Source organism: Anthonomus grandis, chromosome 16 (genome assembly GCF_022605725.1).
Source record: "Anthonomus grandis grandis chromosome 16, icAntGran1.3, whole genome shotgun sequence".
In the NCBI taxonomy this organism is placed as follows: domain Eukaryota; kingdom Metazoa; phylum Arthropoda; class Insecta; order Coleoptera; family Curculionidae; genus Anthonomus; species Anthonomus grandis.
In genome coordinates, this window is record NC_065561.1 from 18678373 (window position 1) to 18800268 (window position 121896).

The 121896-nt window shown below is 30.8% G+C and overlaps 3 protein-coding genes and 1 long non-coding RNA gene across 11 annotated transcripts; 2 read left to right on the plus strand and 2 right to left on the minus strand.

The window, feature by feature from the left end:
* Window positions 1-13239: 13239 nt before the first annotated feature.
* LOC126745900 (uncharacterized) lies at window positions 13240-13771 on the minus strand. The gene is made up of 2 exons (XR_007663746.1): window positions 13468-13771; window positions 13240-13407 (listed from the first exon to the last, which is right to left on the minus strand). It is a non-coding gene; the product is annotated as an uncharacterized LOC126745900 (long non-coding RNA).
* An 11734-nt stretch (window positions 13772-25505) lies between these two features.
* LOC126745560 (zinc finger protein chinmo) lies at window positions 25506-82621 on the plus strand. 5 transcript variants are annotated; one of them, XM_050453444.1, is made up of 7 exons: window positions 25506-25901; window positions 58632-58781; window positions 64227-64564; window positions 64627-64784; window positions 67247-67509; window positions 67862-68119; window positions 70274-82621. In XM_050453444.1, exons 1-7 carry the CDS (start codon window positions 25889-25891, stop codon window positions 70483-70485), a joined length of 1392 nt encoding a protein of 463 aa, XP_050309401.1. In that variant the 5' UTR covers window positions 25506-25888; the 3' UTR covers window positions 70486-82621. The 5 variants fall into 5 exon arrangements, with proteins under 5 accessions (XP_050309401.1, XP_050309402.1, XP_050309400.1 ...); XM_050453445.1 differs by lacking the exon at window positions 25506-25901 and adding an exon at window positions 47407-47796; XM_050453443.1 differs by lacking the exon at window positions 25506-25901 and adding an exon at window positions 58361-58499.
* Window positions 82622-94498: 11877 nt separating this feature from the next.
* LOC126745715 (ATP-binding cassette sub-family C member 4-like) lies at window positions 94499-116116 on the plus strand. 4 transcript variants are annotated; one of them, XM_050453697.1, is made up of 19 exons: window positions 94505-94868; window positions 99113-99358; window positions 99418-99622; window positions 99680-99905; window positions 104277-104609; window positions 104665-104933; window positions 104983-105181; window positions 105245-105501; window positions 105565-105717; window positions 107983-108182; window positions 108237-108744; window positions 109362-109512; window positions 113937-114043; window positions 114368-114491; window positions 114543-114722; window positions 114983-115110; window positions 115170-115415; window positions 115473-115633; window positions 115687-116116. In XM_050453697.1, exons 1-19 carry the CDS (start codon window positions 94795-94797, stop codon window positions 115997-115999), a joined length of 4080 nt encoding a protein of 1359 aa, XP_050309654.1. In that variant the 5' UTR covers window positions 94505-94794; the 3' UTR covers window positions 116000-116116. The 4 variants fall into 4 exon arrangements, with proteins under 4 accessions (XP_050309649.1, XP_050309653.1, XP_050309650.1 ...); XM_050453696.1 differs by having other exon boundaries at window positions 94502-94868; window positions 114368-114722; XM_050453693.1 differs by having other exon boundaries at window positions 94502-94868; window positions 115170-115633.
* Window positions 116117-118008: 1892 nt separating this feature from the next.
* On the minus strand, window positions 118009-121509 carry LOC126745697 (popeye domain-containing protein 3-like). The gene is made up of 7 exons (XM_050453665.1): window positions 121295-121509; window positions 120659-120799; window positions 120403-120584; window positions 120219-120350; window positions 119117-119224; window positions 118777-119041; window positions 118009-118391 (listed from the first exon to the last, which is right to left on the minus strand). The coding sequence occupies exons 1-7, from the start codon at window positions 121419-121421 to the stop codon at window positions 118162-118164; spliced, it is 1185 nt and encodes a 394-aa protein (XP_050309622.1). The 5' UTR covers window positions 121422-121509; the 3' UTR covers window positions 118009-118161.
* Window positions 121510-121896: the final 387 nt, after the last annotated feature.

The window sequence follows — 121896 nt, forward strand, 5'->3', positions numbered from 1 at the left end:
CCACCTGGACGAATATTTTTATTATTTTAAGTCAATTGAATTAATTCATTCATCTCATAGTAAATAAAGAGGGTAGTTGACTCAATTGCCTGGACAAATACTTTGTTTACTTCCAGGCAGTTGAACGAAGAAACACTGTTTAAAAAAAATCAAGCGGTGTTATGTCAGGTGGTCTCGTGGGCCATATTACTGCCTAGGCGAATATTTTGATGACTTCCAGGCAGTTGAATAAATTCAATTATCTTACAGTGAATATAAGGAATAATTGTCTCAACTAGCTGGACGAACATTCTCATAATTTTAAGTCAATTGAATTAATTCATTCATCTCATAGTAAATAAAGAGGATAGTTGACTCAATTGCCTGGACAAATACTTTGTTTACTTCCAGGCAGTTGAACGAAAAAAATCCTATTTAAAAAAAATCAAGCGGTGTTAAGTCAGGTGGTCTCGCGGGCCATATTACTACCTAGACGAATATTTTGATGACTTCCAGGCAGTTGAATAATTTCAATTATCTTACAGTGAATATAAGGAATAATTGTCTCAACTAGCTGGACGAACATTTTCATAATTTTAAGTCAATTGAATTAATTCATTCATTTCATAGTAAATAAAGAGGGTAGTTGACTCAATTGCCTGGACAAATACTTTGTTTACTTTCAGGCAGTTGAACGAAAAAACCCCAGTTAAAAAAAATCAAGCGGTGTAATGTCAGGTGGTCTCGCGGGCCATATTACTGCCTAGACGAATATTTTGATGACTTCCTGGCAGTTGAATAAATTCAGTTATCTTACAGTGAATATAAGGAATAATTGTCTCAACTAGCTGGACGAACATTTTCATAATTTTAAGTCAATTGAATTAATTCATTCATCTTATAATAAACAAAGAGGGTAGTTGACTCAATTGCCTGGACAAATACTTTGTTTACTTCCAGGCAGTTGAACGAAGAAACACTATTTAAAAAAAATCAAGCGGTGTAATGTCAGGTGGTCTCGCGGGCCATATTACTACCTAGACGAATATTTTGATGACTTCGAGGCAGTTGAATAAATTCAATTATCTTACAGTGAACATAAAGAGTAATTGTCGTAACTTATTAATCTCATAGTAAACAAAGAGGGTAGTTGACTCAATTGCCTGGACAAATACTTTGATTACTTCCGATTTAAAAAAGTTGATTCCTTACATAAACCATTGACCGTACAACTTACGCATATTCTCAAACGAAGATACTCAATGTTTCTTCTCAAAAAAAATATTCGAGCAATTAAAGAGGTAAAACTCCAGACACTGAAATTCTTGGAATAGACCCTCCAATAACACTTAAATGACTGGAACAGACTTAAGAGTACGGAAAAGGTTCTTGCAGGTGGTAAAAGAGATTTAACTTACTTGAATTGACTCTCAGGTTACCATTAAGTGCCTGAAAGAGCATTATACGTCCAGGTACTAAAATCCCTAGAGTAGATTCTCCAATAACATTTAAATGTCTGGAAGAAGCTTAAGAGTACTTAGAAGACACTTACAGGCATTAAAAAGTGACTCAAATTCCATGGGTTGACTTTCAGAATCCGCTTAAATGAGTCCAGTGGATAGATTTTCTTGAGAAGTTTTTATTTTTACAGATGAGATGTTATCCCGTTATATTACGAATTATATAGGAATTTTTTAATCCCGTGTCTTAAAATCTATATTTGCTCAAAAGTCGAACAAAGTATTGATTGAGTTAAGTTTAGTTAAGAGACGTTGACATCATCCCAGTTCCATGTAGTGTATTTCGCATATGAATAATTCACGTACTGTACCAAAGTAAATAGGTACAATCAATGTACTACTTTGTTTTACATATAAGCTGCCAAACATCGACAGGACTATGATTTACTGATTGCATCACAAACATAGATCAGATCTGGGTCCAACCCGGTTGTAGTATTTAGACGGAGGACTTGGACGGATCTGTTTAAATGTAGAAGTCAATGTACATCAAACTTATTCTTCAGTTTTATTATTGACGATATTAGGGATGGCACTGTAACAATCTTATGTACAAAATTTGCTAAATAAAAATAAATTAGGCCTATTTTATACTCGGCGAAGGGCATTGAATGCTGTTAACTTAACCGAGTACACATAAAATCACAATATTATCATAACTACTTTTAAAAAACAAAAATTTAGACTTAAAAAAAGAAAAAGAAATTTACCTAGCGCATGACCGACTTGACTTAACAATACAAATACTTTAAAAAAATAAATGATTTTCTACAATAATAGGAATATAAATAAATCAAAAGGAGAAGAACTATCCAAAAACAAATAAATTGATGAAGTAAAATAAAAATTGTTCCTAAGTTGAACACATTCATTAAGTACTCTATTTTTTTAATGACTTTCAACCAAGACTGTTTTTCATCAATTTTTGAAGCTTTGAAAAGACTTGTAAACATAGTCACTAATATTACCTATATGTATTTATTAGCTTTGATGCACAGAAAGAAAATGACCTTTGAAAAATTGCAGTGCTTAACTGGGTGTATCAAATTTAAAAACAGTGCGTGTTATTCGGATGCAAGAATTTTGTATTTTTTGCAGTTTGTACCTATTGGAAACATCAAGACATGGTCCATATACAAAATTAAAATAATTATAATGCGATAAGATGAGAGCTTTACAAAATTGCTTCTTTAGAGCAACACTTAAGAGAGCCTCACTTCTGTACAAGTTAAAGAGCCTTACTTCTGTTCTGCACAAGAACTACTTTAGATACCTGCGTTTTAAATCTTAAATTTGTGTCAAAAACAATACCTAAGTTTTTATGTTCTTTTAAATTCGAAATGTTTTCACCACCAATGAAGGTCTTTTATGTGATATATGAACATGCCTTTTAATACCATACGTTAATCTGCAACTCGATCTGCAACAAGAATTTTGCATTTTATGTATTTCCTTTTATTTTCAATTTATTAGAGACAAAACGTGTACATCATAGTAGAAATTTTTTAACAGCAAAGTCCAACAAATCAAAAAACCAAGCAATACAATGGACGTTCTCGAAATCCTGCCTGGAAATCAGATACAATATTAGTTTTTAATAGATATCTTATTACAACTTTCTCTATGATTTTTCAACAAACTAAAAATAAATTAACAGGCCTTAAAAAATTTAAAATTTATGTGGCAATACTTAAGTTAAATTCATTAGACACCCATATCAGCGTCTTCTAAAAAATTTATAAAAATTGTTTTTTTTTTAATTCATACACTCAGTTCATAACTCAAAGATCAAAAATTGTAGGCAATTAAAATTTTATATGGAGATTCCTCAGTGAAATTCAATAGACATCTAGCTCAGCTTTTTTCAAAAAATATAGAAAATTTTGCAAAAAAAATAATTTGGAAAGAGTTTCTTGAATGGGAATTTTGCAAGTCAGCACCTAATATCCTTCCACTGTTCAGAAAAACAACCTTCGTATCTAAATAAAAATTTATTATATATCATACCTATGGACAAAGTAGTGGTAAAAAATAATTAAATATTCGTAGTATTTTGTCATCAGTACCCGGTGCCTTTGATTATCTACTATAAAATCACCTAACATCAACTAACAAAAAAAAAATTAGAACTATCATATTTAAATTTTGATACATCAAAGCCGTGTTTTGATATTCCGAATTTTTTTTATTAATCACTTCGGAGAAAAAATTATTTAAATCTAAAAATAAATTTAAAATAAGTTGGTGAATGAATGAATAACACAAAAATGAGGTAGTAAAATGTAAAAACAAAATTATGAGTGATAATAATTAATATGAAAGAAATACGCTCTATACTACTTAAAAAAAAGTCACCTAAATTAACCTTATCTAGACTAGAAGTAAAGTCATAAATCCATAGAACGAAGGGCAAAAGTATTACTCCTTGAGCGTGTTCCTTGTCAGCTACAAACGTTATTAAAAGGGTTGTTTATGAAGGTCATATGAAAATGCCTCCAAGAACACACCTGCATAAATTAGGTGTGGTTTTATTGGTGAATTATATGTATGCTTGGAAATAAAAGGAGTGTTTCCAAGAGTAAGAATCTGTACAAAACAAATAGAAATTATACAGTGTGGCCCAAATTGGGTGATTTTACCTTTTTCCGGTTTTGAAATATTTTTAAAAAATCAAATAGTTGCATTTTTCAAAAAGGCCTGACGTTTCGGTTCTGAGATTCCATCTTCAACTTTTTTTTTCTTACGGCAACCATTTTGTTTTTTTTTTGGTAAATTATAAAGATCTTTTTTTTCCCCTTTAAAATGATGTATAACACTTTATGAAAATATTGCATTCATATGTCAAAAAGTTTGGCCATGGCTACGGAGGCCATTTGCCGTATAAACAATTATTATTGTTTAATGATTTAGTGCCATTTACTGACAATTCTGCAAAATATTGTTTATTTGATTCACTTTTTATCTTGTTAGTTTTTTGTTCTTGTTCTTGTTAGTGTTAAATATTTTTTTCGTATCTAGTTGTTTTCGTTTGTATTGTTTAAATTTTTAAATTCTGAATTTGGGGATATGTGAAAAATGAAGTTTGCGAGTTCAAACCTCCTACAACTCTTGAACAACTAGAGGACAGGGTTAGGAATATCTTAAATAATATAAATAAAAACATCCTGCGCAGAAGTGTCTTAAAGAAATGTGAAAAATGTTTTAACAAAAATGGCCGTCATTTCGAATAGTTTCATTTAATATTATTGTTACAAGTAGTTCATTGTTTTATTTAGAAATTACGTAAAAGTATAAGTTAGCAAGTTAGTAAGTTAATAATAATTGTTTGTACGACATCATGGATAACTCAGCGAAAAATAAATTTTCATAAAGTGTTATACATCATTTTAAAGGAAAAAAAAGATCTTTTTAATTTAGCAAAAATACAAAATGGCCGCTATTAGAAAAAAAGAAGTTGAGGATGAAATCTCAGAACCGAAACGTCGAAAACAAAAACTGAATTCAGGTATGCGTTGTCCTTAACAAGTTGTCCAAATAATGTTTAAACAGATTTTAAAAATACGCTAAAATAAATGAAACTTTTTGATTTTGTCCAAATATTTCAAAATCGGAAAAAAATAAGATCGTTCTAAGAGCGGCACTAAACTAAACTGACTTTTCCTATTTAACCAATTTTCTATCTCTTATAGTTTCCAAGATGCCCATACATGTACACCCAATTTGGGCCGCACTATATTAAAAAAAAAAATAGTATAAATCATTGTAAGTATGTTCTTATTTTTCAAATATTCGCTCTGTATATAAAATCTATTTCTGTGTAATATAAACAGTTACGAACCGCAAACTGTAAATAACTTATAGTCAAAAAATTAAATATTCCCGGGTTGCGTGCATATTATACGTCGATTCTGACATTAAAACTTGATAAATAAAATTCGATGGCTCAGGTTTCCTCTCCCCATTTTTACGTTCTTAAGTATCGCTTTCGTTGCCCTATAACCTGCACATAATATATTAAATTGTTGGGTATAAAACGACCCATTTTCCCGCAAATTAAATAGAAAGGGGTTTGTTTCCCCATAGTAAAACAATAATGTGTGACATAAGAATTACGTACTCAAGCCAGTCCTGATAAAATAACTTAATGTGTTATTGTATAGCTAAAATTTACATCTTAAATATGATATGTTTCGCTAGGATATATCTAAATATTCACACAGCAATCACATATCGGGGCTTTGACCCAACATTAACGTTCATCGTCAAGATCGAGAACGATTTTCTGATGATAGACGACGTTTGTTAGCCTTATTTTTTGGAACTATTCATGTATTAAATATTACGTAATGTTTATTAATAAAAACTGCATCGCATTATCAATTAATATCGGTAAAACCTGTTATAAATAAATATTGAAACCGCTTAATATTCAAACGGGATACAAACTGTCTGTAAGGTTGATGTCGTCTTTTTTGGCAGTTATGCAATATTCGATATGCAAATTAAGTGCAAATAATGTTGTGCATTGGAGACTTCCTGGATGTATAAGCGATCGTTTGTCAGACAAAATAAAATAAATTTAAAATCTTTTGGTATTTTAATATTAATGAAAATGTGTATTGAAGCATTGAACAATGATCCAGTCGACTGAACTGTCATAATGAAAGTTCGTTTTTAAATTAAAGAATCATGAGCATAGATGTATGGCTATTACTATAGCATCTGAATAATTCAGGTTTTGTAGTAATAATTGATTAACTTACAAAAGCACACCTAAGGCATAAAAAACGATAGAGAAGAACGAAAATTGCAGAAATGCAACCTATCAGCGTCAAGTGAGGAATAGGGGAACTATTCATGCACTGTTGTTCTCTCTTTAACTTATGATTTGCTTATAAGTTTCCATTGCATTTGAATCAGGGTACCCAAGAAAAATCCTGGCCAGACGTGTATAGTAGAACTAGGCATATATATGCAAAATGTTCTTTTGATGTCAGTAAGTTTTATTATAATTAGGCATAAATTATATATCGTTTCGTTCGACAACTACGTCATCTTTATCACTTAAGGTCGATTTATAACAGGTTTTGTTTCTCGATATTTCTATCAATGGGTTAAATTAAGAAACATATGGTAAGTGTTTGGGTTGAAATTGATCATAAAAGAATCTATTTATGAAAAATTTCGGTAACAGTTCTCTCAGCTATTTGTCATTGTATATCATTAATCAGGATTTCTCCTTAGGACCTATACTTAAAATAAAAAAAATCTTTATGAAAAAAATTCCAGCAGGGCATGCAAAGGATATAAGTGAAATATACAAGTTACTTTCTCACATATTATAAATATTTGTATAATATTTTGTGCACTGATTCAAGCATGTATCAAGTTATTTATTTGACTCACGATAGTATGGTAAGACATTAGCTTTGACTTGGAGTAAGAAAGTAATAGTCACTGTCATCTGCAAATAGTCAAAATTATCATTCAATTCCAAGCATTACCATAGTACTTAGTATAGCCATAGGATAGTTACAAATTGAAGATCAGTCAATTCTAATAATAATCCCCAATTGCGTTCCATAATGCAGTTAATTACACTTGATTTTAAAGTGTGAGTATTTTGTATTCAAAGTATTATATATCTTAGTGTATATATAATACTAACATAACGTACAAGTCTATCAAAAGTATAAAATTCATATAGCGAAACAAGGTCAAGGTTAAACATTTGCCAAAAAAAAATATTTACGCAACCGGTCTGTACTTTGTCCGAGAATTGACAGTAACAATATTGCTATTATTAAAGCAGGAAATGTAATATTCAAAACGCAATATACTAGGCCGTGATGGTGAAATTACGTGAACGTTTGCTTGGATTCATTTAAATGCATCGTTTATATAATAACGGATATTAAGTAATATTGACCTCATATACTATTATGATTCATCGAAGAAGAAATATTAACGATACTGCAAGATTATTTTATTAATGGTAATAATATTTTACCATCGGCGATTGTATCTGAAGCCTTTTGAAAATCAACAAGTTCATATCTAAGACGAGACTCAATCAAAACAGACGATACTAACTGATCAACCTTAATCGAAATCCCATTCTTATAAAAAAACTATTCGTAAGTTTGGCATATCTGGACCGATTGAGTTCAAACAAAAAGCGCCTAGAAGAGAAATTATTCGTCCTATTAAGGGAATGAAAATCTTCTTTACAGGGAGTTTTAAATCATTAAAATCGGTTAAGAAACATGAGGATATAGTCATTTTTGTCTCCTGGACACATTAATCTTTGCATAGTCGACATTCTTATACAAAACTAGTTATAACTTTGGCACATCTGGACCAATTGAGTTCAAACAAAAAACGCCTGGAAGAGAAATTGTTCGTCCTTTCATGGGAATAAAAATATTCTTTCCAGGGAGTTTTAAATCATCAAAATCGGTTGAGAAACAAGAAAGATATACTAATTTTTGTCTCCTGTACACATTGGTCTTTGCACAGTCGACATTGTTATACAAAACTAGTTATAACTTTGGCATATCTGGACCGATTGAGTTCAAACAAAAAGCGCCTGAAAGAGAAATAATTCGTCCTTTTAAGGCAATAAAAATCTTTGGTTGAAAAACATGAAAATTACAGTAATTTTTCTCTCCTGGACACACTTTTTGCTTGGTTGGACATTCATGGGAATTTATGGACGGATAGAGCTCAAACAAAAAACGTCTGCTACAGATAACATTTGCCCTTAAAATAATTGATAAATAATTAAAATCAGTAGAAAAACACTTATATTAACACTAATTATATCCTGTAAAAAAAGCTAAATTTTCATATATTACCCAACTTGCATCACCTACTAATTTGTAATTCTGACAAAATTATTCCCATATCCACTTTGTTATTGTTGCATGTTGCAAAGTGCTATTTTTAAATGCCCTATACGCTTGAATTGAAACGACTTGCATAACCTTGTGGAAAACTGGTGTGTCTGTCAATATATTTATTTTTTTCAGTTTGGATGGCAAACACGTTGCGTTTAAAGTCTGGTATTTGTGCACAAGTGTCCTGATTAATTAAAATATTCCATATCCCGTCTGTATAACATTTCAAATATAATGAAATAAAATCCTTAAGATAAGAAAGGATAATGTTAAATCCTAGATCCGAACTACCCAGGCTTTACCGAATTCTGCATTTCCAACAAGCTTTACTTAAATTATGGCGACACCAGTGGCGCTGATATTTAAAGGGTGTTAAATTGGAACATTTTTATTGCAATTTTGTTAAATTATATTGTTATTTATTTATTTTCTAGGGCTGGTGACAATATTGCGGCAAACCAGTCTACAAGAAAAAGGTAAATAGCTATTTATTGATATTATAACGTCGAAACACAAAAAAATAGTCAATTGCTTTACTACGCGCCAATATTCAAACTGACATTTATATTAGTTAGCCAACTTTCTACGTGCATCACTAGAAGTCGCCCGGAGTGATCGTCGCTCGCTCACAATTAAGAAACTAAATGTGATACTACGTCTCTGTTTTCTAACATTAATATGCAAACAATGTAGCCATCAATTAATCCAGAGAACAAATTCTGTTATGCTCCTTTAACTATTCTATTTAATTTAACGGCATAAGGCGGAGTTTAAATATCACGTTCTTGCAGAGGGGCTACGTTAGTCCCATCTTACAGCAAGTAAAATTAATAATTTGTGCAAATTGGAGTATGCGTTGTTGCATATCTAGGCGATGTTGTCACATTAGTACTCTCAGAATGATTTAGTTTGAGAATGTTCAGAAACAATTCATCAATAACCATAAAGAATTTTTTTTTTAAAGACCTAATGTCCTAGATAATTGTCACAGAAGAATACAGCTTTACTGCAAAAGTAGGATCATAGCATGCATGCATATAAGCATGATACACTTGAAATTCATAACAGCTTTCCAACAAAAGATCTATGAGCGACTGATTTATGATCCTTCTCTTTTAACAAATAAAATGATATTTGGTAAACAATGACAGAAATAGTCCATGCCCTGGATTCTATCTAGTTGCTAGAATAAACTGAAAAGAGAGAGAAGTCGATCATGGCTTGAGATTGGAGTATATAAAACTGTAGAAGAGGCATTTGGACTTAAAGTTCTGTAGTCGACATTCTTATAGAAAACTAGTTGTAATTTTGGCATATCTGGACCGATTGAGTTTAAACAAAAAACGCCTGGAAGAGAAATTATTCGTCTTTTTAAGAGAATAAAAATCTTTTTTCCAAGGAGTTTTAAACCATCAAAATCGGTTGAGAAACAAGAAAGATATAGTCATTTTTGTCTCCTGGACACATTGGTCTTTGCATAGTCGACGTTCTTATACAAAACTAGTTGTAACTTTGGCATATGTGGACCGATTGAGTTCAAACAAAAAACGCCTGGAAGAGAAATTATTGGTTTTTTTAAGGGAATAAAAATCTTTTTTCCAAGGAGTTTTAAACCATCAAAATCGGTTGAGAAACAAGAAAGATATAGCAATTTTTGTCTCCTGGACATATTGGTCTTTGTATAGTCGACGTTCTTATACAAAACTAGTTGTAACTTTGGCATATGTGGACCGATTGAGTTCAAACAAAAAACGTCTGGAAGAGAAATTATTCGTCTTTTTAAGAGAATAAAAATCTTTTTTCCAAGGAGTTTTAAACCATCAAAATCGGTTGAGAAACAAGAAAGATATAGCAATTTTTGTCTCCTGGACAAACTGGTCTTTGTATAGTCGACGTTCTTATACAAAACTAGTTGTAACTTTGGCATATGTGGACCGATTGAGTTCAAACAAAAAACGCCTGGAAGAGAAATTATTGGTTTTTTAAGGGAATAAAAATCTTTTTTCCAAGGAGTTTTAAACCATCCAAATCGGTTGAGAAACAAGAAAGATATAGTCATTTTTGTCTCCTGGACACATTGGTCTTTGCATAGTCGACGTTCTTATACAAAACTAGTTGTAACTTTGGCATATGTGGACCGATTAAGTTCAAACAAAAAACGCCTGGAAGAGAAATTATTCGTTTTTTTAAGGGAATAAACATTTTTTTTTCCAAGGAGTTTTAAACCATCAAAATCGGTTGAGAAACAAGAAAGATATAGTCATTTTTGTCTCCTGGACACATTGGTCTTTGCATAGTCGACATTCTTATACAAAACTAGTTGTAACTTTGGCATATGTGGACCGATTGAGTTCAAACAAAAAACGCCTGGAAGAGAAATTATTGGTTTTTTTAAGGGAATAAAAATCTTTTTTCCAAGGTGTTTTAAACAATTAAAATCGGTTGAGAAACAAGAAAGATATAGTCATTTTTGTCTCCTGGACATATTGGTCTTTGCATAGTCGACATTCTTATACAAAACTATTTGTAACTTTGGCATATGTGGACCGATTGAGTTCAAACAAAAAACGTCTGGAAGAGAAATTATTCGTCTTTTTAAGAGAATAAAAATCTTTTTTCCAAGGAGTTTTAAACCATCAAAATCGGTTGAGAAACAAGAAAGATATAGCAATTTTTGTCTCCTGGACAAACTGGTCTTTGTATAGTCGACGTTCTTATACAAAACTAGTTGTAACTTTGGCATATGTGGACCGATTGAGTTCAAACAAAAAACGCCTGGAAGAGAAATTATTGGTTTTTTAAGGGAATAAAAATCTTTTTTCCAAGGAGTTTTAAACCATCAAAATCGGTTGAGAAATAAGAAAGATATAGTCATTTTTGTCTCCTGGACATATTGGTCTTTGCATAATCGACGTTCTTATACAAAACTAGTTGTAACTTTGGCATATCTGGACCGATTGAGTTCAAACAAAAAACGCCTGGAAGAGAAATTATTCGTCTTTTTAAGAGAATAAAAATCTTTTTTACAGGGAGTTTTAAATCATCAAAATCGGTTGAGAAACAAGAAAGATATAGCAATTTTTGTCTCCTGGACATATTGGTCTTTGCATAGTCGACATTCTTATACAAAACTAGTTGTAACTTTGGCATATGTGGACCGATTGAGTTTAAACAAAAAACGCCTGGAAGAGAAATTATTGGTTTTTTTAAGGGAATAAAAATCTTTTTTCCAAGGAGTTTTAAACCATCAAAATCGGTTGAGAAATAAGAAAGATATAGTCATTTTTGTCTCCTGGACATATTGGTCTTTGAATAGTCGACATTCTAATACAAAACTATTTGTAACTTTGGCTAATTTAAACTCCTTCTGTTTTAACAAATAAATTGATATTTGGTAAACAATGACAGAAATAGTCCATGCACTGGACTCTATCTAGTTGTTAGAATAAACTGAAAAGAGAGAAAAGTCGATCATGGCTTGAGATTGGAGTATATAAAACTGTAGAAGAGGCATTTGGACTTCAAAGTTCTATAGTCGACATTCTTATACAAAACTAGTTGTAACTTTGGCATATCTGGACCGATTGAGCTTAAACAAAAAACGCCTGGAAGAGAAATTATTCGTCTTTTTAAGGGAATAAAAATCTTTTTTCCAAGGAGTTTTAAACCATCAAAATCGGTTGAGAAACAAGAAAGATATAGTCATTTTTGTCTCCTGGACACATTGGTCTTTGCATAGTCGACATTCTTATACAAAACTAGTTGTAACTTTGGCATATGTGGACCGATTGAGTTCAAACAAAAAACGCCTGGAAGAGAAATTATTGGTTTTTTTAAGGGAATAAAAATCTTTTTTCCAAGGTGTTTTAAACAATCAAAATCGGTTGAGAAACAAGAAAGATATAGTCATTTTTGTCTCCTGGACATATTGGTCTTTGCATAGTCGACATTCTTATACAAAACTATTTGTAACTTTGGCATATCTGGACCAATCAATCTATGAGCGACTAATTTAAGCTCCTTCTGTTTTAACAAATAAATTGATATTTGGTAAACAATAACAGAAATAGTCCATGCACTGGACTCTATCTAGTTGCTAGAATAACCGGAAAAGAGAGAGAATTCGATCATTGCTTGAGATTGGATTATATAAAACTGTAGAAGAGACATTTGGACTTTAAAATTCTGTAGAGCTGATATGCTCTAATCACATTCTATGTTTATTGAAATTTGGGTCCCTCATGTATAATTTATTAATATGCTGGAAGTTTCTAATGACTAAATTATTAATTATCGTTAGTTATTAATTTATGTGTTACTATTGTGGACTTAGAGAAGAGTTTAATGTAATTGACGTCACTTTTACGAGAATAAATGCGATCTATGAATGGTCTGGTTATTGTGTCGTTTAATTTAAAGATTCTTCAAGTAACCACCAAAGTCTGAAATGCGAGAGATTTAGAAAAATTAGACTTTTTACCCACTTTTTTGGTTTCATTTTTTAAATAGAGTCTGGATATCTTGGAAATAGTATTTTTCTCTCGTAATGACTGGCGTAATTTCTAACAAGACCCGAAACAGATTTTATTCCTATTCCTTTCTAATTTTCAGATTAAGTTAAGGATATATAAATGAAAATCCGATTTTTCCACCTATTTCTAAATCGTCGTTTGTTTTGTATTCGAAATTGTACCCGAAAAACATTACTTTATTCCCATCCTCTTCTAATTTTCAGATTGAGATAGAGATGTATAAATGAGAATTCGATTTTTCCATCTATTTTCCCTATCATCGTTTCATTTTGTAAAAAGTGATAATAAAAAACTCAATAAAAGACGATGATGTGAAATAGAAAATTTAATTTTTACTTTATATTAAACATTTGTTAAGTAATGATGACTACCGTTTTATTTCTTAACAGCTGTCTGGACCTTTAGGAAATTCAGCTTTTCTATTCTAGCTTACTCAATCTTTTAATCAATTATATCCTTGTAACATAATTTTAGGGCCTAAAACATTCGATGAGTATATTACTTATACCAGTGGCTTTATTGCTATTTCAACTTCACTATGTCAGCTTCTTCTTCCAAACTGTGTTTTACTTATTTATGTTTCCTTTACATCCGTTTGACATTTCAAGACAACATGAGACAACAATGACAAATTACTCCCTTCTTTCTTCCTCTATTCTGCTTCCTAGTTGCACCACATACACAATACTATAATATCGAATGGTTGAGGACAAATACTATTATCACAATTTAAATATTTTTATTTAATATGACAACGTCTCTCTCTCTCACACTCACACACACACATGGAAATAACCTTGTAAAAGATTAAAATGCGATGGGCGAAGCGGTAGCGTGCACCGCAAGGGGCTTACGTAATAATGTGTGGATCTCTATACCCGAAAATTCAGGGGAGCCCCCCGGGCCCCTTGCCCCCCCTGAATTTGTCTAAATACCCGCGACCGCGTTAGATATAAAGCCGCGTTGCCGGATTTGTCCCAAAATCGGTAATAGAATAATTTTGTTTTTTAATATTGAGTGGGCGTCACGGCTCGTTTATTTTTATCGTGTTTGGCAAATAAGTTCTTACTGTAAGTGGAAACACGTGGAGGCAAGTACCATCCTTGATTTTTCTCCTTCCTGATCCCAATTAGGAGTAAAATTTTGTATAAAGACACCACAGTAAATAGAAATGAATTTTGAAGAAGTACAACAATCGGATCTGATCTGGGTGAAATCAATAGGATAATAAAAGACATAAAAAAATCATAGAAATACTGCTTAAAATTGGAATCAGGAATTAAAGTGGTCGAAAATAGTGCCTATTTTTATAAAGGACCAACAAGACCGAGTTGATAGACACCTTCAAATTTAACAAATATCAGTAGGAATTTAAATAAAAAAGCAACACTTTGGGAGTAACAGTAGATCTACTAAGTTACATTATCAGTGAGATAGATAAAAAACAAGTACATAGTAAATGTGTTTAATGACCTGCAAAAAACATTTGAAACAGAGTCTTGAAATAATCCTCTGATTTTATGTGCCAAAACTTTAAGAAATAAATAAGGTATTTTGTAGATTAATACTGTAGAGAGTTCTCTACTAGAGTGCATTCTTCTTGAATGTTATAGAAAGTTGTGCTGTCTTTATATGCAATTTAAATCCTTAAAAAAGATTAAAACTTGCAGCCACGTGTTTCTGCTTTTTTTTATTTAAGCTTAATTATTTCAGAAAGTTACAAATAGGTTTGTAGGAATTTGAGCTATGCAAAGACCAATGTGTCCAGGAGACAAAAATGACTATAACTTTCGAATTTCTCAACCGATTTTGGTCATGTCAAGTTTTATAGAAATAGAATTTTTCTGTATTTTTCTGTCCTTAAAAGGACAAATATTTTCTCTTCCAGGCATTTTTTGTTTAAGCTCAATCGGTCCAAGAGTGCCAAAGTTACAAGCAGTTTTGTGTTAAGTATGCCACCAATGTGTCCAAAAAATAAAACCGGCTATAACTTTCTTGTTTCCAAACCGATTTTAATTATTTAAAGTGTTTTAGAAAGAATATTCCTATTCTATAAAAGCATGTCAACTATGCAAAGACCAATGTATCCAGAATACAAAAACGACTATAATTTCCTTGTTTTCCAACCGATTTTAATTATTCAAAGTGTTTTAGAAAGAATATTCTTTTCCCTTTAAAATAACAAATATTTTCTTTTGCAGGGGTTTTTTATTTGAGCTCAATCGGTTCAAAAATGCCAAAGTTACAATTAGTTTTGTATAAGAGTGTCAACTATGCCACCAATGTGTCCAGAATACAAAAACGTCTATAACTTCCTTGTTACCCAACCGATTTTAATTGTTTAAAGTGCTTTGAAAAGAATATTCTTTTTCCTTTAAAATAAGAAATATTTTCTCTTACAGGCGTTTTTTGTTTGAGCTCAATCGGTTCAAAAAAGCCAAAACTACAAGTAGTTTTGTATAAGAGTGTCAAATATGCCACCAATATGTCCAGAAATAAAAATGACTATAACTTCATTGTTTCCCAACCGATTTTGATTATTTAAAGCGTTTTGAAAAGAATATTCTTTTCCCCTTAAAATAACAAATATTTTCTTTTATAGACGTTTTTTGTTTGAGCCTAATCGGTCTAGAAATGTCAAAATTACAAATAGTTTTGTGAAAAACGACTATAATTTCCTTGTTTCCCAATCGATTTTTATTATTTAAAGTGTTTTAAAGAGAATATTATTTTCTCCTTAAAATAAAAAATATTTTTTCCTACAGGGGTTTTTTGTTTGAGCTCAATTGGTCTAGAAAAGCCAAAGTTATAGATAGTTTTGTATAAGCATGTTAGCTATGCAAAGACCAATGTGTCCAAAATACAAATACTATTATAAATTTCTTGTTTCTCAACCAATTTTGATTATTGCCAGTTTTATGGAAGAGGTTTTTCTCCCCTAAGAGGGGCAAATATTGTCTCTTCCAGGCTTTTTTTGTTTAGGCTTAATCGGTCTGAAAATGCCAAATTTATAAATAGTTTTGTATAAGAATACGAAGCTTATGCAAATACGAAGGTATCCAGAAGACAAAAACGATTATAACTTACTTGTTTCCCAACCAATTTTGATTATTTATGGTTTTATGGAAGGAGGATCCTTCTACTCTTTAAAGGATAAATATTTTCTCTTTCAGTCATTTTCTGATTAAGCTCAATCGGTCCAGAAATGCCAAAGTTACAAATAGTTTTGTATAAGAATATCAACTATGCAAAGCCGAAGATGTCCAGGAGACATAAATGCCTATAACTTCCTTGCTTCTTAACCGATTTCGATTATTTAAAGTTTCATAGAAAGAGAATTTTTTTCCCGTTAAAACGATAAATATTTTCTCTCCAAGCCGTTTTTTGTTTATGCTTAATGGAAAAAATCCAGAAATGTCAAAGTGCAGAACAGTTGTCTTGACGAGGGTTTCAGAAAATGTATCATACCTTCTGAGCATACATTTCCATATGTTTGATAACATTGTCCAATTAAATCCAACTGAGTAAGATTTTCTTTCGTATGATTATATATTCTCTATGATTTTACAACACACTCGTTGGGCGCCAATTTTTTTCTCATTTCGTAATCTAAAATTGAGAAACAGGATAAAACATAAAATTTCCAATTTCCTTCTGCTCGGAATTTCAGACACTTTATTAGTGTTCTTACTCCCTTGAGCTCTTAAAATGATTTTTTAATATATTCTAGGAATTTGGAGAATGATTATTTTACTGCCTGTAATAAAGCACAATTATTAATTTTATTCAAGACACTTAAAGTAATATTAAGATTCTTCTGGTTATAAGTTTATGGAGCCATTTTAGAAACCGTTGTACCATAATACTAAAAACCACTTTTGACTTATTGCAAAGACCCACACGTTGGGCGCCAATTTTTCTCTTAATTCAAAATCTAAAAATTGTATATAATCTAAATTTTGTATATATTCAGAAATTAATTTTTTTTTAAATAATTTAATTATTCCAGGTATATGGGCCATGAAAAATGGTATTTTTTTTGGACTTATATAGATCAATTTTTAAAGAAAATATAGATGAATTTCTGAAATAGAATTGCAGGTAGTTATACCATTGAATTTTATCTCCAGATAGTTAAAATATTCGGGCATGTGTGACTGTATGATTCATGAGGATGTATTTTTTTGAATTTATGACACTAGAAAAATTTCCCACATGCATCGGGCGCCAATTTTTCCCTCTTATCAAAACATAGATTTTCCATTTTGTTTTAGATTGATCCTATTTCTTATTACCGGCAGTTAAGTAATAAAATTCCAGTGAATTTTCTCCATCCAGATTTTTTCTACAAGTTTATGACACCAAAAGAATTTCATTATTCCAGGCAGTTGAGCCTTAGACTAGTACAGATAAAGTTCTAATGATGGCTTTGAATTTATTTGAACGCATATGGAGAGCTGCTCGTGCAATAGTGTAATATTTGCTAAGCAAACAACTGGGATTATAGTTAATGCATCTGGGCAATAAATTTGAAATATTGTAATAACTTTTGTTGACTTAGGCCCACAATGTAATAAGGTGCATAATCACTTATCGTAATATTTAAACTTGCATACATTGTAACGAACATGGAATTATTCTATAAGCACAGTGAGTTGCAGGAGTGCAGCCAGTATATACTGGTCGTCTTTTTTCTTAAATAAATTATTTTTGATATTATTCATTTGCAGTCAAAAAGACATTTGTATGATTTGATGTCGTAGTAGAATGTTCAAAAGCTCTGTCCAGCTTCTTCCCTTAATCAGATTTTAAATATTTGATCATTAACGCTGAAACTGTTCTTGCTTAGTTTTTCTTTTTACACTTCCATCAAATGGAAAACTCACATCTTAATTGGGTAAATTTTTCTAGCATATGTGTTTCAATGAATATCCTATTATTTAATAATTTTTATTATGCAAAAACTAGGCTCAGAAATTATTTAATAAGAAAGTTCATTCACTTGACTTAAACTTGTTTTAATTCTCCTTAAAATGGCTCATTAATTATTGTAATAGTGCTAAAAATTAACGGAATTATCGTTTAAAAACCAGAGGCGTTTGAACGATCCTATTTTCCTCATTTCTACTCTGGATATTTATTCGGGGATCCGATCATTCCCCAACCATTATGTTTACAGGTGAAGTTCTACCAAATGAAATATCAAATTAAATTACCTAAAAAAAAACTTTTGTTGTAAAACACGGATTTTTTGTTCAAAATTATGGATCTTTAACTTCGTGCATTACAAAAAGAATTCGACAGTAAAAAGTAGTTGATAATAAAACCCTAATTTCACACTTGCATATTATTTTCGAAATACTGGCAAGGAATACACTAATACACAACAAGGAGATACTGAGACATAAAGTAAATGGATTGTAACATCCTAAAGAAGCTATAGATCTAGTACTCAGGTAAGCAGGGGAGAGTATTGAAACCTTAAGAAGTTTATGCATCAGAAATCAATGATTTGAAATTAATAATGAGAAAAAAGTGTAGAAGATTTTATGCAAAGAATTAGAGGATGATGTATGGGGACAGGCCTATCGGATTACTACAAGGAATATAAAGAGTGCAAAAAACAGGTTTTACACAATCATACTATAGAATCATTTCGATCCTAATCCTTGATTGAAACCTTTATGCTTGTATTGGTGAATTCATTTTGCTATTCTTCGAATTTTTTTATTGCTGTTTTCACAGTAAATGAATTACACTTTACGAATAGTGGCAATTAAACTTTCACCGTTTTGATAATCCGTATAATGCACAATGTTTACTAACTCCATAGAATAATACTTGTTCGATAGGAAACTCCCATAGGAGCCAATATTGAGTGTTGCGCCCTCTGAATGTCGAGCAGTAGTGATGAAATTGTGTTTGTGACGTTATATTACTGTGCCAAATTTGAATTTCGCTCTATTATACCGTGCGCTTAAAATTAAATGAATTAGTGGGAAGTATGTATCTCGTTCGGAAATTATAGCAAGCAAATTAAAATAGTGGTAAATTGGGACTTTTTTTGTCCACATATCAAATAAAGTGCTCGATTTGTCACTTTTTCTATTTTTATACCATAATTTTTATAAGACTCATTCATTTTCTACTAGATATATAGGTCTGGATTTCAGAAATTAAACAAGAAATATTTACAAATTATAGAATAAAAATAAACAGTTTTAGAAGCTTGTTAAAATATTAAATAAAATATTAAAATTCAAATAGTTAACCAAAGTTATGGCATCTGAATTAAGGCCCTATCTTTAATTTTGCGTGAATGAATGAGGATTAAGATCATTTTCATTTACATAGAATTTCAAATAAAATTATTTACTACTGATATCTTGGTTCCAAGGCTTAAGAATCTAAATCCAAGTATTAAACATATTTGTCCTGGTAAAATACAGGAAATATGGGTCTTTTGCTATCCTCGGATTTAAGACAACAGCTCCTTCTTCTCAAAATCCATTTCTCACTTTAGTTTCTTACATTAGCACTTACCATTTTCACAAAAAAAAAGTTTATTGCAATCACTACTTATGCAAATGCAATATCGCCAATGTCTATATTCGATTCAAAGTTTTTACTGTTTATCTCTCAGTTCTTTTACAATATAATATAATTAATTGCTTTATTTTAGTAATTTTTCTTTATCTCACGTATCGGTACACCTAAATGAAAACTAATCCTAAGACTATACGTCTCGAGGAGATAATTTCGCTCTCTTACCGCCATCTATATGTCGAGCAGTAGAAGCTTTTCCATAAATCAGTCAAGCATTCAAGGGCCTGACAAGCTCCCATCTGTCAACTTATGGCTGTTAAACATGGCGCGCAATTTAAATATTCGTGGTCTTATTGAAACACTTTAGAACTGGGTCTTCATGTACGAGCAGAAATTCTATTGGAGGCAATGATATATTCTAAGTGAAACTGGCTAATAATTCATAGACTTGACACTTGAAAGTAACTCTTATAGATTATTATTACGTATTTTTGGATACGTAGTTCGTACGTACAATAATTATGTCTGGCGGACATATATACGTGTACATACATATAAACACAAATATTTTAGCTTTTATGGATTACACAGGAATTAAAAAAAACATATACATTTTTGTTAATACAGAAAACTATATTCCAGGAAAGATTTTTTTTTCAAATATTTAAATACTTTTAAGCTTTATTTTGAATAATTCGAGTTTTGGTAGGGTAATCAGAAAAAACACCATTTGCATGCTTCTTTATTTTTATAGAAAAAGTCAACGAATTTGGTATAAATTAGACATTACCTGTCAAATCGAGAACCCTCTTTTCAAAGGACTATAACATACGTCGAAAAGTAATTAGGTATAGGATTTTTAAAAAATTTAAAAATTATTGATATTGGAGTATTTGTCATAATAATATGGCAACATTATAAAGATCGATCAAAAAAGCAATCCGGTATTTTTGTTGCCGCCACTGACTGTCAAATAATTGGCAACATTAGCGAGTTGACACTGTTGACAGTGTTTAACATAACTGACAGATGCGAGAACCAATTTAATGAAAAGTAAATGAGCACTACTAGGGGGCCGCCATTTTGCACGATGTTGGTCACTCTGACAAATTTCAGTTATGCCAATTGTAGGGAAATAAAACGAGTAAAGTTTTTGAGAGGTTGTGTTTACAAAAACAAAATTAGGAATTTAGGAGTTGCCTTAGATCTGTAATGTACTTCTTTAAGAAATAATTAATAGTTAAATTTTATGAACGAAAGTATTCCTCACTTAAAATGGGACAAAGTTTCAATGAACTTGAGATAGATGCATGCACTTTAAAATATTTGTTTTATTATGATATTCATTCAATTAAAAATTGACGTGATTAACAGGTACATTTAAAAATTAAAATTGCTCATTTGGTTTACTGTACTTTTATATAAGTATATGGCTACATATATTATTTATAATTTCATGCGTGTGTACGCTTTTTGTTTATAACGATAAAATGGTAAAATTTTTATTTCTTTTCGTTTTGTTTTTATAATTGTTTCTTTGGTAAAAATTTGTCTTAGGTATTAGACATGGGAATGAGAGCGACTCATTCATCATTCATCTGTGGTTCTTAACCTCTAACCATTTACTTTTTTTATGTTAAATAACTTTTATTTGTATATTATTTTTATATATAAATTTTTTATTTTTTATTAATTTTTCTCTTTTTGGTATAAAAAGGTATACTATAGTGTCTGTTATAGTGGGGTGTTATATATTTTATAGATAAATGAGAATTGCATATTTAAACGTAAGATCCTTGCATACAAGGTTCAATGAATTTAGATTCCTAGTAGAATATCAAAATGTAGACATTATCTTTTTATCTGAAACATGGCTCTCCAATACCGATGACTCATTGTTGTTTCAAATTCCGGGATACCAATTTTTTAAGAAGAATCGTCAGGGTAGAGGCGGGGGCGTGGCGGCTTATGTAAGAGACAAGTATAAAGTTAATATTGTTTCATTTGACTTTAATATTAATGCTCAATTGGAACTTCTTTTCTTAAAAATAAAAATCAAAAATAAAAATTATGCTTGTGGTGGTTTTTCTTAGTTCTGGAAGGAAGTTCTGATTTTGATAATATATTTTCTTTTATATACCCGTGTGTTGACGAAGTTTTCTGTTTAGGAGATTTTAATATTAATCTTTTAAATTTAAGTAATCCCCTTACATCATTATTTGAAAATTATAATCTCACTCAAATAATTGAAGACCCAACCAGAGTCTCGGCTACTTGCAGCACTCTTCTTGATGCAATATTTGTGTCTAATGTGTCTCTGATACATAATAAAGGGGTCATTTGCGCAGACAACATCTCAGATCACAACTTGGTTTTCTGTGAGCTAAATTTAAACAGGGTACCCATCGTTCCTAAATTTTTAAAGCTCCTGTAATTGAGTACAGGAGCTTTAAAAATTTTAATAACCAACTTTTTTTGCAGGATTTATATTTACTACCATGGGATAGCATTTTATATCAAAATAATATCGATAGTAAGCTAGTAATTTTTAATAATTTAATTCAAACACTTTTTAATAAACATGCTCCTTTTAAAAAAGCAAGAATTACTAAACCTAAAGCTACTTGGCTAACATCTGAGGTACTTCTTTTCCAAAAACAACGCAATGAGGCATTAAGGAAATTCAAGGCAACAAGGGATATACAAGATTGGGAGAATTATAAGTTTCTGAGAAATCATACTCTGGCTACAATTAGAAGAGAAAAAAAGAAGCACCTTAATCTGTTGTGTAACGAAAAAAATAAACGTCTGCTTTGGTCGTCATTAAAAAAGTTTAACATTTGTAGAGATAAAAATAATACCAATATTCCGGAACACCTGTCTGATCCTAATCAAATTAACATCTTTTTTTCTCAATTTCTTCAAAATTCTGCGAATTGTGATGAACAAATTCATTGTTATAATAATGGTGTATTTGATAATAGCCTGCATTTCACACTTAATCTTGCAATTGTTGAAGATGTAAGTAGAATTTTAAATAGTATTAAGTCTAATGCGACTGGTCTGGATCAGATTTCACCAAAAATGTTAAGGTATTGTAGCCCCTTTATTGATAAGTACATATGCCACATAATAAATTATTGTATAGAAGCTCACTATTTCCCCGATCAATGGAAAATTTCGATTGGTAAACCCATATCAAAAGTTGCTAGCCCAGAAAATTATAACGACTTGCGCGTTATAAGTATACTTCCAGTACTTAACTATTTGAAAAGGTACTTTACCATCAGATGGTTTGTTATTTTATTGATAATGACATTATTCCGGCTACGCAATGTGGCTTTAGGGAGAACTTTGGTACCTCTTTAGCTCTACTAAACGTACTGGTTGATATAATGGACGCTATTGATAAGCAACAGATTGCTGTTCTGGTGCTTTTAGATTTCTCTAAGGCGGTCGATACAATAAATCATGCCCCTTTACTAGCTAAGCTTAAATATTATGGCTTTTCAATGGAGTCTATACAGTTAATTGAGTCTTATTTGAATAATAGATTTCAAACAATATTTACAAATAATTCTTATTCTAATCAGGCTCACATTTTGTCTGGAGTGCCCCAGGTTTCTGTCCTGGGACCTCTGCTTTTCCTTGTATATACAGCAGACATTCTTAAGTCCTTAAAAGTTTGTAAGGTACAAGCGTTTGCTGATGATACGCTGATATATACAACTGTCAAACCTGATAATCTTAAAGAAGTGAAGATTGGTATAAACAATGACTTAAATATATTAAATCAATTATTTAAAAAACATAATTTAAAATTAAATTCCTCAAAGTCTTGTTTTATGGTTTTTGGAAATACAAATAAAATTACAAATATTAAAAGTGTAATAAATGTTCATGTGGAGGGCTCTAAGCTTTCGGTTGTTGAAACTGCCAAACATTTAGGCATTGAGATGGACAGTAAGTTGAGATTCAGAGAGCATGTTAAAAAAATTGTTCAAAAATCGTTTGCAGCTTTAAAACTCTTATATAGTAATAGAGATATTCTTAATCTCAGTCTTAAACGCAGCCTATGTGAGGCCATGGTGCTCTCTAATTTTAACTACTGTGATTATGTTTATGGTTTTTGCTTAGATAATGATTGTAAAATGCGCATAAAAAAATTCAAAATGCCTGTATCAGAATGGTTTATGGCTTACGTAAGTATGATCATATTTCGCAATATTTTAAAACAATTAACTGGCTTAAAATTGACAATCGTAGAATTCTTCATTTTTCCACTTTTTTGATAAAAATCATTAGCAGCCCAAAGGCACCTGCGACTATAAGGAATAGATTGTTGTTTAGAGCAAATGTACACGGGGTAAATGTTAGAGCTTGAAATAAGTTAACCATGCCGGTCCATAGGAGTGCTATGTTTTAGCGATCGTTTTCTTACAATGCTGTTCAGTGCTACAATAAAATACCTGCAGAATTTGTTGACCTTCGTGCAGATAGATAAATTTAGGAGGAAATATAAAATTTTGGTTCAGTGGAGTAGCTATATAAAGCTAGACTGCGCCAGGTTCAGGTACTTTATTTTTTTTTATATCAAGTTTGTAATGAATTTGAATAATAAAAGACTATTATTATTATTATTATATTATTATTATTATTATTATTATTCTGATAATCTTTAATCTTATAAATCCTAATACCGTGAAAATGATGATCTTCATTTGCTTGTATTGACTTAACATAACAATTCAGTTAAAAACACTTTTATTTTCTTTTCTACAGTGTTTCCACATTAATAGGTGCAACCATCTATAAAAATCAAAATATAGATGATTTTATGAGGTAACACAGACAGACAATTTACAATTATTCGGTTTTGAGAAACAGTGAACTAAATATGTTTCAATAAGGATGGTGATCCATTATCCACGTATTAAATAAAGAGGAAGATGTATCACCTGTTGCAGACGATTTACTCAAGCGTCGTTTACAAATCGCCAAAAACTAGGCAATCCGCTATACTCACACGTCAAACGTCAGCGTCGCCAACTTCATTACCGTTAGTTAATATATTTTTTTTGTTGGCAATACTGAAAATGTTCAGAGTGACCAACATCAAAAGGAATAACTGGCGGCCATGAGTCAATGGTTATTTTTGGGTATCGTGTCCAGGTCTATTTATTAAGTTCGTGGTCGGCTTGGAATATTGGCATCATGGCGTGGGTTGTCCTTCTGTAATAAAAGTTCATACCTATGAATTTAGGATTTATCAAAATTCAGCCTATAATAACATTTTCTTAATACATTTGAATTTAGTTTTACTGTTCACTCAGTGATAGGAGGGATCTGCCACGATCTAGTCCAATTCATGGTAAGAGCATAAATGTATTCATTTTTATTATTCATTTGATAATTTGGTTATTTTAAAATATAATTTTAAGGTTCAGCACTACAAGCAGAATCATTGGAAGCACAAAGAAAATTGAAGACTGTTTTCGACAATTGTTGCGAAGAACAAATGATATTTGTTTTATGTATTTTATTAATCGTTCATTTTTTGTTTTATAGTCAATATATTTTTAGTTTTTATAAATGAGTTATTTTTTCACCCAAATACGTTTTACCACACAAAAAGGGCATGCATCTTTTAGGGTATGTACAATACGTCTTTAGAACGTATCTGTGCTATTTGGGTGGATGATGATGAATAAGCTGTTGAATCTCCGTGATTGATTGGTCACTATTTTGGCAAAAAAATGATTTTTGCTTACGTTGCTCCTTTTTTTTAAACAGTCGGTTTCTTCACTTCTAGCGAAGTCAAATGATGCCCTAATACGCTTCCGAATACTATATATTTAAAATTTACCTAATGCACTTTAATAATTTTCAAAACGACTGTGACATTCTGTACGTTGTATGATTTCCTGCAAAATAACACCACTAGAGAAAAAAAAATCCTTGATTTTATCTCCTGCCGTTACTTAATAAATGAACGAAAAATATTTCGGCTTAAATTGTTGCAAGGCTAAATCCGCGAGCGTCGCGTCGGTTCCACGCTTGGTTTTCGCTCGTATTTACCTAACGTTGTTAATAACTAACCGGCTAGATTAAAAAAAAAAAAGACGAAAAATTCGACAAATAAATTTGGCAACGGTGGGTCCAAAACATTTGGCGATTCGGAACTTTTTTTCCTGGTTACATACAGAATTATAGACCGCTTTGAAAAATACACAAGTGCAATTTTTATGCGTGTTTTTTTTTATATATTATTTTTACCGGTTGCATTTTTTAAGACTATTAAGTTTGCACCGACTGTATATTGGTGTAGAAATTATGTTTATGTTGGTTTGACGACTTTTGGTGTTTTTTTTTTTGAGGTGCGATTTTTTGTTGCTCTATTTGGCAAGGAGACATGGAAATGCGAGGTGAGTACTTAATTGACAAATTGGTTTTTAGTTAGGCTTTTTTAATTATATAGGAAATTTACATGATTTTTGAGTTCAAATGTACAACCTTGTGGCAACATGAGATAACTGATAAGTCAGATAATTTTAGGTACATAGATTTGCTTGCTTGCAATTGTAATTCGAAATAATGCGTAAACGATTAATGTGATTATATCGTTAAAAGTAATAAAAAATATCGGTTGAAGTTTATTATGATTTAGTAAGTAAGATTTTAAATTAAATTGGGTGAGTAATAAGGGATATGAGTAGAAAGACGCTTTTTCCACGCATATTTAACAAAAAATGAAGGCGTTTGACGGATAAATTTAATATAATATTTAATTTTGGTACAATTAATAATATAAAAATGACAAAATATCACTGCCAATTTTTAATATGTAACTTAGACTAACAGTTTTACAAATTTCTAAAGCCTAAGTTGAATATGTAGGTAGTTCTAGTGGACATTTTGGTATATGAAATAGTAAGCCATTCGTCTTTGGACTATTTTAATCAAATAAGAATTAAAGAATGAATTATAATTTATTTAATAAAATAATTAAAAAAAAATCATGACACGGTGTTTCTCTGTACGATGGTTTTTGAAAATTTTCTGGAAGGACTTCATGGCTTAATGGTGATAAGAGTGAACTATAAGCCGGACGGTCTGGGTTCGAATTTTAACTATGTCAGCTTAATTGTTTTGTAATTTTAAAAATTATTTAATTTAATTGAAATTACTTATGAAAAAAAGACTAAAAAGGAGAAATTGTTTATATAATATTCAAAAAAATTGTAGTAAAATTAATTGCGGTATTTTCGTGTAAAAACATACTGAAGACACCAGCAATGTATTATTTAATGTTTTTGTAATTTTTAGATCGAATATGAAAAATAATATGAAATATGTGATAATTTGTTAAAGGTTAAGTTTAGAGTTAGAGAGAACAAAAACAAAATTTCCTTACATCTTCCTGTTATTATCTAAGCAACACATAACGATTTTTTAGTAAATTTTATCGTATATGGTCAAGGTATATTTATTAAACTGTAGAATATACGTATATCATATACGATTCTCCTTAAAAAAGGAAGAAAATTTCGGTAGTTAACAAAATTGACACGGGATTTTTATATCTAGGTTATAGACTCGATTACTACACCTTAAATATTTGATGAAATTCTTTTAAAAAATTACTGTTTTTCGCGTCTATATTATCCAATCTAATAACGCTGTTTTTATAGTAAATATTTATATATAAAATTATATGAACTTTTAATAAACAGTGCATTAAAATAAATATCGAATAAATATTTTCTGCAATAACATTGTTTTCCATTAACACAACCCTTACCCCCCTACCCACCCCAAATATTTGCCCAGTGAGAAATTCTCTTGAAAATTCACCATTTTTCGCTCATAATATCCAATATAATAATATTGTTTTTGTATTAAATATTTATAAATAAACGTATACATAATTATCTCAAATTTAAATAAACAAACTGTGTGTTATTAGATTAAAATGAACGACGAAACTCGCTGTTATTTATGCGTATTATTTTGAAAAATATTAATTTTTGAAGACAATTTCTTAATGGTAAGTTGTGCGGGGTGGGTGGGGGGTTAAGGGTAGGATAGTTAATGAAAAACGTTTTTTTCGCAGAAAATAACTGCCTGAGAAAAAAATGATTTTTTAAGAAAATTATAGACGTTAAAATAACTATAGTTTTTGTATCTATACTTATAAAATTATAAATATTATATAAATATTTGATGAAACTCTTCTGAAAAATCTTTTTTTTTTCGTCCATATTATCCAATCTAATAACGCTGTTTTTATACTAAATATTTATATATAAAATTATATCAAATCTAAATAAACAGTTCATTAAGTTAAATATCGAATTTATATTTTCTGCAATAATATTGTTTTTCATCAACAGAACCCTTAACCCCCCACCCACCCGAAACATTTGCCCAGGAAGAATTTCTTTTGAAAAATCACCGTTTTTGGACCATTATATCCAACCTAATAGCACTGTTGTATATATTACTAAAATATGCTAATTTAAACTAATTATTTTTAATAAGTGCTAACTGGTCTCCGTCCAATTTTGACAATTTTAACTTTCTACCATTGACTTGTATCATTCAGTGTTGTCTCTGCTTTTTTTTTCTTTTTTATTAGTGACTGCACAAGTGGATTATCTGATGATGCCTAGTACAGGCGAAACACGTGTAATCCTTTGATTTTTACTGTAATAAAATTGAAACCTGTGACTTAAAGTTTGTTTCATTACTATTTAATATAAGCCGGTCCATTTGAAGATGGACTATTTTTTGGAGTACATAGCTTTGACTGAAGCTGAAGATTCTAGCGTACCCAACATATCCAGGAGTCTTTCACAATTAATTTTTTTTTTGTTTTCAATACACGGAAATCATTAATATATCAATTGTTTTTGACAGTAAATATGAGTTTCTGTCTCGGGATTAGAAATCACATACAGGGGACACCGCTAAATCTAAGGCACTGCTTGGTAGATCCTAAGAATATTTAAAGAATGAGCTGCGTCAGTAATTCAAATATTTTATGACACATACATAATGTATATCATATAATGCCAGCGGCCCTTTATTTGAATAAATTCCTTCATAACTGTGAAGGATTTTCATGTCGATCTGCCATGAGGGTTGGAGGGTTAATTATTTCATCATTTCCTTTAATTCCTCGGGATCTTCGCAGATGAGAACAGTATCGTCCGCAAAGCATAAGTGACTTAGATCCTAAAATCTTAAATAAAACCTACGAAAAGGCAACACGATATCACCATCACACTCACTAGGTACTAAATATGAAATTAATTGAAAATTCGCTTTCTTGATCTATCCGTATAATATTTAATTTAATCGAGTTAATATTTAAAACATCTAAAAAAAGAATGATATATAAATTTAAGCAAATTAATTGTTACGCCCCATGATAATCTGATAATGAAAAAATGTGCTTAAAAGCCGTCGGCTTTTCAAAGTGCGTTTGCAAGGCTATATCGTGAAACAAAGCGCTACACACCTCACTCGTTATTCAGACCTTGATTTGCCTCGTTGACGTAGTTCTATTATTAACGCAATTATATTATTTATCTGTAATAGGAAAATTGCGTTTTATTGTCTAATTTTTAAACGTATTGCTTAATGAGAAAAAGTAGCAGCTTAAGAAGTTACCGTTAGGAATCAATTTTATTAGGGTAGGAAGGAAGTGATTTTTTTGTTAGGAAGGACTAGGCTGATTGATTTTAAATTACTTTGCCTCAATTACAATCAGAAAAATGTTAAAGTACGAAAACTGTATAAGGTTTAGTCCTTGGTGGTGGAAATGAAGTAATATGTTGACATTTTGAAGGGTTTTTTACCCTCTGTCGAGTTTAAAACCACCGACGCTTTTACAATTAATTATTAAATAATTAAATATATTAAAACCTTGAAAATTGTAGCAAGGGGTGTGACAACAGTAGAACAAAGCTAATCATTAAATTATCAACTTGTAAGGATTTTTATTTATTATATTAGAAAGGAGATTAAAAATGAATGAAATGAAAAGACATAAATATAAAAATAATAAATGTGAGTGGAAAACGTATAAAAAATAACCATTAAAAATAAATCGAGCAGCTTCTGAGATATAAATAGTTGAAAATCATTTAAAATTCAATTTTCAACTGTTCATACCTCAAAAAACTCTTGATGAAAGTATAGCGAGTGACTCGTCAAATTTTCGTAGAATCTAAAAATGTATAAATATATAGAGATTGAATTCTCATTTATATATTTCTATCTCAGTCTAAAAATTAGATAAAGATAAAGAATGTATAAGGTGATATTTTTCTCGTATAATTAAACCCGAAAAACACTATTTTCAGACAATCCAGACATTATCAATAAAATGAAACCATAATATAGAAAATAGAGGAAAAATCTAAATTCTTATTTATATATCTCTCTCAGTCTAAAAGTTAGAGAAGAATGGGGATAAAGTGATATTTTTCTGATATAATTAGGCCAAATAAACTCGAAAAACACTATTTCTGATGATCCAGAAACCACCAATAAAATGAAACCATGATATATTATTTCTAAAAAACCTGGAAGTGGGGAATAATTTCAAAGTATTGGATTTAATATATGCAACTACTTGAAAAAAATAATGAATTTCTTCTAGGCAGTTGAAAATGTCTTACTTCATTTACTGGAAAAACATGGAAAATTTGTTCCAGGCGGTCAATTTTTAACTACCAAAAATTGGATATAATCACTTTAGAACAGAAATTAGAGAGTTCCAGGCAAGTGAAATTCCGTACTAGTGTATGAATATAACTTGGTACAATAAAAAAAAAGAGTGCCAAGTTCTATGGCAGAATGGCAAATTAAGCAAAAAATTTAGAACCACATTTAATTCCCGAAAATAGGAAAAACCTATTTTAAATATCTAATAAAGTCATTCGATTTTCTTCAATATTTACCTTAATCGAATCGTTAATAAACATTACCGTATTCGATTATTTTGCGCACTGTCTCTCAATTAGGAAGGATTATCTATCTATTTACGACATATTTTTATATACGATAACAAATTATATAAATTGCACCAAATAAGTTCCTTGTTATTTTGCGGAAAAATTCCAATGACATTTCATTCATATATAGAACGTAATAAAAACACCTTTTAAGATACATAATATAAAAACAAACTGTTGGGACATATCGGATACATAATATTGTGACAAATTCTTATATTGCAAGTAAGATTCACAATCAAGAGAAACGTATACTGGAACTAGAATTTATTTAATGTCAAACCTTGTACTTTTGACTATTAAAATTAGGAATACAGACAAACCTACTTCTCCTTTTTTTTTGTTTAAATTAAACCTGCCTCAAAAAACTCCATTAGTAATAAAAGTGTAATCTATACACGTCTGGCAAGCATAGGTCTTCAGTGCGGTGCAAAGATATACCGGTAATGTGCAATCTGTAACTTATAGACCCTGTTATTATGTGCAAAGTGATCCTTCACCATTCTGTCATACAAATTGAGCTAAACCAATATATAATGCAGATTTTATTTTTTAAAGAAATCATATGCTGTTTAGGTTATAATATTAATAATTTAGTATCCAGAGGCACCCTCAAAAACTTCATTCTAAAGACTTTGCACACTTTAAAATTGGCTTTTATTGTAATATTTGTCTCATGTGATCATATGATCATGTTTATATTTTTTAATTCTCTATATTTAGATTATTATTTTAAATTATTTTATTTAGTTTTTGTGATTTTATATTGAATATTAATAGCAACAAAATTTTCTATATAGAAATAATATTAAGTAAGAAACACATTAAAATATCATTGTTAAGTATACAAAAGACAAAGCAAGCAAATTTTTAAACAAATAATTTATGATGAAAGTTTCACAGTTTTAATAGTATTTTAATTCATAAATTCCTCAATGCTAAAAGGTTTAATGTTAAGTAATATGTTAAATTATTTTTTTTTTATTTTATGATAACTTATTGAAATAAGAATTTGTTAATAATTTTTTAATTTTTCAAATTTTTGAAATTATTGTTGATTTTTTCCAAAAAAATAATACTCTCAAAAATATATAAAGTTAACAAATTGATTTCTTTGAATTCTATAATTCTACTATGATGTTCCTGTCGTCTGCAAAATTTGCTGTATCTTCATTTTCTCCTTCCAAATCAAGGTCACGTATTTAATGCTTTCTATTAATTTTCGTACCAATCTTACTTTGTCAACTAATTTTTTTCAATTTCTGACTAATAAATCTTTCATCAATCATATACTATCTAGTCTCTTTTTTTAAACATCAAAGAAAGCTAGTATCCATGCGGTTTGACTGCAGCTACTTCTTCCAAGGGAGAATACTCGTCATCCATGCAGTTTGTCTGAGACAAACTTCGTATAAGAATAAAGGAATAAAGATCTGAGCAGAGTTCAGAGAGATTAAAAAGCTGTTTTGTACGATTATATTTATTACAAATTCTGGGTCAAAACTATACACGTCTGACAAGCTTAGGTCCTGCGTGCGATGTATTACGATATTTGCAAAAAGATCCCGTTAATGTGAACTATACCAAGAGTCTAATCTATTGTTTTTGATTTGTTTTTTAAGGTATGATTAACACATATAATTTCAGTGACAAATTTTTGCGATTATTTAATCAAGAAATGAAATTTTCCCAACAAACTATTTTTCCGTAACTCTAAAAATAACAACAACAAAAAAAATTGGCAAAATAAACGCATAAAAATACGTATTGCTGGGCTGCACACTCCATATAACATAACCCACGCACGCGGTCTATAATAAAAATAAATAAATTAAGCCTAACACTATTATTCGTATTTTTAGAAAATTCGCCCGACGTTTACCAAACGGAATTGCAGGTTCCTGTTACTTAATTCAAAAATAAACTTTTTTAAATCTCAAGGTAACCGAAAGCGTCTGTATGCTGTTTAAAAGAGTATCAGACAGTATCTCATTTGTATTATTTTTAACCAGTTAATTCCACTGGACTTAAAATGTAGAATATAAATAAGTAAGTAATTAATTTTTAAAATTTACTTTTGCACTAAAGAACCGTATTTTTTAAAAGTTGTCAAAAAAATAGAAAAACTGGTTAAAAAAGAAAATTAAAAAATTGGTAAAATATACACGTCAAGCCAACGAAGTTCTTGAGTACGGAAATTAATCAAAAAGAATCGCTAAGGCATTCTCGTTCCAAAACCTTCATCAATATTTGTCAACATATTTTTTCAAATGCCTGAAATAAAATTGAAAATTGTGTTTTATTCCAGGCTTTAAAATAATAATTTCCCAAATTCCTGAAATATATTGATAATTAATTTTAAGAGTCCAAGTGAATAAAAATGGGAAATTTTATATATAATTATTAATCTTATTCACAGTGTAGTTTCTGAACAGAAAGGACTTGGAAATTTCATGTTTTGGCTTCGGTTTCTCAATTTTAGATTTCGGAATTAGAACAAAATTGGCGCCCAACATGTGGGTATTTTTTCTATATACGTTTTTTAATGTTTGAAAGCTTTACAGAATAATTTAATATTGTATTATCTACAGACAAGTTAATTTTCCCTCTTGACTTTTTAGTGGAAAAACAGATACAGAGGTACAGGTCATGAGATTATAATTAATTTATTTATAAAGAGTCTCTGAAGTAAACTAAAAGTAGTTTTTATCCAAAAGGAATTTGACATTACTTCAAATGCCTGAAATAAAATTAAAAATTGGGGTTTATTCAAGGCTTTAAAATAATAATTCCCCAAATTCCTGGAATATATTATAAATTCACTTTAAAAGACCAAGTGAATAAGAAGAGAATATTTCAAATAAAGTTATTAATGTTATTGATAGTCTAATTTCTGACCAGAAAAAAACTGCGAAATTTCATGTTTTGACTTTGGTTTATCAATTTTAGATTTCGGAATTAGAACAAAATTGGCGCCCAACATTTTGGTATGTTTTCTGTATACGTTTTTTAATGTTTAAAAGCCTTACCGAATAATTTAATATTATGTCATCTGTAAACAAGTTAATTTTCCCTCTTGACTTTTTAATGGAAAAACAGATACAGAGGTACAGGTCATAGGATTCTCATTAATTTATTTATAAAAAGTCTCTGAAATAAACTAAAAGTAGTTTTTATCCAAAAGAAATTTGATATTACTTCAAATGCCTGAAATAAAATTAAAAATTGGGGTTTATTCAAGGCTTTAAAATAATAATTCCCCAAATTCCTGGAATATATTATAAATTCACTTTAAGAGACCAAGTGAATAAGAAAAAAATATTTCAAATAAAGTTATTAATGTTATTGATAGTCTAATTTCTGACCAGAAAAAAACTTCGAAATTTCATGTTTTGACTTCGGTTTATCAATTTTAGATTTCGGAATTAGAACAAAATTGGCGCCCAACATTTTGGTTGTTTTTTCTGTATACGTTTTTTAATGTTTAAAAGCCTTACAGAATAATTTAATATTGTGTCATCTGTAAACAAGTTAATTTTCCCTCTTGACTTTTTAATGGAAAAACAGATACAGAGGTACAGGTCATAGGATTCTCATTAATTTATTTATAAAGAGTCTCTGAAGTAAACTAAAAGTAGTTTTTATCCAAAAGAAATTTGACATTACTTCAAATGCCTGAAATAAAATTAAAAATTGGGCTTTATTCAAGGCTTTAAAATAATAATTCCCCAAATTCCTGGAATATATTATAAATTCACTTTAAGAGACCAAGTGAATAAGAAGAGAATATTTCAAATGAAGTTATTAATGTTATTGATAGTCTAATTTCTGACCAGAAAAAAACTTCGAAATTTCATGTTTTGGCTTTGGTTTCTCAATTTTAGACTTCGGAATTAGAACAAAATTGGCGCCCAACATTTTGGTATTTTTTCTGTATACGTTTTTTAATGTTTAAAAGCCTTACAGAACAATTTAATATTGTGTCATTTGCAAACAAGTTAATTTTCTCTCTTGACTTTTTAATGGAAAAACAGATACAGAGGTACAGGTCATAGGATTCTCATTAATTTATTTATAAAGAGTCTCTGAAATAAACTAAAAGTAGTTTTTATCCAAAAGAAATTTGACATTACTTCAAATGCCTGAAATAAAATTAAAAATTGGGGTTTATTCAAGGCTTTAAAATAATAATTCCCCAAATTCCTGGAATATATTATAAATTCACTTTAAGAGACCAAGTGAATAAGAAGAGAATATTTCAAATGAAGTTATTAATGTTATTGATAGTCTAATTTCTGACCAGAAAAAAACTTCGAAATTTCATGTTTTGACTTTGGTTTCTCAATTTTAGACTTCGGAATTAGAACAAAATTGGCCCCCAACATTTTGGTATTTTTTCTGTATACGTTTTTTAATGTTTAAAAGCCTTACAGAATAATTTAATATTGTGTCATCTGTAAACAAGTTAATTTTCCCTCTTGACTTTTTAATGGAAAAACAGATACAGAGGTACAGGTCATAGGATTCTCATTAATTTATTTATAAAGAGTCTCTGAAATAAACTAAAAGTAGTTTTTATGCAAAAGAAATTTGATATTACTTCAAATGCCTGAAATAAAATTAAAAATTGGGGTTTATTCAAGGCTTTAAAATAATAATTCCCCAAATTCCTGGAATATATTATAAATTCACTTTAAGAGACCAAGTGAATAAGAAGAGAATATTTCAAATGAAGTTATTAATGTTATTGATAGTCTAATTTCTGACCAGAAAAAAACTTCGAAATTTCATGTTTTGACTTTGGTTTCTCAATTTTAGATGTCGGAATTAGAACAAAATTGGCGCCCAACATTTTGGTATGTTTTCTGTATACGTTTTTTAATGTTTAAAAACCTTACAGAATAATTTAATATTGTGTCATCTGTAAACAAGTTAATTTTCCCTCTTGACTTTTTAATGGAAAAACAGATACAGAGGTACAGGTCATAGGATTCTCATTAATTTATTTATAAAGAGTCTCTGAAGTAAACTAAAAGTAGTTTTTATCCAAAAGAAATTTGACATTACTTCAAATGCCTGAAATAAAATTAAAGATTGGGTTTTACTCCAAGCTTTAAAACAGTAATTCTTCAAATTTCTGGAATAAGTTAAAAAATTATTTTAAGAGCCCAAAGTTATAAGAAGGGAACATTTTGAATATAATTACAAATACTACTCACAGTCACACGGTTTCTCAATTTTCGATTTCAGAATAGGAGCAAAATTGGCGCCCAACATGTGCGTAATATTTTTCTGTAGATATAAAGATCTTAAAATGGCATCAAATAGCTCCAGTTCTTATGACTACAAACGCAAATATAACGCTCAAAAAGCTGATATCTTGTGTCTTAGAAATAATCTTGCAAAATTGAATTGCACCTGCAGAAAAAAAAAGAAATGTAAATGACCTCACTAGGGCATAAAGCCAGAAAGCTACAGTAACACTACTCTCAAATGCCGAAAACAATGGCTGTGTTTTATATTGTCAAATGCCTTAGAGAAGTCACCCTGGAATTCACCCTAATAAATAAGCAGGAATATTTCATTATACACATAAAATGCTTATTGTATGACTGATCGTATAAACTGAACAATGAATTATCTATAATTATATAATTAGGGAAATGGACCAACAGACAAAGGTATGTTAGACCTAACACGTTGGCCACCAGAATATTGATCTATGGGATATCTTTGATCTTCTACAGCAATCTACCTTCCTAGATTAATTAAAGAAAATAATATTTTCCATTACATGATACATCATTACCAACGCAATATTTAATTTAGGCAAGCCGAAAAACATAAATGAACTTATATACGAACCCTTTGCTAGCTTCTATAATTTCCAATCCAGGTATAAAATTTCCACCTGTCCTCTCCGCATGGATATACGCATTCCCTTTCCCAAGTATCGATCTTAGTTTGTACACTTCAATTAGTGATATCAAATATTTAAACATCGTTCTCATCCGTTTCTGTTTTATCAAATCACCTGAATAATTAAAACTTTATTTCGTGCGGTGGGAGGACTGAACAGAGGGAGGAGTAAATATAGACCGTAAAGTTGTGGACTATAATGATCGAACGTTTTGGTTTTTGAAATAATGATTCGTTATAGCATGATATAGTTGATAATTTATTCAAGCAACAGAGTTAATTTTATCTGTATTAAGCTCTCACTCTTATCTTCAACGAACTTGATGACCAGAAATGATACACCGCTGATTTTCAACAAATATTTAAAAATCAGCAAACATGACAGGGTCAAAGGCCTTTGAGAAATCGCTATAGTACATTCGCTTCAATCCTATTTATAAATGGTGAGTGACGAGATCCAAAGAAATTCTATAGAGAAACTAGAAATTGATTATTGGGAGTTTAATTATAAATGGGAAGGAAAAGAAGGTTCAGTTGTGTCAAATGTGTCAAAAATAAAGCAGGTGTATTTTCCATAATTCTCTTACCCCTGTTTACTCAACTCATAAAAATATACGAACCACTTAAAAATACTACAATTAAATAACAAAATAATTATAAAATTCCCAAATTAATTTTTTTTAATGGTTTTCAAGTGCAACATGCGTCGTTGTTTTGCAACCTAAATACGCTTATCTTGTTATTGAGTTATTATATAAAATGTGACTGGGTTGAGTTGATTCGTCGGAAAACAAACATTTCTTTTTCAAAATACATATGCGGATAATAATATTTTTGGCACACCAACGTTTGATAAGATAATCGGTGTGCATTAGGATTCATTTATTATAACGTACCACAACGATTTCAATCGAAGGCAAAGAGAAACACAGGCAAATGCCTCGCTAAGGTCGTAGTAGATAGTTGCACAGTAAATCAAAAGGATTTGTCGATCTATAAAAGCAATTTCTAGACAATTTTTGTTTTGCCAAATTTTGAACTTGGCACCCAAGCAAATTGTTTAAGTTTACTTGGTTGATTTGTAAATTCAGAATTAAAAAAAGTGCCGAATCGAATGGCAGAATGGCAAGTATCTACATTGAAATTAAACAAGTGTTTTATAGTCACTAGTTTATTAAACTGTATTGAAATAAAAAATATTAGTTAGATTATATGGTTTTTCCGAAATACAAACTTAAAAATCACACTTATTTGTCTTGGCGGAATTTCGTAATGAAACACTAAAACTAGCGATCATTGAACTTGGCCCTTAAGGAAATTACGTAAATTTAATTGGTTCATTCGTAAATTCAGAATAAAAAAGGTGCTGAATCCGATGGCAGAATGGCAAATGCTTAAATTGAAATAAGATATTTATTTTATAGTTAATATTATGTTAAACTGTATAATATTAGTTAGATTATCTGGTTTTTTGAAATACAATCTTAAAAATTACACTTATTTGTCTTGGCAAATTTTCATAATGAAACACTGAAACAATCGCTCGTTGAACTTAGCCCTCAAGGAAATTACGTAAATTTAATTGGTTCATTTGTAAATTCAGAATAACAAAGGTGTTAAAGTCGATGGCAGAATAGCAAGTTCTTTATTTATTTTACACGTTTAATCTATAAAAAGCGTGTCCAAAAACGCTGTTAACTACTATTACTTCTTTGGGTTCTATTGTTGTAATTGTCAATAAATTTGATCATTCATTTGTAAATTCAGAAAGAAAAAGGTGCTGAATCCAATGGCAGAGTAGCAAGTGCTTAAATAAGACAGTTGTTTTGCAGTCACCACTGTATTGAAGTTGCCTAACAGTTAAAAGAAATTCTACTACGCCCTTTCAGTCCTTCTTCTTCGTTGCTTATGATCACCGTATCATCCATGTATCACAGATTATTTAGACATTGAGTTGTCCAGTGCATTTATAAATAATTCCTCTAAAATATATTAAATAGTAGAGGTGACATGATGCACCTACTGTTTTATTCCCTTTTTTTAATACTGACAGTGTCAGTGGGTGGTATACTGGGAAAAAGGTTTTTCACATCTAAGGAAATTAACATTGCATTGTCTGGTATATATATGCCTTTTAAAAAATTAGCAAATTCGACGGAATTCTTAGTGGAAAAACAACTTCGAAAGCCTGTTACCTCTCTCAAAACCCCATTCAACCATGAAGAAAGTTTATAGCAAGGAGAATCCACAAAAGATACCACTGGTCTAATTGGCTGTCCTTCTTTATGAACTTTAGGTAGCCCGTAAAGGAGAGGAGTTTTAGGGTTCATAGGATAAAGAGCCTCCTTTCTAATATTAAAAAACTCCAAGGTTAATAAAGATCTATCGAGAACACCCTTCATTTTTGTAAAAAATGAAGTTGTGGGATCCCTAGTCAAAGGTTGAAACTCATCGGTATCGAGAAAATCCACAACCCTATTCACATAATCTGTGCGTTTCATAATGACTAAGCAAGATCCTTTATCGGCCTTAGTGACAATCAAGTCATGTTGTTCAATTTTAGTTTTTAAGGATTTTAAGTGCTTACCATTATAATTTAAAGTTTTGTTTTTGTCCAATTTAGAATTTAAGAGAGAAATAATATTTGCTCTAAGGATATTTTTGTTGGTAATATCTGTAGTTTGTAAGATATTTTCAACCTCGACGACTAGCGTTTCTCTAATTTTTAAATCAACTTTATGCGAAAAATTAAATTTTAAGTTATGACTTAATCATGGGCTGAAAATGAAACGTCAGATAAATTCAAAAATCTTTTGTGAAAATCAAAATATGAATTACCACCCAAGTTCTGTCTAAATTCAGGTAAATTACGTTGTTTTAATTGTGTCAACTTGGACGATTTAAGGTTGGAAATTTTCTTACCCAATCTCCCAAAAGTTTCAGATCCAAATGACTCCACTTCGTCACACTTCGTCCCTAAATTTTAAATCCAAAATACAAAATTCTAAAAAAGATAACACAAAAGTTAGAGTCAAATAAAGAAATTTAAGCTTAGAATTAACGGTATTTAGATTTCTGTAATGATTTTTTATTTCTTCTTTAATTCAAATAATCTGAGCTCTCTTTACCGCTGCAGTAGAAGCCCTTGTGTGTGCTTTGCATCTGATGTTTATAAATTTTGGAACTAGTTGAAATAGTAAACATTGTTGAAGAAACCAAATTTTCAGCAGTAAACTTTTCCGTGCAATTAGGTTCTTCCTGTAGGTTCGGATGAGTTTAAGTTTACTTGGTTGATTTGTAAATTGAGAATTAAAAAAAGTGCCGAATCGAATGGCAGAATGGCAAGTATCTACATTGAAATTAAACAAGTGTTTTATAGTCACTAGTATATTAAACTGTATTGAAATAAAAAATATTAGTTAGATTATCTGGTTTTTTGAAATACAATCTTAAAAATTATTTGTCTTGGCAAATTTTCATAATGAAACACTGAAACAATCGCTCGTTGAACTTAGCCCTCAAGGAAATTACGTAAATTTAATTGGTTCATTTGTAAATTCAGAATAACAAAAGTGTTAAAGTCGATGGCAGAATAGCAAGTTCTTTATTTATTTTACACGTTTAATCTATAAAAAGCGTGTCCAAAAACGCTGTTAACTACTATTACTTCTTTGGGTTCTATTGTTGCAATTGTCAATAAATTTGATCGTTCATTTGTAAATTCAGAAAGAAAAAGGTGCTGAATCCAATGGCAGAGTGGCAAGTGCTTAAATAAGACAGTTGTTTTGCAGTCACCACTGTATTGAAGTTGCCTAACAGTTAAAAGAAATTCTACTACGCCCTTTCGGTCCTTCTTCTTCGTTGCTTATGATCATCGTATCATCCGTGTATCACAGATTATTCAGACATTGAGTTGTCCAGTGCATTTATAAATAATTCCTCTAAAATAGATTAAATAGTAGAGGTGACATTATGCACCTACTGTCTTATTCCCTTTTTTTAATACTGACAGTGTCAGTTGTATTTAATTCATACACAAACACTTCAATAAGAGTGCCGTGGTCAAGCGCTCTACCAATCTCTACATCTTTCAAATATTTGTACAGTGAACACCCTTCAGAGTGTACCCTATCAGATCCTTATAGAATTATTTGTAAAAATAGTTTTAGAGCGTGACCCATTAATCTAGTGGTTCTGTCCTCTAATTTTTTGGCAACAGAATAAAAGCGGTAATACACTGATAATATGCACAAACTTCCAAAGAGTTTAATAAGCCTTGGTAATATATAATCTTCCCTATTTGCTCTCTTGTTGCATAAATAATTTCCTTCTTTGTAATACTAATTGTTGCTTCTATTTATTCAATTTTTGATGTCTGATTGGTGACCTTCCATGATGTTGCTCCTACTATTTCATTTATATTTTATGTAAGTTAAAGATGTCCACTAACCAGTGCTAGAATATATATCAGTTACTTCGAAACAAGGATTAAGGTCTTTACTAAGTAACTAAATCTGCTATGAAACTGAGAAATTACAATGAATTCTAAGCATCTACTATTCGCCTAGCTATTACTATGCAAATATTTAGCAAAAAAAAATTGTCCGAAGTACAATAATACGTTTGTAAATCGATCCGCCCGAAAATTTGCGAGTTAATTCTCAAGCCGTTGACGATGCAGAGTAGGAGGTTTGGCATTGAACAGGACCATTAACCTCTCTAAGGTGATTGCATAATTTTATTGCGTTTGGTTCGTTAGCTGTTTTTGAAATTAGCGTTGCTCACTTCTATTGGTTCCTGTTTCTGACCGGTTTCTGTACCTGACTAATAAACAAACGGCCGATGTACCTAAAGAATGAATTGTATGTATATTGGACGAATTGATGAGTAGATACCAATCCAAAAAACGTTTCCTAATTATTTTCTGACAGTATGATATATTTTTAGTATCTGGTAGAAGTAAGAAAATAATAAAATGAGTGTCATGCCTATTTAAATTATGCATTTTAAACTGAGAATTAATTAATTATATTTAGTATTTGTTTGGTGAAGTTGTGGGAAACTTTACTAACAACAATCTTAAATTTAAATATTATAAACGCATTAAATATGTCAAAATAAAATGAAACTCTCACATTCAAGGATTTGCTTTACATAGTGGACTTAAACAGGGGTGCTACATTTCACCCACGCTGTTCAAGATATAGAGTTAATAAATTGGAAATAAATATGTTCAAAACAAACACATTTGACAGACTGAGGAATACGAGAAGTGGAAACCCGAAGTGAACATTATAAAAACAGAATACCTGTATATGGGAGGAATCCAGCATGACCTAATTTTGAAAAATACTTACTAAGAAAACACCTACAGGCACTGAAAACGACAGTCATCAAGGAGTTATTGAAGAATTTACTCTAAGAATTTGAGTACCTGGACGTATCTTCTAAGTTCTCTCAATGTTTTCTATGTACTTTCAAGCCTCTTTCAAGCACTTAAGGATAGAACTTAAGGAAGAGTTTATTTAAAAAAGTTGAGCCACTCCTACTGCCTGTAAGTATTTTCTAAGTACTCGTAAGCCTATTCCGGACACTTAAAGGTTATTGGAGAATCTATTCCCGAAACTAGACTGTCGGGAAGTTTTTTCGAAGTACTCTTAATGCTTTTCAAAGCACTTAAGGGTAATCTAAGAGTCTATTTAAGTAATTTGAGTCACTTTTACTGCCTCTTAGTGCCTTCTAAGTACTCTTAAGCCTCTTCCAGGCGTTTAAGTGTTACTGAAGAATTCATTCTAAAAATCTGAGTGCCTGGAAATCTCTTCTTAATATTCTAAATACTCTTTTAGACATTTAAGGTTAATCTTTACAAATTACCCTTAAATACCTAAAACTCATGGAATTTGAGTCATTTTTACTGCCTGTAAATATCTTTTAAGTAGTCTTAAGCTTCTTCCAGGCACTTTAAGGTAATTGGAGAATTTATTGTCGAAATTTGAGTGCCTGAACGTCTCTCCTAAGTACTGCTAATGCTTTTCCAGGTACTTAAGGGTAATTTAAGAGTCTATTTAAAAAAGTTGAGCTACTTCTACTGCCTGTAGGTATCTTCTAAGTACTCTTAAGCCTATTCCGGGCACTTAAGGTTATTGGAGAATCTATTCCCGAAACTAGACTGTCGGGAAGTTTTTTCGAAGTACTCTTAATGCTTTTCAAAGCACTTAAGGGTAATCTAAGAGTCTATTTAAGCAATTTGAGTCACTTTTACTGTTTTGCTGTTTTCTAAGCCATGGCCCGCGAGACCACCTGACATAACACCGCTTGATTTTTTTTAAATAGTGTTTCTTCGCCTGGAAGTAATCAAAGTATTTGTCCAGGCAATTGAGTCAACTCTTTGTATACTATGAGATGAATGAATTAATTCAATTGACTTAAAATAATGAAAATATTTGTCCAGGTAGTTGACACAATTACTCTCTATATTCACTCTCAGATAATTGAATTTATTCAACTGCCTGAAAGTCATCAAAATATTCGTCTAGGCTGTAATATGGCCCGCGAGACCACCTGACATAACACCGCTTGATTTTTTTTAAACAGGGTATCTTCGTTCAATTGCGTGGAAGTAAACAAAGTATTTGTCCAGGCAATTGAGTCAACTATCCTCTTTTTTTACTATGAGATAAATGAATTAATTCAATTGACTTAAAATAATGAAAATATTCGTCCAGGTAGTTGACCCACTTACTCTCTATATTCACTGTAAGATAATTGAATTTATTCAATTGCCTAGAACTCATCAAAATATTCGTCTAGGAGTAATATGGTCAGCGAGACCACCTGACATAACACCGCTTGATTTTGTTTAAACAGGATCTCTTCGTTCAATTGCCTGGAAGTAAACAAAATATTTGTCCAGGCAATTGAGTCAACTACCCTCTTTGTTTACTATGAGATGAATGAATTAATGCAATTGACTTAAAATAATGAAAATATTCGTCCAGGTAGTTGACACAATTACTCTCTATATTCACTCTCAGATAATTGAATTTATTCAACTGCCTGAAAGTCATCAAAATATTCGTCTAGGCTGTAATATGGCCCGCGAGACCACCTGACATAACACCGCTTGATTTTTTTTAAACAGGGTATCTTCGTTTAATTGCGTGGAAGTAAACAAAGTATTTGTCCAGGCAAATGAGTCAACTACCCTCTTTGTTTACTATGAGATGAATGAATTAATTCAATTGACTTAAAATAATGAAAATATTCGTCCAGGTAGTTGACCCACTTACTCTCTATATTCACTGTAATATAATTAAATTTATTCAATTGCCTGGAAGTCATCAAAATATTCGTCTAGGCAGTAATATGACCCGCGAGACCACCTGACATAATACCGCTTGATTTTTTTTAAACAGGGTCTCTTCGTTCAATTGCCTGGAAGTAAACAAAGTATTTGTCCAGGCAAATGAGTCAACTACCCTCTTTGTTTACTATGAGATGAATGAATTAATTCAATTGACTTAAAATAATGAAAATATTCGTCCAGGTAGTTGACCCACTTACTCTCTATATTCACTCTCAGATAATTGAATTTATTCAATTGCCTAGAAGTCATCAAAATATTCGTCTAGGCAGTAATATGACCCGCGAGACCACCTGACATAACACCGCTTGATTTTTTTTAAACAGGGTCTCTTCGTTCAACTGCCTGGAAGTAAACAAAGTATTTGTCCAGGCAATTGAGTCAACTACCCTCTTTGTTTACTATGAAATGAATTAATTAATTCAAATGACTTAAAATAATAAAAATATTCGTCCAGGTAGTTGACCCACTTACTCTCTACATTCACTGTAAGATAATTGATTTTATTTAATTGCCTAGAAGTCATCAAAATATTCGTCTAGGCAGTAACATGGCCCGCGAGACCACCTGACATAACATCGATTAATTTTTTTAAATAAGCTTTAATGGCCTCAAGCCTATAGCTTTTTTCGTAAATTTTTGTTCTGTTTATGGATATACGCATTGTATTTTAATCTTTTACGTCCTATTACCTTTTGACGGTGATATTGGAGTACGCACAATACATAAGTGTGTGTAACCTTTAAAGAATAGTCCTCAACAAAATTTTTTTGCAAAACTATGTTGAGAGCATTATTTTATTTGATACAATTTATTTCCATACTCTTCCAATTTTTAGACTATAATAATATACAAAAAATATTGTCTAAAAGCCTACGTTTTGAGGGTAAATGTTATTTTATAGCCGCAGCTTGATTAATTTATTATAGAGTCACTTTTATATTTATTTAATATTTTTTCAAAATATATTTAACTCTAAATAGGTCAACTGATGGTTCCCTTCAGAGCCAAGAATTTATATGTGCCATAAGGTAGACGCCATATTAATTCTCATTAGTAATATTTTATTTGAAAGGACGACGACGCAAGGATATGACGCGAAAAAATTTATTTTTATGGCTGATGATGCCATTACGAATCTTAATTCAAGAATAGTAGTTTAATTATGCTTTTCTACGGTTTCAACATCTTTCATTATATTTTCGGATATTTTAGCTAGATTTGTGGATTTTAATACGCCACACACGTTCGATAGATATCACGCTCGCTCTAGCGTTGTTTTGCCCACTGTCAAAATCCAAAAATTATTATACCTTCAAAGGAATATTAATGGGCCTACCCATTATAAATAATGGTCAATAATTGGATTTAAAGAATGCCAATTCTGTGCCGGACACGATGTAAAATTTAAATAATGATATAACCATTCACGTATTTTCTTCGCGGCGTACGTTAAAAGAAACCTACCAATCAAACATGCAAATGGCCCATACTGACCTCGATCTACGATTCAAAAAAAGAACCTTTTGATTTTTCGTGAATAAAATAATATTACTATATAATAATGATAATGCGAAGAAATTAATAGGATTTTTTTCCGTGACGCGTATATGGTTCACGCGGCCTGCCAAGCTAGTTCAAAACATTGTTCAACAAACTGTCATTTCAACACAGTTCTATTTTAAAGTAATACATTTTTGATTAGCAATATTTACTACATATATATATATACTATTTATTTTTCTTTTGAAATTAATATGCTAAATATGACTTTTACTTTAGCAGGCCACGCATTTTACTCTCCCGTAAGAATTTACAGCGGCCGTGACGCAGGTACGGTGCACAGCTTTAAAAACGAATTTTTTGAGTCATATGTCAATTAAGGTACTAAAAAGTATACCTACATAATACGTTTCTAAGAAATTACTAAGAAAAATCAATTCCCAAGACCTAGTTTGATACTGTTGCACCCAATGGATTGGTAATCCTTGTTCCTGATTTCCTGATGTTCCTGATTTTTTGAATAAGTGCGATACATTATTGGTTTAGGAACGTAAGGGACTCTTAAAATCCGTAATAAAAAATCCAGGGCCGTATTTAAAAAAACAAACTTGATGATGACAGTTGAAATACGAAACGTCGGTTTAAAAATCTGACGACACCATTTTGTAATAAAGAAAAAGTAGCAATGCGAATAAGTATTCAAATAAAGGCGTAAAAAAATAAAAATGAAATGGCCAATATTCGGTTTTTTTCCAAATATCTTCGGAACTAATCGGAATTTTTGAAATTTCAAAAAACCGTTTTAATGAGCACCAAATTTCGCAACTTTGCCTCAATTTAACCGACCTCGTATCTCTTCTAGTTTACGAGATCCCAATGGTGAGGCTCGAATTTGGAACACCCTGTACTTTCAATTCATATTTAAATATCGAGTTGCACTGACCTCAATGAACGTTTTCTTATCATCTTGAGCTGTTAATTTCACATAAAAAAAACCAATAGTAAGGCAGAAGACAGAAACACTACAGAAAACTAAGGGTTGCACTACTCTTCACGTGTTTCTGCTCATTGGCTTCTTCAGAGCAAATGATTCTGTAGTGAACGTTGATCTTACTCTTAAATGGGAAGATTATATTAACCAAGATTTGAAAGGCTCTATATATTATTGGAAGCCTTTAAGATATAAGACAAATTTGTAAATTTAAATTTCAGTAAATAAAAAAAATATTTAAAATATTAAAACTCCTACTTTACGATTTTGTGTATAAAATAAGTCAAAGCATACTGTTACGGTACATAACAAAACTTAAAAATTGTATCAAATAGTCGTTACCACATGTTGGGCGCCACAATTTATTATCGAATTATTTAGAAACCCCTAGATTTTATTTTAAATTTAATTTTTGTTCATTTATTAGTCTTTTTTACCCTTGAGTTGAGATTTTTCAGGGTCATCCTATACAGAATTTGTAATATTCACTATTAATTTGAACTATACAACTAAACTTTGAATAAATCAAATTTAGATACTTTAGTTCAAGTTTCAAAATTTTAAAGTTGGTTGTTTATATAATTTTAATATGTAGTAATTAGTCTTGGTCCGATTTTACCAATGACCAAGTCTTGATCTCTGCTTCTTTTTTCGTTCTTTTTATTAGTGAATACACAAGTGGATCTGATGATGCCTAGCATGGGCGAAACACGTGTAATCCTTTGACTTTAATTTAATAAATTTGAGACCTGTGACCTGAGTTTATTTCATTACTATTTAAACATGAGGTTATAATAGAATTATATCCTTTGTCTAATTTGTTGAGATGCTTTCTGTTTAGTGACAGTGGAGCGTCTGGGGAAGCCCTTGCTATTTTAGCTGACACTAACTAGTCGTAAAACAAAAAGAGATGCTGCAAAGGTATCTCAGTAATTGTTTGTATTAATTTTATATGATGTTCGAGACCATAAGATTGACTGAATTTGCAATTGAAGATACCCATTGATTTTACCCAAGCAAAAGTAGAGTAGGACTAAACTGATCCTGCTAACATATCTAGTGGATGTACAAAAACTAAACGAGAACTGCATAATGCCCAAAAAACCGATCGTCGACGCAATACGAGAAACTGGAATTCGCAGCGAATTTCGCCGATATAAAAGTGCTCCTGCTATTGCGTGCTACTGCCGCGCTAAGGCTGCCATCGATGCCACGACGGTGCGTTCGTTGTTGCGTGCGGCAGGAATGCCAACTCAGTCGGGGCAGACAGTGTGCGTGCAGCAGCACACACCGCTACCAAAAAATCGAAACATCAGCACCAAACAACGAAGAACGAGCCAGAGTCGGATTTTCTGAAAACGCGATGCGTCGGAAAGTGACGGTCTACTAGTGCGAATCGTAAAAATTTTATTACGAAACTACGTGAATAGAAAACTCGTCGGGGCTGCCACTGAAACCTCCTTTGTTTTTTTTTTGTCACATTTAAAGTGGATAACGTGCCCGCTAAATTGGATTTTGCAGTAAGTATACATATTACGGATCAGCTGTTAATCGGCTTTCAAGGTTTTTTTTTTTACGGTTACTGGTTAGGCTTCAAGGCGGCTGAATATTTGTCCTCGGCCAATATTGAGAAAATACTATCAATTTTTTTTATCGATTATTTGATATCATCTACTGATATGCTGCATTAATAAACGTTTTATGCGGAACAAATTAAAATAAAGGGTTCTTCATTAGGCTTCGGTGCTACGAGTAGAATGAGGGAAATTCGTACTGTACGACTCTGTGCACAAAATTTACGAATGTATACTTTTTTTGCAAAAAAATTAACTTCTCTGCAAACAAATTACCACACGTTGGGCGCCACAACTTATTATCGAAATATTTAGAAACCCCTACATTTTTTTGTGAATTTAATTTTTATTAATTTATTAAGCTCTTTTGCCCTTGTGTTGAGATGTTTTAAGGTTATCCTATGTAGAATTAAGGAATTTCAAGTCCGCAAGTAATAATAAAGCACCCGAATCCGTCAAAGTATTTGATATTCTGTATTAATAATATTACTAAAAACGTTTTATAAAGAAGCAAATATATATCTCATTGCATTTTGTTACGATCAAAATAAATAATTCTTCGGTATGCTTTAGTACTACGAGTTCCAGAGAGTAGATTGCTAATATACCACGTAGGAGTGGTACTTGTCGACACGTGTTTCTGCTGATAAGCGTCTTCAAGACGAAGGAAAAAATGGTAATTTATAAAATTGTAAATGACTGATTTACCGGCAATCTTGAGCAAGTAAGATTGAAAATCTCGTTTGACGCTAATGAATGAAGTAAATAGTTTTGTCCTTTAGAGGACACAAAGAGGGGAAAGAATTTTGTTGATCTTACTCTCAGATAGGAAGTACATATCAATCAAGTTTCGACTGGAAAGGCTTTATGTAACCTCGGAAGCCTTTCACGCACTTTTCCAAATGTAGGAAAAACATTGTAACCTAAAATTGTAAAATCTCAAAGAATAACCATATTTGAGCGAACTCAACGCCTTCTAAGAGAGAAAAACTACTATTTCTTCTACAAAACTAGTCAAACTATATCTTTTTGGCAAAAAAAAAACGTCTTCTGGGTATTCGAAACCTGAAAATTATCGCAAAAAGTAATTACCACATGTTGGGCGCCACAACTTATCATCGAAATACTTAGAAACCCCTAAATTTTTTTGTGAATTTAATTTTTATTAATTTATTAAGCTCTTTTGCCCTTGATTTGAGATGTTTTAGGGTTGTCCTATGTAGAATTAAGAACTTCCTAATTTTGAATATATATTTGACATACTAAATAGGGAAGTTTCGTGCCTAGCGAGTCGCACCCGAATCCGTCAACGTATTTGATATGCAGCATTAATAATATTATTAAAAACGTTTTATAAAGAAGCAAATATATAACTCATCGCATTTTGTTACGATCAAAATAAATAATTCTTCGGTATGCTTTAGTACTACGAGTTTCAGAGAGTAGACTGCTAAAATACCACATAAGAGTGGTACTTGCCGACACGTGTTTCTGCTGATTAGCGTCTTCAGGGCATGACAACGAAGGAAATAATGGTGATTTATAACATGGTGAATAACTGATTTATTTGGAATCTTGAGCAAGTAAGATTGAAAATCTCGTTTAACGCTAATGAATAAAGAGAATAGTTTTGTTCTTTAGAGGCCCAAGGAGTGGAAAGAACCTTGTTGATCCTACTCTCAGATAGGAAGTACATATCAACCAAGTTTCGACTGAAAAGGCTTTATGTAACCTCGGAAGCCTTTCACGCACTATTCCAAATGTAGGAAAAATATTGTAACCTTAAATCGTAAAATCTCAGCGATTAAAAAAAGATTTTTGAGCGAACTCAACCCCTTTTAAAAGAGAAAATACTATACCTCTGTAGCAAAAAAAACATCTTCTTAGCATTCGAAACCTAAAAATTGTACCAAAAAGTAATTACCACATGTTGGGCGCCACAACTTATCATCGAAATACCTAGAAACCCCTACATTTTACTATGAATTTATTTTTATCTATTTAATAGGTTCCTCTAACCTTCAGTTGACTTTTTAAAAACAATTCTCTGCAGAAATAAGGGTTTTATATCCTTCTAACTGCCAAGCACCTATTAAACTTTCATTCCATGTTTAAATAGTGAGTCGCATCTCATTCTATCATATATTTTAAAATAAAGAGTTCTTCCGTAGGCTTCAGTACTATAATGCCAATATTCTTGAGTTCCAGAACTGCTGATAGAATAATGACTAGTTTAATGTCATACTAGTTTATTTCATTTTTTATTATAAATTTTTTATGCAGCACCTTTGATGCTAGGGCAGAATAGTGAAAGTCGCACAACCAATTCAAATTAATGAGGTGAAGACTTTTTTCTGGAACGCCATCTACGTGGGTTTAATATACAATAATATCTTCTTCGTATATTTATCTCTTAAGGAACCTTTTAAACAGTTTTTTTAAATATAGGAAAATATACTTAATTTAAAATCGCAAAATTTCATATAGAAAAACTCCTATTTTAAGATTTTGTGTAGAAAACTTTTCAAAGTATACCATTATCGCAAAAAAAAGTATCTTCTATGCATACAAAACCTGGAAAGTGTGCCATAAGGAAGTTACCACATGTTGGGCGCCACAATTTTTTATCAACATATTTAGAAACCCATACATTTTATTGTGAATTTCATTTTTATTTATTTATTAGGGTCTTCTAATTTTAACAATGAGGAGGTTTTTCAGTGACGTCTTATACATAATTGAGAATCCTGTAATTTTAGGGACTGATTAAATTTCAATTAAATAAACTGATATACTTTCAATTATTTAAATATCGAGTTCAACTGTTAATTTCGCATAAAAAAAACCAATAGTAAGGTAGAAAACAGAAATACTACAGAAAACTTAGGGTGGCACTTATCGACACGTGTTTCTGCTCATTCGCTTCTTCAGGGCAAATGATTCCAAGTTTCGAAAGGTGACTCGAAAGGCTTTATATAATATTGTAAGCTGTTAAGATTACTTAACTTAAAATCTCAGTGAAAAAAAATATATTTAGGCTCAATGCCTTTTAAAAGTAAAAAACTCCTACTTTACGATTTTGTGTATAAAATAAGTCAAGGCATACTGTTTTGGACGAAAAATTATCTTCGGTGCATAAAAAACTTAAAAATTGTGTCAAACAGTCGTTACCACATGTTGGGCGCCACAATTTATTATCGAATTATATAGAAACCCCTAGATTTTATTGTAAATTTAATTTTTGTATATTTATTAGTCTTTTTTACCACTGAGTTAAAATTTTTCAGAGTTGTCCTTTGCAGAGTTTGTAATATTGACTATTTATTTGACCTGTACAACCAAACTTGAATAAAATCAAATTTATATACTTTAGTTCCATATTTAAATAGCGAGTCGCACTGGCTTCAATCATCATAAAAGACACAATACGTTAATATATACGCACCCGAATCCGTCGGTGCGGCGCATATTTCAAAGAGGGAAGGGTTATGTTGTAAGAAATTATAAATGAATGGGGTTCGAAGGGCGACCTGCGTCTCCTGCTGTTGTAAAATAGAACCGGTCCTTTATGAAACAGCAGGAGAATATTGCAGGGATATGTGCGCTATTATATGCGTGAAGCACAGCAGGAATGGATCTTGCAAAATCAGTTTTTATTATAAATATGACCCTGTTGCAACACTGGCTCCCTAAAGTCTGTTATACTTGCGAATTGAGCAACATTTTTCTTATTTAATCACAATTTTACTCAGAAGAGGAAGGCTCAACGGTCTTGAGATGTCTTCACTAATAAAATAAAAATCCAGTGGGGTTAGGTGGCCAAGCAATAGGCTTCCTTCGACCCAAGCTGCAATTTTAATATATAAAGGAAATTTTAGATGAGAAGCTCTGCAAGATGATGATTTAGTACATTTTCTGAATACCGTAAATAAAAAAAAATATATAACTGAACTAGTGCATTGAAACCTATTAGAAATATCCCCTTACTAATTAATAAACTTTTGAACTAAGACGTGACTTTCACATAACGCCGACTAAAAACTATAACGTCAGGTTCATTTATCTGTTAACGACTACTCACCACGTGCACTTGCAAAAAAAAATCGCGAAAAGAAAAAACAAGTTAAAATAGCATTGTCCCGGTTCGTTCACCTTTGTCTAGGCGGGCGATAGCTGCTCCGTATTTTTGGCATACACATTTGCAATTATTCAGAACCTTGACACTCGCATGTTACCACCAACTGCCAAATCTAAAAGTTGCAAACACCAACATCGTTCAAGGTCTAAACATAATGGCCGGATAGTTCAGGTTTCATTGATCTCTCTTTTCAGTTGTATGATGTGTTTTCTAGTTTGTTCGATTTATGGTCTTCAACAGTTTGTTTGACATTTAACCATTTAGGATTTATGTAGTTGTGAGAAGAAGATGGTAAAGTATCTTCGAGTTTACGTTGCATCATACGTAGTTTTGCCATGCTTAGTGGCCAAGAAGATCACCTGACCTGAAACTATTTGATTTTTTTTTTACTTTTTTGTATTAAAAAAAATAAATATTAGGTGTGAGGAAGTTTCAACGTGAAAACAAGATTTCATATTGGTCAATATTCTGCTTAGTTGCAGGCAATCCACGAATTTTTTCAACTCTAGTACCATCAATTTTGTAGCAAAAATCAAAGATTCAGCTTTTACTTTAAACTTATATGCACTCGTGTCGTATCATACTTGTACTTAGTGCTTCTTTGCGAACTCAGTCTATATTGCTCAGTATTGCTGCCAATTTTTAGTTTCATTTAAATGCCCAAACTGTATCTGTTATAATAAAGCTGTAAATTGGCCAGGAAGATCACCCGGCCTGACACCATTTGATTTTTTAATTGGGGTGGTAATAAATAAAATAGAAATTAGATTTGAGATGTTTAACATAAGAATCCGTATCCAGTGAAAAAATATTCATTTCTTAACTTATTTTGTATTAAGTATCTGTAGCGCCATCTAAATTTCATGTCGATGCATAAATTTTAAATTAGACCGTGAATTAAGATCAATTGATTTAAAAAAAATCAAAGCCAGGGCGCCAAATAGGAAGCAGGTGGAGCAAGCATTCAATTTTCAATGATATTAAAATAAAATCTGAACCAAAACTTGATAAAGATTAATAAAGCTGTAAGGTGGCCAGAAAGATCACCTGGCCTGACACTATTTGATTTTTTATTGGGGTGTGATATTTAAAAAAAAATTAAGCTTAGGCATAAAATGGGGAAGATCTCATTATGAGGACATAAGATTTCATAACCAGTGCAGGATTTTTTTCTCACTTGATTTGCAATGATTACCTGTTAAATGATTACCATCTAAAAGTCATGCGTCAAACTATGAATTCAGGGCACTGGATCTGAAAAACTAGGCCAAGGCTCTAGATAAGAACCATGTTGGCCAAAGGCTCTGTTAGCAGATTCTCTCCGAGGGTTTCTCATTAATGGTTAATATACTGCTTAGTTGCAGGAATACTACCAATTTGTTCAGCTCTAGTAGCATCAATTTTATAGCAAAAATAAAAGATTTAACATTTACTTTAAACCTAAATACACTTTCTGGACAAAAACTGGATGGGGAATAATGAACTTGTAAAGTGGCCAGAAAGATCACCTGACCTGACATTATTTGGTTTTTACTTTTTCATATAAAAAAATTGAAGGTCCCAAAATCCTATTGAGAACCACTAATATTAGAAGGCTTGAACCGCAAGATAAGGTCATTGGGCCTATAGTTCATAATATGACAGTAGATCTGGAACTACGACTTGACTTATCTCTCATAAAGATTGTACAGGTTCCTTTGAGCTCATTCCTTCTTCCTTTTGTACTTATGAAGAATGTTATCCACGAGTTCTTTATCTACATGAATAGTCATCAAGCATGAAAGTTCCTATCCTTTTTACTCCTGCAAAATATTGTGAACTTCTGCAAACGTCTTGGATTATACTTGCAAGATAATATGACAAAGAAGGGACATAAACAAGGCTGTAATGGCTATAAGGCTTATCCTTGGATAGACCTTTGACCTTAGAAGAGCTAAAGGTTGTCTTTCCTTTATAAGTACGTGGACGCTACTCCTGGAGCATCAGGGCTGACCCAGCTTAGGTTAATTGACCAGCACTTGCTATCATATGAAAAGTATGAGACCATTACGTCATCAACTGAAGTCCAGTGACTCCAAATCATCTATCTTTTGGCTGTGCAAAGTGCAAGAATATTCATTCCCATACTTGTTAGCGCCACAAGAACCTGTCGCTCCATCTAAAAATCAGACATCAAGACATATACTAAGGTCAGTGTATCAGAGAATCCACTTGGTCAATATTTTGCTTATTGGCAGGTTTTCGGAACTCGATGTCTGGATATGTGGTTCAATAGTTCAACAAGGAATTTTCAAAAGAGTTTATAGATTTATACAGTCTCAAGTCCCTTCGCTTCCTTACATACTCTAGAGGACTAGTAAAGAGGAAATTAGTTGAATGTCTTGTAGATTTATGGTCTGAGATATCGAGGTCCATGGCATTCAATTACCAGAGTATGTTAATCTTCCAAAGGAAAACATTACTGTGCTTACGAACAACGTTCAAAGTCATTGATGAAAAGAATTACTAGTACAGGATATACAGTCACCTTTGTACATGATACACTCTAACCAGTCTCACAGTGAATCTGATATGCCAAGGCAGTGAAGTTTAATGAGATTGAAGATCTCAGCTTCACCTTGTCAAACGCCTTCGAGAAATCCATAAACAAACTGTTGCTGAATGAGTTCAAAATCCAATGAGCTTGAAACTGGTTTCAAAATACTTATGAATAAAGTTCATTATTTCTGCGTGGAAACTTAATGATAAAATGCTGCCTCAGTGCCTTTAAGATCATTTTCATCTAATATTATATTGTGTGCATACATTTTGGTTTAAAAATAATAAGAAAAACTCCATCCTGAGACCTGGAAATCTATTGATCAATATTTGAACAGTGACAGGTATGTGGTGTCAACAGCCAATAATGAGTAACTGATGTAAATACTGGACCTTCATACAAATCGTTCTCAAAACTACACTATACTTAATCAAATTAATATCACCGACGACGCCACTGTACGATATACCCATGTAAGATTTCAATTAATTATCAGCGGCGTCCTTAAATATAACGTCTATTTCCGGATATGACCCATATGAGTTGTTGCTTGCATCAAGAACACGCATTGCGTAAGGAACGAATTTACGAAGGTCACTTTGCGACTATTAAACAAAAAAAAATGAAAATAATACTCGAATTTATTCTGTATGTAATTATATATGACCTTAGTTATATTCGGCAGTTAAATAGCAATATCAAGGTAACCAGTCACGCACGTGGTGTTTTAAGTTTTTGTTGAAAGGTTAGCAGTTTAATTTCTGATGCATATAGTTTAATTAATGTGTTATTGGGTAGTATGGAATCATAGAATTTGAGGTTTGAGTATAATACGATAAGGGGTAAGGGACACTTTTTTATATACTTCTCTACATATTTTCTGTATGTCTGAATTCAGTGCAGAAAAATGTGATTATACAAAAGAGCAAGAAAAATAACATAAGGAAATGAAAAACAAAAAATGGAAAAATGTACCTAATTAATAGAGATCGTGTTTTTGACATAGTGTGGTAGAGACAATTTATTAGTCTTATTAATAAAAAGTCAAATAAATTATTTACATAATTATGGATAAAACATACTACTTTTTCATGATACAATGCAACTATATGTCCATGCTAGTAGCTTATAGAAACAGAATTATTTAATTAATTAGATTTCTAAATGATTAAGAAATTTTTTTAACATGTCAGGTATATTAACTAAACTTTTATCTTAAGTGTCAGAAATAATTAACTACTTATTGAATAATATTTAAATAAAAATTATAGGAATATTCAGAGTTAATACATTTGAATTTCAAGTCTCTGATTTCATTTAAAATATCACACTTTTTATTTAAAATTATGCGTCAACTGCCTGGAATAATTTATTAATTATTTGTGTTCGTATTAGAATTATTTACAATTCCAGTTAAATGAGCTCTTATTCCTAACCTCTCTATTAAATTAATTAAAATTTCAAGGAATTAGGTGCGTGATTTTTTTTCAAATATCAAATCTTTTAATTAAAAAAGTTATGCCTGTATTAATTAACTTACTTAATTAATGATATTAACTTAGTTAATTAAATTAAAAGTATAATGCAATTCCAAGCACGATTCTTCTATATGAGGTAGTGGAGCCATAGTTTTTTCAATAACTAAGGCGTTTTAATTAAAATTACACCTCAATTGCCTGGAACAATTTAAAGGATTAATGGATTAATGAAAAGTTGCAAATAATTGAGCTCTTAATTTTTTTAACATGTCTTGCCTTAAGTGAATGGAATAATTCAATAATTAACAATATTTAAATTTAAGTTATTTAATTAATTAGAATCACACCTTTTAATTAAATATATGCCTCAACTGCCTGGAATAATGTAATAACTATTAATTTTTAAATTAAAATGAATTAATTAATTAGAATTCTAGATATTTTTTTTTCATGTCAGACATTTTAATTAAAAGTACCTGGAATATTTAATAATATATAAATAAGATTTTTTTTTATAAATTAGTAATGTAGGTAATCGATTTTGTTTTAAACTATAATTCCCGGCATTATTTATCTATTTGAGTTGTAGTTTTTTGAATATTTAAGGCATGTTAATTAAAATTACACTTAAACTGCCTGGAATATTTTTTTACTAATTAATAATGTTTAAGTTAGAGTTACTTAATTAGTTAGAATTCCAGATAATTGAGGTCTTATTTATACACGTTAGATATTTTAATTAAAATTTCGCCTCAAGTGCCTGAAATAATTAATTAATTATTAATATTTAAATAAATAGAATTTTAGGTAAACAGGTTCTTATTTTTTTTTACATATATCAAGCATGTTAATTAAAATTTTACCTCAACTGCCTGGAATAATTGACTTACTCATTAATAATGATATTTAAATTAGAATTATTTTATAATTCCAGGCAATTTAGGCTTAATTTATGTACAGAAGTAGTTTATCCAAAGAAATTACTCAATTTTAAAATAAATTTAAGCATGAAGTGCCTGGCATAATTAACTAATAGTAATGTTTAAATTAAACTTATTTAAGTAATTAGGATTCCAGGAAATTGAGACCTTAATTTTTAAGTATCACGCCTTTTAATTAAAATTATTCCCTTACTGCTTGGAATAATTAAGTTACTTATTAATGACCTTTAAATTAGAATTAATTTACAATTCCATACATGATGTCTCTATCTTTGGACAGCTGCTATGAATTTTTCAAAATTTAAGACATTTTAATTAAAATTAAATATTAATTGCCTGGAATAATCAATTAATTTACAGTTCAAGCTTAATTTTGTTAATAAAATAGTTGATCCATAGATTTCAAAATTTTATGACGCTTAATTAAAATTATGACTAAACTACCTGGAATAAAGAGAGAAATGGATAAATGGCGAAATCTACCCGCAGAAAATTATTTTTTTAAATAAGAATGATATCGTTTTAGTAAAATTATTAATGTTTCAATTAGAAATATTTATTTAATTAAAATTCCAAAATAGACTGGTGCAGAAATATAAAAAAAATTAAAAAAAAAATGGTACAGTTTAAAAAAAAATCAAATTCGGCATCTGATGGTATTTTCTATGGCAAATTGACGATTTTCACTGAAATATTGCAGGTTTAATAATTTGCATTATTAAAAACTTCTTATTTAAGTCGCTCGTATATTTATTTTTTAAGTTATATTATTAGGATGTTTAGAAAACTATACCTAATATATAAAAACATTGATTTTTTCCCAATGGTTGAGCCCTTTGAGGAAATATTGCATTTTTTTATATTAAGTACTTGTCGACTAAAATGCTAGTTTACCTTTTATTATTATTATATAAAATACCGACACAATATATTCATTTAATATTATTTTTAAATAGTCCACTCTATCGAGTGAAATCTTATTACGTCTGATGGATAAATTGCACACAAATTATTAACCCGAAAAGTGCAAACCCAAAAAAAAAACAAATAAACATGCACTTTTGCAATTATTCGAAGGTCTCCACGTGTCTTAATTTTGTTGACTAATAGTGCAATTGTTTACAACGAAAATGCGTATTTCAGCAAAGCGGTATCAGTTCGTAAACACCTTTCGTCAATGGGTTTCATTGAAACATGATTTCATTAATTGCAGTTTGGCTAAGGGAATATTTTAGAGACCATAGGCGCATCGAATCTAGTTTAATTAAATACTTTAGATTTAAGGCAACTTATTGATTTATTTAAATAAATGACTTACGCCACTGGTAAAGTATTTAATCTATTATTTATTGACAAAACTGATTTAATTATTTATGCACTATAATATTTTCCACTTAAATTGTTGTTCATCAAATTTTGTGCAAGAGTTACACATAAATACAAAGCCGAAAAGCGTAATTACTTTAGTAAACCTATCATCATAAAACCGTTCGATTTATCTAAAAGATTTAGACATATTATGTGTTTTGGCACAATGTGTAGTAAGTTTTTACGTAAGTGTGAGTTTTCACATTCAAACCATGACGGTTTATTTAGCTTTAATTCCCACGCTAACGGCATACGTTTTAATTGTTTTAATAACAACCTTGTGCCTATTTTAACGCAGAGTTTTTCCTTGTTTCCAGCTCATCAAATTATCCATTCGGGGTTTGAGATGGACTCTCAACAACAACAGTTTTGCTTGAAATGGAATAGCTTCGGATCAAATTTGGCTACGTCGTTCAGCAATTTGTTTAAATCTGAGAGTCTGGCCGACGTCACACTCTTTTGTGATGGTAAGTCTAATACTGTAATTAAAATAGAATTATTATTCTTAAAGTCAGATCAAGTGCAAGGTGTATTATGGAAAGTACGTGAGGATGCTGTCAAAGGCATTACAAGAATCTAAATATTTTGAAAACTCATGTAACGATTTTAATTTTATGTAAAAGCCAATGAGTTTCTTTACCAAAAAGTAGTAGTAATTGCAGTTTGTACGTGTATTTATTTAATTTTTGTTTTACAATTTTAACTCGTATTTTGTTTTATTTTTGCTATTTTATTTTAGGCTTAAATTTTATTTATACTTCTTCTGTATGTGACACTTTTTTGTATTTTTTTGTATGCCATAGTCGTTGTTTATTACATTATGTATGAGCACCTGCAAGCACACACTTTTTTCAATTTATTAAAATTGTTTTATTGTTGCAATTTTTTTCTTGATTTATATTTTTTAGTTTTAAATATTTATTATATTATGAACTACCTTTGTAGCTAAAGGTTCTTTAGTTTTTTTAACAAAAAGATCTTTACAAGTTTTCTTGTAAATACAACACTTTTGAAATTTTTGAAGTTATTGCGCGATTTGTCAATGGATTGAATAAATGTTGATACTGTCAAAGGCTTTACCAAAATCTAAATATTTTGAAAACTCCTTATAAAATCCCAATAAAATATTTATTTTGAAAAAGTAAATATTTTATTGATTTTAGTTTTATATGAAAGCCGATAAGTTTCTTTACCAAAAAGGTTTTCACAGGTTTCCATATAAATTCAACAGTTCTGAAGTAATTGAGTAGTTTTTCAAGGCATTAAAAAAATGTTAATACTGTCAAAGGCTTTACAAATATCAAAATATTTCGGAAACTCCTGTAAAGATTTGAATAATTTTAGCTTCATATGAAAGCCGATGAGTTTTTTTACCAAAAAGATCTTTACAAGTTTACTTGTAAATACAACACTTTTGAGGTTATTACGCGATTTGTCAATGAACAAAATAAATTCTTATACTGTCAAAGGCTTTACCAAAATCTAAATATTTTGAAAACTCCTGCAAATATTTTATTGATTTTAGTTTTGTATGAAAGCCAATAAGTTTCTTTACAAAAAATGTTTCTATAACTCTCCTTGAAAATGCAACAGTTCTAGAGTTATTCAGTAGGTTTTCGATACATCAAAAAAACATTGATAGTATTAAAGGCTTTACAAAAATCTAAATATTTTCAAAACTGCTTTAACGATTTTATTGATTTAAGCTGTATATGAAAGCTATTGAGTTTCCTTACCAAAAAAGTATTTACAAGTTTTCTTGTAACTACAACAGTTTTTGAGTAATTGAATAGTTCTTCAAAGAACTAAAAAAACATTGAAACTGTCAAAGGCTTTACAAAAATCTAAATATTTTAAAATCACCTTCAAAAATGTCATTCATTTTAATTTCTTTTAAAAGCTAATGAATTTCTTAATTTTTAAATTATCCAAAAACTATTTAGGGTACTTTCCATAGGAGTTCCATGACAAAGAACAGTGGACAGAAAAAGCTAACATATAAATAAATACTAATTACCCTCGATAAATTATTATATAAAGCAAATTACAAAAAGTATGTAAGTCAGATAGAACCTAATATAATAACAAAATTAAAGGTTAATGATGGTCGTCAAAAGACGAAACGTCTCATCATCCATTTACTTGCCAAAAGTCTGTAATATGCAAAGTATATAAATATCATAATTTTCTTACACCATCCCCTCTCCTTTGAATCTGAGAAGTTTAACACAATCGAACGCTTTGGTCAAGTCACAAAATACAGCAGCAAAACCAATTACATCATATTTATTCGTATATATCTAGAAAAATAAGTGTAGTGTTGCGCCATCTGGTTGCTTACTAATTGATTTATTATTAGTCTTGTGTAATCATACTGTGTACAGACGATAAATTTGATCCTCCTGACACTCAGATGAAGATTTAGGACAGGATAATGGGTAAAACGCTAATTTGTCCAATTTCTATCGTATTTCATGCCTTACTTAAGCCCTAAATTAACCTAAAATCACACTTTTCTGATGAGAATATGCCTCGTACAGCTAATGAACATCGTGCAACTGTGACGGTCCATGAATTGTGACACTGAAACACACAGATGAAGAATCAACTGAGTCTGATTGTAATTATTGTTGAATTATTAATAGAATCATTGCAATATATTTTTTAAAGGCTTTAAAATGGGTGAAATTAAGGAATCAGTGTAAGAATCACAAAAAATACGTCAATTATTTCTTTTGCATTAAACGAAAATCTCTCTTTTATTCAGGCATCTACTTGGCGCTCGTAATGCAGTTCACCGACAAAAAAAGAAATCGCTTCATCTATACCGTTAGATTAAATTTAAGGATTACCTCTTGGTTGCATACCTACTTTTGTTCTTTTTTTTTTTTTGATTATTTCCGTTATGTCTTGCCGAAACGTGATGGTCGGGTGGTTACCGGTTGCATCGTACGGTAATACCAACTTGACTATTATGGTTATTAAGATAATTAGAACCTCATTAAAAGTCGGTTTATTATTATTTTGAAGGTGCATTGCCATCGTTGCATGTATGTACTTATGTAATAATTATCATGGGCTATTAATATATAATTACTTAAATATAATAGATGAAATGTCACCAAAAAGGCCTTTATTTAAAATTACTGTTTTTAAGGTTAATGGAGCTTGGGAATCTCTGAACTTTTGGAATAATCTGAATTTAAAGTGAGGGATGAAAAACAAATATGCAGTTTGGGCACCTCAATCAAAAAACCTCGATATTTAAAAAAAATTTTTTTGGTCTGATTTGGACCTTAAATTTTATTGGTAGTGAATATTCCAGTGAATATTATGTTTTTTGTTTCATAAGAATAGTCCAGTCAGTCGAGATTTTCGACTTTAAAAATAGAGTTTCGACAGATAATCACTTATATTTTATAAAATTTTCTTTGTAAATTAAATAATATTAATAGTAAATATTTAAATGAATTTTCTAGTGAATATTCCAGTCCATAAAATCTTGTTTGTTTTATAAGAATATTCCAGTTATTTTTGGTTTTAAAGTGAATGGTCATCTTGAAAAACGAGTATGCAGTTTCCGCACCTCTATTTAAAAAGCTCGATATTTTTAAAAAAAATTTTTTTGGTCTGATTTGGACCTTAAATTTTATTGATAGTGAATATTCCAGTGAATATTATGTTTTTTGTTTCATAAGAATATTCCAGTTAGCTCTCGAGAATTTTAGCTATGAAGTGGGTGGTTACTTTAAAAAACGAGCATGCAGCATCTTAACATTACATTTTTGGTTGTTTATTAAATCTCAATTTTGATTTTTGAAGATCTAAGGGGTTTAATATTTTTTTTTTTTGCTCGATTACCAAAACAAATAAATATAATCATAAAAAATTATGATAAATTATTTATAAAATTTAAATATTATAAAATAATTCAAAATAAAAAAAAATCCTGTGAGTCTTCTATTTAGGAACATTTTAGTTTAATTTTTTGAAATTTATCCTAAGAAAAATTGAAATTTAAGAAATCTAAATATTTCCGTTTTTTAATTCAAGAGGTCTTTGTTTAATTGCATTTTAATGCATAATTTGTGTTTCTATTAAATAAAATTTGAGAAAAAAAATTATTTTAAATATTAATTTATATCAAAAAGGATGAATCAATAAAACGAATGTAAAAACCATCATTAATAACAATAAAAAATGTCCTTCATTTTCTTTTACATTTTAAAAGTTTTCTTGGCACCCACATTGACCAATTAATTATAAGGGTAGTGAATATTCTAGTGAATATCATGCCATAAGAATATTCCTAACTGTTTTCGAGATTTTCAGTTTTAAAGTGGGAGACCTTGACACCATTGGTTAAAATAATCGTTATTTTAATTATTTTTATTCGCATTAGTTTGGATCCTTAATAATATTTGTAGAGAATATTCCTCTGAATAGTTAACATAGAATATACCACATATTTTTGAAAATTTTAGGCTTTGAATTCGAAATTTTTTTTCTTGCATCTGCAATAAAAAACTATCAGGTCAATTTAAATCCATATGCTGCCTAAAAAAAGTTTTAGGATAAAACCTTTCTCATAAATCTATAAAAATGCATAGCCCAACCAAATTAATATAACCGCAACTGAAAAATTCGTACTTTCAAAACTTTCACTTGGCTATTATTTATACGCGTTTCATTCGGGTCTAAATGTCCGATAGCGAAGTGTAAATGGCACCTTTTTATTTACCTAAGAGCTCTCGTGATTTCACTTTTAATGCAAATGCATTTAAGATGGTTGAGTTACGTCGGAAAGAAGCATGTTCGTTTATAAATTAGTAGGTCAAACTATACGTATTTATTAAAGTTGATCAATAGTAGAAAATTCATTAGGCTGATGCAAACGCAGGGATTTTATTAAGAAAGCATTAGTCGACCAACAGAGTCTCCAACCTGACAGCAGCGACCTATCGTCAACATAACATCGCCGACCCCGATTAAAACATGTCAATTATTCAACAAGAACACACATTTATCTCGCACGATCCCATTTTAAATTTCGTTTTCTATTTAAACAAACTTGTACATTTCACAATCCTCATCTGCTGTCGCAAGCCCACCTAATCTACTAATTACTGCTCGCTTTCATCGGTTTGTGCAGCGTTGCACTTGACCTACTGTCCCAGTTTTGTCCAAGTCATGTGCATCAGACTTATTTTTACGCTTTTGCCTTACGAGATATACATCGGCAACAATGTCGTGTTATTTTCGGGTCAGCCCGTTGCATATTAAGTACGTGGTATGCACGCTACTCAGTGAATAAAAAAATTATCATTAAAAGTATCGTAATTATTATTTATCGAGCATATAAAAATGAGGTGCAGAGCGAGAAACCGTCCTATTTACTGTTTAAGAAATATTAAAAAAAAAGGGAAGAATCAGTGGTAGTTAACTCACAAGCCTATACAGGTCTGGTCCACTCAGCTTTTGCGTTCGCTATCAATTAATGCATTCATTGGCACAAACAAAACTCAACTGCAATCAATCAATCAATCAATGCTTTATTGTCAAGATATGGAACTTTTGACCAACTCTGAATGTGGGGTTGCTAGGTATAGATCATGTTCTGTGTTTCTAAGTGGATAACTATGGGGAGGCCTATCAGATGCTGAACCGTGTTTGCGTATTAGACAAATATGAATAAAGATGAAAGAGTTAATATTTTAAATTTTTTGAAGAAATGCTGGCAATGACTTTTGTATTTAAGTCTCAGTATATAACGTAAAGCCCTCCTTTGTAGTCTAAAAATTCGGTCAAATTGAGTTGCAGTACATGTACCCCAGAATGGAAGGGCGTATCGAAGGTGTGAAGATAATGTTCAATGACTAATTAACAACCTTTTAATTATCATTTTTTTTCAGGTGCAACCTTCAAAGCTCACAAACTGATCCTGGCAGCATGCAGCAAACATCTGGCGGACCTCTTCGAGACCGCTCCCTATCACCAGAACCTCCTGGTTATTTTAGACGGCACCTCCGCTTCGAATATGGCCGCCCTACTTGAATTTATGTACAAAGGAGAGGTTCACGTCTCGCAGGATGCTTTATCCAGTTTTCTAAAAGCAGCCGAATGTTTGCAAGTGAAAGGTTTGAGTATTGAGCATGAAAAATTAGCGGTCGCTCAAAGTCAGACCCAGCGGCAACAGGAAATGGAGGCGGCAGCACTACCTCTCGACTCGCCGACGAGGAAAAGGTTTAAGGTGAGCAAAGTGTGAAGTGCAGAAGTATTAATTGACTAAATATGTCGTTTTTTTATTGACAGATATTAAAAGAGGATACTGAAAATAATCAGCCGAACCATCAGCAATCCAGCCCGTCACCGAGTTATTCACCTAAAATGTCACCGTATATGCCGCACCCTTATAGACCGTATGAACGCTTACCGACCACCAATTCTCAGTACGAACTTAAACATCCTAGGTAAGATTTTTGGCTATTCAATATCTCTCCAAAATAATCATCCACCTCAAAAAACTTGCTTTTCTTTGCACATTATACGAAAGCTATCCATATAACTGATCAACAGGCTTCAAACTGGTCTTGTTCAGTTCCGATATGCCATTCTGCTATAGGATTAAGCACTGCCTCAAGGAATTTAAACTAGGATAGCGGATCAATGAAGCCTGATCACATCTCTTAAACCAAAAACCATAATTCTGCTGCCCCAAGTGTACAAATGCCAGTAACCTAAGTTATAGAATCATCAGCAAAAAGGGTCTTTCTAATATAAGGTTCCCTGAAGGACACATTACTAATGTAACCCATTGGGCTGACGCAGTCGAATTCCTTGCTGAGATCACAAAATGTGACTCCAAAATGTATCAATGATAAACATCATTAATGTACAAGGTGTTTCACTAAGCGTGCTATATCTCGGAAACTGTCAATCTTGATTTTTTTTTTGATATTATAAAAGCGAGAGCGCAATTAAATGGTTATTAATTCAGTTCTAACTGTCTCCGGAAAATTTAGCTTTAGGTACCTTTTTTTTAACATAATTAAAAACTTTGAATAATTTTCCATTATTTTGATCAAGGACTCATTCAATTGGCGTACCGACCTTCAAAAATGACGGGAAAGTAATGAAAGTGTAATTGTTTTAGTGGCTATAACTTTTAAAAGACTTATCCGATTTTGTTTAATTTGAGCTTATTTAAAAGTAAAATGTAAGTACTCTTAAATACCGTATCCAGTACTACGTGAAAATATTTAGTCAAATTGTAGGGGTCCTCATTTGAATTAAAAACCGTTACTTTGATATTTTTCCAAAAAATTCAAATGGCATGGAATTAATAATTATTAGGTTGGATTGTGTTGGGTTTCTTTTGTTTATTTGGCACCTCTCTTCACAGTTCTTTTATTCTAGGCCCTGTTTTGTACACAATATCCTTAATTCGTTCTCATAATTATTACTCTAACGTAGTTAGATCGGGAGATCTAGGTGGCCATAGAAACAAACTACCTGGTCCAATCCAGCTATATGGGTAACTGTTACTTAGAAAATGACGTATAATCTTTGAGAATAATGTGCCACAGTATTGGCAAGGTATTTTGTAAAAAGATATAAGTGGGTCAAGAATTAGTTCCTTAATTCCAGGCAGTTGAACCGTGAATTCGTTTTCTATTTCCAGGCAGTTGAGTCGTGGAATCCTATCAGAATTTCTGTTTATTAAGTTGCTTTATTATTCGAGGCAGTTAGGCCAAAAGAGACATAGTTTGGTAACTAAAAAAGGGACGATTGTTGCAGTGGTACCAAACGATTCAGGAGGTCCCAAATATTCCAAAAACCTTGAAAAAATTGTTTAAAAGTTGTTAGTTATTCCAGAAAAAATATTCAAAATTGACCACTTTCGGCCTATAAAAATATGAAAGACCGAAACTTTAACGAGTCGTAGCTTAGAAACTATAAGAGGTGCGACTGTTCCAGTGGTACCAAAATAATTTAAAGGCTCCAAATATATTGAATACACTGAAGAAATCGTTTAAAAAGGATCAATTTTTTCAGTAAAAAATGTCAAAATTGACCACTTTTGGTCTATAAAACTATGAAAGACCGAAACTTTGAAGAGTCATAACTTGAAAACTAATAGAGGTACGACTGTTGCAGTAGTATTAAATTCTTCAGATGGTTCCAAACATTTCAAAAACGTTAAGGAAATCGTTTGAAAGTCATTAGTTTTTCTAGAAAAAAAATTAAATTTGACCACTTTTGGTCTATAAAAGAACGAAACCTTGAAAGGTCATAGCTTGGAAAGTATAATGTTTCATGTAGCTTGGAGAACAGTTGCGCAACATGCATTTATTATTTTCTGGTTGAATGGTAATGAGATCTTTAAGGGATCTACATTATTTTTTAGTAATGTGTTCCAAGAATCATTAAAAGATTAATTTCTTACTCTGGTATCATCAGATGCATCAGTCTCATTTTAAAAAAAATTATTGAAGTGAGGTTATCTGATTCAGCATCATTACTTTCGTTTAGAATTTCCAATATTTTTGAAATAAACAACATTACTTCATCAAATATAATAACAGTGATTAACAGCGGTTAGGTGCGGCTTTTACTGAGTGTGCTAAAACCTTTGATAAAATAAATCACCAGCCGTTGATAGAAAGATTTAATTTATTTGTATTTTCTAAGCAAACAAAATTATTAGTCGAATTTCATTTAGGTACTTATACAATCTTGTTGCAGCATCTGATGCTCTATAGTAAGGTACTGTAATGGTTTAAGTATTGACAAATTAGAAGATCTTCTGATTTACTATGCAACTAATCAAAAGTCTTAGATAGATCATAATAAATACAGCTAACGAGCCATCCCTGATTTAAATTAGTGTTATGTTAATTAATTTATTCATGATTCTCTTGGATTTTTCCAGATCGCCTAACGACTTAGTCCAAGAAAACCGCGCTTCTGTGCTACGAGATGGCAGCAAACAAACGGCCTCGCCCACCCCACACTCGATGAACTATCACAGACCTTCTTCAAGCACCTCATGTTCCGCCCCACCTCACCACAGCGACGTAGACGTTCTACCTGAGGCTGAAAATAATATGTATGACGGCACAGATCGAGCCACTGCCCTGATTTGCCCAGAAACCACTAAGCCAGACCGATGCCAAGATCCTGGATGCCCTGAAGGTAAATTCGAAGAACCACATTTGAACTCAGATGTGAAAATCGATTCTGTGAGAAAGTGGCTACGAACAAACTGCATGAATGTTTCTTTTAATTGAACTGTTTAATTATCCAAAGTTAGTCAGGAATAAAATAGAAAACACGGTCTATGCAAACGTAGGTGGAATAATGGATTCTCGTACTAACCATAAAATCACGTGCTAAAATATAGGATGCTTTGGTACCTAATTGTAATGTAGACGCGACGGACGTATTGGGTCGGAATTTTCACATCTGGGTTATGAGTAATTTGTGGTAACGCTGTAAATCTTGCAAAATTGTTTACCTCTAATTAAAATGTTTGCATTGTTTATAGATTTACGAATGAAAATGGAGCCAGCAGTACAGCAGGATGAGCCTCCATCAAGTACCGGAGGAGGTACAACAGGAGGACACGCTCCGGGTTTATCCCCATTGAACCACGTGGGATCGTCACCTCCCAACGGGAATATAGGAACAACGAAAACGTTTGAATATGACAGAGACAAGACGGATTTGATACCTACTACTTTATGGAACTCTACGACTGGGAAGCTCAGCCATCACAAGCAGACCACCGTGAATACGCCAGACGGTAGGGATCTTATGCATATCTAATTAATTTTTCATCACGCTTTGATTATTTGTTCTATTTGTCCAAAAATTAAGAACATGTATTTCAAATATTTGAAGAGGAAACATTCTTCAACAGGTGTCTTGGGGATTAAGGATTAAGGGAAGAAAAGACCTTTAGCTTGTACAATTACAGCACAAGTTAATATTTCAGTTACCCAAATGCATAAATGAACAAGGGCAGTGCTTAATTATTCCCGGTTATTTGATGATATGTATTTATCGCCTACTGATGAATCAGTTGATTCGAAACTACTCCTTACTACTGTTTGTTATCTCTCATCTGACCCATCTCCCTGTCAACATTTCGTTACTAAATACATCTCAGTATAGTTCAACATTACCATTCGCATCTGTCAGTTTTCTAAATTTTGTTAAAAATGGCTTACTTTTAATTAAAATTGAGCTGCCATATCCTATACAAATCTTATAGGATCCAAATCTATCACCTAAATGTCTGACCACTCTTCACAAAATTTCTTCATTTACTGTCAAATTTGGCACAGGCTTCACCACTTTGTCAAAATTAAGTTTTTCTTTTATTTTATGTTCATCAAGATACTCATTATAATTTTTAATGTCAAAATTGGGTTTAATATTGTTAAATTTAGGCGGTAAATCCCTCAATGTCCTACTCATTAAGATATGTGCTGGCGATACCCGATTATCTATTAGAGCGTTAAAAAATGTCGACAACTTGACCACTTTCGACCTTTAAAACTATAAAAGATCGAAGTTTTGAAGGTTCCAAATATTTCAAAAAGGCCAAAAAAACCTTTTGAAAATTATTAGTTTTTACAGGGAAAAACTTTCAAATTTGACCACTTTTGGCCTTTAAAGCTACAAAAGACCAATTTTGAAGAGCAATAGTTTGGAAATTATAGGAAATACGACTGTTCCAGTGGTACCAAAGGATTAAGATTCCAAAAATTCCCTATGACGATGAAAAAATTGTTAGTTTTTCTAGGAAAAAAATTCAAAGTTGACCATTTTTGGCCTATAAAACTATAAAGGACTAAAACTTTGAAGGCCTATAGCTTGGATAGTATAAGAGGTACGACTGTTCCAGTAATACCAAACCATTAAGAAAGTTCCAAATATTTCAAAAACGTTGGAAAAATTGTTTGGGTATTATTAGGTTTTTTAGAGAAAAAAAATCAAAGTTGACCACTTTCGGCCTAAATAACTATAAAATATCGAAAGTTTGAACAGTCATAGCTTCGAAACTGTTAAAGGTACGACTGTTCCAGTGGTACTAAATAATTCAGAAGGATCCGAATATTTTAAAAATGTCAAAGAAAACTTTTGAACAGTATTAGTTTTTCCAGGAAAAAATTTGAAAATTGACCACTTTCGGCTTATAAAACTTTAAAAGACTGAAACTTTGAAAGACTATAGCTTGGAAACTATAATAGATACTACTGTTCCAGTGGTACCAAACCATTCAGAAGATTCCAGATATTTAAAAAATGGTAAAAAAGTTGTTTGAGAATAATTAGTTTTTCCAGGAAAGTATTTCAAAGTTGACCACTTTCGGCCTATAAAACTATAAAAGACTGAAACTTTCAAGGACTATAGATTAAAAACTATAAATTGTACGTTTATTCTGACTATAAAAAACAATCCAGAAAATCTCAGATAATTTAAAAACGTTGGAAAATTTTTCACACTTCCAGAAAAAATTGACCACTTTTGGCATATAAAAGACTGAAACTTTTAAGGGCCATAGCTTGGAACCTATAAGACGTACAACTGTTCCAGTGGTAACAAATGATTCAAAATGTTTCAAACATTTTAAAAAAGTTTAGTATTTTCAGCAAAAAATTTCACCACCTATCATCCACCTTTCTTCAGAGACTCTCTCACTACGTCACAAATAACTAGTGCTTTCAAATTTCTCAATTAAACAGTCTAGCTTATCTTTTTCAGCCTCAGTAAATGTAAATGCATTAAACACTCGTAATTTTTCTACGCCAATCAACTTTAAAACAGTACTTATTACAGTTAAACTAAATACAAATTGGTTTTGTGCACTTAGGAGGTATCCATAAATTTGACCCCGTGACATAACTTACGCCATTTTTTTTAACTAATAGAACTCCTATTGTATTTTTAGGAAAAAAACTGAAATGCCCCTTTTGCGAACGACTCTACGGCTACGAAACCAACTTAAGGGCGCACATTAGACAGCGACACCAAGGGATCAGAGTACCGTGTCCATTCTGTTCTCGTACATTTACCAGGAACAATACGGTACGTAGACACATAGCGCGGGAACATAAGACCGAAATGAGCCTTAAGGCATTTCACAACCAACAGCAACCTTGAACGCCTGAGGATGCATTCCTATGCGTCCGAAACCCTTATATTAAATTCGTAATGTAAATATTAAAAAAAAAAAAAGGATTGGGCGTTCAGTCACCTTGTATTTGTTATGAAGTGTCATTTATTAATAACAAATTTATTATTATTATTAATTGCTACGGGTATTTTTAAATCAGGGAGTTGCTTCAAAGCAACCTACTAGTTGTTTTGTTTTATTTTTTTTTCTACGTTTTATTTAGTTGTTACCGTTAAAAACTATTTTGTTGTACTTATATGGTAAATATTTTAATTTAGATAGAGGTTATTGTATAGTCTTCGTCTCAGGGATAATATAAATGTTGATTGTTAAGGGTTCTAACTTGGACTCTAACCCGTTAGATTTGAAGTGCAAGTCCATATTATATAAGGTTATGTATGGTTGTTTTAGAAATAACCTTAATTTTGATATACACAAGCGTCATGAAATAAATATTCTTTAATATTGTCACTGTTTGTTGGTATAAGGTGTGTCCTAAAGGTATTTGTATATTGTCCATTGTTTTTTTCTGAATCTAAATAAAATTCGTATTATGTGCAATACGTACATTAACTTGACCCAAACTTTACTTTTTAAAACTAAGTAAAAAGCAGTACAAAATACTAGTGGATTTTGCACTATTTAAATATTTGTACTGAAAATGCACTGTGTATATCGAGATTACTTTCAATTGTGAAATACTTACTAAAAAATTGCCAATAATTTTGATTTTTTTTAACTAAACATTCTTTAGAATATTCTGCTTAATAAATAAAAAAATATTCTCATTAGTTAACAAGACTTCAAATGAGGCAACATTCTTGATACGACTGCTCAAAATTACCACTACTTCATAATTCTCAAATTCCATTATATTTCTTATGTACCTTTAATTCAATAATTTATGTTGCAACTAAGGAACTACATTTTCAATTATATCTTCAATTTGAAAACAACAAAAGCAAAGACAGATACCGTTGGGACACACCTCGTATATTGTAAAATTAAGGCCAACTTTAAAAGTTTATTGAGTAAGAAACTTTGCATACAAGCTTGCAAAAACTACGTGTCTTGTAAAAATCATCAATATATCCATCTCAACCAGCATAAGATATTGCCATAATATGTTCAGACGGACAGATTTGTACATATACCGATCTACATTTAAGAATTTGAATATTACTAGTCAGTTCCGCTACATTTTACAATTTCCTTACAGTATTTATATCTACCAATGTAAATAGTAATTTATGCAAACTAAATAGTCTGTTAATAATGTTAACGTTGTCTCAACAGTTTTTGAGATGTTCCCTCCTGACCTCTGGGATATATAGCAACTTGTCTACCTCATTTTTACATGACAAACTCTTATAGGCTTTATAATAAGTATATTTTTTATTTAATACGTTATATATTTAATAATTTTAGCTTTATACACAGTGATTCCTATATAACTAAATAATGCAATAATATTTTTATTGTAACCCGGTTAGCATGCCTAATTAAGAGAATTAAATAAAGTTTCTTGATTAGGCGTGTTAACTGGCTTATGATCACAACAATACGACCTACTACCTCAAACCATAGATTTACAATAGTATTTTTTAAATGGAGATTGAAAATATATATTTAATTGATTTTTCGGCCAAATTTAAAATAATAAATATAGGGCGAAGAAATTAAATTCATAAGATCCAAGCTGACCTCCATAAATCAAAGGTGTATAGCGTAACCTCTCTTTTCTTATTTTATTTAGCAGTTAATATGATCCTGATAGCTCAAGTTCAAATTCGAGCAATTGAAGAAAACGGAACCAGTGTGTGTTGAACTGTACTCTAACATTGGTAGACATATCAACTCCTACCATACTTTAATTATAGAATGCTGAAGTAAAACCTGCATGTACCAAGCATAAATCAAGTTTAAGTAAAGAAATTCTTGAATTAGCTAAGTTTTGATTACGGTAGAGTATCAGCAAACCGTAAACATACATCATGATTGCAGGCCTTTATAGCCTGCTATTAAGATGTTCCTGATTCTAGTTGACTGTTTCAAGAATCTGTACCAATAAGTTTTCATGGATGCAGTAATTTAGACTAATAAAGAGCATTAATCTCTGAATCAGAACATTGAAGAGAGCACCTAGAATTATTATCAGAGAATTGAATATTTTGAATTAAATATATAAACTTTCTCATTAGCAGTTTCCCATAACATTGCCATTGTGACTTATCCCTAGTTTTATCCCTAATGTTGTTTATTCTTAGACAGTTAATTTTTTTTTCTAAAAGCTTCATTAAATTACGAAATCTGCTGGGAAAGAAGAATTGAATTAAACAAAAACCGAATGCAATATCATCTCGTCCAGGTGTTATGGAAATAACATTTACTACCTAGAAGTACTCTAGTTTTATTTCAAGAATATGAAATGCCTGGAAGAAAGAAGCGAATGCCTGGAAACTGCCCTTATTTCAAATGAAATGCCTAGGAGAAACCAGGACAAACGGTGCTATTCTGGATGAAACTTTGACATAGCAGTGGCATGTAGAGCCAAACTGTCCATGCCTGGATTTGCCTTATCGGTAATTTGTCGGTTTCCTTATCTAGATGTACTTTATGCTGATGATACTAACTTAATTTCAGATATTTTTTCTTAAATAACTGCCTGAGCACTTACCCTAGTTATCTCCCAAGCAACACATCATATATTATTATAGTTAAATACATATTTATTGAACGGTTTTTTGGTATATAGTTTGAATATATTTACCAACCATATATGGTCAAGGCATGTTTATCAAACTGTAGAATATAAGTATATCATATACGATTCTGTTTTCAAGAAGGAGTAAAAATTTGACAATTAAAAAAATCAACACGGTATTTACATAAGGTAAAAGTACTAGTCTTTGACCGCTTTTCACTTTAATTCAAAATATTAAGGATTTTTTTTATTATTGTCTTTATATGACTGCCTTATAACGCCGTCTATACATTCTCTCTGTCAACTCAATAAAATTAAGAATGGTTGCTTTGCTACAGACACCGTAATAAATAGTTTTTTGACAGTGCGCAACCTGTCAATGCAGTTCAGATCTGTTTTGCTAGTGAAACGTTAAGGAACCTTTATACAAACATGTAAGTGTTTTGCCTGTTTTAATGTACTGTAGCAGGATATTTATTGCTTAGGGTTTTTTTAAATACTTAATATTAAATAAAAATTACCTCTTTGTAACGAAAAATTATATATTTTTTCATTTATTAAGTAGGACAAACATTAACACAATATATTTAATGTGTACTTTAATGATTGACCATTAGGACAAATACTAACGCTTTGTTAATCTTTACGATTTTTTGATATTCTTTTAATATGCACTATAGAAGTTAAATTTTAAAATTCCATTATGTAAAGAACGTAGTAGCTTACTAACCAGCTAGTATTTGACCTACCTTTTCTTTTAAAAATATAAAAAAAACATAAATAAAAAATGCAGTCAAACATTGAAACAAAATAGGTCAACTTTTGACGCAATTTGGTCAATCAAGCAAAAAATGATTAGAATAACTAAAATTTATTTTATTCATCGAGATCCATTTGAAGATGAAGAAAATATTCCTGAAAAAATTCAAAAGTTCCAAGCTTCTCCTAAAAACAATAGATTCTCTGGAGAAGCTGTAATACCAAGAAAGCGACAAAGAACTGATTTAGACGCAATAACAACTATTGAAGATGAAGTAAATAATATTAGTAGAAAAAATACTGCCGGGACTTTTATAAAAATATTTATAAAACTCCCGAGTTGTCTTATGAGCAAGTCAACAGTGACTTTCCTACTCCTTTTAAGAGATATTTATTTTGGCCAGACAAAGATAACGTCATCTGGTATTCTGAAGAAGACGTGTTAGAGACAATTAATGAGCCACAACCTATTAATAAAAGAGGGGCTTACAGCGTGCCAGAAGTTGCAAAATATTTAAGTGTTTTGGAATGATTTATATTTTTTTTTCAATACAGTTTAATTTTGATTTTTTTTAAAGAATTTGAATTTTTATTTTTGGTTATAATTTTTTTTTTTGATAAATAAAACTGTTTTTTTTATCAAAAAGCGTATTATTTCCTGTGTTGATCAAGAACTAGTGCATTAACCGGTCAAACACTAGCGCTGGTCGTTTTTATATAGGTCAATAACTAACCCATTGGACTTTTTATTAAATAATTTTTTTTTAATATTTGACATATATTACGGTTGTCTTAAAAGTAATTTTCGTAAAAATAACTAATAAAGCTACATGGTGATAAAATTGCTAACCATTTTAATAAATCTTTCTAATTTTGGTATTACTTTAAATTTCGAGAAGTATCTTAATGGGTCAAAGACTAGTGCGTTTACTTTATCTAGTTTTTAAACTCGATTACTACACCTGAAATATTTGATGAAATTCTTTTGGAAAATCAGTGTTTTTCGTCTATATTATCCAATTTAATAGCGCTGGTTATACTCAATATTTATAAATAAAGTTATATCAAATTTAATTGAACGGTGTTTTTAAATTAAATATTGCATATATATTTTCTGCAAAAACAGTGTTTCTCATCAACAGAACCTATAACCCCCCACCCACCCCAGATATTTGCATATTAACAAAATCTTTTGAAAAATCACTGTTTTTCGTCCATAACATCCAATCTAATAACGCTGTTTTTATACTCGATATTTATAACTAAAATTAAATAAAATTTAAATAAACGGTGCTATTAAATTAAATATTGGATATACATTTTCTGCAAAAACATTGTTTTTTATTAACACAAACCCTTCACCCCCCACCCACCCCAAACATTTGCACAGTAAGAAATTCTTTTGAAAAATCACTGTTTTTGTATAAAAAAAATTAATATACATATGTATAATTATATCAAATTTAAATAAACAAACTGTGTTATTAGGATAATAACAACGAAACCAGCTGTCATTCATGCGTATTATTTTGGAAAACAATGATTTTTAACGCAATTTATTACTGGTAAGTTGTGAAGGGTGGGTGGGGGGGGTTAGGGTAGAGTTAATAAAAAACGTTTTTTTTTGCAGAAAATATTTGCCTGATAAAAAATCTATAATTTTTATATCTATACTTTTCTCACATAACCTTAAGGTTTTCGAGTAAAACGTGAAAACACAATATAATATTAAATTCCTCAATCACGCGGACATTTTATCCAATATTTGTAAGTTCAGCCAAAAATCTGCACCTGGGGTAAACTATAAATAAACGTTTATTTATCTATCGCGTGTTGCTTGAGCTGTTATACTGGTAATGCTTATTCTATGTCTGTTTTATTGGAATAACTTTACATTTTTGAATGTACACAAGGTCGTCCTAGACGAAGAAGGAAAATTGCAGATTCTTTCAGTGGAAAAAAAAACGGGAACAGACAAGTTTTGCTTCACTTCCAAGCAGCTGGAACTCATGCACTTCAACTGCATTGGAAATAAACAAGATTCTCTAAGATAAAGACGGAAAAATTACAAATTCTTTCATTGGAAAAAGGAGAACAGCTAAGTCTTGCTCTATTTCCAGGTAGCTGTAAGTCATCCATTTGAACTATACTGGATCTAAATAAACAAGATCACCCTTAAACGAAGATGGAAAATTGCAAATTCTTTCACAAGAAGAGGGGGAACCGGAAATTCTTCCTCTACTTCCAGACAGCTGGAACTGCATTAGAAATAAACAAGATTTTTTTAGACGAAGATGAAAAATGCAGATTCTTTCAGTGGAAGAAGAACGGGAGAGTTTATGCTCTATTTTCGGGCACATGGAGCCATACACTTCTCTGAAGATACACAAGGTTCTTCTAGACAATAAAGTGTTGCAAATTTTTTCAGTGCAAAAAATCTAGCTCCATAATCTAGATGATACCACCCTGATTATAGATAAACCATGCCAAATATCTACCTTAGGATACACCATAGGAATTTGTTGGTGAGTTCCTAAGTGTTTATGCACCTGTTGTTTGTGAGGAAAAAGGTTTCCAGGCTTGTAACACATTTTGGCACTCATCAACTATGAGGTACCATCATATCGCACACTCATGAAATTCTTCTAATGTCTTTTTATAAATTGGATATTGATTGTAAGTGCTTTATACTATTTTGCCATAAATAAATGGACTTCAATTGAAGCGAGTTTGATAGAGGACAAGATACAAGAGAGGACAAGACATTTTCGTCGGAATCCTTTTGGTCAATGGTCTTCATTATTGCAGTTTAGTGGAAAAATTATCTACTGCATTACAAACATTCTCTGCTGAGTTCATCAGATAGTGAGAGGTTGATTGGATTTTTTATTGGAGGTTTAACCCACTGTAGCTCAACTAATATTGAGTAAAATTATTTTTATTTTAAATTTGGCTAAAAATCTCTCAGATCTGTTACAAATTAGTTCTAAATAAACAATAATAATTAAGTACTACTTTAGTTTTAAAATCGCGAAAAATCTACTTGCAAGCAAAGTACGATATTATATTTTATTATTCATAATGGCAAAATTCATTTTGCTATTGTAAATAACGAAATATACCTTAAACAATAAGTTATAATTATTTTATTGCCAGAGTTTTCCTCTACTCTTGTTAAATATGTTTAAGTAACGCAAAGTGCAAAGTACATGTTAACTGATCAATAAAAAAAAAACAATACGGGTACCTTTTAGAGTTACGTTTCTATTTTATAAGATAGGTTATAAGTTCGTTTTACATTCAGGGTTCAATTCTTAGCTTTACCACAATTTATATTATTTTATGTATTGTTAGGGTATAAATACATCAAACAATTTGTCTGTATAAAATCGACATTATTGAGGTGGAGGAAATGTTCGTTCCAGATATATGAACTAATAAAGTAAGGGGACAGGTTTACATTGAAAAATGGTAATGGAGTGTGAGAGGAATAAAATTGATACAAAGGAATATTAAACTGTAAAAAAAATATATTAAATGCAATACTAAAATAGATCTCAGGTAAAAAAAAAATAAATCAGGGAATATAGAAAATTTGTAATATATGACATGTAAAATTAGTGTTTATCTTTGAGCTGTTACATCAAAGTAGACAAAAATTTGTTTGTAGATTTTTTTAATTTAAATATTGCTGAATAACACCATTAGTATATTGAATATGTATTTAAGGGAAGAAGTGGCACATGCATATTGCCTGTGAAATTATAATAATCAAAAAGTCATCCTAGTAGAACCAAATAATTCATTTTTAATAAAATACAGGCAAAAATAAAAACTGTCAAAAAAGCCAAAAATCATTTGCCTATAACTTTTTTACGAGTCAGTTTAGGTAGGCATTGCTATATAAAAGAAGAAGTTCAGTCTTTTCTTTTTAAAATGACATCAGCAGGTTAACTGTATGTTAAAAATTGACCAAGATATGACGTTTCAAAGTTTCATTATCTACGAGTCTTAACTGTACTTCTTAACCAAAAGATATTGCGCAAGTCAACGTTTGCTCTGTCAACATCAGGGCTGATCTTCTTTTTCTACAGAAGGATGAAGAGTATCAGTTTAATTTTCTTAAATTAGTACTAATTTATACCCAAGTTTTTGATTGGAAGCTTCTTTAATAGTAGAACTCAAATTCATTATCTGAATTATTAAAGAGCACAACACCCACTAACCACCTTTTTGGATCTAAGAAATCCAATAAGTGTAGAATTTTGAATTTCCCACAAGTTTACCTTTTTGGGCTTCACATACCTTAACTGATTTGATTGTAAAGCGGGCCTACCATTAGATGGCACCACAATATAAAAGTTTCCAGTGAGTGGTTTTTGAGTAAAAATCGAAAAACTCAAAAAGGGATTAAGATTGAGTATAGCCTCAAAAATGCACTCTTCAATTCATCACTGTTAATTCGCCTTATTTTTTCATTATTTTTTGAATCCAGACAGTTGAAAGTTGAATTTGGTGTTCAACTGTCTAGGGATTCTTTCTGAATAAGGAAATTTGAAACAAACGATATTTTCTCTTCGTTTTGCGAATATCTTAAATAGGAATGTGTCTTTGCTTCAACTGTTAAGAAGAAAAATCATTATTTTTAATTCCAGGCAGTTGATGTTGAATATCATGATTTCTAAAGATTATAAGCTAAAAATGCTTTAACTGTTTTGTTAAATCAAGCAGTTTAGATTATTTAACTGCCAACAAAATAATTAAATTATTTTATTAATTCCAGGCAGTCGAGGGTCAAATTTGAGATTGAACTCTCTAGAGATTTATGTTGATGACAAAATTTGAAGCAAAAGATATTTCTTGTTTGTTTTCAGTTCCAAGCAGTTGATAAAGAAATGTCATTATTTTTAATGAAAATAAATTAACGATTGTTTAAACTGTTTTGTTAAATGGAACAGCTTAACTTATTCAACTGCCTGGAAGATTTTCATTATTTCGTCAATTTGATACAGTTGAGGGTCAAATTTTCAACTGTGAAGGAAAGTGTCTCTTCTTGAACTGCCTGGAAGAAAACAGTTGTTTTCTCAATTCAGGATAAGCTAAAGAATGCTTCAACTGTTTTGTCAAATGGGACAATTGGGATTATTCAAGTGGCTGAAATATATTCATTATTTTGTCAATTCCAGGCAGTTGAAGATTAAACTTCAGTGTTCAACTGTTTAGGAAAATGCCTATAATTGTGAGGAAGTGTCTCTTCTTTAAATGCCCGGACAAAAACAGTTGTTTTTTTAATTAACCATAAACTAATGAACTTCAACTGCCTGGAAGAAACCGCTATTTTTTTAATTCATCATAAGCTAAAGAATGCTTCAACTGTTTTATCAAATGGGACAATTGGGATTATTCAAGTGGCTGAAATATATTCATTATTTTGTCAATTCCAGGCAGTTGAAGATTAAACTTCAGTGTTCAACTGTGTAGGGAAGTGTCTCTGCTTTAAACGCTTGGACAAAAACAGTTGTTTTTTTAATTCATCATAAGCTAAAGAATGCTTCAACTGTTTTGTCAAATGGGACAGTTAAGATTATTCAACTGCCCAGAAGATTTTCATTATTTCGTCAATTTGATCCAGTTGAGGGTCAAATTTGGTATTCAACTGTTAAGGAAAGTGTATCTACTTTAACTGCCTGGAAGAAAACTGTTGTTTTCTCAATTTACGATAATCTAAAGAATGCTTCAACTGTTTTGTCGAATGGGACAATTAGGATTATTCAACTGCCTGGAAGATTTTCATTATTTTGTCAATTCCAGGCAGTTAAAGATTAAACTTTAGTGTTTAACTGTTTAGGGAAGTGTCTCTGCTTTAAATGCCTGGACAAAAACAGTTGTTTTTTTAATTTACCTTAAGCTAAAGAAGGCTTCAACTATTTTGTCAACTGGGACAATTAAGATTATTCAACTGCCTGGAAGATTTTCATTATTTCGTAAATTTGATGCAGTTTAGGGTCAAATTTGGTGTTCAACTGTTAAGAAAAGTGTCTTTACTTCAACTGCCTGAAAGAAAACAGTTATTTTCTAAATTTACGATAAGCTAAACAATGCTTCAACTGTTTTGTCAATTGGGACATTTAAGATTATTCAACTGTCCGAAAGATTTTCATTATTTCGTAAATTTGATGCAGTTTAGGGTCAAATAAGGTCTTGAACTGTTAAGGAAAGTGTCTCTTCTTCATCTGCCTGGAAGAAAACTGTTGTTTTCTTAATTCACGATAAGCTAAAGAATGTTTTAACTGTTTTGTCAAATGGGACAACTGGGATTATTCAAATGCCTGAAATATTTTCATTATTTTGTCAATTCCAGGCAGTTGAAGATTAAACTTCAGTGTTCAACTGTTTAGGGAAGTGTCTCTGCTTTAAACGCCTGGACAAAAACAGTTGTTTTTTTAATTCACCATGAGCCATTAATTCACAATGCTTCAACTGTTTTGTCAAATGGGACAAGTGGGATTATTTAAATGCCTGAAATATTTTCATTATTTTGTCAATTCCAGGCAGTTGAAGATTAAACTACTTCAGTGTTCAACTGTTAAGGAAAATGTCTCTTCTTTAAATGCCTGGACAAAAACAGTTGTTTTTTTTTAATTAACCTTAAGCTAAAGAATGCTTCAACTGTTTTGTCAATTGGGGCAGGTAAGATTATTGCTGCCTGCCTGGAAGATTTTCATTATTCTGTCAATTTGATCCAGTTGAAGATCAAATTTGGTATTTAGCTGTTAAGGAAAGTGTCTCTTCTTCAACTGCCTGGAGGAAAAAAGTTATTTTCTCAATTCACGATAAGCTAAAGAATGCTTCAACTGTTTTGTCAAATGGGACAAGTGGGATAAGGAAAGTGTCCCTTTTTCAACTGCCTCGAAGAAAAAAGTTATTTACTCAATTCACGATAAGCTAAACAATGCTTCAACTATTTTGGTATTTGATATTTTCATTATTTTGTCAGTTCCAGGCACTTGAAGATCAACCTTCAGTGCTCAACTGTTTAGGAACGTCTCTTCTTTAAATGCCTGGACAAAACAGTTGTTTTTTTAATTCACCATGATCCATTAATTCACAATCCTTCAACTGTTTGGTCAAATGGGACAAGTGGGATTATTCAAATGCCTGAAATCATTATTTTGTTAATTCCAGACTGTTAAGGGTCAAATATCGTGTCAACTGTTTAGGGATTTCTTTTAATCAGGAAATTAAAAAAAAGATCTTTTTTCTTTGTCCTCCGACTACCCCAAATAGTAGAGTGTCTCTTCTTCAGCTATCTGCAAGAAAAACAATTGTTTTTTTAATGATGATTGTCAAATATATCATGATTTTTAAGGAACATAATGCTTCAGCTGTATGTTCTTAAATTATTCAACTGACTGGAATAATTTTATTATTTTGTTGATTCCAGACTGTTGAGAATGAACTTTGACATGATTTTTATATATTCAATAGACTAAATAAATAAATTATTCAGCTGCAAACTTAAGTTTTTATCTTTGATCTATTGTAAATATTCGACCCAATTTTTTTTTGTTATCTTGTTAAATCGTGTATAAAATTTCGTTTTAATAATTGTTGTAACTTACACAGTACAAATAAACAAAATCTACCTCAAACTTATACATATAAATATTAATCGGTATATACTGCGGCTCAGTGTTTAATAATAATAATTAGTACAAAAGTTAATCAATTGTATAAATTATTGATAAGAGAAATGTTTATTATAAAAGACTTACCTAGATGTTAAAATTAAATATTTGAACATTTGTGCAAGCAAACGCTCAGGGAGTATCTTAAAGTACAAAAACAAAAATGATGTACCAAAATTCAAAGAAATATTTATAATATTATGCTGTATATCTAGCAATACCTATAGATAGTCGTTAGTAGGTAATAGGACATTTTTGTATAAAAAATTCCCGTTTACAATTTCGCCACCTCTTATTAAAACAATATTAATATAGTTAAAAAATTCTTCGCTGTAAATCTAGGTAAGTTCACGAGAATTAAGTAAAAAAATATACAGGGTGATTGACAAAAAAACCCTGTATATATTAACACATTAATAGGTAAAACGCTGCAAGAACATGTATAGGAAAGAATTATTACTGTAGAGTTTTTTAAGTGAAAAAGGGACACAAAGAAAAGTGTTGATAAAAAAAAGTGCGTGATAGTAGTTTTTTTATATATTATATACATTATAGTTTTGTAATTTGCGGAAAAGTACATGTTGTGCAGTGGCGTTGCCTGACATAAAAAAATTCTTTTTAAATTAGGAAAATATCTCTCGATAAGGATTTGGTGTTAAGTGTAACTTCACTTTTAAGTGTAAAAATCACAGTGCTGTGTATTCATAAATTAAACGTTACATTGTCACGTTACAAATGTAAACCTCTGCTTTATCTGAATTTCTTATGTTTTTTATGGTTGACATACAAAAAAGGTGTTACAGTACCGGAAATTTTGACGAAAACAATTATTAAGTTAGATGTTCGATGTAAAGTTAAAATATCACTCTCAAGGCGATTGGAGTATAAACAAAATTTTGATTGTATATAATTTAAATGCAAGGAATGTATGTTTCTGTTTTACTTATTGATTTTAATAAAGAATTTGTCGTTGGTCATGTGTTTTTTTTTAATATGGATTTCAATAAGGAATTTGATACCATTCCACTAAAAAAGGTAAGTCAACACAATTGAGAGAAAAACAGAAAATTACCATTTTTTTTTAAATTTTTACATGGAATTCGTTTGCGTCTATATGGTTTTTCCTAATTTTTTTAAACCTACAGGCCTGAAAAGTCCTTGATGGGAAGATAAGTTAAAAAGCGCTTTTTCATATTAAACCCCACGAAGTTTTCAAAACTTTGCTTGGTACCTTGCGGTACTAAAACGTCCCTGGAGCCTAAACGGTTTAACTTATAATATTACGGATTACCGATATATTTTCTACGTGAATGTAGCTCCCTGTTTTATATAAACGATTTTTTGGGAAAAGAACTACTTCACGAGATAAACGGGCCTAAGCAAAGTGTTTTTTTTTTTCAAAAAAAAACTGGAAATTTTCACAGAAATTAGATTTTTTTCATACCAAAATCGATTTGTTTACATCATTTCTTAGCGTTAAATAGCGGTATGATTCATGACAGTCGGTAATATACAAGGTTCAACACGTTTAAAAGTATAAACCCCTTTTTCTTAATAACTTTTTATTGGCAGCACTTAAATGTTTCAAACTTTCAGCATTATTATAAATTTTTAAACTCTATTTTTTGACATAATCTACTATCATCTATGTAAAGTAGTTTTTCCTCTACACTGCTCTGGACTTTTATTTAAGAAAAATTAATTTTAGATCTATAAAGCTAATTATTAGTCTAACTACTAAGTCTAATTTTTAGGTAATGGCGAGTGGGGTCAAGAATCTTAATGTAAAAAATAAAAATATGCGTAGTATGCCTCAAAAATTAAAACTTTGTAATTTATTAAGAGGGCACTACAGCCATAGTCATATGTATATCTTTTTCATTTTTATTTATTTAAATAGTCATAGACTTGTCATTTTTACTAGTGCTTAATTATTTTTGTTAATTAATATTTATACCTACTGGAATTTTAAATCGTGAAACATATTAACAATCATTTAAAAGACACTAACATGACTAATGTCCAATTACAGAAACCTTCCCATATTTAAATAATAGTTTGATTAATGAAACGAAGAGGGCACTACAGCCATAGTCAAATGTATATCTTTTTAATTTTTATTTATTTAAATAGTAATAGATTTGTCATTTTTACTAGTGCTTAATTATTTTTGTGAATTATTAATTAAACCTACTAGAATTTTAAAACATGAAACATATTAACAATCATTTAAAAGACACTAACATGACTAATGTTCAATTACAGAAACCTTCCCATATTTAAATAATAGTTTGATTAATGAAACGAAGAGGGCACTACAGCCACAGTCAAATGTATATATTTTTCATTTTTATCTATTTAAATAGTCATAGACTTGTCATTTTTACTAGTGCTTAATTATTTTTGTTAATTATTATTTATACCTACTGGCATTTTAAATTTTGAAACATATTAACAATCATTTAAAAGACACTAACATGACTAATGTTCAATTACAGAAACCTTCCCATATTTAAATAATAGTTTGATTAATGAAACGAAGGGGGCACTACAGCCATAGTCAAATGTATATCTTTTTAATTTTTATTTATTTAAATAGTAATAGATTTGTCATTTTTACTAGCGCTTAATTATTTTTGTTAATTATTATTTATACCTACTGGAATTTTAAATCGTGAACTATATTAACAATAATTTAAAAGACACTAACATAACTAATGTCCAATTACAAAAACCTTCCCATATTTAAATAATAGTTTGATTAATGAAACGAAGAGGGCACTACAGCCATAGTCAAATGTATATCTTTTTCATTTTTATCTATTTAAATAGTCATAGACTTGTCATTTTTACTAGTTCTTAATTATTTTTGTGAATTATTAATTAAACCTACTGGAATTCGATATCATAAAACATATTAACAATAATTTAAAAGACACTAACATGACTAATGTCCAATTACAGAAACCTTCCCATATTTAAATAATAGTTTGATTAATGAAACGAAGGGGGCACTACAGCCATAGTCAAATGTATATCTTTTTCATTTTTATTTATTTAAATAGTCATAGACTTGTCATTTTTCTAGCGCTTAATTATTTTTGTTAATTATTATTTATACCTACTGGAATTTTAAATCATGAAACATATTAACAATAATTTAAAAGACACTAACATGACTAATGTCCAATTAGAGAAACCTTCCCATATTTAAATAATAGTTTGATTAATGAAACGAAGGGGGGCACTACAGCCATAGTCAAATGTATATCTTTTTCATTTTTATCTATTTAAATAGTAATAGACTTGTCATTTTTACTAGTGCTTAATTATTTTTATTAATTATTATTTATACCTACTGGAATTTTAAATCATGAAACATATTAACAATCATTTAAAAGACACTAACATGACTAATGTCCAATTACAGAAACCTTCCCATATTTAAATAATAGTTTGATTAATGAAACGAAGAGGGCACTACAGCCATAGTCATATGTATATCTTTTTCATTTTTATTTATTTAAATAGTCATAGACTTGTCATTTTTACTAGTGCTTAATTATTTTTGTTAATTAATATTTATACCTACTGGAATTTTAAATCGTGAAACATATTAACAATCATTTAAAAGACACTAACATGACTAATGTCCAATTACAGAAACCTTCCCATATTTAAATAATAGTTTGATTAATGAAACGAAGAGGGCACTACAGCCATAGTCAAATGTATATCTTTTTAATTTTTATTTATTTAAATAGTAATAGATTTGTCATTTTTACTAGTGCTTAATTATTTTTGTGAATTATTAATTAAACCTACTAGAATTTTAAAACATGAAACATATTAACAATCATTTAAAAGACACTAACATGACTAATGTTCAATTACAGAAACCTTCCCATATTTAAATAATAGTTTGATTAATGAAACGAAGAGGGCACTACAGCCACAGTCAAATGTATATATTTTTCATTTTTATCTATTTAAATAGTCATAGACTTGTCATTTTTACTAGTGCTTAATTATTTTTGTTAATTATTATTTATACCTACTGGCATTTTAAATTTTGAAACATATTAACAATCATTTAAAAGACACTAACATGACTAATGTTCAATTACAGAAACCTTCCCATATTTAAATAATAGTTTGATTAATGAAACGAAGAGGGCACTACAGCCATAGTCAAATGTATATCTTTTCCATTTTCATCTATTTAAATAGTAATAGACTTGTTATTTTTACTAGCGCTTAATTATTTTTGTTAATTATTATTTATACCTACTAAAATTTTAAATCATGAAACATATTAACAATAATTTAAAAGACACTAACATGACTAATGTTCAATTACAGAAACCTTTCCATATTTAAATAATAGTTTGATTAATGAAACGAAGAGGGCACTACATCTGTAGTCAAATGTATATCTTTTTCATTTTTATCTATTTAAATAGTCATAGACTTGTCATTTTTACTAGTGCTTAATTATTTTTGTTAATTATTATTTATACCTACTGGAATTTTAAATCATGAAACATATTAACAATAATTTAAAAGACACTAACATGACTAATGTCGAATTACAGAAACCTTCCCATATTTAAATAATAGTTTGATTAATGAAACGAAGAGGGCACTACATCTGTAGTCAAATGTATATATTTTTCATTTTTATCTATTTAAATAGTAATAGACTTGTCATTTTTTACTAGTGTTTATTTGTTTTTGTTAATTATTAATTAAACCTACTGGAATTTTAAACCATGAAACATATTAACAATAATTTAAAAGACACTAACATGACTAATGTCGAATTACAGAAACCTTCCCATATTTCAATAATAGTTTGATTAATGAAACGAAGAGGGCACTACATCCGTAGTCAAATGTATATCTTTTTCATTTTTATCTATTTAAATAGTAATAGACTTGTCATTTTTACTAGTGCTTAATTATTTTCGTTAATTATTAATTATACCTACTGGAATTTTAAATCATGAAACATATTAACAATAATTTAAAAGACACTAACATGACTAATGTCCAATTACAGAAACCTTCCCATATTTAAATAATAGTTTGATTAATGAAACGAAGAGGGCACTACAGTCATAGTCAAAGGTATATCTTTTTCATTTTTATCTATTTAAATAGTCATAGATTTGTCATTTTTACTAGCGCTTAATTATTTTTGTTAATTATTATTTATACCTACTGAAATTTTAAACCATGAAACATATTAACAATAATTTAAAAGACACTAACATGACTAATGTCCAATTACAGAAACCTTCCCATATTTAAATAATAGTTTGATTAATGAAACGAAGAGGGCACTACAGCCATAGTCATATGTATATCTTTTTCATTTTTATTTATTTAAATAGTCATAGACTTGTCATTTTTACTAGTGCTTAATTATTTTTGTTAATTAATATTTATACCTACTGGAATTTTAAATCGTGAAACATATTAACAATAATTTTAAAGACACTAACATGACTAATGTTCAATTACAGAAACCTTCCCATATTTAAATAATAGTTTGATTAATGAAACGAAGGGGGCACTACAGCCATAGTCAAATGTATATCTTTTTCATTTTTATTTATTTAAATAGTAATAAATTTGTCATTTTTACTAGCGCCTAATTATTTTTGTTAATTATTATTAATACCTACTGGAATTTTAAATCGTGAACTATATTAACAATAATTTAAAAGACACTAACATGACTAATGTTCAATTACAGAAACCTTCCCATATTTAAATAATAGTTTGATTAATGAAACGAAGAGGGCACTACAGCCATAGTCATATGTATATCTTTTTCATTTTTATTTATTTAAATAGTCATAGACTTGTCATTTTTACTAGCGCTTAATTATTTTTGTTAATTATTATTTATACCTACTGGAATTTTAAATCATGAACTATATTAACAATAATATAAAAGACACTAACATGACTAATGTTCAATTACAGAAACCTTCCCATATTTAAATAATAGTTTGATTAATGAAACGAAGAGGGCACTACATCCGTAGTCAAATGTATATCTTTTTCATTTTTATCTATTTAAATAATAATAGACTTGTCATTTTTACTAGTGGTTAATTCTTTTTTTTAATTATTATTACCTACTGGAATTTTAAATCATGAAACATATTAACAATAATTTAAAAGACACTAACATGACTAATGTCCAATTACAGAAACCTTCCCATATTTAAATAATAGTTTGATTAATGAAACGAAGAGGGCACTACAGCCATAGTCAAATGTATATCTTTTTCATTTTTATCTATTTAAATAGTCATAGACTTGTCATTTTTACTAGTGCTTAATTATTTTTGTTAATTATTATTTATACCTACTGGAATTTTAAATCGTGAACTATATTAACAATAATTTAAAAGACACTAACATGACTAATGTCGAATTACAGAAACCTTCTCATATTTAAATAATAGTTTGATTAATGAAACGAAGAGGGCACTACATCCGTAGTCAAATGTATATCTTTTTCATTTTTATCTATTTAAATAATAATAGACTTGTCATTTTTACTAGTGGTTAATTCTTTTTTTTAATTATTATTACCTACTGGAATTTTAAATCATGAAACATATTAACAATAATTTAAAAGACACTAACATGACTAATGTTCAATTACAGAAACCTTTCCATATTTAAATAATAGTTTGATTAATGAAACGAAGAGGGCACTACATCTGTAGTCAAATGTATATCTTTTTCATTTTTATCTATTTAAATAGTCATAGACTTGTCATTTTTACTAGTGCTTAATTATTTTTGTTAATTATTATTTATACCTACTGGAATTTTAAATCATGAAACATATTAACAATAATTTAAAAGACACTAACATGACTAATGTCGAATTACAGAAACCTTCCCATATTTAAATAATAGTTTGATTAATGAAACGAAGAGGGCACTACATCTGTAGTCAAATGTATATCTTTTTCATTTTTATCTATTTAAATAGTAATAGACTTGTCATTTTTTACTAGTGTTTATTTGTTTTTGTTAATTATTAATTAAACCTACTAGAATTTTAAACCATGAAACATATTAACAATAATTTAAAAGACACTAACATGACTAATGTCGAATTACAGAAACCTTCCCATATTTCAATAATAGTTTGATTAATGAAACGAAGAGGGCACTACATCCGTAGTCAAATGTATATCTTTTTCATTTTTATCTATTTAAATAGTAATAGACTTGTCATTTTTACTAGTGCTTAATTATTTTCGTTAATTATTAATTATACCTACTGGAATTTTAAATCATGAAACATATTAACAATAATTTAAAAGACACTAACATGACTAATGTCCAATTACAGAAACCTTCCCATATTTAAATAATAGTTTGATTAATGAAACGAAGAGGGCACTACAGTCATAGTCAAAGGTATATCTTTTTCATTTTTATCTATTTAAATAGTCATAGATTTGTCATTTTTACTAGCGCTTAATTATTTTTGTTAATTATTATTTATACCTACTGAAATTTTAAACCATGAAACATATTAACAATAATTTAAAAGACACTAATATGACTAATGTCCAATTACAGAAACCTTCCCATATTTAAATAATAGTTTGATTAATGAAACGAAGAGGGCACTACAGCCATAGTCAAATGTATATCTTTTTAATTTTTATTTATTTAAATAGTAATAGATTTGTCATTTTTACTAGTGCTTAATTATTTTTGTGAATTATTAATTAAACCTACTAGAATTTTAAAACATGAAACATATTAACAATCATTTAAAAGACACTAACATGACTAATGTTCAATTACAGAAACCTTCCCATATTTAAATAATAGTTTGATTAATGAAACGAAGAGGGCACTACAGCCACAGTCAAATGTATATATTTTTCATTTTTATCTATTTAAATAGTCATAGACTTGTCATTTTTACTAGTGCTTAATTATTTTTGTTAATTATTATTTATACCTACTGGCATTTTAAATTTTGAAACATATTAACAATCATTTAAAAGACACTAACATGACTAATGTTCAATTACAGAAACCTTCCCATATTTAAATAATAGTTTGATTAATGAAACGAAGAGGGCACTACAGCCATAGTCAAATGTATATCTTTTCCATTTTCATCTATTTAAATAGTAATAGACTTGTTATTTTTACTAGCGCTTAATTATTTTTGTTAATTATTATTTATACCTACTAAAATTTTAAATCATGAAACATATTAACAATAATTTAAAAGACACTAACATGACTAATGTTCAATTACAGAAACCTTTCCATATTTAAATAATAGTTTGATTAATGAAACGAAGAGGGCACTACATCTGTAGTCAAATGTATATCTTTTTCATTTTTATCTATTTAAATAGTCATAGACTTGTCATTTTTACTAGTGCTTAATTATTTTTGTTAATTATTATTTATACCTACTGGAATTTTAAATCGTGAACTATATTAACAATAATTTAAAAGACACTAACATGACTAATGTCGAATTACAGAAACCTTCCCATATTTAAATAATAGTTTGATTAATGAAACGAAGAGGGCACTACATCTGTAGTCAAATGTATATATTTTTCATTTTTATCTATTTAAATAGTAATAGACTTGTCATTTTTTACTAGTGTTTATTTGTTTTTGTTAATTATTAATTAAACCTACTAGAATTTTAAACCATGAAACATATTAACAATAATTTAAAAGACACTAACATGACTAATGTCGAATTACAGAAACCTTCCCATATTTCAATAATAGTTTGATTAATGAAACGAAGAGGGCACTACATCCGTAGTCAAATGTATATCTTTTTCATTTTTATCTATTTAAATAGTAATAGACTTGTCATTTTTACTAGTGCTTAATTATTTTCGTTAATTATTAATTATACCTACTGGAATTTTAAATCATGAAACATATTAACAATAATTTAAAAGACACTAACATGACTAATGTCCAATTACAGAAACCTTCCCATATTTAAATAATAGTTTGATTAATGAAACGAAGAGGGCACTACAGTCATAGTCAAAGGTATATCTTTTTCATTTTTATCTATTTAAATAGTCATAGATTTGTCATTTTTACTAGCGCTTAATTATTTTTGTTAATTATTATTTATACCTACTGAAATTTTAAACCATGAAACATATTAACAATAATTTAAAAGACACTAATATGACTAATGTCCAATTACAGAAACCTTCCCATATTTAAATAATAGTTTGATTAATGAAACGAAGAGGGCACTACATCTGTAGTCAAATGTATATATTTTTCATTTTTATCTATTTAAATAGTAATAGACTTGTCATTTTTTACTAGTGTTTATTTGTTTTTGTTAATTATTAATTAAACCTACTAGAATTTTAAACCATGAAACATATTAACAATAATTTAAAAGACACTAACATGACTAATGTCGAATTACAGAAACCTTCCCATATTTCAATAATAGTTTGATTAATGAAACGAAGAGGGCACTACATCCGTAGTCAAATGTATATCTTTTTCATTTTTATCTATTTAAATAGTAATAGACTTGTCATTTTTACTAGTGCTTAATTATTTTCGTTAATTATTAATTATACCTACTGGAATTTTAAATCATGAAACATATTAACAATAATTTAAAAGACACTAACATGACTAATGTCCAATTACAGAAACCTTCCCATATTTAAATAATAGTTTGATTAATGAAACGAAGAGGGCACTACAGTCATAGTCAAAGGTATATCTTTTTCATTTTTATCTATTTAAATAGTCATAGATTTGTCATTTTTACTAGCGCTTAATTATTTTTGTTAATTATTATTTATACCTACTGAAATTTTAAACCATGAAACATATTAACAATAATTTAAAAGACACTAATATGACTAATGTCCAATTACAGAAACCTTCCCATATTTAAATAATAGTTTGATTAATGAAACGAAGAGGGCACTACAGCCATAGTCATATGTATATCTTTTTCATTTTTATTTATTTAAATAGTCATAGACTTGTCATTTTTACTAGTGCTTAATTATTTTTGTTAATTAATATTTATACCTACTGGAATTTTAAATCGTGAAACATATTAACAATAATTTTAAAGACACTAACATGACTAATGTTCAATTACAGAAACCTTCCCATATTTAAATAATAGTTTGATTAATGAAACGAAGGGGGCACTACAGCCATAGTCAAATGTATATCTTTTTCATTTTTATTTATTTAAATAGTAATAAATTTGTCATTTTTACTAGCGCCTAATTATTTTTGTTAATTATTATTAATACCTACTGGAATTTTAAATCGTGAACTATATTAACAATAATTTAAAAGACACTAACATGACTAATGTTCAATTACAGAAACCTTCCCATATTTAAATAATAGTTTGATTAATGAAACGAAGAGGGCACTACAGCCATAGTCATATGTATATCTTTTTCATTTTTATTTATTTAAATAGTCATAGACTTGTCATTTTTACTAGCGCTTAATTATTTTTGTTAATTATTATTTATACCTACTGGAATTTTAAATCATGAACTATATTAACAATAATATAAAAGACACTAACATGACTAGTGTTCAATTACAGAAACCTTCCCATATTTAAATAATAGTTTGATTAATGAAACGAAGAGGGCACTACATCCGTAGTCAAATGTATATCTTTTTCATTTTTATCTATTTAAATAATAATAGACTTGTCATTTTTACTAGTGGTTAATTCTTTTTTTTAATTATTATTACCTACTGGAATTTTAAATCATGAAACATATTAACAATCATTTAAAAGACACTAACATGACTAATGTCCAATTACAGAAACCTTCCCATATTTAAATAATAGTTTGATTAATGAAACGAAGAGGGCACTACAGCCATAGTCAAATGTATATCTTTTTCATTTTTATCTATTTAAATAGTCATAGACTTGTCATTTTTACTAGTGCTTAATTATTTTTGTTAATTATTATTTATACCTACTGGAATTTTAAATCGTGAACTATATTAACAATAATTTAAAAGACACTAACATGACTAATGTCCAATTACAGAAACCTTCCCATATTTAAATAATAGTTTGATTAATGAAACGAAGAGGGCACTACAGCCATAGTCAAATGTATATCTTTTTCATTTTTATCTATTTAAATAGTCATAGACTTGTCATTTTTACTAGTGCTTAATTATTTTTGTTAATTATTATTTATACCTACTGGAATTTTAAATCGTGAACTATATTAACAATAATTTAAAAGACACTAACATGACTAATGTCGAATTACAGAAACCTTCTCATATTTAAATAATAGTTTGATTAATGAAACGAAGAGGGCACTACATCCGTAGTCAAATGTATATCTTTTTCATTTTTATCTATTTAAATAATAATAGACTTGTCATTTTTACTAGTGGTTAATTCTTTTTTTTAATTATTATTACCTACTGGAATTTTAAATCATGAAACATATTAACAATCATTTAAAAGACACTAACATGACTAATGTTCAATTACAGAAACCTTCCCATATTTCAATAATAGTTTGATTAATGAAACGAAGAGGGCACTACACCCATAGTCATATGTATATCTTTTTCATTTTTATTTATTTAAATAGTCATAGACTTGTCATTTTTACTAGTGCTTAATTATTTTTGTTAATTAATATTTATACCTACTGGAATTTTAAATCGTGAAACATATTAACAATAATTTTAAAGACACTAACATGACTAATGTTCAATTACAGAAACCTTCCCATATTTAAATAATAGTTTTTTGGTAATTATTATTATTACCTACTGGAATTTTAAATCATGAAACATATTAACAATAATTTAAAAGACATTTACATGATTAATGTCCAGTTACAAAAACCTTCTCTTATCTAAATAATAGTTTCATAAATGAAACAAAGAGGGTACCATAGCCGTAGTCAAATTTATATCTTTTTAATTTTTTTTCAGTTGATACCACAGAACAGAACAGAAAAACGGGTGCAATATATTTAGATTTTATCTGAAATTCAATGGGTCTTATGTTATAGTTTGGTCAAGTGGTTTTTGAGTAATAAACAGTTGAAAATCGGCGCTTTTTCCATGTTTTTTTCCCAGCAAAATGTGCCAGAAAAACGCAATATTTAAATTCAAATCCATAGAAAAAAACCGTCCAATCTGATAAGAGAGAGCTTCCCTCGAAGGTGAAGTTTGATGTTTAAAAAAATCTTGACTTTTAGAAGTATAGTTAAGACTTTTCGTATAAGAATTATATTTCAATTAATTGGAACAAATACTACGAACATATAAACGTAAACACATTTTAACATTGTCATATATAATTATGCCACTAAAAGTTAAAACGCCATAGTAGATAATACATTTTTTTGAATTATGTCATCAGTTTATATGTAAATATAATTAGGCAAAATTTTTTCATTGGTTAACCTTAAAAAGGCAGTTAATAATGATAAGCGTATAAACGCGTTACAAGTCGATTAAGTTTATGTGATATTATATGTATGCTTGTTATATTGAATAAGACGATAACAGATTAATTCATTGGTATTAGGTTTGTGTATAATGGTCGAGTTTACTTTTAAAAAAATACTTTGGTAACTCACCCTATAGCAACATTTTTTACAGGGCTATACTGCCTCGAATTATCATTATAATTATACGTTATTTACCTAATTGCTTACAAACGATAATTTAAATAAAATATAAACAATTATAACAATTTCCTTATTTGCTGAATGAACAAACGTAGCCTAACTAACTATATCGTCGCAAAGCGTAATTAAATTTAAATTATTGGCAGATAGGCTCACAAGTGTTGAACATTTCTTAAAAAAAAAAAACTTCCCAAAGTTTATCAGCATTTCATGTATCTGCTATAGCGATAATATATTAGTAAATAGTAAACATTTCTGTAGACAGTGTATGTTTGCAGTGGTGACATTGCTGCTTGGACTGTATAATCAACGATAATAAACCACATGCAGTATTAAAGTAATAATTTTTGTGTTTTGTGAATAGTTATTGTCTCTGGTGATAAATAGAGCCCTTTAACGCTCTATATAGATATAATGGAAGCGGCTTTTTCTATAAAGCAAGAAAATCCAAAGAAGAAAGCCAATATTATATCAAGGCTTTTTTTTGGGTGAGTGACTATTTCAATTTAAAGTTCACTGGTTATCGCATTTCTGTTTATTGCAAAATCAGTTAATTAGTACTTATTTTGTCTTTTATATTAATAATTTTAGAAGCCTTTGAACTTAATGAAAACCCCATAAATAAGGCTTTAAAGAAATAAATTTAGAAAAGGCACGCTTTTAAGGTCATGATCAAGTTTTTTTTAAGAATTTTATACTTCAGTTAAGCCATTAGCGTGCTTAATTAATATTTTTCAATAATTAAAGAAAGCTTTATTAATGGAGATAAAATCCTGTGTGTATTTCTGGACCTGGCAAAGGCATTTGACACCATTACTAATTCTTTTAAATGCCTTATGTAGAAGCATTGGAATCCTAGTGCTCTTATGAACCGTTTGCTTGACTATCTCTTCTTGTACTAGTATACGTGAGAGAATTAAATCAGTGGAAATTTCAATCAAGTCAGTGAAAAAGGTTCAGCCTTTGAAAATTCAAATAATAATTATTTTAAATTAATATTTACTATTGGTCTTCTAATAAGGGTCAAAAAAGGGTTAACAAAAGCCTGAAGGTGTCTAGCCACATCATTTTTTCATTATAAAAAGGAAAAACCTTAAATTTTAATGGTGATAATGTGTTTCCAGAGGTATTGGAATACCATTTAGTCTGGAAAGGTTGTTTAATATGATATTTTAAAGAGAACCTTAGTGGAAGCTTATAAATTATTTATTGCTAAATGATCTTTTCAAAGGATGAAATGTTCTTGGGGAAGAATTTTTTGGAATCAAAGGGAGCATGGACATAAATAATTATTATTTTATCTGTTGCGAAAAAGTTAAATTTTTAGGTAATGGCGAGTGGGGTGAAGAAACTTAATGTAAAAAATAAAAATGTGCCTCAAAAAGTAAAACTTGCATTTTTTTAAGGTTCAATTAAAATTTCAATTATTTTTAGTTATTATTTGCTACTAATCTTCCAATACCGGACTAAAAGATGTTAAAAAAAAAGAAATATAAAACCGTTGGAAGGGTGATATCATACTTTTCGATAGAACTAATCTGTTAGATCTAAGCAGAGCCTGGATAGGCATATTATTTCTTAATAATAGGAAAGAAAAAAAAAACTTAAAATTGAATAGTGATAAGGTGTTTCCAGAGGATTTGGAATACCAATTAGTCTGGAAAGCTAGCTTAAAATGATACTTTGAAGAAAGTCACGGTGCAAGCATATAAAGTGTTCATTGCTAAATGATCTTTTCAACGGATTTAACGACAAGGGAAGTAGAAAAAAAGCACTTATTAGATTCCTGCTAAAACCTTTTTTAAAAAATATTAATTAGAGACCTGAATAGATTATTCTGTATTCCAAATTCTCTGGATAAGCTGATTTTTCATTAAAATTTTAGGTTTTTTCGGTGCTACTGATGTAAAGCAAAATTAAAATAATGATATCTCTTAAACGGTTGAACATTTTTCATTACAGCTGAAATATCTCTATTCTTATTGGGTTTACAGATTTAACAAATAATATAAGTATTATTCAGCAGATCTTTTCTGGCCAAATAAAGTTCATTTCATGACTCTAGCTTTAGTAGATCAAAGGTTATCAACCAAAAACCTGTACATTGCCGCTGAGAGGTGCCGCTGACGTGAAGCAAAATTCAAACGATCATATCTCTTAAATAATTAAATATTTTTGAAAAATTTTAAAAGAATTTTAAAGACAATTAGTTATTCTTTAAGTTTGTTTATGATGATCATGACAGTAGCTCCATTAACAAACAAGATATAAGCTATTTTTGGGTCATGATCATTTTGAAGGGGACATTTTGCTTTACCGCTGTAATATCTTCATTTGTATTAGATTTACAAATATAATAAATATTATCAACATTATTAAGCAGATTATTATTAACTAAATAAAGTTTATTTCACGACTCTAGCTTTAGTAGATCAAAAGTTATCAACCAAAAACCTGGACGTTGACGCTGAGAGGTGCTGCTGACGTGAAGCAAAATTCAAACGATTATATCTCTTAAACGGTTGAACATTTTGGAAAAATTTTAAAAGAATTTTATAGACAATCAGTTATTCTTTAAGTTTATTTATGATGATCATGACAGTAGCTCTAATAACAAAGAAGATATAAGCTATTTTTGGGTTATGATCATTTTGAAGGGGACATCTTGCTTTACAGCTGTAATATCTTCATTTGTATTAGGTTTACAAATCTAATAAATATTATCAACATGATTATGCAGATTATTACTAATCAAATAAAGTTTATTTCATGATTCTAGCTTTAGTAGATCAAAAGTTATCAACCAAAAACCTGCACGTTAACGCTGAGAGGTGCTGCTGACGTGAAACAAATTTCAAACGATCATATCTCTTAAACGATTAAACATTTTGGAAAAATTTTAAAAGAATTTCAAAGACAATCAGTTATTCTTTAAGTTTGTTTATGATGATCATGACAGTAGCTCCATTAACAAAAAAGGTATGAGCTGTTTTTGGTCATGATCACTTTGAAGGGGACATCTTGCTTTACAGCTGTAATATCTTCATTTGTATTAGGTTTACAAATATAATAAATATTACCAACATTATTAAGCAGATTATTATTAACCAAATAAAGTTTATTTCACGACTCTAGCTTTAGTAGATCAAAGGTTATCAACCAAAAACCTGGACGTTAACGCTGAGAGATGCTGCTGACGTGAAACAAAATTCAAACGATCATATCTCTTAAACAATTAAACATTTTGAAAAAATTGGAAAAGTTTCTTAAAGATGATCGGTAATTTTTCAAGTTTGTTTATAATAATTATGGCAGTAGCTCTATTAACAAAGAAGATATGAGCCATGTTTGGGCCATGATCACTTTGAAAGGGACATCTTGCTTTACAGCTGTAATATCATCATTTATATCAGATTTACAAATATAATTCAAATTATCAACATAATAGAGCAGATCATTATTAACCAAATTAAGTTTATTTCATGACTCTAGCCTTAGTAGATCAAAAGTTATCAACCAAAAACCTGGACGTTGACGCTGAGAGGTGCTGCTGACCTCAAGCAATATTCAAACAGACATATCTCCTAAAGAGTTAAACATTTTGGCAAAATTTAAAAAGAATCTTAAAGACGATCAGTAATTTTTTAAGTTTGTTTATAATGATCATGATAGTAGCTCTATTAACAAACAAGATATAACCCATTTTTGGGTCATGATCACTTTGAAGGGGACATCTTGCTTTACAGCTGTAATATCTTCATTTGTATCAGATTTACAAATAAAATAAATACTATCAACATTATTAAGCAGATTATTATTAACCAAATAAAGTTTATTTCATGACTCTAGCTTTAGTAGATCAAAAGTTATCAACCAAAAACCTAGACGTTAACGCTGAGAGAAGCTACTGACGTCAGGCAAAATTCAAACGATCATATCTCTTAAACGATTAAATATTTTGGAAAAATTGAAAAAGATTATTAAAGACGATCAGCTATTCTTTAAGTTTGTTTATGATAATCATGACAGTAGCTCCATTAACAAAGAAGATATGAGCTATTTTTGGGCCATGATCACTTTGAAGGGGTCATTTTGCTTTACAGCTGCGATATCTTCATTTGTATCAGATTTACAAATATAATAAATATTATCAACATTATTGAGCAGATTATTACTAATCAAATAAAGTTTATTTTATGACTCTAGCTTTAGTAGATCAAAAGTCATCAACCAAAAACCTGGACGTTGACGCTGCTAACGTGCTACTAACGTGACGCACCATCCAAACGGTTATATCTCTTAAACGGTTGAACATTTTACCAAAATTTAAAAAAAAGTTTCTTGAAGGTGATCATGATAATAGCTCCAATCTCAAATTGTAAATTGAACTAAATTACTTCACGTTTAAATAACCCTAATGGCACCTCCACCAAAATGTCAGGATTCAAAGCATTAATGAGTTCCATGCTTAATGTCTGACCCCTGGCGCTTTCGCCACTTTATCTAATAATTGCTGTAGGGCTGTTTCGGGACTTTTGCTGTTTCCTATTTTAGGAAGCTAACGCTGTCCTCAAGTAAACTTCCTTGGGTATGCCCTCAGTCAGCCATAACGAAGTTAAGTTATTTCTTAGCTCCCTAAACTATGTAGTTTTTTTTAAATAATGACACAGCAATTAGTGCAGTAGTTTGTCAAATACTAATATTTTAAGTGTCTCATGTCTATTTCTTTCAGTTGGATAGCAAAACTATTTTACACTGGGGCAAAAAGATCCTTAAAATTAAACGACATATATAAAACGTTAGAATGTGACGAGTCGAAACTGCTGGGGGACAAATTGGAGAAAAAATGGCTCGAAGAAGTGTCTAGAGGCAAAGAAAAACATCAAAGTGCCAGTTTACTGAGAGTCATCTCCAAAGTGTTTTTAAAAGAATATTGTTATTATGGGCTCATGCTGTTTATTTTGACAGTTGTTTTAAGGTAAGCAGTAAATACTTGCTAAGCATCAATTAATAAAATTAAATAAAAAACCATTCTAGGTCTCCTCAGCCTTTAGTTCTCTCATGGCTGATAAATCAGTTTCAACCACACGAATCTCACGAGAAAATCGAAATGTACGCCTCGGCTTCCTCTTTGGTTATTATATCGACGCTGATTATATTCTTTTTGCATCACAACAGCTACGGCCAGAGTTGCGTCGGCATGAGAGTAAGGATAGCGGTTTCCAGTTTAATTTATAGAAAAGTAAGTTCAGGAAAGCACGTCTTTCTTTCTTTATAGTAGTCTTCTGTTTTTTTTCAGATTTTAAAATTAAATAAAAGGTCACAAGGTGAAACTGCGGCAGGCCAAGTGGTGAACTTGTTATCAAATGACGTGCAAAGGTTTGATCTGGTGTGTGTTTATTTGCACTACTTATGGATAATGCCGTTTCAAGTCGCTTTGGTCACCTATTTCCTATGGAATGCCGTTGGAATTTCTTGTCTGGCTGGTATTTTATCTATGGTATTGTGCACGCTGCCTTTACAAGGTAAGTTTAGATCAAAGGTACTTTTATGAAAAGTTTAATGAGTAGAAGCTTCATTTGGAGATATTCCCTTTCCCCCAATAGAATCTTTAAGATTGTGTCTGCTATATAGGACAAAAACCTGCAAAGGACGAAACACGCGATAATAAATAAATGGAGTTGTCAACTAATTCATTCAATTTATTGATGAATTATATAAATAACAAATAAATAAATGGTATTCAACGAAAGCAAACTTTATGTACTCAAAACTAGCTTAAATACCAGGGTTCTAGTAGACTTTAAGCATCTCCGATTAATAACATTTTTAAATATGACATAGTAAGCAAATATTCTTTATTTTAGGCAAAAAAATTGGAGAATGAATAATAATTTCTTTAATAAAATAATAACAAAATCATGACAATATCTACAAGGATTTTCTGCAAGGACTTAATTGTGATGAGAGTGAACTATGTCGTTTTTTTTTGCAATTAAGCATTTTGTAGTTTTGGATAAATTATTTAATTTTAATGAAATTACGCACGAAAAAAAAGTGAAATAAAAAGTGACTATAAAGAGGAAAATGTTGCGTGTTAGAAAAAAATTGTTTTTATCTTTTCTTGTAACTAAGTCGGTTATTTTCGTGTAAAAAATACCATTAAAGCCACAGTTATTAGGCTTTAATACATCAAGCAGCGGTATTCCTTCAAGACATAATCAAATGCCTTTGAGAGATCACAGAAAACTCCTGCAGAAGAATTTTATTCAATTTAACCTCAAGTTCCTTTAAGGACCTCAATATTTTCAGAAGTCATCCAGGAACAAGGAATTCAATTTTTGTGACCTATGCAAGGCCTATGCAAGGCCTTTGACTGTGTATTCCATGGAATCATCAGTGCAATAAGTAAACAGTGATAGCCTAGGCTATAGTGGATTTGTTTTCGTCTTGTTTGTTCCTGATCTCATCTGAATGAACATACTTGATATCCATCAATGATCTACTACTCTCTTGCTCAAGAGCATATTTCGCTCTCCTTCCTGTTGGTATAACAGTCTTATTTTCATCATAGAAAACTGCTGCAGAGACTTCTGCTAATTCAGGGAACTAAGTAGATTTGTGACTATTTGCACTGCTTTTTTAATATTAAAAGTCAAGCTGAATTCGACAAATTCAATTCTGAAACTGATTTTGTTATTGTCTTGCTTGACCCTGGTCAGATTTATGATGTATGATCTCATTATCAACAATAGTCTGTTCAACTGCGTCTTTGCTCTCACTTTTCTTGTTGAACCATCCCTAATTTTTGCTCTTTTCTGTTTTGTTTGGGGTTATAGTGCGGGGGCAAATGATATATTCGGATTGCAAATGATAGGCCTCTGTAAAACTTAAAATGCTTACTCTAATTGTCAATCTGACATCATTGGTTTTGTTTTTATATTGTAAAAGTGGCCAAAACAAAATGCTGAAAATTATTTTTAAGTTCAAAATTTGGCCACCAAGGGGCGTAATTAAAAGGTCAATAAATTAATCCTAATTTTTTCTAGAAAATATCAGCTTAAGGCAGTTTTTTCTTAACATCTTGGAATTTTTTTTTATTATTTTGGTTAACGGCTCATTGGGGTACATGTAATTGAATTAAAAAAATATTTCCATTTCCTGGAAAAAAAAACGTCAAAGACATAAAAAAAGGTCAAACCCTGGAAAAGTTAAAAAATTATTTTCAGTTTCTGGAATACACAAAAACACTGTCCCAAGAGCCTGGAATATTAGATTTTTTTCTAATTTTTGACCTAAGAATTAGGTCAAGAACCTGGAATAATTTTTTTGTCAATTCCTGGAAAACTAAAAATAACGTTATGAGTCTGGAAAAATAGAAAAAAATTCTATAAAAGCTTGTATCAAAAAAATACATATATTTCCAATACCTGGGATAAGCAAAAAATTACGTTATACGTCATACATAAAAAAAAGTTGCTAAGAAAGGAAAGTTGAAAGTCCTGAAGGTAAAAAACTGCAAAACGAGAAAATCAATTTTAATTAAAAAATTACCATAAACATAAAGAACGAGGAAGAATTGGAAAAATTTCTTTAAAAAATTAAAACGATGACGAAAAAAATAAAAGACAAAGGTGAAAAATGATATAAAAGGCATTAAAAAATTGCTCCCAAAAGCCTGAAAGAATTTTTTTTTAATTTCTGAAAAACGTAAAAATCACATGGGAAGCCTGGAAACGGACAAAAGATTTATAATTCCTGAAATATTGAAAAAAATCCTGTAAAAATATATTTTTTCCTAATATCTAAAATAACCTTTACCTCTAAAAATGACGTCAAAGCTGTGGAAAAAAAAATCAAATTCCTGGAAAACATAACAAATTAGACATTAAAAAAATCGACCCAATAGGCTGGACGGTTAGAAAAAAAATGATTTTATTCCAAATTCTAGAAGACATAAGAACTACGACAAAATCCTGAAAACTAGAAAAAAAAATGCAATTCTCGATAAACGTAAAATATTCTATTATCTAAGAACTTTCCCTCTGTTGGGTTCAAATAAATCATTTAAAAAATTACCATTTTCTAAAAATTACAAAAAAATTAGAGACCAGTTCGGCCGTTCCGCTACTAAGACGCTCCGCTCCGTCTTATACTTCCATCTTTGTTTCACACATAGCAAAAGAGGAACGGCGAAGTAGCCTATGGAGAGCTGACGCATGCCAACTGTTCCCGAATCAAGGTCATCGATTATTTTTGATACAGTTTTAGGGAATTATTAGAAAGTTGTTTAAAATTTTAGTAAGTTTTGAAGAAAATTATTGGTATTTATAGTAAAGGATTTGTATTTTAGAAATTAATATAAAAATAATAACTACTTAATAGCAGCTGAAAATTTGTTTGGAAATTGAAATTGGATTAAGATGTTTTGTTTTTTACAACATAAGAACCCTTAAAAATTTTCTTACTTTTACGTAATTCAGATTATGCCTAGATAAATTGCAAAGGGAGGTGCTACATAAACAAAAATCAAATAATATTAATGCTAAGTGACATTTCCATATTAGGCATCAAAAAGTAAAAAAGTTGTGGTTTTAAAGTTTTTCTAGAAAATTTAATTTATTTTTCGATTCTGGCATCAAAATTATACCATGCCATTTAAATTCTTATGGAAAAATCAAAGTAACTGTTTTTAATTCAAATTCAACCATTTATTCTAAAAACTTTTGCCTCCTACTAGACACAATATTTTAAAGCACTTACATTTCACTTTTAAACAAGCCCAAATTGAACAAAATCGGATGGGTCTTTTAAAAGTTAAAGCCATTTAAACAATTGTAACTTCCTTCCATTGCTTTAGGAAGGTCGGTAAGCCAAAGAGTATTTCTAATTATTGAAAAAAAAAAGTACCTTAAGCTAACATTTTCCAGAGAAAATTAGACTTGACCTTTTAGTCGCATATAAATGTAAAAATCGCGTATAAGACAGTCAATAATTTAAAGAACCAATTAGTCAGTAGAGTGGACAGGGCAGGCATCCTTTCTAAATCAGGAGTTTACTCTTTAAAATGTGACGATTGCAACGCAGTATACATTGGCCAGTCTGGAAGAAAAATCTCTACACGCATTAAAGAACACGTAGCGCTTTTTGAAAAATTTAAAAATACCAATGTCAGTGATACCAAATCAGCGTTTGCGAATCATTTGCTGGCCTCTACTCATAATTTTTCTCCGGGGGTGGGAGCTGAAATGCTTCATGAATGCCCTAAAGGTAAGAAGCTTGACCTTCTGGAGAAAATGGAAATTACAAAAGCTAAAAAGAGTCCTGTTCTCGTGTGTGTGAATGACGTGTTTACTTTCGAACCTAATTTAATTTTTAACAATTTAATTTAGCTAAGTATCGTTTAACATTTTCCTTGTAGTCACTTTCTTCAATTTACATTGGCTAACGTGTTAAGTTGTTTTAGCATTAGGTCCGTGTAGCCGATAGGTTTTACACTTGTACTTATAACTTTGTTGTACCGGGTTCGATTCTCATTAAGTCTATGTTGTTGCGGCCCACTTTTTATTTTTTATTTTCTGCTTTGTACAATTTATAACCTTAAAATTATTGTTTATTTATGTATGTACTGTGAAGTGTGTAGATGGCTTCTAAAGGTTTTTATTGTTTTATGTAAGTTTTTAGTTTTGTTTAAGTAATATTTTTATTTTAGGCCTGATGATGCTCTAACTAGAGCGAAACACGTGTAGCCCGTTAAATTACATGTTGTGAGACCGTGACTTTGTGTTTTTATTTGTTTTTCGTCAACTTTTAGTCGCGATCCACGCTTACTGAAACACCCTATGTATATGTACGAGATACTTCTTTATGTCAAGTTTAACTCTTTTGGTTTTCAGGCTATTTGGGAAAAGTTGCATCATCCCTTAGACTAAAAGTAGCACAAAGAACAGACGCAAGGGTGAAGCTGATGAGTGAAATCATATCGGGAGCTCAAGTAATCAAAATGTACGCGTGGGAGAAACCTTTTGAGAAACTCATAAAGTATTTGAGGCTCAAGGAGATCAACGTGCTCACCAAGACCTCGTACTTAAGAGGGTTTTACTTGAGCTGTATGGTTTTCATTGAGAGAAGCACCTTGTGTCTGACATTAGTCTGTTTTACTTTACTAGGAAATAATATTAAGGCAGATATTGTCTTTTCGATGGCTCAGTTTTTCAATATATTGCAATGTAAGCTAACTTATAAGATAACTTAGAATTCACTTAATCAAGTTTGAATTTTAAGCTGCCATGGCGATCATGTATCCGATGGCGATCAGCATCGGGGCGGAGACCTTGGTTTCGATAAGAAGACTGGAGGAGTTTTTAAACTTGGAAGAGAAAGAAAAGACGTTGATAGAACAACTGTATGAACCGGAAATTATTTTGAAGCAAGTCACCGCGTCTTGGGTGCAAGACACGAAGGTTCTCAAAAAAGTCAACTTGCATATACCGAAGGGATGTTTGTGCGCTATTATTGGCCCAGTGGGCAGTGGGAAAAGCTCTATTTTACAGGTGACCATTCATTTGGGACATAAAGACCTTATAATACATACTTTTACAGCTTTTGTTAGGTGAATTATCCCCCACATTTGGGAGCGTAATGCTAGGAGGTTCGGTTTCGTATTCATCACAGGAACCTTGGCTCTTCGTCGCATCTGTCAGAAGAAATATACTATTCGGTAAACCGTACGACCATCGGCTTTACAAAGAAGTTACCAAAGTTTGTGCATTAGAGAGGGACTTTGAGCAACTTCCTTACGGTAAGACACACAATGTGTCAAACATCCTAACGACTGCACCATTTTTTTAAATCTCTTTTTTAGGGGACAAAACTATGGTGGGAGAACGAGGAGTATCCTTATCGGGAGGACAAAGAGCAAGGATCAACTTGGCCCGAGCGATTTACCAACAAGCAGATGTTTATCTACTCGATGATCCTTTGTCCGCTGTTGATACCCACGTGGGGAAACATTTATTTGATCAATGTGTCGTAGATTATTTAAGGAACAAAACTAGAGTGTTAGTCACGCATCAACTGCAGTATTTGAAAAAGGCTGATCTAATAGTGGTCCTAAACGAGGTATAATTAAAACAAAACGTTATAATTGACGTTACCTACTTAAGGAATTACAACTTGTTTCAGGGAGTTGTTGAGGCCACTGGCACATTTAAGGAGCTATCGCACTCCAAGCTTGATTTCACCAAACTTTTGGCATCCGCAGATGAAACAGTGGATGAAAAGGAAACATGCAATAAACTTTCTCCTGAAAAGCAACCGAGAAAACTATCTTTGCAGGTACAGGTTGTATGTTCATATGCCAGTTTTACTAGCTTACCTTAAATCATCAATGTTGCTATCATCTTTGTCTAAAGCGTCATTTGTGTAAGATGAATCCTGGCTTCTTTATTCTGTTGACTTTGCATAAAGGCTAGAATAACAGAAGGACCGTCATTGAAACTACATAAGCAAAGACCACAGAGGATCCATCCAAGTGTGGTGAAATTTTCTAAATAAATTAGTTCAAACTCTCATTGTTGTTTTGCAAGGTATATTCATATGCAAGTTTTATTCGTTTACCTCGCAGTCTAAAGCCTCTTTTGTCTACGAAGAATTGTAGGTTCTTTTCTTTCTTTTTCTTCTTCTTCGGTTGATCGTAAGCACTCCTCTAAGATTCCCATTCTTTGCATGAAGGCTAGGACAGCTAAAGGTACTCTCTTACTCTTTCTCAGATATTTAAATGTACCCAGCTGCTTCGACTAAATAAAGAGATTCTTCCATGAAATTGACTTGAAATATCTTAATGTGTCTTTTCTCTCTCTATCATGTGGTTTAATGTAATGAAATGCCTGGAATAAAAAGAAAAATTCTCAGGAAAATCAGTGAAAAATTATACTCTCTTATCTCTCTCTTTCTTTGTGTCGTGTACTCTAATGCATTGAAATGTTTGGATTTAAATAACAAAATTTTCCAGGCAATTCAGTTGTACTTCTCTCTCTCGAATGGTTATATGCACTCAACTGCCTGGAATAGTAAAAAAATCTTAGGCAAATAAGTAGGAAATTATTACTTTCTTCTCTCTCTCTCTTTCTGCCGTGTAGTCTAATGAATTCAAATTCCTGGAATTAAATAAAATATTCTTTCAGGCAATTATGTTGTACTCTCTTTACCCTCTTTCAGACCCACTTAACTGACTGGACTAAATAAAATTAATCTTCCGTAGAATTGACTTAACCTCTCCTAATTTCTTTTCTCTCTCTCTGTAGTCTCTGTCATGTGATTCTTCCAGGCAAACGAATCAAGTTGAACAGTTGAACTCTTATACTAAATTTATTAAATAGTTTTTCTTCTGAGGCTAAATGCCTGAGAATATTTATTATTTAAGTCTTAAATATTTAATTAATTAGATTCTAAGAATATACTTATGACTGGAAATTGAAATTTGGACTCTTCTATGAAACTGACTTGAACTTTCTTAATTTTTTTTCTCTCTGTCTCGTGTGGTCAAATGCACTCAACTGCCTGGAATAAATAAATGATTCTTCCATGAAATTGACTTGAACTCAATTTTTTTTCTCTCTCTCTATCATGTGGTCAAATACACTCAACTACCTGAAATAAATGGAAAGATTCTTCCAGGCAGTTAAGTTGAAGTTTCTTAATCTATCTCCTTCTCTCTTAGAGAGTAAAATTTAATGAAGTGTCTGAAGTAGGAAAAAAAATTCTTAGAAGTTCAGTTGGAAATTGTTACTATTTTCTCTCTCTCTTTCTGTCCTGTAACATAATACGCTCAAATGCCTGGAATTAAAAAACTGATTTTTCCAGGCAATTGAGTTGTACTCTCTTATTATCTCTCTTTCAGATGCACTCAACTGAATGGACTAAATAAAATATTCTTCCAGGTAGTTAAGTTAGTGCAATAATCTCTCTCTCTCTCTCAGGAGAATAGCACTCAATGCACTCAAGTGCCTGAAATAGTAAAACAAATTCTCAAGCAAATGAGTGGGAAATTATTATCCTCTTCTCTCTCTCTCTCTCTCTCTGCCGTGTAATCTAATGCACTCTCAAGTGCCTGGAATTAAAAGAGAAAGTTCTTTCAGATAATTTGGACTTCAATTGCCTAAACTGACCGAAATTGTCTGGACAACAATCATTCATTTTGTTTTACTTTTAAACAATCGAAAAATTAAAAAGAAACTTTGCAAAATGATAATGTTCAATTAAATATGTAAAGAAGAAACAAATTTGGCACACCTATTACATCGTCAAAAACCTGTACTATCTGAGGTGCAAAAAGTGTATAAAAGTCCAATAATGATAGTCTTGAAGAAGCTTGATCGCAAGCTTCTTGAATGAGTGTTTAAACGAATCCGATGCATTTGACTTCGATTAAATTGAGATCTTAGAGAGTGCACATTACGTAGTTTCTATCACTACTGAGGTTCGTCAATGGTAGAACCTGTACCGCTCAAAATAGTTCAAATAGATCAAAAAACTGATAGAAATAGAGTGCATTTGAATATATCGATGAATGGATGCTAGTATTGTTTTTTTTTTTTTTAGGCTTGTTCTGCAACTGATTCGGTGGAAATTGAACAAAGTACAAATAAGGAAAAAGAAGAAATGGGCGGCAAAGAAGGTGAAACGCCATTTTTGGATTACATCAAGTCAGTTGGCAGTGCCTGTTTTATTGCGATAGTCGTTCTGGTACTTATATTTTCTCAAGCATCCTGTACTTGCACAGATTTATGGGTAACCTATTGGTGAGTTACATATATCAATAATATATTGAAAATTTATAACGAACACTTTTGCAGGACTAGCCAAGAAGAGCTTCGTCATTTTAATGATAATCAAACCATTATTTATGATAATAATCCCTCTGATATTTTAATGTTAAATCCAAGTTCAAATGATACATATTCTTTGCTTAATAATTCAAATGTAAGCAACTCCTTAACGTATTCTCATGAAAAGGGTACATCCAATGTTCTAAATACCATTCTGGGAAACATGCCCAACGTGTTCGATAAACTAGAAACAGGAACAACCTATTATACTTTAATAAAAACGAACATTGCCATGTACATTTATGGCGCTTTAATTTTACTCGCAATCATCCTGACCACAGCCAGATCATTATTATTCTTCAAAGCAGCAATGGAAGCATCAAAGAATATCCATTCGAAAATGTTCCATAGGATATTAGAAGCGCCTATGAGGTTCTTTGACACGAATTCAAGCGGAAGGGTGCTAAACAGATTCAGTAAGGATATTGGAGCTATCGATGAAATATTGCCTAGGGTCTTAATGGAAGCCACTCAGGTAAGCTTAATCACTCACTTGTGGGTCTATATCATGTTGAAGCAAAGTGGTGTCATCAGTGAAAGGGTTACAGTACAGAATTCCTAAAAACTTAATTCATAGAGCCAAAGAATTCAAGCTTGTGAAGCAGTATTCTATGCAATACTCAATCGAATGCTTTTGCTACATCACGCAACAGTACTGAGGCTTGTTTGTTTATCAATGAGATCATTGCTGTCTTTTAAGAGATGCAAAAGGACCGATTGATCAATTTAAACTGCCAATGAGCAAAGGAAGCTCAAAGTAGTTAATAAAAGTTCGTAATTATTGCGTCCAAGCTAAAATGATTTTGTTTTGATCGGTTTTTTACCCCTTGACCCAATTTTCTTAAGACGTTATTGATCTTCACTATTAAGCAGTATACCTTAATTTCTGTGTATACAACCTTTAAAAAATGACATTTAGAAAAGGTGCTACCATTCCATTTGATCAACGAGACTACCAAGACAGAACAAGATACGCCATTTCCAATAAAACATGAAGAAATTTTACATTTAGACCTTAAATAGTGATCCACTTATTTTTGATTAGTACTTCTGTCATATTTTACATCCATTATATCAAGTTCTTGTTTGTAGATATTGTTAGTACTGGTAGGAATATTGGTTAACGTAACTGTATCCAATTATTACATGGTTATAGCAATGGTCGTGCTTGGATGTATATTTATGAAGCTGAGACAGTGGTACACTTCAAGTGCGAAAGATATTAAGCATCTAGAAGGAATTGGTGAGTTATATTTAAGATTCAATTCTTAGTTTTAGTCAATATTTTGGATTTTATTAATTTTGGAGGAATTTGATTATGAATTTTTTTTATGATTTTTTTTATAGAATGTATTAGACGCGTGAGCTTTTTTTAATTGGACAATCAAATTTTGAAGGAAAAAAAAATTTAAAAACTTTTTTGTAGAATGACCCTTATTGAGTTACATTGGTATAAACCGATTATTTACCGGTTTTTCTTAAATATCTCTAAAACCTTTAAATTTACAAAAAAAGTCATAAATATCAAAATGAAAAAGAATTTAATTCTAAACAAAAAATTGTTACTAAATTTTTTTGTAGAATGACCGCTTAATCAGTTACATTGCTATAAACGAATCATTTAGGCGTTTTTCTGATTTTTCTTTTAAATTATTAAATTAAAAAAGAAATCATAAAAACCAAAATGAAAGAAAATTTAATTCTGAAGAAAAAATTGCTATTAAATTTTTTCGAAGAATGTCTCCTTAATGAGTTACATTGATCTAAACCAGTTTTTCTTAAATATCTCTTAAACTATTATGAAAAACATAAAAATTAACATGAAAGAGAATTTATTTCTAAACAATAAAATTCTATTAAACTGTTTGTAGAATGACCTGAATGAATTAACTGAATATAACTTGTACGTCTTCCAATATATAGGAAATTGCCCTCCTTGAAGAGATAATAGTACAGTTTTAATTATAAATTTACATTTATAATTTACTACTACTATAACTTCATTTATATCTCATAGCGGTTTATATAAAGCATATTTTTTATTAAGAACTGAATTATTTAAAATTTTCCTGGGTTTTCCAAATTCAATGGCGCAATATCAAAACTCAATGGCCCTTAAATGTTAATTTTCTTTCGTAATTATGCTCATCAAATACGAAAAACGTTAATGTTGAGGTGGATTTTTAAAGATCAAAAAAATAGAGTTTTAGGTGGAAAAAGAGTAAAAAAGTCTATTTAATCTCAGTTTCTATCGCATTTCATGGTCCAGGCACGCCTTGAATTATCCTGAAATTACACTTTTCTTACGTGGTTAAACACTCTATAGGCGTCAAGTAATATTTCATCGCGATCGTCGATAATTTCCAGGTCTCAGTAGGGTTTTAGAGTTAAAACGTTAAAGTTAAAAAAATGTATTTTTCTTTATTTCTACCGCATTTCATGGTCCAGCCACGCCTTCAATCATCTTAAAATGATGCTTTTCTTACGTGGTTATACCCTTTATAGACGTGCAATAATATTTCATAACGATCGTCAACGATACTTGGGTCTCAGTAGGGTTTTACGGTCAAAACGTATGTCAAGAATTTTTTTTTTCTACCGCATTTCATGGTCCAGGCACACCTTTAATCATCTTGAAATTACACCTTTATAGACGCGCAACAACATTTCATAACGATCGTCAACAATTCTTTGGGTCCCAGTAGAGTTTTAGGGTCAAAACGTAAGTAAAAAAAATGTAATTTTTTTTAATTTCTACTGCATTTCATGGTCCAGGCATACCTTCAATCATCTTGAATTTATGCTTTTTTTACGTGGTTAAACCCTTTATAGACGGGCAATAATATTTCATAACGATCGTCAACGATTCTTGGGTCTCAGATGAGTGTTAGGGTCAAAACGTGGGTTAAAAAAATGAATTTTTTTTTAATTTCTACCGCATTTCATGGTCCACGCACGCCTTTAATCATCTTGAAATTACACTTTTCTTACGTGGTGAAGGCATTTATAGACGCGCAACAATATTTCATAACGATCGTCAACGATTCTTGGGTCTCAGATGGGTTTTAGGGTCAAAACGTGGGTTAAGAATTTTTTTTTAATTTCTACCGCATTTCATGGTCCAGGCACGCCTTTAATCATCTTGAAATTACATTTTTTTTACGTGGTTAAACCCTTTATAGACGCGCAATAATACTTCATAACGATCGTCAACGATACTTGGGTCTCAGTAGGGTTTTACGGTCAAAACGTATGTTAAAAAAAATGTTTTTTTTTTAATTTCTACCGCATTTTATGGTCCAGGCACACCTTTAATCATCTTGAAATTACACCTTTATAGACGCGCAACAACATTTCATAACGATCGTCAACAATTCTTTGGGTCCCAGTAGAGTTTTAGGGTCAAAACGTAAGTAAAAAAAAATGTAATTTTTTTTTTATTTCTACTGCATTTCATGGTCCAGGCATACCTTCAATCATCTTGAAATGATGCTTTTTTACGTGGTTAAACCCTTTATAGACGCGCAATAATATTTCATAACGATCGTCAACGATTCTTGGGTCTCAGATGGGTTTTAGGGTCAAAACGTGGGTTAAATTTTTTTTTTTATTTCTACCGCATCTCATGGTCCAGACACGCCTAGAATCATCTTGGAATTACACTTTTCTTACGTGGTGAAGGCATTTATAGACGCGCAACAATATTTCATAATGATCGTCAACGATTCTTGGGTCTCAGATGGGTTTTAGGGTCAAAACGTGGGTTAAGAATTTTTTTTTTCTACCGCATTTCATGGTCCAGGCACGCCTTTAATCATCTTGAAATTACACTTTTCTTACGTGGTGAAGGCATTTATAGACGCGCAACAATATTTCATAACGATCGTCAACGATTCTTGGGTCTTAGATGAGTGTTAGGGTCAAAACGTGGGTTAAAAAAATTTTTTTTTTAAATTTCTACCGCATTTCATGGTCCAGGCACGTCTTTAATCATCTTGAAATTACACTTTTCTTACGTGGGGAAAGCATTTATAGACGCGCAACAATATTTCATAACGATCGTCAACGATTCTTGGGTCTCAGATGAGTGTTAGGGTCAAAACGTGGGTTAAAAAAAAAATTTTTTTTTAAATTTCTACCGCATTTCATGGTCCAGGCACGTCTTTAATCATCTTGGAATTACACTTTTCTTACGTGGGGAAAGCATTTATAGACGCGCAACAATATTTCATAACGATCGTCAACGATTCTTGGGTCTCAGATGAGTGTTAGAGTCAAAACGTGGGTTGAAAAAATGTAATTTTTTTAAATTTCTACCGCATTTCATGGTCCAGGCACGCCTTTAATCATCTTGAAATTACACTTTTTTTACGTGGTGAAGGCATTTATAGACGCGCAACAATATTTCATAACGATCGTCAACGATACTTGGGTCTCAGTAGGGTTTTACGGTCAAAACGTATGTTAAAAAAAATGTTTTTTTGTTAATTTCTCCGCATTTTATGGTCCAGGCACACCTTTAATCATCTTGAAATTACACCTTTATAGACGCGCAACAACATTTCATAACGATCGTCAACAATTCTTTGGGTCCCAGTAGAGTTTTAGGGTCAAAACGTAAGTAAAAAAAAATGTAATTTTTTTTTATTTCTACTGCATTTCATGGTCCAGGCATACCTTCAATCATCTTGAAATGATGCTTTTTTACGTGGTTAAACCCTTTATAGACGCGCAATAATATTTCATAACGATCGTCAACGATTCTTGGGTCTCAGATGGGTTTTAGGGTCAAAACGTAGGTTAAGATTTTTTTTTTAATTTCTACCGCATTTCATGGTCCAGGCACGCCCTTAATCATCTTGAAATTACACTTTTTTTACGTGGTGAAGGCATTTATAGACGCGCAACAATATTTCATAACGATCGTCAACGATTCTTGGGTCTCAGATGAGGGTTAGGGTCAAAACGTGGGTTATAAAAAATGTATTTTCTTTTAAGTTCTACGGCATTTTATGGTCTAGGCACGCCTTGAATCATCTTTAAATGACACTTTTCTTACATAATTAAACCCTCTGTAGACCTGAAAGAACATTTCATAGTGATCGTCAACGATTCCCGGGTCTCAGAAGGATTTTAAGGTCAAGAGGGTTAAAAAATTGCTATAATTTTTTTTGTAGAATAACCCTTTAATCAGTTACATTGCTTTCAACTGATTATTAACCAGTTTTTTTTTAATATATCTAAACAGAGTTCAATTCTAAACAAAAAATGTCTATTGTACTTTTTTGTAGAATGACTCCTTAATCAGTTACACTCGTGTAAAATTACGATTTTTTCTTAAGTATCTTAAAAATAAGGAGGAGATTCTTGAACCATGAAAGAAGGTTCTTTGATCTATCTGAGTGCACATCTTATGCTAATATTGCTCAGTCATTGGCAGTAATGCTTTCAGATTTTTTTGAGCTACTTTATGTGATAAGTTCCTCAAGAAAAAGTTGAATAAAACCTCAAGGGAGGTTATAAATCAATTAAAGAAGTTGTAAAGCAATACAGATATTGTTAGGAGCATAGATTTACGATTAGGGTAGTTTGTTGTGCTAGGGTGCATTGGAACACTCTATACGGACCTGATACAGATTATTTATATTTATTAAACCTATATTTTAGCTAAAAGCCCGGTATTCTCACATATAACTTCTTCTCTTAATGGACTCACCACTATTAGAGCCTCAAAAGCTGAGGACGCCTTAATACAAGAGTTTGATGAGCACCAGGTAAGTTCCGTTAATAAGAATAGTATTAAGGATCAATCACTGGTTTAGAATGGCCTTCTTTTTGCACTGTCATTGGCGTTTCCCTAATGGTTTAATCACAAATTACCTAGGTACCAGATAAACTACTGGTACCCCTTATATAGTGGAGAGTAGAATTAGAGTGGTCTTGTGTCGGAGTGATTAAACCATAAGGGAAATACCTGATATTCCCTCATAAGCTTCAAATTATAACAAATTTAAAAAAGCTTTTTATTAAATGTAGAAATGGGAGTCTGCATCAGACACACTTAACATTTTAATTAAAGGTTTTCTTCTTTTTTCTAGGACGTCCATACCTCCGCCTGGTTTCTTACCATAATGTGCACCGTATTCTTTGGACTATGGTTGGACATAATCTGTGTGATATTTATCACGTGTGTAGCATTTGGATTCGTGATTTCAGCGGAACGTAAGTACCCATTTCTAATACAATTCGAAATAAATCAAAAATTGTTTTCAGTTGGTCAGCCTCAAAACAGCAGCTTAGTAGGTCTGGCCCTATCGCAATCGTTGATTTTAACCGGAATGCTTCAATATGGCATGCGACAAACCGCAGAGGTGGTAAACCAACTTACCAGTGTTGAAAGAGTTTTACAGTATACCAAGTTGGAGAAAGAAGGGCCATTCCACACGCCAAAAGGTCATTAGAATTATATTTTATGTATAATAACAGGAGAACAGCTCCAGGAATATTCCACACGTGTGGTTTAATTTCATTGTCTTTTTCTTAAATTTGGACTTTTCGCTTTTAGAGACCTTAATTTTTAAAGTTCTAAAGCGTCATTGTTAGATGGCTCCATGACGCCATGGTCTTTAGACACAGTGACCCCTAAGTTTGAAATATGACGTTTAGATGGCGCTGAAATTATAATTTTCTTGAAATATTAAATTTTATTGTAGGTAAACTACCGGTATTACCGTGGCCCAGTTTAGGAAAAATAGAATTTAGGAATCTTAAGCTGTTTTACGCCTTAGAAGAAGCACCGGTGCTGAAAAATTTAAACATGCTCATCCGGTCAGGTGAAAAGGTAATTTTACTACGTGATGTCAAAAACAAATTATTACTCAAGTAATTATTGTGCTTCAGGTAGGGATTGTTGGAAGAACTGGAGCAGGGAAGTCTTCCCTTATCGCTGCTTTATTTAGACTCGCCCCTATCGAAGGCCAAATCCTGATCGACGACTTAGATACTAAAACTATCGGTCTTTCTGATCTGAGAAGGAGAATTTCAATAATTCCCCAGGAGCCTGTTTTATTCAGTGCAACATTAAGATATAATTTGGACCCGTTTGATGAGTTTGAAGATGCCAGGTTATGGGAGGTACTGGAAGAGGTACAGACGAACCAAAGGATACAAAGAAATTTTACTAATAAATATCACTTTTTTCAGGTAGAACTAAAAGATCTTGTTACTACTTTGGACTTTCAAGTGTTAGAAGGTGGAAGCAACTTGAGTTTAGGTCAAAGGCAGCTCCTCTGCTTGGCCAGGGCCCTTTTAAGAAATAATAAAATTCTGGTCTTGGACGAAGCAACTGCCAACGTGGACGCCAGGTATAACAAATATGGATTCATTTTTCCATCTCAAAAAAATCATTTATTTTCAGAACTGATAGTCTTATTCAAACAACAATCCGAAGAAAATTCAAAAAATGTACCGTACTCACTATTGCCCACCGTCTAAATACTATTATGGACTCGGATAAGGTGATTGTAATGGGTGCTGGACAGATATTGGAACATGACCACCCATATAGTCTGCTGGAGAATCCGGATGGACATTTTACCAGTATGGTCCAAGAAACTGGACCAACCATGACGGAACAGTTGAAGGAAGTCGCCTTTGCTGCATGGAAGATGAAAAAGGAAATTGAAGATAGCTATGATAGGCATTTCGATGAAGAAGTTTCTAAGTTATAGGTCAATTTAATTTTCTTATTAGATTTTAAGGTATTTAATCAAATTTATTTTAAAAAGAGCCTTTATATGTTAAAGTTTTTAACTAGATCAATAATAAATAAATATTTAGACAATTAATGATTTTCTGTTTTATTGATTCGAGGTGGGTAAGGGAAAGTCTAATGAGGTTAGATCAGAAGATCGTGAAGGCGATTGTACTAAGCCCATTTGGAAATATTCGGTGAAGGTACTGCTAGATATTGAGTTGATAAGTTTTAACCAGAACATGCTCATTAAGCTCAGTCAATAAAATATAAACTTCTTATTGACCAAGCATTTTTTAACAATAAAAATCCAGCATTTCAGCCTTAATATACGCAACGTCTTATAAATTCTTATGTCAATTGTCAAGGATGCTTCCATTTGTCGCTAGTGTCACTTGTCATTTCTGTCAATTGTCCACGCTAGTCATTTCATGTTACGTTATCTCTCTCGGGCATTATATAACTAAAAGGTACCAATAAAATATTGATTTCTTATTGGCTAAAGATTTTTGACCAATTAAAATCCAGTATTTCAGCTCTAATGTATATGACCTTTAATAGAATTTTATGTTAACTGTCAAGGCTACTGTTATTTCTCACTAGTGTCAGTTGTCATTTCTGTCAATTGTCCACTCTAGTAATTTCTTATTACGTTATCTCTCTCGAGCCTTATATAAGCAACAGGTACCAATAAAATATTAATTTCTTATTGACCAAAGATTGTTGACCAATTAAAATCCAGTATATCAGCTTTAATGTACACGACGTCACATAAAATCGTATGTTAATTGCCAAGACTACTGTTATTTCTCACTAGTGTCAGTTGTCATTTCTGTCAATTGTCCGCGCTAGTTATTTCTTGTTACCCTATCTCTCTCGAGCCTTATATAAGCAAAAGGTAGCAATAAAAAAATTGACTTTTTATTAGCTAAGAATTTTTGACCAATAAAAAGCCAGCATGTCAGCCTGATTTAAAAAATCTGATGTCAACTGTCAAGACTACCGCTATTTGTCACTAGTGTCACTTGTCAATTCTTTCAATTTTCAACACTAGTCATTTCGTTACGAGCCTTATATAAGCGACAAGTAGCAATAAAATATTGACTTCTTATTGGCCAGGAATTTTTAACCGATAAAATCCAGTATTTCAATCAATATAGAAACGATTGATTGACATGACATCTTATTTATTACAGTTGTATATCTTTCAGAATCGCTTATTCCATTAATTTCAAGACCAATCAAATTTTAATATGAATTTTATTTTATTGAATATTCTGCTCATTTGAAAACTAAGTCAATTACAGATTAATCAATCATTTACTTAAATCAATAAGCGTTTCAAAGCGATGATTATATAATCAATTTCTGGAAAATAACTACTTGATTTCATTAATGGAAGAAACCCATTTATTTCCTTTATAACTCAAATTAGTATAAGGAACAATGCTTTATATATTGAATTTTTCAAGAAAGAAAAAGTTTTCAAGGGCAAAGTTTCAGTATTATCTAAATACAACGCTAGTTTTCAGGAAAACCTCCTTCACTTTGATAGTGGTCCAATCCACTTTGGTCATTTATAGCATAAATGTATTTAGGAGCTTCATTATTCGAAAATGAAAACCCATCACTCATTCTATACATTCGGTATCGAATTGGAGTGAGAGAAACGCGCACTCAAAATGCTAGGTCGGTATATATTTTCGGTCTTTGCATTTTCCTTGAAGCAAAGATAAAGATGAAGCACCGGTGCTGAAAAATTTAATTAACAGCAACCAAAGTCAACCTGAAGAGATAAGATGTATGAGCAAATTTTAAAAGAGGACATAGTACAACTAGCAATACAATTATACAAAAAAAGGAACGTTCTACATTCAATTTGGATTAGACTGAGATAGTCTAAAGGGGAGTGAGAGCAACGCACACTCACGATCCTTGGTTGCCAGACCGGTATATATTGTCGTAAATAGTTTAAAATAAAAAAACTGTAACAAAATAATGTTTTAATGTTAATTTTGTTTGATGTGGAGCGTAATACAATACAGTAATATTCCTAGAAGCTTATATTAAAATTAAACATTAATCAGAGCTTTTTTACATTCAAAAAATACATTCCATATAAAGCACATTAAATTATAGTTATTCATCATCAACTAACTCGCAGCTGTGATACTTGGAACTGGTTTCCAACCAGCTCTCAACATCGTTGGAAGTAAGATCATCAGACGATGGAAGCTCAGTCAAAGGCTCCATCTCACCGAGGTAACAGTTTTGGGGTGCATTTCCATTTTCTTTGAATTTATCGTACTGCTTATGTTTGTTCTTTTGACTTTCGTTGCAAAAGGTCTCCGCTGTCGAATTACATACCACTAAAAACCAGAAAAAGCAACTGAATCTTCAGTTTACAATTAAAAAAAAAAAAGATCAGCGATGATCTCGAACGTCAGCGAATCTTCCGCAGAATGCATAAGGAGCCGCTAGGAGGCAGTTGACAGTTCAATCGCAGTTGGCGCGAGATTTAAATCAGACATAAATAGTAGTAAATAAATTAATATTTTTATTAGTTGTAAGTGATCGTGTTTAGTGTGTATCAATGAATTGAGTGTAAATGAATCAGTTTAATGCATCGAGTATTTTAATTTACACCTAACGAACGATGGAAACGCTACAACATATATGATTTAAAGACTATTCGACTATGGGAGAAACGCTAAATTAATATACTAAAACTATTAAAGCATTAGCCAAACTTACCTCCGTTGCCTTTTTTGGCTCGCACAGGACTTTTGTACTCTCCTCCAGAATTAAGGGATGAAGTAATACTAGGCAACCTAATATCTAAATGAGACCCTTTGGCGGTAACTATCTTATTATTCATAGCGTACAGTTTGGTGGTAATATCTCTAGCTATAAGGGTAGTTAAAACAGTGGCTATATAAGTATCTTTTACAAAAAGGTACTCTAGGGCAGACCTTTGCCAGTAGAGGTACCTACATGAACTAGCTGCTATTATAGCTACCTGGAAATGTTTGAATTTTTGCTAATATTCCTAAAACTAACTGGCTAATTTCAATATAGATCAATATAGATTTACCTTAAACTTATCGTCTATAGTGTTTCTACTGGATTCGAATTCGGGCGAGTCCATAAATTCGCATGGTAGAATGGGATGCAAAAACTGGTTATCAGATAAAACATTTACCTGTTGAAGAATTAAAAATAAGTACGGACTGATAACGGCTTTTTTTGTCAGAAACATTGGAAAAAATATCAGAGTCCTTTTTGGGTCCAGATCTACACGAACATGTTTCAAACTGATTGAGTGGGAAAATTCAGAAACATCTAAGTATTATAATAATTATTGGACTATGCAGTAGACAACGATAAACTTAATGTGTCTGCATTATTTAAAATATTGCTGTTAAATTTTTAATTAGTCTAGAAAATAAGTCCTGAGAGAGCATCTGCAAAGTAATAAATCAGCGTAATAGGGGGCAAGAAATAAATAAAAATTGAAAAAAAGTTAATAATAATAATAATAATAATGTTTAAGATTACCATACATTTCTCCAGGCTATGTAAAGCAAAATAATAGACAAAGGTCCTATGAATTTACTGTTTTTTAAAATGTTCTATTAACCGCGTTTAATCCTGGATGTCTCTATTTTAATTTTTTAAAAACCGAAATCCGTTATTGTTTGTAAATACGGTGTGATAAGATGTTTTTAGAATGATGTATTGTAATGTTATGTGTGTGCCGTTTTTTAACCTTTTTATGGACATTTTGTGATAATATCATGTAAGCTTTCCCATGTTTTTATTAATTTATTAGTTTAATAACACCCTTTTATATTCTACTTATATTGCTTTCCCTTGACAATGGTTTAAGAACCGAAACGCGTCGGGATTCTTGAAATAAAGATTGTGAAGTAAACAGGACCCTTCGTCTATTATTTTGCTTTGAATAATAACGTTTATTTTCAAACGCAATACAACACAAGAATTACAAGTAAATTTTTTTCGCCTTAATATAAACCTAAATTACAAAACAAAATAAACCAACTAAACTATGAATCTATTGCACAGTAAAAAAATAAAACCCTATACATATTTTCTATTGAAAAAAAGTTAACTGAACTGCTCTATTTCTGCTGCTACTACTACTGCAAATTTACCTTGGGTTTCAAACTATTTACCTTTCCAGAGAGTAAAAGTCCCAATCGGTCAGTTCGAGTTAAATTTTGTACTGCATAAGCTTCGCCCGCGTGCAAAGACATAATTTGTGCAAAATCTGAGCTTACCATTTTCTTGAACTGAAGTCTTGACATCTGCAAAGATTACCCGTTTTTATTTATCGGAAAATATGTGAGACAGTAGTACCTTAAAGGGTTCAAATAGCGTATGATAAACCTCTTCCAGTTCCGGATCGAACTTCACGGGTCTTAGTTGATATAAAATGTGGAAAACTTGTGCCATATTCATGAGCATGAACGCGAAGTTCCACGTGAATACGTCTGGGGCGCATATAATGTTCCAAGCCCATGTTGAAAAAAGCATTAGACCTGTAATTCAATTACCACATCTCATTTTTATAAAGAATTAACAAATTCAAAAAATACAACCTGTATAAACTTACCAAATATAAGCCAAGAATGCATGAAAAGTACACCTTTCTTAGAACAAGTCGATGAGTAGGCCAATACAAAACACACATTTGCTAGTTGATACAATATATGTTGGGGTTCCTTCCAATAATCGCACCATGGCCACCAAGTACCTAAGAAATCCCTTAATAAAATATAAACTTAAACAATGCTATGTTGTGTAAAAGTGTCGAAATCGAAACAATAATTTTAATAAAAGCGCAGGCAAAAATGCCTAATTTTACGAATATGCAGCTCAGTTTCAAATCTGTACTTGTAACGTGCTTACACTACCTACTTGCTATTAATGAAACTCGTTTAAAACTAACTAAACATTTTTGATGTCTCATCTTTTGTATTAAAAATGATTGCTAAATAAACTCTTATTATATAGATTGATACCTCCATCAGTGGAATTGGCAAAAAAGACATCAAAAACTTTCCTGACAACATCGGAAAACTTACGACCTTCACTTGGGTAATAAAATTCGTCACACACTGTCAAAAAACATTTTGATTTAATGACTCGTTATAATTTGTTCACTTTTATAAAAGCAATACACGATACATAGTGTCTTAGTGATCTTAAACTATAAGCATTACATAAAAATTTATAACCGAAGCATTACCTGATGGAATATGGTAGCTTATATTCCGATCCTTTTCTGGCCACGACAAGTTTAATCCAGGACTCACGTATAAAATATGAGGTCTGTCCTCGTTGGGTTGCAGTCCAGAGTCTGGATCCGACGGCATTTTATTAAAATAATATGGCACAGCAAGTAAATGTATTATTACAGTGGAAGAATAAAGTATCTTTCTTCTATTATGGTGTTGCGCTCTGGATTATGATGTAGGGTGTATATATAATCAATAGCGTCTTCGTGAAAAGGAAGGATTTTATAGTTGAAAAGTTTGAGTACAGATGGCATTACTATGGAGTTATAAGAGTTGGAGTTATATATTTTCTGTTCTGGTTGGCATATACAGGGTGTCAATTTAATATCGCGGTGCTCGATTGCGGCTAAACCACGAAACGGAAAAATACTTTAATAGTGGGAATGTTAATTGAGTTAGAGGGACTATTTTTTTAAATTAGTTTGGCTGATACAGGGTGTCCGAAAAAAGCGTGATACAAACTTTGAACTTTTTTTTAAATGGTACTACTTATTTTTTTTTTAAATGGGAGGCTCATTTGATTCTCTCTTTAGCCCTAAAATTGTTTTAGCCC

Excerpts from the sequence above, each read along its gene's own strand:
- LOC126745560 (XM_050453443.1), top strand. The coding sequence starts at position 58,466 with ATGTGTTTTGGCACAATGTGTAGTAAGTTTTTAC. Across the intron at positions 58,500-58,631 it reads AATGTGTAGTAAGTTTTTAC|CTCATCAAATTATCCATTCG; the intron begins GTAAGTGTGAGT and ends CCTTGTTTCCAG. Across the intron at positions 68,120-70,273 it reads CACCGTGAATACGCCAGACG|GAAAAAAACTGAAATGCCCC; the intron begins GTAGGGATCTTA and ends TTGTATTTTTAG.
- LOC126745715 (XM_050453692.1), top strand. The coding sequence starts at position 94,795 with ATGGAAGCGGCTTTTTCTATAAAGCAAGAAAATCCAAAGAAGAAAGCC. Across the intron at positions 108,183-108,236 it reads GATTTATGGGTAACCTATTG|GACTAGCCAAGAAGAGCTTC; the intron begins GTGAGTTACATA and ends ACACTTTTGCAG. Across the intron at positions 109,513-113,936 it reads TAAGCATCTAGAAGGAATTG|CTAAAAGCCCGGTATTCTCA; the intron begins GTGAGTTATATT and ends CCTATATTTTAG.
- LOC126745697 (XM_050453665.1), bottom strand. The coding sequence starts at position 121,421 with ATGCCGTCGGATCCAGACTCTGGACTGCAACCCAACGAGGACAGACCT. Across the intron at positions 120,800-121,294 it reads AAGCTACCATATTCCATCAG|GTACTTGGTGGCCATGGTGC; the intron begins GTAATGCTTCGG and ends GGGATTTCTTAG. Across the intron at positions 119,042-119,116 it reads CTATAGACGATAAGTTTAAG|GTAGCTATAATAGCAGCTAG; the intron begins GTAAATCTATAT and ends AAACATTTCCAG.